Genomic DNA, 144179 nt, shown 5'->3' on the forward strand with positions numbered 1-144179 from the left:
TCTCATAAAAGTATCCCTTCTTACAATGTCATTTTTGTGTCCATATGTAATTAGAAATACATTTAAAAATAAACAAAAACACAATAAGGTTGTTATACAACTGCTATACATTAGCCATTGATCATTACTGTAGTTATAATAACCATATGGTCATATCATGGTATTTTCAGGTAAGACAGCTCAAACATTCATTTTAAACTAACCTTAGCATTGCAAGAGAAACAACAGAAAAACTTATTCAAATATCAACAACAAACTTACCACCAAGAATAAGTATTTCTATGGGCTGTATCTTCATTTGTTCCTGTCTACTTGGCTCTGGTTAGTCATATTTATGTCGCTGTGCTAAAAAAATGAAAGGTTTGAATGATTTCTGAAATGCTTAAGAGAAATCCCAGATAGCAAATTGGTTATGGGCCTTATCAGGTTGAATTCAGGCTGTTGTTGTGGCCCACATACCGCCATGGACCCCTCCCCTCAAATGGCCCTTAAGCTGCTTGCCTAAAGGATACCTGAACAGTGCCTGAAGCAGGCCAAAATTCACCCACAACTTCTTTAATGTCCCTGTAACCAGCCTTAACTGTCCCAGAACTCTGCCTTAATCCCCAAGTGTAACCCATTAAAGAGCCAAACTGCCAACAACTTTACTAAACCTCACCCAACTTCTCCAGAACCCCCCCAAAACTACACCAATATTATCCCCAAATCCTTAAAACTGAGCCTGAATGCAACCATAATATTTAATCATTATTAAATAAATTAAAACCATGTGTTTTGAAAATATAGTGTTTTTATTAACACGGAGGTACAAACCCCAGCCAAATACAAGAAAATTAAAACAATAGGAATTAAGAATGACATAACAGTAAGCAAAAAACAATACAATAAATAAAAAGCAAAGTGTTTAATAAACAAGGCAAAAATAAAGTAATTGTGTAGTGCGCAAATCAAACAAACCAAAAGTGTAAATTTTCTTAATACATTACCCACCAACAAAAAACAAGTCACAATACAATAAAAACAAGTGTTAAATAAGTAAAAAAATGTAAAGTGCACAAATCAAAAAACCAACCAAAAAAAAAGGTAGTGAATCAACCTAAAAAAAAAAAAAAATTTAGTAAATGTGCAGTGTAATAAAAGAACAACAAAACTGGTTAAAAAATACAAACTATTTACATGTGCAATAAAAATATAACTAAAAAACAATAGCAGCAGAAGACAAAATAAAAGCAACAATTACAATAACAGATTAAAAATCAAGCAGTAGGTTAAAATGTTAAACAAAGCAGTAATGGACAAAGTACATGTGAACCCAAAAATAAAGGCTGGTTATAAAAGACAAACTAAAAATGTAATATCAGAAGAGAAAAATCAACCAAGCTTCAAAAATAAAATGAGAATAATAGATTTAACCAACAGCAAATCAAGAAAATAATAAGTGTAAAAGAAATTAAAATCCAAGTTATAAAATGTTAAACAGGAAAGCAAGTGCAAATTGAAGCAAGTAAATGTGCATAAATCAAGTGAAACCAACAAACAGGTAGTAAAAGCCAAAATTGTTCACACGTGCAAAAGTAAAAAATACCTGCAAAAGTAAAAAAGGTGCAAAAGTAAAAGTGCGCAGAATTAAAAATACAATAAAATCAGTTATTAAAATTTAAATTTTGTAATGTTCTTTTTTTTCTGCCACCCTCACGATCACCAGCAAAGTAAAACCACCGTCTAATAACTTGTTCAACCTCCTGCTCAGTAATTTGGGCACAAACTGGATTTCTTCTTACAGCCTCTAGAATACGAGCATAGAGATATAGAAAAATTAGCATTAAATAAAGTGTAATCGAGCATACAGTACAATACAGTATTAAAGATCCAAGACACTACATATTCATTTAATGAATGTCATAAAAACTTCTTCAAACACATCAAAAGCACTTACCAATGACAACACTTTTAAGCTCCAAATTTTGGAATGGCGTTTTTCCATTTAAACCTCTCCAGTTAATGGTTTTAGCAAAGTCATTTTTAATCGCCTGCTTCATTATTCTCCAAACCGTATCCTTCAAGTCCACCCCACCCAGCAATCCAAGTTCGAGTACCTGAAATGTTTTAAAACACACTTTGTCATTGAACACTTTCATTACTTTTGAATATTAATATGCAATTACTACACTACATAAAATTTATCACAAAATTCAGAAATTAACTCGTTTAACTCGATACGTTTGCTATAGACTGAACACGGTTTAATTATAAGAGTAATGAGAAAAATATATGTATGATATTACAGTAGGCATTAGGTAACTGTTCATAAACGTTAGTTACACCTACCACTTTTCGTCTCGTTTCCGGTGCGGATTGAAGATCACTTTCCAGGGAAGTGAATGATCTTAAATCTTCAACTGGAAAATATTTTGGAGTTAAGTGGTTATCCTCCGTGATCTCACCAACATTGTTTTGTTTGAGATCTTGAACCATTCTTACAAGACGTCTTTGCTGCTCCATAACTATTTCAAGTTTTGTCAAAATGTCATGAAGAATTGCTGAAACATTAAACAAATTGTAAGGTTACCACACCAGTCCTTTCTTTGACATCAGGCTTACACTTACAGTGATTATGAAATAATTAAACAAAAACGTACATCTCTGGAATGGATCGTTGCTTGGGAGGCGCTTTGTCTGGACTCTGGGAGTCAAAGAGTCATAATGCCACAGTGATTCCACTGCGTGATCAGGAGACTGTAAAGTGGTTTCATTTTGATGTCCTGTGATATGCTGTGATGATCTGGCAGAAGACGGTGTATTGTGAAAAGGCAGGGTAGGCATCGGTTCAGGCATATCTATTGCTTGGCGTAATGAAGACCCAAGATTTCTCTCTTGCATTTCAATTGAAGGGCTTATGTCCAACAAGGATGGGCCTGGAGTTTCTGGGATCCGTGTCAGACACGAGGACTTCTGAGGACATATGGAGGGTTGAGGTTGTCTTTGAGGACTTGGTTGTACCTCAGTAGATGAACAAATCCTTTTAGGTGGTGGTTGTATTTGCGGGGCATGTGGCAAATTGTCTTTTTGGGGTGCAATAGCCTCGTCATCAGTGTCATAATCTTCCAAAAGGCGCCGGTTTCGTCTGTAGAGAAGGAAAAACATGTAATAATCACTAAAATGGAATAAGCTTGAAGTTTGAAAGATGGCATGTCCATGTGAAGATAATATTCAGGGGCAAATTCAGTGTTAAGATGTGTATGATAATTGACATGCATATTACTTTGCCCAATCATTAGTGTAAAAAGGTCTGCGATATATGCATTACATAATATGTAATATTAAATACACATATCTTACTTTGTTTTGCGTTTTGGTGGCCTCTGGGACTCAAGCTCTGCCTCAGACTGGAGATCAGTCTGTAGCTCAGCAAGCGGCAGCTTCCGGCGTGCTTCACCATAGCTTTCTATCAAAGACAGAATTGAAAAATAAAAACAAATCAGAAGAGCCATTTAATATTTTGAAATTAATGCATTATATAATTTTTTTTCATACATACCTGCAGTATACATAATTTTTATTTTATAAGCAGACCAAGACTCCCTAGGTTGCTCCAAACACTTGGTTGCCCTCTGAATTCCTTCACCCTTATATGGAGGCCATAAACAAATCCCATTTTTTACCCAGACTGCTGGCACAACCTCCACTTCTTGGGTATCAAGAAAGCTCACAATGTGGTACATGTTTTCTGAAAGCAAATCAATTAGATAAACATTTACTAAAAAGGTAATATAAAAGACAAACACAGAAAACATACGTCTTAGGCGAGTCACTTACTTGTGTAGAGTGAAGAACTAACAACAATCTTGTGTCCCCTGTTGGACTTTAAAGCGTCCATTTGCATGTTCATAATTAGAGGAAAGGCACGGTATTAAAATTAAACTATTTATTGATCAGATATGAAAAAGTTTTACAGCGCTGGGCAGTCTCAAGGCCACAATAGGCAGTCGACTAACAGCCCGCATTTGGAGAAAACAGTTATTTATAAAGTATGTGACGTCGATCTTCTTCTTAGAATCTCCACCCACAAAGGCCGTTCCCCTCGTCTATCTGACTCCATCACCACACCCTGTAGGCAAAGATAAACACACCCAAACAAAGAAAAAACTAACTGTTCTCCGCTCATCCCTGAGAGCCATGCAGTCCTTCACTTCACATATGATTGACTTCACATAGAATATAATAATGCTTTCTTAAAAACAAATTAATAAAACATTCATTTATTCATCAGAAAACATAAGCTGTAAGATGAAAGTGATTATTATGTAAAACACATTTCAATATCATGACATCATTTCATTATTCGTAAAATTGGTTATATGAATAAGGCACACATTAATTTCTTTAGATAGATAAACACATATTAAATCTTTTACTGCAATACTACTTCTAAGCAAAACACTTTAATCATTATTCAAAAAAACATCTGTCAGGGAAGAAAAGACACACACAACGAACAAGCGCAGGAGATTCTGTTCTTCCAAGTTGAGTTGCCATCCCCCCCATTAAGTTATTCTGTATGCAACCTTCATTTCATTGGTTAATACACATTTATCAAAGACAACATCATATCTTTATTACATCAATTATTCACTGATTAATACTGATTAAGTAAGAAATATATTGCATATTTTATCCTGTGAATATTAAAGTATTAGTTAATACATGGTTGTCTCTCTCTTATCTTTGACAATTTCCAGACATAAATTCCTCAGCTAATCCTTCTTGCAGTTTTACACACACACCCAAGCTGGTAGCTTTCCACTCTCACAGACAAACACAAACAATCTTTTACTTTAGCATACTATAATGATTATTGAAAACACTTCTAAATACAATATTAATAAAACATATGACATTAAAATCCCACAATTCCCTCTCTTGACCTCTGAAAGAGGTCACACATTTTCTTCTTCATCATTCTCTAGGTTCTGTAGGCCTAATAGGGGCATGCTATATGGGGGAGGATTATTCTCTTTTTTCTGTATTGCTGACACTATCAGCCTGTTACACAGGGATCTGAGACAGGGGATACAACAACATCCACAAGTGACCAGTATGGCCACAAATACTCCAATTGAGACCACTATAGATGTTCATAAATCAAAGGTGTATGATGTCGTTTAATTTTTTTTTTTTTGTGTAATTTAATTCAATTCCCCCATATCTCTTTACACACTAATCTTGTGATGTAGTTTTGGACCTTTTGTCAATTTTCAGATTACCTTCATTGTTTATGCTAAATATTATGGTAATTATAATTGCAGTCATAACCCCTAGGGCCCACAGAACCTTCCAATCTCCATATAGATTCATCCCTGTGGAAAAAATACACTTATGCCTATTGGCAAATACTCAAAAAACAATCATAAATTCAAAAAAATTGAAATGTAAAATTAATACTGTAGAATTGTATAAGAAACTTAAAAATTAGATTCAAAAGGAAACATCGAAATGTAAGATTATATAAGAAACTTAAGAAATTCGAAATTCAAAGGTCAATATGGTATATAGCTACCCAGATTATAATGAATAAACAGTAATTGTGATGTTCAGGTCCCTGAACACTTCTGTCAGGATTTCCACCACCTTATGGAAGTCCAATTTATTTAACCCACACCCCAGCTGTTGGTAAAATTCTCATATGTTGGTAAATCAGTACAGTTTTGTTTTGTTATTAAATGAAAAATCAATCTGCCGTCGTCCTCATGGGTAACTGCACATTCACCTGTGTGTTTGTTCTGTCTTACAACCTTTTGTGGTTCTGTTGCTGGGCTGGAAAAAATGTCACCTTTTTTATGCACAATTTTACAGAGTGTTTGTTGACTTTGTTGTTGGTGTTGTGTGAGTGTTACCACTGATGTTTCACTTCCTGTTTGTTCTCCATTTACTTTCTCCATTTACTTTCACTTTCAACACTCTCCCTCTCTTGGACCTGAGTCCTCAGGTCCACACCTGTTTCTGTGAGAGACCTGCTGGGAAAATCACATGGAACACAAAAAGAGATGGAACCATGTGTCGCCTTTGACCTGTAGCTGGACACAATGTTAGGTTTTTTCTTTTACTTCTCGGTAGCCTGGACCGTCTCGATTCGGCCCAGCACCGTCTGAACACCTTCACTTTTACTCAATCATCATTTGTAACAGCTTAGTCTTTGTCCCGGTGTCGTGTAGCCTGGCAGGAAAAATGTTTAATCATAGCAGTTAGTTTGTAGAAATCAACATCATTAGTTAGTGGCAGGATTGGATCCTACACCAAGGCATTCCGTGGGCCTGGAAACTGTCGACCTGTAAGCAATTCAAAGGAAGTGAGACCAGAAATCCTGTTAACAGAAGAGCGAATAGATATTAATGCAATTGGCAATGCGTCAAGCCATATTATTTCTGTCGGTGCACAGATTTTGTCAAGTCAAGTTTTAATGTCAAAGTAAGGTTCATTATGTCAGCTTTGCTCTGGCATTGGGGTGACAAGCAGCCCCGAAACTATTTGTCAATTCCAGTGCGTGTTTGTCAGTTTGTCAGATCTAACTTTGTCTTGGGAAACCATGGTTGGGCAAATAAGTGGCTTATTAGGCAGTTGACAACAACCACTTCATTAGGTACCTTCACAGCATTTATTATGTGTCAGGCTTCGCTAGCATTTATTTATTATAGGCCGGCCTTTCCTGGTTTCTAACCCACCTATCTGCCATATGGCAGTTCCATATATACTGTACCAATCACATATGCAGAGTCACTATAAATAATCACCCTCTCTTCACCAGTGTAGTGCAAGGCTTTGATAACAGCTATCATTTCAGCTGTCTGTGGTGACTGCTTACCCTCCAATTTACCACTCACTCTAGTCACAAAATCACCCTCAACCTGGTCAACCACAGCAAACCCTGCCTTTAACATACTATCTGATGCTCTAAAACAAAGCCATCCATAAATAACGTGATTACCGGTGGGGGAGTTGTCAGTGGTACCGCGAACAAACCATCTCTCAATTTGTTTGCTTTTTTTTTTTTTTTTTTTTTCAGTCAATGGTATGCAGTCATATGGCTCACCCTCAGTGATTAGATCAGTCATGTTTACACCTTCATGGACATAATTTCAGGTTTGGCTGGCCAGGATTTTTTGGTAAACTTTATCTAAGACACCGTTTTATATATTGGTACATACCTTATTATCTATTGTTTGTTGTTTATAAGGCCCAAAAAAATAAAAAAAAATAAAAAATAACATAAGTCTCTGGTCCTGGGTCAGACATAAGGCTCTATCTCTCCATAGTTTAATTAGCCATTCATTTGTGCCCCGTCCGTCCGGGGGCACATTACAACATTGACAGGTCATTGTAATTTCTAGGTCCCTATCTATTATTAACTATTGTGTTGGAGGAATACAGAAATGTGTGCAAACTAGACTGGTTTGCTACCTTGTAGGGTAGTAATTTGTTGATAGTCACTTTTCAATTTTACCAGAAACCCATTGTCTCCACCGTTGTTGAAACTTTTTTTTTTTTTTTAGGGTGGACTATTTAGGCCCATTATCCACTAGGGCTCTTAATGGTCCATGAGAGGTCCAGCCATTCCTTTCATGGTGGGTTCCTGTGTGCCCCCTTATTCATCCGCATCACTCCCTTTGGCCCCATGTTGGGTTCATAGGCGCCATTAAATCTGGTTGTGATGGGTTGTGTGGCGCTGGTGGTCCCCTGGCAAAACCACCATTTCCACGCCCGCCACCTCCTCTATTGGGACCCCATCCCCTTGCATTTGGTGCGTTAAGTGGATACCTTACACCGGAATATTGGGGCTGTGACCCATTTTGAGGGCATCTTCTGGCCCAATGACCTTCTTGTCCGCACACATAACATGTATTCCTGCCAAAACCTCCAAAACCTCCCTGTTTTGGTGTACTACTCCTTCTTGGCCCTCCCCTTCTCTGTTTGTTATATCCCTCCGACGGCTTTCCTGTATAGGGTGGGCCTTTATATGAATCTATGGGCTGATTGGGATATTGTACGTTGTCCGGGACACTAGTTGTCATAGCTACTGGTGTTGGTTGGGCCTGCTGGGGCATTTGTTTCTTTTTTGTGTTTGCCTGTTTAGTCTGTTCTAGCTGCAGTTTCAAAAGCTTATTCTTATTCTTATCTACCTCTACTAGTTCTGTTTGTGTGATTTGTTTATGGCCCTGTCTGTGTAATACACAAGATCTCTTTCTCATGTTGCTATCATTTGTATTTCTCTGTAATCTTAATAGAGTTGTGATTATCTCTCCCTGTGTCATAATTGTTTGTTGTAATCTTTCCATTTTTCTTTTCAGGGCCTTTATTTCATCAAATTCAACATCTAGTTCACCACTGTTTACTGTTAACACCGGCTGTTGCTTTGAGATCGAAACAGACTTTTCCTCATAAGGAGGAGGTGTGTGCAGTGAGGGGTATAGTGACTTCACTTGAGGAGGAGCCATGGGTGGGGCTGAGGGTACTGGCTCAGTGTTTCCTTGTCCTTTTACTTGCTCACAGCACAACTGTCAACTTCCCCTTTTTCTTTGATTTAATAGCCTGCATGGCAGCAGCAACCAGAGCTAATCTCGTCCAAATTCTCAAATCTGTTTCTAAGTCTTTTACAGTTGGTCCCTTTCCAAACTACTTGCCCTTTTTCCATTGCACATACACTGTTAGGCAACCATACTCATCACATTTTTTTATTTAGCCATTTTCACACAATTTACAAGCATTCAAAATTTCAAAAAAAGCACAAAACGTCACTCTTATCTAACAAAAGGATATATACACCAGTAGTTTTCAGGAGTTTCACCCGCAATACAAACACAATACAACTTTCACAGAAATGTCACAAAAATAACAACAATATATCAACAATACTATTCACATTAAGACGTCACTTCTTCTTTCCAGTATTCGTGGACCTTACATCCACGGGCTGCTGTACACCCCCTACAGGCTATACAACCTGAGTCGGTATTTTATAATACCTAATGTATTAAAGGAATCCTCAACCTTTTTAATTAATTCTGTTAACTTACACCGCCATTAACAGTATTCTTGGACCTTTCATCCAACGGGCCTTTCACCCCTTACAGGCTACAACCTGAGTTGGTATTTTATAACACCTAATGTGTTAAAGGAATCCTCAACCTTTTTAATTAATTCTGTTAACTTACACCGCCATTAACAGTATTCTTGGACCTTTCATCCAACGGGCCTTTCACCCCTTACAGGCTACAACCTGAGTTGGTATTTTATAACGCCTAATGCGTTAAAGGACTCCTCAACCTTTTATTTAATAACAAAATTCAAAAATTTCAAAAAGTTTTTCACTCTGATCAATTTATAAAAAATTTAAATTTGTAATTCAGTTCGGATCTCCTTATCAACACAAGTAATTTGGTATATCCAATTAGCAGAATTTGATAAAACAGGCTTCTGCTTACCTTATTTTAATAGAGCGCTCTTTTTGTGTTGAAAGGGAATCCTCGCTTACTTTGGTTTCTTCAATGTGAAACCCTCCTTCCGCTCACTCTCTCCTTTCCCTCTACAAAACGTCAGGGGTCACCAGTTGTTGGACTTTAAAGCGTCCATTTGCATGTTCATAATTAGAGGAAAGGCACGGTATTAAAATTAAACTATTTATTGATCAGATATGAAAAAGTTTTACAGCGCTGGGCAGTCTCAAGGCCACAATAGGCAGTCGACTAACAGCCCGCATTTGGAGAAAACAGTTATTTATAAAGTATGTGACGTCGATCTTCTTCTTAGAATCTCCACCCACAAAGGCCGTTCCCCTCGTCTATCTGACTCCATCACCACACCCTGTAGGCAAAGATAAACACACCCAAACAAAGAAAAAACTAACTGTTCTCCGCTCATCCCTGAGAGCCATGCAGTCCTTCACTTCACATATGATTGACTTCACATAGAATATAATAATGCTTTCTTAAAAACAAATCATTAATAAAACATTCATTTATTCATCAGAAAACATAAGCTGTAAGATGAAAGTGATTATTATGTAAAACACATTTCAATATCATGACATCATTTCATTATTCGTAAAATTGGTTATATGAATAAGGCACACATTAATTTCTTTAGATAGATAAACACATATTAAATCTTTTACTGCAATACTACTTCTAAGCAAACACTTTAATCATTATTAAAAAACCATCTGTTAGGGAAGAAAAGACACACACAACGAACAAGCGCGGGAGATTCTGTTCTTCCAAGTTGAGTTGCCATCCCCCCCTTAGGTTATTCTGTATGCAACCTTCATTTCATTGGTTAATACACATTTATCAAAGACAACATCATATCTTTATTACATCAATTATTCACTGATTAATACTGATTAAGTAAGAAATATATTGCATATTTTATCCTGTGAATATTAAAGTATTAGTTAATACATGGTTGTCTCTCTCTTATCTTTGACAATTTCCAGACATAAATTCCTCAGCTAATCCTTCTTGCAGTTTTACACACACACCCAAGCTGGTAGCTTTCCACTCTCACAGACAAACACAAACAATCTTTTACTTTAGCATACTATAATGATTATTGAAAACACTTCTAAATACAATATTAATAAAACATATGACATTAAAATCCCACACCCCTTGTAAAACAAATTCTGGAAAAGAGAAACAAAAACAAAAAACAAAAAACTCATTTTAAATGTAGAAGGGGGAAAACCGCAAACCTGCCCTGTCCCTCAAGAGGCAATCTCACATACTTGTGTATATTTTGTGTAAGCCTTGCACATTTCAGCTCCAATGACAGGTCTGAAACAACAAAAATCCCTAATTCCTGTGAATCTATTGGGTAGTCAAATAAACTTTCTTTCTTGGTGTACTCTTTATAAACAACAAACTCACTCCCTTTAAAGCAAATAATGTTTTGTACCAGAACAACAACATTATTAACCTCAATACAATTATCACCTTCTGAAGTTTTAAGAACCACACCATCCCGAATCAACTCTCTGAACTGCACAGAAGCCAGGCAGAAGTTCAGCAGCATGTAGTAAAACAGCAGTTTGAATTTCACATCCACGGCGTGCGTTCTAGCATAAAAAGTATAAGAGCCACAAGTGAACAAACGAGTACGCTGCTGTGAACTACTATAACATGTGTCTAAGTTAAGCTTTCTTTAAAAAATAAAGTTTACTTACCTTTGTGTAATAAAACACCATAAGATAAAGATCAACAAGCGAGGCAGAAGTTCAGCAGCATGTAGTAAAACAGCAGTTTGAATTTCACATCCACGGCGTGCGTAAATATGCGTGGCTGGCTGGCTGCTACGTAACTTCCGGTTCCTCTTGTGGGTGGGTTATTTCGACCTCATGCGGCGCCTGCGCAGACTGATTGGTGCATGACATCACAATACCGCGAGAGTTACTCAAAAGAACACTGAACATTTAGATCGATCGGGCTGAGCAGCTCCCGCATGAAGTCGAACAGGTCTATTCAATCCGCCGCCGCGTTGATTCCAAAACGAGGGATTGTTCAGGGGTGCGTGGTTGCAATGCAATTTAGAATTGAGAACAGACGCGCTCAACTCCCAAATAGTTTATGAGTGCGAGTAATAAAGAAGTATCAAAATAAAAATGAAAAAACGCACTCTCAAAATATAATTTCATAGATTTATTTGTACCATGTCCGGACATGGTACAAATATCTATGAAATTACATTTTGAGAGTTGCCAACCAATTTCCCATTGCCAACCAACTAAGTTGCTAACAGTTGTGAAAACTTGACATTGTCAAGCATTTATTTGGCTTATTTTTCTTGCCATTTTATTTTTGAAATATTCCTGATGTATTTTATATTGCCAACTGTGAAATAATGAAAACCAATTGAAGTACTTCATTTAAGAATATTTTATAGTATTTGTATTATTAATTTATATTATTACTAATTAACTAATTAATTTTATTATTACGTTTCACCATCCCACAAAAATGTTTAACAATACATACCTGTAAAAAGGTAACTATTCAGTTCATGGCTATAGTCACAATAGACATAAAGGGGACAAATTGTCACCCACAATTTAATGTTGAATGCTTTGGCCCCCTCAATGTTCAATGTTTGATACAACTTCAATTCTTTAAGTCTTATTTAGGAATGATGTGGCAGACTGAACCATTCCTATATTTTAAAACATTTATTATTGTTTTGTTTTTATTTTGCACATTGATACCTCCTTGTCTGCCTTAAGTGCCTATCAGGCTAATCTTGTCAAGAAAGACATCAATTCTTTTCTTTACAAAACTCATATTATTATTTCCTTTATTGGAATGCATTTGAATAGCTTTTGTAAAAAGTTTCTATCCCGGAAAAAATATTTAATTATTTTAAATACATCAAGCATATTTTCATTATTGCAATTGTTTTTGACAAAATTCATCTTTTATTGATGTATGACGTACAAAAAATGAAGCTAAGCAAGATATTTACACAGGCTGTGAGCTCTTTAATTGATCTTTGGCTAGCAAAACCCAGTTTGCAGAAGACTTTTTTTCTGGTGGACCAAACTCCAGCCAAGACTCAACCAAAAAAGCTATTTGCTTTTTTTTCTTTTGGTGGACCAAACCCCAGCCTAGAATCAGCCAAAAAAGCCATTTGCTTTTTGTTTCTTTAGGTGGACCAAACTCCAGCCAAGACTCAGCCAAAAAAGCCATTTGCATTTTATTTCTTTTGGTTGGCCAAACTCACGCCACAACTCAGCCCAATGATGTTTCACGAAAAAAACCTGTGCCTGAATTAAGCCTGAAGTGCCTAAAGTAAGCCAGTTTTGGCCCTGAATGTGTTGCTATCTGGGATGCTTAGTCACACAATAACGACGTTCCAATTACCAGACGTGACACCGACATAACGTTACATAAGGAAGCTGGGTTAAAATAAGGACAACTGTAATGTTTTACTTATTCAATATTTAATTAAATAAAGAAATGCGAAAATCTGTCATCACTTACCCTGTTGTCTCGTTCATCTCCAAACAAAAAGCGAAACACTTTTTCCCTCGACGTCAGATCCACAAAAACTGCTCACATTTTAAATCGAGTTGTTTTATCTTAGTCCTCTGGTGAAATATGATCGCCGATTAATTAAATAAATACGTTTAATGCAGAGTCGCCATCTAATTTAACAGTTTATACGTTTAATGCAAGCGACCGCATGCACCTCGTGAACTGAACTGAACAACAACAGCTTTCAAATAGCACCGTGACGTGTACTATGACAACAACCAATCAGGTTTAGTCACGTGTGTCACTTGTGTTGTTTGAAAATAAACACCATAAACACTAGCAAACGTAAGATTTTAAGCAAATCTTTGAAAAAAAATGTTATTATGCAATCGGAATGATATAATGTTGAAATGCTTGAGGACAGTTTAATGTTAGCTTAATACAATTAATGAATCATGTTTTGAAAAAAAGTATGTTTTATCCAAATATACTAAAACTTCACTAGAAGTACATTTGTGTTTAGCATATTTCCTAAAAGTGTAATTATGCATATATTTATTACCAGCATACTTCTATTAAACTTAATATAAATACATTAAAAATATTCTTAAGTTTAACATATTTCTTAAAAATGTAATAAAGCATATATTTATTACCAATGTACTTCTAGTACACTTAATACAAAAACATTAACAATATTCTTAAGTTTAGCATATTTATTTAAAATGTAATAAAGTATATATTTATTACCAATGTACTTCTAGTACACTTAATACAAAAACATTAAAAATATTCTTAAGTTTAGCATATTTATTTAAAATGTAATAAAGCATATATTTATTACCAATGTACTTCTAGTACACTTAATACAAAAACATTAACAATATTCTTAAGTTTAGCATATTTATTTAAAATGTAATAAAGTATATATTTATTACCAATGTACTTCTAGTACACTTAATACAAAAACATTAACAATATTCTTAAGTTTAGCATATTTCTTAAAAATGTAATTAAGTATATATTTATTACCAGTGTACTTCTAGTATACTTTTAAAAAATACGTTTAAATGCAATTTAACCTATTTTAATACACTTCAAATAAGTATGTTGGAAATACAAATGTATTATAAACATACTATTTGTATTTTAAGTATATTTTTAATACATTAAATACTACGTCTTTTTGACCTGGGATTACATACACGCGACCTGTTCGTCGTCAAACACAGTTAAACGTGCGCAGCCTCCAGAAGCATTGTAGCACAGACTGAAGAAAATCCATCGATGATTGACGTCTGATTCGCTGTATACTGTTCTGTATGATGTAAGTGATTCTCACAAGACAAACGCGACATGTCAACATAAGAAAACATGAGTTTTGTCTAAAATCAGTTTGTGTAAGTGTAAACTGTCAATGTCCTCAGACCATCTTAGGAGATTCTAACTTTATACATAATGAATGCAAAACTCTTTGTCAGTTTACTTGTCTGATATTTCAGCTATACGCTACATCAACATTGAGACTAGAGTTAATTTGTAATGCTTGTCTATTCTGTGTTTGTATTCTTTTTTCTGTACCGTTTGTGTATGTTGCAGTTTTACACATACTGTATAAGTGCCCTTCATAAGTATTCTTCTGTTTGCTGTGGAGTCAAGAAATGTCTAAACATTAAAAGATGAACATTATACAAAAGTACAGAATCTGTCACATTATTTTTTTTATGGGCACTGAGCTGTGTCCTGATTTTTTACACATGAAAAGCATTAAATGTGTAGAATCAGTTTGATTCATTTATGTGCATTTGGGTACAACACACATAAATCAGCATTTAATGCTGTTGTTCTTTGTTGTTAAACCATGTATGTGTTGCAACATAAACAAAGATTAATAAAATGTGACATTCTAAACTTCTGACACACTGATATTTATCTTACCAATATCTGGTCTCCACAGCAAAAAGAAAAATGTTGTCTTTACTGTTCTGATACTTATGGAGGGCACTGTATTGTGGGTGTGTGTGCGCGTGCATGTATAGATTTATTTTTTCATGAGTAACTAGTAACTCGCTACTTGAGTATTATTTTCATTGCATACTTTTTACTTCTACTTAAGTAATTATTTCTTTACTCACTTGTACTTTTACTTAAGTTATTGGCTACTCTTTCCACCTCTGTTAAAATCTTCATAAATCCAGGCTGAGTTTGCCATGTTAGCCTAAATAATCAGACAGATAGCAGCTATCAAAGCTTGCAGACAAGCAGCCTAGGCTACTATTTTTTTGGTAGGCATTAGGCAAACATGTTTGCTGATTTTTAATAAAGACCCTGTTATTCTCAGTCCTTCATATAGGCCGTAAGTTTTTTTTCAGGGGGGTGCCCTTTTTTAGGACAGAGCAACTGTCCCTAAAAATTCCTGTGCACGTCCCTGCCTAAAACCTATTTTACATATCTAAATGTTAGCAGGTGCACATTAGCTTAGCAGGTATTAGCTTAGCACACCATCAAAACAGGAGAACTGGTGGGATTAAAACATTTTTTTTTTTGCTACAAACTGACTTTATAACAGAAGTCGAGTGTTTTAAATAACAATATGTGAGCTGCATAGCTGCCAACTCTCACGCATTCGCCGTGAGACTCACGCAATTGACCCCATTCTCACGCTCTCACGCCACACATTCATTTTCTCACGCAGGCTCGTGCCCACCATTTAGATTCCCATTGAGTTTAATAAAAGACATTAAATAATTTTATAAAAATACCTAACTGTAAATACTGTAAAACGCCTATCTCTATCTGGCGTGCCTCCAACAGCATAAAGCGCTCGTCAAAGTCAAAATGATGCGAAGGCGAATCAAATCAAAGAAGGTGGAGTTATTGTCTACAAATGCCGAAGCGCCAGCTACAAACTACAGAGAGCGAGTGCGCGGCTGCGCGATGGTGAAAGAGCAACGCACGATGTAAGTAGCTAAAGCAGTGCTCACAGTATTGACACTTTTATATTTTAGCGTACCTTCACTGTCTTATGTGCCACCACTTCTCATGGTGCTGGTACTTTGCTGCAAAGAGTCAAAGAGCATTTCACTTTATGTGGCGCTGCGCAGGAAGTTCGGCAGCGAGGACATCAGAGTACCGCGAGAGCAAGTCGAAATGTTACAAAAGGGTCCGCCTTTACCTTTGCTCTCGCGTGACTCTGATGTCATACGCTGATCAGTCAGCTCCGCACCAGTCGAACACACAAAGCGTCAAGGTCTGGATGAAAAGCAGAGATTCCACGCACGCAGATACCCTCAGAAAACAGCAATTTTAATCAACCATCACTCGCGTCACGTGTGTATGTTTGCAAGCAGTACAAGCCTGCGTGATGTTTGCGGTGACAGGTTTTAATAAAAGAGAAAAAGGTCAATTTATATTTGACATCTATAAACAATAATATATACGAAATATAATTATATGGTCTTGACGTACACATTATCTCTTGCTTTAGTTTAATATAAACTACTAATTTGGTTTATTTGATTGTGACAGTCTCTCTATCACCAATCACAAATCATCACTTTACGCTTCTCTTTCTCACTGCATAAACTGAATCAAAGCTGCTGTCATCTGCAGTTATACATTTTACAGAGACCAGTATTCATTAGATTTTAAGAACTTTTTTGGCACTTTTATCAGAAGGAAAGCATAATAGAAGTGTATAAAATAATAATAAAGACTCTAATCTCAGGCATTTAAACTCAGTAAAAGCTTTTATTTCAATTTAATTTCTAAAATATGATTCGATTTGTATTGAAACATTTTAACGCAGTCTTTTCCAACTATTTAACACAGAAATAGCTAAAATCCACACTATTATCAATTGGCAAATGGTTAGGACTTATATAAAAAATTATTACCACAACCCCCCCCCCCCAAAAAAAAAATCTCACTCCAAGCTGAACTCAGAAGTTGGCAGCTCTGGAGCTGACGTGGCTTCGGATTACTAAATCAAACACACAGATGCACCATATATAATCCCTACCGCGTTTATTGTCTTCTTGTTTATCCATCAAAACATCTTTATGTGCATGTTTTAGCCATAGGTTTTGAGCTGCAGGGCGGCTATGCCCTTATATGGGGGTCACAGACTCAGAATGTGAAGGTATGTCACGCAGTGTTGCATTATGGGCGTTACCGCCATGCCATTTTATTGTGGATGTGTAAAGCTAAAACTAGCCCTGCATTCCAAACCGCATACTTCCATACAGTAGGTGAACAGCACTACTTCTCGTACTCTTTGCGTACTATATGTCAGAAATTTGAAACGAGGAAGAACCCAAATGCGGACGTGATGAAACACAGGACTTTATTAAACAAACAAGGGTAAAAAATGGAAAACAAAAACCCACGAGGGGGCAAACAGAACAGGGCAAACACAAATCAAACAAAATTACACTGAACACTATTACTTAAACAAAACACGAACTGGAACATAAGATAAATATACTGCAAGACTTACTGTAGACACTTAGACCTGACCAACCGAGTAACACAGACAAACCCACACTGGACCATAGACATTATATACGTAGACACCTCGTAGCCTATTGGAGCGAGATGGTTCTCACTGCGGAACACAACATCCAGGGGGCGGGGTTGGATCTAGATCCAACTCCTCCCACTTTATATACTTTGTTCCGCCAAATGAATTCCAAGAACGCAAAGAACGGACTTGTGTTCTCGTGGAGACTGGTCTTGCAAGGCGACCTCGGAAGAACGAACTCAGAAGGTCGCGAGAACACAAAACGCACTTGTGAGAATTGAGATTTGTGCAATCTTCCTGCTGGTCACGCGACCTCCCCAGATTTCGGCACGCAAGTCTGCACTCGATGCATCCTCGATATCAAGAACACATCCGGGTATTATCATGGTCCTCTGTACTTGTGTTCTTGACAATTGGAATTGAACTTCGACTGTTGATGATGACGTAGAGCGAGGACACAAGGACGCAAGATCGCTGAAGAACGCATATTGAGAAACAGCCAATGTCTATAGCTGTGTCCCAATTCAGAGGCTGCAACCTTCTAAGGACGTATTTTAAGACCGATAGCGTCACAGCAGCGCGACTTCAGGCTGGTAAGGCCGTCCCAATTCGGAGGATGCTTAGAATGAAGCCTCAAAATGCGTCCTCATATCTCCGCGCTGTTAAGGATAGAACGAATGGATCCTTAACAGCCGAGGATATCCCAAGATTCATTGCGCGCCTGCAACGGCGGCTGGATATTCTAAAATAAACAATTAAAACCTTCATTAAATAAAAGTGTGTATTTATCAAAAAAAGTTTGTCACTGTTTTAGTATTATAAGTTATGTCTTGTGTTAATTTTATTATTTTTATGATGCATATATTTCTAAGGTTGATTAATTTAATATACTGTTGAATAGTTTAATCTACATCAACGTGTCATATTTTCTAAACTAAATTAATATTTTTCTGATTTCATATTTATTTTAATAAGTCAGAAACGTTTCCGTATATGTCCTGCTGACAGGCGCAGCAGGTGACGCCATTTATGGTTACCCCGGATTTCCACCGACTGTGGAGCGGCTGCAGATCAGCTCCATTTGCGTTACGGCTCCGCACTCCGCCGTCCGTCAATACCCACCAGATCCGTATTTGTTGCAGATCGGCTGCGTGCTGAAGTGACGAGGACCCATGAGGTCTCGCAAATTCACGTGATGATCGGCGATACCGAGTTCTGTCTCTGCCCATTATGCCGTTGAATTATGCTGTTTTTACAAACCAGCCCAGATCACAACACGAGATCTCGCGTAGACAGAGCAGTACATCAAATCCATCCAAAATTATAAAAATAAGAAGGCTGCTAAAACCTTTATTTATGCTATATCTTTAATTTATTTATTTGAAACTCCCCCTGGCTCTGTTCTTGTCTATTGTTTGTTGTTTCTGTATTAATGACTTTATTTGTGTGTGTTTGTAATGTTTGTATTGCAAAGATTTAAAAAAAAAAACACGAGTTCTCGCGAATTCAGGTATGATCTCGCGATAAAGTCATGGCTCTGCCCTGCGGAGCTGTCCGGCATCCGTCAAAAATAGAAGCTCTGCGTATTTGTGCCGGAGGGCTGCGGATGGCCGGAGCTGTGACGGATTCGGAACGCAGTCAGTGGAAATACACACATTGACTTTAATGGAAACCGATTGACTCCGCCGCCGTTCCGCAGCGGATCCGCAGCCGCTCCGCAGTCGGTGGAAATTGAGGGTTAGACCGTCTCATTTCAGTTCTCTTCGCGGATTTCTGAGGCTGCCACCTTGAAAGACAGAGTGCTCATATTTAAGGTCGCATGCTTAGAAGGTCGCAGCCCCTGAATTGGGACACAGCTTATGCACTGGACAACTTCTTCTTCTTCTCCTTTGATTTTATGGCAGATTGCGAACCAACTTCATAGGTGCATAACGCCACCTACTGTGGTGGAGACGTCTGAGAGCTGTCGCAGAGTTTCCTTGTAAACCCTGTGTTATGACACCATAGACTGTAAAAAAAGATGGACGACGCAACGTCGCCTCCAACCATTGTAATGAATTGAAGCCAAAAATGTCAGTCTTCTTCTTCTTCTTCTGCTGCAATTTTATGGCGGTTGGCAAACCAGCTTATGGTGCACTACCGCCACCTACTAAACTGGAGTGTGGAGCACCGATATACAAGGAAATGCTTAAGCAAAAAAAAAACATAAAATTATCCCATATAACCCTATTTCTTTAATAAATTTAATAATGACTTTATGGGCCCTATCTTGCACCCAGCGCAATTGACTTTGTCAGTGACGCATGTATCATTTCGTATTTTGCACTGGCGCACAGCGGGTTTTTCCCTTCACAGACGCACGTCTGGGCGGTTCAGCGCAAAAAAGGAGGCGTGCTCCGGCGCAAACCATCTCTAATGCTATTTTGCAGTTTCAAAAAACAATTGCGCTACTAACCAAAAAAAACTAGTCTAAAGTCAGTGGCGCGCTGCGCGTTTTTCATTATGCTATTTTAAGGGCGCATGCTTGACCATAATGTATAGCGTGCACAACGCGCATTGCTTATCTAATCTACACAGATGCAACAGTTATTTTTGCAAATCATAAATTGTTACAATAAAAATATTAATACATGAGATAAGGGAAAGCATTGTGGTGAGCACTGTGGTGATAGTTTTTATTTATTTTGTGTGGCAGCGTTAAACAATTATCATGCAAATAACGATTAAAATATTTTCATAAGTTTGTTGTGGCTGTATTACGTTTATTCTATCTAAATAATAATTAAAATGTTTTCATAAGAAACCTTCATGTATGTGAACTTGATTTGTAAGTGTACTTTGGGGTTGGACCTTGCTTGCGTTTCTTGTGTCCGATTTCAAAGCCCCCAAACCCTTTCAGCGGTGAGGGTGGACGCAGCGATGTCCTCCTGTGTGCCCGGCGTGCCCGATCTATGCTGGCAAGCTTGGGATCCCCCCGTCTCCTGACATCATTGTGCTTGGCGCAGCTGATGAGACAATTGCGGCTATTTCCTCTCACGCCTGTTTAACCGACGCTGATTTGGGCGGGTTTCTCCCATCCCCATACAAAACAACTTCTCTGTCTTTGACTGCTCTTACAAGAACATGGGTCTCCTCGGCTGTGAACCGCTCCTGGCGTGCGCCTGTCAAATCCGTCATAATAATAGCAACCCGCCATGGAACTTGCGCCCTTGCGTTTAAAGGGAATGTTGGATAGCGTTCTGATTGGTTTATTTGACGTTACGCCCAAACCACACCTATGAATAATGAACCTACTTCATACCAACCCCTTATTGATTTGCGCCCGGCGCAAGACTTATTTCTCCCGCCGGGAAAATAGCAACAGCGCCCAAGATCCGCCCACAAAGTCACTTGCGCTTTGCGCTTCGGACTTGCGTTTCAGATCGTTAAAATATATCTCTTCCATTGCTCTAAACTACATTCCAAAAAGCTTTGTAAATTACAAGTTATTATGTCCAATTTTTCCATTTCCTGAAACATTAATATTCTTTCATTTTCATACTGTTGACAAATAAATTATATATGCTCTATTGTCTCTGTTTGATCACAATGTCTGCATTTACCAGTTGCGTGCTTTCCTATTTTAAAAATGGAATTATTTAGTCCAGAATGTCCTATTCGAAGACGTGAAATAATAATATCTTCTTTTCTGTTTTTAAAGCAACACCAAAGAGTTTTTTTACCTTAAAATAACGTTTCCAAAAAAGTTTCAGTGGTTCATCCACACAAAACAGGGTGAATGGCACTTTCACATTCGCTTTGCAGCCCTCTATCGGCCAAAACCGCACTAAAGAAGTTTCCAACCGTCGGGTAGCGGTCCTGTAGTTCGAGTGAAAACTACAAAAACTTGCTTTACGGCAGACCAACAATCCAATCAGATCCAGCTATGCTGCAGTATTTACGACAGTGGTAATGAACAATTACGCTTCTAACCTGTAGGGGGAGCAAAGAGCCAGAGTTCTTTAGTGTTGCTTTAAATACACCTCTTCCATTTCCTACAAGTTGTTGAATACTATAAAGATGTCTGCCCTTGATATCAGTATTCCATGCTTCCTGCCATTTATTACGAGTATCTTCTTTCACTTGAGCCTGGACCTCTTTTTTACTAAGAGCCACTTGTATGTCAACTTCCTCATGATTTAGAGCTTGCTTAGCTAGTTTGTCAGCCACTTCATTAGCCTCCACTCTTACGTGAGCAGGGACCCACAGAATCATAATAAGACTTGAACTACTATTTCTCAGTAAGCTTGCAAGAATATCATAAATAATATATTGCCTAGTTGATTTTAGACCACTTGCAAGGCTTGAAAGTGCTGCATATGAATCAGAACAAATGATTGCTAACCTTGGTTTTACATCCTCCACCCAATGAAGTGCTACCAGAATGGCAATTAGTTCTGCTGTATACACAGATACATGATCAGTTATTACATTGAAATGTAGGGATATGCACTGCAGAGGCAGTTCTTCCAGTGGCAGGATCTTTAGAACCATCCGTATATATATGCAACCACGATGTATAGCTTTGATCTAAATACTGCTGTGCAATCCTGTTCTTGGGAGTATCTTTGTCCTTGTTAATTTGCTTATGAATTTGAAAATCAACTCTTGGCATTGGAAATATATCCATGGTGGAATATTGGATAAAGTCACTGTTGGGCTAACTTCATATCCATCAATACCACCTTCCATTGCTTCCCCATTAGCAGTCCATCCAAAGCTTTTAATATTCTTATTCCCATGTTCCCAGCATTCTTTCATTACTCCTTTTACTGGATGATTTTCTTTATGCCCTTTTATATTAATCCAGTAATTCATTCTGAGCTTATACCTTCTCAAGGAAAGAGGAGCTTCTCCAAGTTCTACCTGCAAGGCTGCAATGGGAGATGATTTGAAGGCACCACAACTAATTCTTAGAGCTTGACTCTGTATTGTTTCAATCTTTTTAAGTAGTGTTTCAGATGTAAATCCATAGATAATACTTCCATAATCCAGACTTGACCTAATTAATGTACAGTATATTCGTTTCAATGATATTCTGCAAGCTCCCCATTCAACTCCTGATAAACATTGTAATATATTAACTCCTATTTTACATTTCTCTATTAACTTTTTTGCATGAGTTGCAAAAGTCAGTCTTTGATCCATCCATACTCCAAGGTATTTAATAACTGAAACTTGCTCCAGGTCTTGTTTATATAATTTCAATTTAACAACTGGTATTTGTTTCTATTTTGTAAAGCAAATAACTTGTGTTTTAGGTACTGACAACCTGAAACCCCAATTATTTGCCCATGCTTCAACAGCTTCCACTGACTCTTGTAACTTTTTTGACACACAATTAATGTTACGTCCTCTTTTCCAAATTGCCCCATCATCTCCAAATAATGCCCGTCCTATATCACCTTTAATATGATTAAAAACATCACTTATCATTATATTAAATAACACTGGACTACATACACTTCCTTGAGGTGTCCCATTATCAATCTTATACGTCTTAGAATACTCTACTCCTACCCTGACTTGAATTGTTCTTTCAAAGAGAAAGTCCATAATCCAGTTATCTTCCCTCCAATTCCCATGCATTTAAGTTTTATTAGTAGCCCCTCCTTCCAAAGCATATCATATGCCTTCTCAATGTCAAACAGAACCCCAACCAGAACTTCTTTATTTACTTGAGCTTTCCTTATATCAGCTTCCAGGCTTAACACAGCGTCCATTGTATTCCGCCCTGCCCGAAATCCACTTTGATATGGTGACATAAGCCCATTATTTTCCAAAACATAGTTTAGCCTGTAAATAATCATTTTTTCCATCAGTTTACACATATTGGAAGTCAAAGCAATTGGTCTATATCCAGTCGGGTTTGATTTATCTTTACCCGGTTTGCCTATTGGAATTATTATTCCATGTTTCCATGAGGATGGAAGCTTTCCCTCATTCCAAATCCTATTGAACAGACGTAATATAACTTTCAAGGATCTATCGGTCAGATGCTCGATCATTATATAACACACATAGTCTTTACCAGGAGATGTATGTTTAACTCCCCCTAGAGCCCGTTTTAATTCATATAAAGAAAAATCTACATCTAAAGTATCTCCAGAGGCATTCCTTTTTGTCATCACATCTGGGTGCTGATTCTTATTCTGATCTCTTAGTCTTTTAGCTTCCTCTGAAACATTATCATCTAAAAGTATACACATTTAAAGCCAAGACTCCAAAGTTTCATTTCATGTAGGAATTACTGCTGAAAGACTTTTTGAAGATGAGCAATTCATGCATGAGTAAAAATTGTGACAACCAACCCCGGTCTCCCCTACCTTTGTTTGGAGATTAAATGGTCCAAACATGGACCCTCTGACTGTTGGAAACCTTTTTGTACCTTTTTTATTCCTAAATTGTACATTTTAGTACCCTAAGGTGCAACTATGACCCACTGAGGGTACAACTTCGCCATTTGTACCTTAAGTGGCACAAATGGACCCCAACCGTACCCTTTTTTCTGACAGTGTATACGTGTGTATGTAAACCTTACGGGTAAATTTTATGGGTAAATTTTATTGTGTATGTTTAGAGACATGAACTGTCACTATCATGTTATTTGTTTAAAATTAAAGTAGTTTAGTATGTAAATTGTATTGTGTTTAGAGCCCAACAAGGGACAGGAGTTGAAAATTTTTAATTTTAAGTGTTTTAAGATATTAAATACAGTTATGATCACAAACTGATACTGTACGCATCATGTAGGAACATTGTAGTCGTCTAAAAGTAAAATCCTACCATGATAAGGAGAGAGACGCTCTTGAATTCTGCTGTAGTTTTCCATCAGTTCTCTGTCAGGATCTGATGAAGACACTAAAAATAAGAGGAAATTAAAAGATTTGAATCTTAAAACCCACACACAGAAATGTGCAAAATAACTTGGAGAAAATATCGAATGAAAGTTCATACTCTCTATTTTTAATAAACACATCACTTCTACATCATTTACATGCATATCAGTGTTAATAGTATACTGTAAAATAAAATACACTTCCTCTCGAGGTGCTCAAACCCCTTTTGATGTATGTACACAGACTACACACGTCTGTTTGTTATGATGTAATTCAGGATGTTGTTCAAGAGTAACAGTACTTACAATTCATCATAAGAGCGCTCAGACTTCCAAGAAGAAATGAAACCGAGATGGACAAAACCAGCAGGAAAAGTTTAGCCCTATCAGACAGATTGACTCCATTATGACCTGAAGATAGAAAACAAATGACTTCATGATTTTAGTGATATTTAAATATCTATATGATGATATAACAGCACTTATGTTAATTAGAAATTATGCAAAACCACATGTGTTAAACATTTTAAGGCAGGTAAAATTTGTTGTTGTTAAATTTATTTAAAAACCCGCCGTTTTTAGGAAAAACTAAACAAAAACCCTAATGCTTAAAATGTACAGATGACATTATTTCAGTAAATGAGCATCTGTATCTATTATTGTTTTTTATTTTAGCTGGAGTTTCCCCTCTTATCGAACAATATAGCCTACAGTATACAGTTATCTATTATAGACTATTCATATTATGTATTGCATTGCGTCATATATACCTTAAATATCCCTAAATCACCTGCTACAGGAAGATAAACATACAAGCAGAACATTTTTATTCTTGGATCTTTTTTTTTTATAAAAATAATTGTTCATTTTGACTCATCTTGCCAGCACGGGTTACACATGATTAACAGATAACAGGGTCTTTTATACTTTATACCGTAAATGCAAAACCAAACTTGACCCTGATATAAAACACTGTATTTTATTTAATAAGATTTAAATGTACAATACAGAGAGATGTGCAAAGATCCTCAATACAAGATCGAGACCATCATTATAGTCATCACTCAAATGTAATAAATTATTTTTTAAATATTAACTTTTTCTTGTATTCGCTAGATTCATCTTTTTAAGTAAAATCAGCAACATTTATCATAGAGGTAAAAAAATGACGACTTTCTAATACTTGCAGCTCAATGCAGGCATAGGCGGAGCTTGCAGTGGAGCAGGCCCTTCATTGGCTAAAAGGATTTTTATCAAATAAATGATATTCCACAACAAATATGCATATTAATTTAGGTTCTTTTAAGATGCTTTGTAAAACAATTGCTATTTTGTTAATAATACGTGTTTATTAAAACGTGGCACTCGGTAAAGTCGCTTTTATCCAGCCGTCCAATCACAATGGAGGAGAGGCGGGACAAACAGTACATCGACCAATTGGAACATCTTTCGCTACTACTTAAAAACATAAAAGTTAATATATCTTGTCGATTACAATATATAACAGCCCGTGCTACAACAATATGAGTACGCTTTGATTAAACAAATTATCTGCAAAATCTGATACTTATAAAACAGTACTTCCGGGGATGTTTGAATAAAAGCAACCAACGCACATAAGCGCCCCCAAAGCGCCCTCAAGCGGTCATTTTTCGAACAGCACCTGGCGGTTTGAATTAATTATTTTCAGAGATTAACTTCTTCTTGTATTCGCTAGATGCATATTTTAAGTAAAATCAGCAACATTTATCATAGAGATAGAAAATGACGACTTTCTAATACTTTCAGCTCAATACAGCCATTGCAGTGGAGCAGGCCCCCCATTGGCTAAACATTTTTTTTTTTATAAAATAAATGATATTCCACAACAAATATACGTATTAATTTTATATTATACATTTTAAAACGTTTTTTAAGATGCTTTGTAAAACATATGTTATTCTACTAATAACGTGTATTTATCAAAAGTGGCGCTCTGTAAATCGATTTTGTCCAATCACAATGGAGGAAAGGCGGGACAAACAGTAAATCGACCAATCGGAACATCCTTCCTCTACTACTGAAAAACATAAAAGTTAATATATCTTGTTGATAACAACATATAACAATCGGTGCTACCACAAAATGGGTACGCATTGATTAAACAAATTATCTGCAAAATCTGATACTTATAAAACAGTACTTCCGCGGAGGTTTGAATAAAAGCAACCAACGCACAAAAACGCCTCCAAAGCGCCCTGACGCGGTCATTTTTAGAACAGCGCCTGGCGTCTGAAGCTTCGGTGGAGTTTATTTATCCTCAAAATATTATAGAAATTAATGGGCTAATGTACTGTTCACTGTATATATATATATGAAGTGAAGAAAGTGTCCTAAAATTAACTAACCCTGTGATTAAAAAAAAAAGAATTTCAAAATCTTAATAACAAAAATTTAAATTTGCTTATTCCAACTCATTTTGCCAGCATCACAAATGATTAACAGATTAAAGTGTCTTTTATACTGTATACTGTAAATGCAAAACCACACTGAATGGTATAGAGACAGAGCGCAGCGCGTCACAACCTGAAAACCACGCCCACCGGGGGGGAAAGCAATCCAACAGTCTCCATTGACTTTGTATTGCAAAAGGCCGCCTCCTTGTCATTTCTGGCTTATAACAACCCAGCCAACATTGACATGTGGGCCCCACGTGGGTCCCATCTGGGCAGCATGGGTTACATGTGGGCATGGGCTTCACATGGGCAATATATGTGGGTCCCATGTGGGTTTCCTATGTGGGCCCCATATGGGTTTGCCCATGTGGGATAATAATGTGGGCCCCTCATGGCACCTATGTGGGCAAAATATTTTTATGCTTGAAATACATCTTTATACATTTACAATCTTAAAATAATAACTTTTGGTTGATTGTCACTTTTAAACAAATAGCAAATAATAACACAGATATGATCTGATCAGTATAAAACATTTTAAATAAAAATGCATTATTTTTTACATTTAATTAACATTGATATGTGGGCCCAACATGGGTCCCATATGGGCAACATGGGTTTCATGTGGCCATGGGCTTAACATGGGCAATATATATGGGTCCCATGTGGGTTGACTATGTGGGTCCCATGTGGGTTTCCCTATGTGGGCCCCATATAGGTTTGCCCATGTGGGATAAAAATGTGGGGCCTTCATGGCACCTATGTGGGCAAAACATTTTTATGCTTGAAATATATCTTTATACATTTACAATCTTAAAATAATAACTTTTGGTTGATTGTCACTTTTAAACAAATAGCAAATAATATAACAGATATGATTTGATCAGTATAAAACATTTTGAATAAAAATGCATAATTTTTTTACATTTAATTAACATTGATATGTGGGCCCCACATGGGTCCCATATGGGCAACATGGGTTTCATGTGGCCATGGGCTTAACATGGGCAATATATATGGGTCCCTTGTGGGTTGACTATGTGGGTCCCATGTGGGTTTCCCTATGTGGGCCCCATATAGGTTTGCCCATGTGGGATAATAATGTGGGGCCCTCATGGCACCTATGTGGGCAAAACATTTTATGCTTAAAATACATTTTATATACATTTAAACTCTTCAAATTATTACTTTTGGTTTATAGTCACTTTAAGACAAAGAGCAAATAATATCACAGATAGGATATGATCAGTATAAAACATTTTAAATAAAAATGCATTATTGTTAACATTTATTTGTGATATTTGTAATGTTAACCTGCCAATTATTAATTTTAATTTGCACAGCTGAGCATGAGTGAAAATAAGAAATTTCAGAAAGTTCATCAGTTTGATAAGTGTGTTAATTAAAGAAATGTTTCAAACATTCTGAAAGGAGTCTGATTAGTGGAGTCAGGTGTTTCATATAAGGAGACCTCATTACGATCTGCTCACTGCAACGACACATTACGCTTGACAAAGTAGTCCTGCTTCAAATGTTTTTAATTGTGATTTTTATCACATAATATAATATCATATTTTAAATAATCTTTGCTAAAATAGGCAGACTTTTAAAATTACAACTACAAAGATGATAAACATTTAAACTACAAGAATTTAGTCTCAGGCGCAAGGATACGGTTTCTATCAGAGCAGCAGGAGTCTCTCACAACTGTTACACTTGTAATTTATCCTGAGTTGTGTTTTTACGGACTGCACAGGGATGAATCAAAGCAAACGTGCAAGGACATTTAATGAGTTTGGCTGTGGATGCTTTGGAAGTTCTTCATAAAACGTTTGAGCAAAGATTAATTGATGATCAGAAGACCATCTCCAGAAGAGTGAGCAATGTTTGTGTTGTTTTTGAGTTCGAAGTATTTTAAGAGTTTGACTTCTTTCAATGCTTTTTTTAAGTGTTATGTTAAATTGTTAGTCATTACCTGCCTTAGCAGTTTTAAAATGTTTATGATTATTTTAGCATTGTATTGTTATAAATTGACAATAAAGTATTTTGATATATTGAACCTTTACAGTTTTTTAATTTGATTTCTCATATTGCACCTCCTTCATGTTTTATGATGTTACAGATGAATGAACTGTTGAATATTTATGCTGAAATCTGATATTTACCGAACTGAAATGATTTGCTTTTATCGGTTTTCAATTTAAAACAAATATATTATTTAAGTAAATTACAATTAAGCATTAAAAGTATAATTATTTCATAATAAGGGACCAGTCCAGTACCCATTAAAGATCCATTCTGGGCCCTGATATGTAACGTGGGCTTCATTACATGGGTGCAATATGGGCCCTATGTGTGTTGCCCACGTGGGCCCCACATAGGCCCCACTCAGTTTCTATATCAAATTAATGTGGGCAACCCAGGTGGGGCCACAGTGGAACCCATGGACAAACCCATGTACAGCCCACATTGGAAGCCCATATGGGGCCCATATAGGGCCCACATGGGCCCCATGTGTGTTGCCCAGCTGGGCCCCACATAAGCCCCACTCAGTTTCTATATCAAATTCATGTGGGCTAACTCACGGGGGGCCATAGTGGAACTCATGGACAAACCCATATAGAGTCCACATAGGAAGCCCATATGGGGCCCACATGGGCCCCACCTTGCAATGTTGGCTGGGAAAAAACTGAATAATGCCTAAAAGCTGCTTTGGGACAATATGTACAGCTAACAAGCCAAAGAACACAGAAATAAGTTTTTATAAGCTGTCGAGCCGTAAAACCCAGTCTTTAAGGAGAATAAAGTGGATCGCCGATTACGTTTCCCCCTATTGGACGCAGTTTTACTAATAGGAGTACTATGAAAAGTTGCCTGTTTCCATTTCTGTGTCTAAACGCTCGTTTTTTGAAGTCGACAGCTTATAAAAAATTATTTATTTATTTTTTTGGCGTGTTAGATGTACACCTTGTCACACAGCAGCTTTTAGGTATTATTCTGTTTTTAAGTTTAATCTGTAAATAAGTTTTTATAAGCTGTCGACCCCAAAAAACGAGCCTCTACAGACACAAAAATGGATACAGGCAACCCCTCACAGCACCTCCACTAGCAGAACTGCGTCCACTAGGGGGAAACGTAGTCGGCAATCCACTTTATTCTCCTTAAAGACTGGGTTTTACGGCTCGACAGTTTATAAAAACTTATTTCTGGGTTCTTTGGCTTGTTAGCTGCACACACCGTCACACAGCAGCTTTTAGGCATTATTCAGTTTTTTGTTATAAGCCAGAAATGACAAGGAGGCGGCCTCTCGCAACACAAACTCAATGGAGACGGCTGGACTGATCTCCCCCCCGGTGGGCGTGGCCCTCAAATTTGCATAACGGCGCTCTGTCTCTATAAAATCAGAGTAAAGACCGCCTTTTATTAAATATTCATGATTTAAATGCACAATACAGAGAGACGTGCAAAGATCGAGACTGTGTCATTATAGTCATCACTAAAGTGCAATTAATTAATTTCACAGCTTAACTTTTTCTTGTATTCGCAAGATGCATTTTTTAAAGTAAAACCAGCAACATTTATCATAGAGATAGAAAATGACGACTTTCGAGTTTCGAATACTTAAGTTGCAGCTCAATGCAGGCATAGGCGGAGCTTGTGGTGGAGCAGGCCCCCATTGGCTAAAAATATTTTTTATAAAATAAATGATATTCCACAACAAATATACATATTCATTTTATATTATACATTTTAAAACGTTTTTAAAGATGCTTTGTAAAACAATTGTTATTCTGCTAATAATGTGTATGTTAAGTGGCGCGCTGTAAATCGCTTTTGTCCAATCACAATGGAGGAGAGGCGGGACAAATAGTACATCGACCAATCGGAACATCCTTCCTCTACTACTGAAAAAATATAAAAGTTAATATATCTTGTCGATTACAACATATAACAGTCCGTGCTACCAAAATATAATTACCCATTGATTAAACAAATTATCTGCAAAATCTGATACTTATAAAACAGTTCTTCCGCGGAGGTTTGAATAATAGCAACCAACGCACATAAGCGCCTCTAAAGCGCCCTCACGCGGTCATTTTTAGAACTACGCCTGGTGTCTGAAGCTTCGGTGGAGTATTTTTATCCTCAAAAGATTATAGAAATTAATTGGCTAATGTTCTGTTCACTGTAAATACATTTTACGTTTCGTTTTTACTTGTATTTTAAATTAGGCATTGAATTGTGTTGTGTTTTAGAAGTGAAGAAAATGTCCTAAAATTAACTAACCCTGTAATTTTTTTGGGGTAAGCTATGTTAACTTTAATATAATTCTTGTTTATAAACTGTAATTTATTATGATTTTGCTTCAATATTTGATCACTGTTTTATAATAAAAACAGTTTCTAAATACAGTGGGAGTCATTTCACTGATAGAGTATTGATATTATAAATAAAAACTTACAAATAATGGTCATCATTCTTTACTTTGAACTTTTTATGATTTACACAAAGTAAGTGTGTTATATGTTGTGTAAAAGCGCCACTTAGTGGATCTAAAAGCCAAAACTTTTATGTAAATGATATGTTCTCTAATTGGCTCTGTGCACAATATGGCGACCGCTGACGTTTCCAACTTGACTGTGAGGCCCAGTATTTCCGGTGAAAACTTCCGGTTTGGTGATCTGACAGCGAGAGCGGTAGACAGAGAGCGACCGAGTTCAACAAACAGCGACAAAGAGGTATGTTTAGAGCAGGTGTCACCAAACTTTTTTCTCTGGGGGCCACATTATCGTTCCTGACTGTGATGGGGGCCGGGTCAGCTATATTTTAGCTATATTACTAGCCTGGCACAGCCAAAGTCCCCATTAGTAAACGGCTTTTCATGGGTAGCTAGTAGGTGAGCTATACCTTATAGCTAGCTCAGACAGCAGCCTGGTTTACCTGAGTTTGGAGAAGAAAAACATTATGTTGTGCTGCCAGTCTGACTTTCATCCTCTGAATCCTGTCTTCTCTTGCTTGCCCTCGCTAGCTAGCATACACTTTGTGGCGGGTTTCGTGATGACGACACAGATTATATTCTTTGAAAACTGCCACACTTTCTTTACATATGATACAAACTGCACGGTCCTACAATGAACAAAAAAATAACTGTTGGTCCACCGTTCTTTGAAAACTTGAGCATGTCGGGTGATGAAAATTTGGCAAATATAGAAATATAATTTTTTACTTAAAAAAAATCAACAAAATACGAGATGTGACGTGTTATACCTTTCCAAAAAAACAATACCAAAACTAAACGTGCCTCATAGGGCTGTTCAATTAGGGGGGGCCGAGGGGCTGGGGTGCCGGTCAACGGGGGGTGGCAGGCCTGAGTCGGCCCGCGGGCCTTAGTTTGGTGACCCATGGTTTAGAGAAAGGCGACTAGCCTTCCAACGGGTAAAGAAGTCAGCATTAGATTGTTGTGCTCCCAGTCGTCACGTTATAATAATGCGGAGATATGTTTTCAGTCCTGATACTGCGGTAAGTCAAGATCCGTAGGGACAGCTTCAACCCTACCTGTATGTGTGTGTAGCAGGCATCTTTCGTAGTGACTACTAAGGGGTTGAGGAGATTAATAAAAGAAGCTTAACCAGTTCTCCTACACCGGACTTGACTCTTTTACACTTAAAAAAACCTTCTAATAAATGTATTTCTAAAATGTTTTCATGTAAACACTTTATAATGAATGTTTCTATTATAGTGTCTTGTAAATACCGTATTTTCCGGCATGTAAGTTGCACTGGACTATAAGTCGCATTTATTTAGAAAATTATTATTCTTTTGGGGGACATTTGGTTTGTTAAGTCTTTCTCCGTTGTCTTTAAGTTTTTTTCAGGGTAGGCTACAGGAGCAACATATAGCGCCCTCTCATGGCTGTAGACAGTAATGTTTTCCTTTGGTTCATGTTAGTCAGTATGAATTAATTTCATGTATGTATCGCTGCAGCCCGGAGACTGCAAGTGGGAGGAGCTTACGCAGCAAGTGGGAGGAGCTAACGCCGCAAGTGGGAGGGATTTCAGAAATGTGCAAGTAGGAGGAGTTTACGCCGCAAATGGGACGGCGGGGAATGAGAATGACAGGAAGTAGCGACAGTAATGAAAATAAACGATCAAATATCACGTTCCTCATCATGGTCTGATTTCTTACAGCTTTGTTATTATTGTGTGTGTCCAATACCACTCACTGTCAATGATGAGGTCACGTTTTACACCTTTTTTTACACTTAAAGTGATGGCGTTTTAAATTCATCAGGCTGTAGGCCTTATTCAAACACATTTCTGAAGCTCCATATATCAATATCAAGTAAATGAACATATTAAAATGTGATGCAACTGGACTTAGTGAAGTGAATGTGTAAATACATGAAAATCATGTGGCTAATGTAAAATAAAGTTACCATCCATATTTACTGCATTTTTTTTTTTAAATAGCAGACTAATGTTTTTCTGAACGTGTTACACATATATTACATTTAAATTATTTTTTCAATGAATAAAATCATGTACAAGTCACTCAGAATTGTTTGCAAAAGTGTTTGTTTTATTTTATTATTTTTAGTCTTTGTAAGGAAACTATATCAGCTCATTAGAACTGATCTGCATGCAGTCAAATCTGCAAAATCCAGGATGGAAGGTTTTTGAATAAATGCCCTGGAGTTCATCTCGCTTTCCCTTCCCAGCATAACCTGATGGATACACAAGAAGCACAATAAGAACTAGGGTTTATAGTTGACAGTGAACATTTACAAACATTACGAACAATTTCTCAGCTCTGTAGGTCCATGCCATGCAAGTGAATGGTGTCCAGAACTTTTAAACTCCAAGGGATGATATAAGTAAATTAGATTTTTAGTTTTCCTTTAGACTAACAACTAGTTTATTCATCACCAATTTACACAAAAAGTACCAGGTGTGCAGCAAACACGTGGAGAATGAGTACATCTTCCAGAAGAGCTGTTTGTAGTGAGATGACTTTTTCCAGCATGTAACACCTGAGGTGCAAAAAAATTCACATAACATTTAACATTATCAATGATGTTCTTGTTATGCATTTTATTTTTTAATGTCAATATTTACTTTCTAGCCATAAGAAGTGTGCCTGATTCTTGAACTTGTCATTCCCAACTATGTCCCTGAACCTTGAGCAAGCCAATGACAGGGTCGTGTAGGCAGCATCTTCTTCTTGAAGAACAACTTCAAGCAGTATGTTCTTCAGCAACGCTCCTGATAACTGAAAAGTTAGCACAGGCCGTTACATTTTTTTTAAAAAGCACATGATATAACATTCAACTACCTTGAAGATGAAGCATGATGGACGGTCATCATCTTTTAACAGCTCATCCTTAAAGAAAAATATAAGTGGATTAAAATTGTTCTATGATACACATTTTAAATCATCATTGCAATTGATTATGCAAAACAGAGGGCACAACTGGGGTTTGGTCTGCTGAAATGAATTATAGTTACATAATTTGAAACCCAGCAAAGTATATGTATTTTGTTTTATAGCAAAGTTCTTACTTTCATATGCAAGTTCAGTTTTTTTCTTCCCCTAGGTTTCAGGGAGTGCAGAGCATTCTTCTTCTTCTTCTGAAAGAGAATTAGAATAAAAACGTGATAAAATTATTCATTAATTTTTTATTTGACAAAAATATCAGCAAAATATAAAAAGCTGACAATACCAGCTACAACAGCTCATTTTCTCTTTCTCCCATGTCTTCCACAATTTGATTGTCATGCAACAAAAACAAATAAAGTAAGAAATAGAACAAGTTCAATATCAAAATTAATTAAATGCAAGGATGCATTACATTGATTACAAATTACAGTAAAGACTTTTGTAAATATAGAAACAATCGAATTAATGGTCCAATTTTAAATTATTCACCAATGAATTCACCAATGAATATAACAACATTTCAAAATCTTGCCAACCCCTAATAGTATTAAGAACAGCTATTAAAGGAGTTTGATAGAGCAAGTAGTGTTTACACTTGCTGATTTTCATCATCACTGAAACACTCTTTTCACTCAAAGTGTCTGCAGTATATATTTTTACTGAAATAGTGTTATGAGCGAGTCACTAAATCATTCCGTTCCATGTCTTCCCAAAACAGTTTACAGACTGAACAAGATTTCTTCACTTCTTTAAGAGTTTCTTAAAACACCACGTTAAAAGTACAGCTAATTTTTTCACACTTACTTAATTTTCAAGCAAGATGGCACACCACCATTTTCTATGTTCTTCATGTTTAGCTGTGTACATAAAGTAATGAATTAGTACAATTTTCAATTATATTAAAATGCATATAGCTACAAAAATAAATACTTACTTCAGTGAAGTCAAACTTCTGTCCCAGAATAACATACAGTGCATACTATAATATGGAAAGACACACCAAAAAAGTTAAATGGTAACAGCAATTGATTACACCTCGATGTTCCTCATTTACAGTACGTACTTGCCCTCAAGACAATCACTCCAGTTATTTGACAGCCTTTGTCCTGCATTGTCCTAGCAATGAAATCAAACACACCATAAATTATTAATTGATGTTATAAACACACAACAACTTGTAAATTAAGAACTTTATACATTACAGTAGAAGCTGTGATCATAGTCATGTGGAACATCAAAAAATATCTTTTACTGATAAGTGAACCTAAAACACAATAACATGCGTTTCACATTTATTTCACTGATGGTTATGAGTAATACATTTTATAAAATAATTATGATATGAAAACAAATGTTTCAATTACATTACATTACATTACATAACATTATGGATTACGCAGAAAAAAAGCATAACTACAATGAAAACTTTTAAAAATTAAAAGTTTTAAAAGAATTGCATGCATTGTACAATTAAATTAGGAGTTGCAACGTTATTGTAATATCAAATCCATTTATAAAACGTTTAAGACATTTACAATTTGAAAATCAATGCAGACCTAAAACGTACAAAAATTACACAACCACAATACCTTATTATTATGGTCTTCAGAATCCATAATCTGGAGAGCAAATTGTAGAAATGGAATGCAGAAAAGATTTTGTCATCCACGTTACAGATTTTGTAATTTGTGTGCTAATAAAAAAACTACAGAAATGTATCTGGATACACTTTACCCTTATCTTTTTTAATACATCAAGACTAAAAACAGCGTACAAACGCCATTATAAAATGGTCTTCTTCAGAAATTATAATGCTTTTTTACAAAACTAAAAACTGTAAAGCAAGCTTACACCTTCATTTCAACGACACGCTAACATGTGAAAGCGGGTTTCTTCTTTGTTTTCTGATCGATCGCAACAAAACTTACACATTAGCGCCACCAACTGTGGAGCATAAACCAATAGCTGCTACAGGTGATATAAATAAACCAATCAAAATCCTCTGGAAGTTTGTACAGCCCACTTGCGGGTAAAGCTCCACCCACTTGCTGCTAACCCACCCATTTGCAGCTGGCTCCGACCTCCGTTTATACCCATCTCATTAATTTTGACATATAAGTCGCACCTGACTATACGTTGCAGGACCAACCAAACTATGAAAAAAAGTGTGACTTATAGTCCGGAAAATACGGTACTTTATAAATAATGTTCTGTAATTTTGTTAGATATTTACTTACCAGAATTGATTAATGAAACAATATTTTGTTTACATCATTTACATTATTAAAAAGATTATATGAACCCTTTAAACTTCATTCTCCAAAACTTATGAGATGGACAGTTACACGTTACAACTAAGGAAAGTTTAGCATTGCTTTATACACTTGACCTGATAGCATTAAGAGGAAGCCACACATAGGAGCACATTAAAGTAATCTATTTATTAAAGAGGAAAAATGTAGTGCAGATGTCACAGGGTGACTATTATAGGGCGGAACCAAAAGCGGCGAAGATTGGTTCCGCCCGAAGATGGTTTCCGCCCAGACCTCATTTTTCGAACAACAGTACTTCCTGGTCTCTTTGACAACCCAAATCATGGCTCTACGAGCAACAGGTGTGGAAGATTTATGTGGCTACTCGTGATTGGAAGAGGTGTGAAGATGAGACATATAAATAGAGCTGGAGAAACACAAGAGAGCGGTTGACTTTGGGCAGATGCAGTTCCGCTTAGGGCGGTTGATTTCGGGGCGAGAGCCTTTCCGCCAAGGGCGGACAACAACTCACACTTCCTTTGAAGAGCCTAAAGGCGTCGTTGATCAAGGGATCGCTTAGAGCGAGTGGAGGAGTGCAGTAGCCGAAAGAGGCGAAGAGGAAGGAGTTGTGACTGGAAATTAAAGGAGCGCCATGGAAAAAGTGCTTTTTCTCTGCCGTGTTGTGAGTCTAGCACTCAGAGTTGCGGCCCCACTGTGGAGAGAAGCGTGGTGAGCCGGGGAGTAATACTGGGAGTCTATATACCAGGGGTCTCCAACACGTCGCTCGGGAGCTACTGGTAGCTCGTCTCTTAATTGCAGGTAGCTCGCTCGTGGGTTTATTTATTTATTTTCTGTGGTTCTTATGATTTGGATGTCTGGTTAGTGTTACAAGCGCCTGTGGTAGTAAAGACTGGGAGCGTGTTTGATGTCGCGTTGAGCGGTGTAGACCGGCGTATCATATGACATCAGTAATTTAGCATGTATGATTCAAAAACAAATAGATTAGTCCGTGCACCCGCGCCGCTGCAACCGGTCGATTCGTGCAACGCTTTGAAGCCCGCGCGCGGCAACCAGCCGATCCGCGCAACGCTGTTAAGCCGGACACACCTCGAGTCGAGGCACTATAGTTAAAAAGGATGCCGTGATTTTCGGATTCACTTTTGATCAAATGAAAATACAGTCGTCATCACAAGTTCAATTGGTTATCATCTCATATTTAAACATCAAATGTCAAGAGATACCAAGAGAGCCATATGAGCATTACATCTTGACTGAGAACAGGTGAGAGGACGACATGACACAGCTATCGCTAATCGCTAAAATGATAGCAAAAGACTTAAAGCTGCTTAATATTATGAAGACTGGACGTGTTTAAAAGCATGCTGATGATGCGCATCCACAACAGGAGTTAAACTTTCTGTCCAGTACATAACTTAGTTTAAGTCTTGAATTTTGTGCAGATACACGTTGTATAATACATGTATGTTGTATTAAGGATTAATATCATGTAAAGCGCATCAGTCTGTTTTTTTATAACCCTTTAGTATCACCCATCTTTTCCTGTTAGAGGTTTCTGTAAAAAAAAACATTTATTTCATTAATAATCTAGTAAGGGTTCATTTTTCTGTCATAGTTTCATCAAAATTAAGTTTTTATTTGAGTTTTTTTTATAAAAATATTTTAATTTTCAAAATGACGCCCTTTTCACTGCCTCGCCCTCAGTTAATCCAGTGCTCGTTTTTCAGACCTATGGCTTAATCGAAATGAAAAAATGACATACATGCACATCCCTATTATTATGAATCCAAAAGCAGTAAATACTCTGTGTATGTTTGGATCATCTTTCAAAATCTGATCTTTAATAAATGATTTTTTTATTCAAAATGTGGTATTTTTGGAAGAATCCTATCTAAGAGGTGATAAAAAAAGTATAAATAAAGACAACATGAAAGGTTGTTGTTGTTGTTGTCTAAAAAGGTTCTTTAATTTGATGTATCGTATGTTTATGTTTAAAGAAAAGCATTTTCTGGAAGGTATTAAAATTTTGTGGGGGGAAAAATGCTGGCACTGGCTGGCAACTTTTTAAAAAAATGCTGGCGGGTATAGAGATCAAATCACAGTGAGTTAATAGACAGGTGTCTATTAACTCACTAACAATATAGGTATTACGTGACACAAGTAGCTCTCGACCACTTTTATTTTTTAGAAAGTAGCTCTGCAGTGAAAAAGGGTTGGAGACCCCTGCTATATAGAGAGCCAACGCTGTGAAGCATCGACATCGCACGTGAGAAACGCTGCACATTGTACTGTGCAGAGTGGAAAAGGGTATAATATCTAACGTGTGTTGTGAATTCAATGAACAGTTGCGGCCCGACCGTGGAGAGAAGCGTGGGTGAGAACACCGTCTAACCAGCCACACGACGAACCCGGGCCGAATTTGGCTAAGTCCTTAGTTCACTTAAAGTGTGTGGAGTGTCGTGGGTGAGTCTTTGTCTTCATTGTGTGTGTACACCTAAGGCTTGCACTGTACTTGTGTTGACAGAACAGAAGCCACTCCGAGTTCAGAGGAATCGTGAGGAAATTACCGTAAAGAATCTAAGGAGCGAGAGGGAAAAGTTCCAGTCACCTGCTGAGAAAAAGTTAAAGTCCCAGTCACCTGTGAAACTCTTACCTCTGCTTACAGCCACGACCCCAGATGGGACATTTATTTTCCATCAGTTGGAAGGGTGAGCTCTCAGTCGGGTGCTCTTCCAGCAACACAGGAACAGTCTTTCACTGAAATGTCAACTGGTAAGCAGTCAATCTAAACATTAAGACAATACATGTCATTTTCACATTCAGAATCAGGACACAACTTCAATACTTCACAGAAAATGAGTATACTGGTAAGTAGTGGGCCACTTATGGAAATAGGCTAAATCATGTCAGGTTATCAATTGCATAACACTGTAAACAATACTGTAATCTAAGGACACATAAATAAATCACCTCAGTCTCAATTTCAACTTTCATAAAAACACTGAAAGCAAAATCAGTACTGGAATACCACTGGCCAATAGGGATGCCACAATTCTCAATATAATATTGAACCGTACGGTGCGACATCCATGGTTCAATACACGCTTGTGAATTTCGGTTTTTCGGTTTTTACGTTTAAATGATTTATGTGCATTTTATTTCTCTCCGAATTGACTGTTTGTGTGTGCCTGTAAGTCTACGAGCTGAGATGAGGGAACCCCTCCCTGCGAGTCACTCACACTATGCTCTAGTTAGGGGGCGTGAACATCATTGCACACTTTAACATGGCGAGCGGCGGTGAAGTCAGGCTACTGTTCGAGGAAGCGCCGGCGTCTTTAAAATCCGTGGTGTGGAGACATTTCGGATTTGCAGTTGAGTATAATGCAGAGGAAGAAAAAACAGTAAACAAAAAAATGACTGTCTGCAAGCATTGTTTTATACGTATAGCCTAGTCGCACGGAAACACTTCCAACATGACTTCGCATCTGAGGCGCCATCACCAAACAATATCACTGTCTGAAGGCAGGATAGCAGAGCAGGTAAAGTCCTGCAAAAAACAACAGTCCCTCGCTGAATCGTTCCAGAATAACATTAAATACCCAACTGATTCCGAGAGGCACATAAAACTAACAATGGCAGTGGGGGTGTTCATTGCCAAAGATTTACAGCCGTTTTCGGGGATCGGAGATGCAGGCTTTTGTCATCTAATAAAAACACTCGATCCGTGTTACAAACTACCGTCTCGCACTTATTTCAGCACTGAGATAATTCCCAACCTCTACGAAAAGACATGCAACAGTATTGTGTACGAATTGGCTAAAGCACAGAGCCTTGCTCTGACGACAGATGGTTGAACATCGCACGCAACCATGAGTTACCCATTGACTGTAAAAAAAGATGGACGTCGCCTCCCACCATAGTAATGAATTGAAGCCAAAAATTTTCGACCACGGTCGCCGCCATGTTACGTAAAACGTCAGTTTGGAGCCAAGGCATGCCCAGAAGGAATCGTCCGCGGAGCCAGAGGCGGAGCCGCGGTATCAAACTTCCGCCCAAACGCTCGCGCGGCCAATTCAACCACTCCATTCATAACGACACGCCCCGTTTCTATAGCATCAAATTACAAGCTAAAATGAAATTTATCACAAAAATGAACACTTGAACATATATCAGCGTGATAACAACTACTTGAAAGGACCAAAACCATCTTTCGAAAACTTTTATTGGAAGTGTAAATATTTTTTTATTTAGAGCATAGTCCCATTCATTTGAATGGAGAGGGCGGGTTTATGACTTGTACTGCAGCCAGCCACCAGGGGGCGATCAAAGAGTCAGAGGCTTCACTTTTCAAGGCTTATGAGGCACACCCGGTTTACACCTGAGTGTGGCTTTATTGATTGTACCGTGAAACGGTAAAGTTTACTTTCTAACTGTTTGTCACGTCATTTGTCATGTTTATTGTATTAGTTAATAATAAAAAGAACAAAATAACTGCTTGTCATATTTATTTACTGTTGTTTATTTATTAATTAATAAAAATGTGTATTATAATTAAATATAAGATATCACAATTATTTTGAATTCGTTTATTTAAAACAAAAAGTAGAAAATAACTGACAAAGAATTAAAAAAGTTGTGTATAAACGTAAATGTTTGGTGTTTACTGTCAGTATCCTTTGGCTGATTCCACTCATGCGTTGCATCATGGGAAATATGAGTGAGCGAGTGTACATCGAATACCCGCAAAATCAGAGTGCATTGTGGGTAAAAATTAGTGAACAAATGTTGGGAATGAAGTTGTTCACTCAGGCTGCTTCCAAAACCGCATACTGTACAGTAGGTACTGAATAAGATGAAGTAGCTACTTACTTGCCGTTAAAACAGTACTGTATAGTCCTAGTATGAATAAGATTCGGACGTACTACATCCACCATGTTGCTACCTCACGTGACATACGTCGTCATAACGTCATATCATTCCACCTCGAAAACAGCTGCATGCCTCTTCTTCGTTGGATAACTCCTCTCCGGGGGGATCATGGGATAGTGAAGTGTCCATCGTATGCACACTGCAAAATCTAACCGTAAGTAGTAGGTAATCCGGGTACTTTTCGCATACTGTTTTTGGAATACTCTGTATTCGGAGATACTACTTGCCTCGCCTGCTTTTTTGCGTACTATAGTATGGAAGTAGGCGTTTTCGGATGCAGCATCAGGTTTCGGACACCACTACAAAATGGCCGACACCAGATATAGTGCACTATATAGTGGATAGGGAGCTGTTTCAGACACAGCTTGAGTGTTATTTAACCCAGCAGCATGGCTTGTGTATAGATCTTTTTTTATAGTCTATGGTCTAGATGCTATAGGCTTAACCAATTTCATGCAAATCGAACAAAGGTTGTAGGAGGTTTTTTTTCTTCAGAAATTAAAAATATCTAATTATTTTTATGGTGGAAAAACAGAGATGTATGCTTTGTTTGGTGTAAGCCACGGATTCCATTGATGTAATTTTAAAGTTTAAAAAATGTAATAACTTTACCGGCACCCCATAATGAAGTGCCATAAGTCCTGTATTATTTAACATAATGATCAATTAAAACATCATTGTATGCAGATGATGGAGCGATGTGGAAGAGGGAAAGAAATGTTAAATATATAGTACAAAAAATTCAAGAAGCAATTGAGGTTGTAGAGAAATGGTCAGTGGAGTGGGGATTTAGATTCTCTATATCCAAAACGTGTTGTCAGTTTTTTACAAAAAAAAGAAGATTGCAGAAGAAATTAAACTTTATTTATATAAACAGCCACTAGAAAGGGTATTACATTTTAAATATTTAGGTTTATGGTTTGACTCCAAATTAACATGGAAAATTCATGTCAAATATATTGAAGTGAAATGCAGCAAAGTACTAAATCTAATGAGATGTTTAGTAGGCCAAGAATTGGGGACTGATAAACAGTCTATGATCAGTATATACTATGCTCTCTTCCGATCTGTATTAGATTATGGATGCATTATATATGGATCTGCATCAAATAGCATGCTTAAAAGGTTAGATTTAATTCAAGCACGAGCTTTGAGATCCTGCATCACAGGAGCAATTAAAACGACTCCAATCTCAGACATGCAAGTTGAAACAGGAGATTCCCCATTAGAAATAAGACGTCAAAAACGATCTGTCAGCTTTTTATGTTCCAGAATTTAAAATAGAAAAATATGGGAGATTAACAGATGGGACTTCAGTGTATACAGCAGAATTGGTGACAATTCAAATGGCACTTAGTTGGGTTAAGAAGTGATGCCTAATAAAGTTGTGATTTGTTCAGATTCAATGGCATCACTTGTAGTCTACCAACACATAAATCAGTCAGATATGATATTTATATAGAAATATTGAATATTCTATATAGACTAAGGCAGGCTGGAATAATAATTACTTTTGTTTGGGTATATGTATATACCAGGAAATGAAAGAGCTGACAAATTGGCTAAAGAGGCACTAAAACTGAATGTCCCTACACAGGGGCGCCGTTAGGGGGGGTGCAGAGTATGCAAGGCATATGGGCCCAAGAAAACGCTAGGGGGCCCCAGAATCATCAATTAAAAAATTTCCAATTAGTTTTTTTTTTAATCGTACATACACACATATATTCTTAATAATAACAATGTGGTGAAATAAAATAAATTCCCTGTAAATAAAATTAAATAATTGATAATTAAAGTTCTGCGTGACCATGACGCTCGTCAACCAGCGCCATGACGTTGACGCAAAATTTAACTATGGACCGAAAGAAGCATTTGTCAGGCGCCCAAAAACGAAAACTCAAAAAAAGTAAGGATGAAGAGGTAAAAAAATTGAAAAACTCTCTTACAAATTGGGTCTTTCCGAAAAATAAGCCAAATATTGGTGATGACGGCGGTAAGACGCTAGAAATATATGACAATCGCGATCGTCTCAGTGAGGGTGTTAGCACCGTGGGAGGGCAGCAGATCAGCGACGAACAACCGACAATCTGCGTGGAAGAAACAGCACAGAACAGCATTCAAGACATTCACAGAACCAGCGGAGTCGATCTCAAAAGAACCGGACTACAGGTTAGCGAGAGAGAGGCCACAATAATTGACTTTAATATGCAAAACATTCCGGCTGCCGACAGTGAGAAAGCAGAACAGTCCATTAGTGGCCCGTGCACGCCCACCACCGGTGCCTCCGATGACAGCGAAAAAAGGCAATGTGAGGAAGCCGAGATGTTGAGTGCTAACCCAACAAACATTTGGACGTGTGAAGACCGTTGAAAAGACGTCTGTTCGTCACGTCCCGTCCGCGTTGAAAAATACATCCAAAATGAAAGTTGAGCCGACGTCTTTGACGTCATCTGGCCGTGAATTACACGTCTTTTCTGCAGGTCCCTGGACGTCTAAATGCGCTGTATTTTGGATGTTTAAATGTGTTCCTGCATAGTTTAAATATATGTTTTAAGCCATCATATAGCAAACATGTGTACGTTTTATGACCGTTGAAAAGACGACCTTTCGTCACGTCCCATCGCGGTTGAAAAATACCCTAAATTAAAGTTGAGCGGACGTCTTTGACGTCATTTGGCCGTGAATTACACGTCTTTTCTGCCCGTCCCTGGACGTCTAAATGTGCCGTCTTCTGGATGTTTAAATGTGTTGCTGCATAGTTTATATGTATGCATATAAAATGAATATACACCCATTGTGTAACATCGTGAAAGGCAATCAATTGTATTGAGGTTTAACACATATTCACAAAGGTTCAAAATCAGTTCAAAATTGGTCCAGTCAGACCTGAACGTCCATAAACCGTTTTAACCACGTGTACTTCACAAACACATTAAAGAATACATTATTTGTGGCCATAACAAAAAAAGAAGCATGTTCTGATTTAGCACTTTTTATTTTTTTAACCATTTAACTATAATAACAACTTCAAAACACTTTATATAAAGGGATAGTTCACCCAAAAATTAATATTTAGTCATTTATTCCCTCTCATGTTTCAAACCTGTACCCTTCTATGTTCTGCTGAACACAAAGATATGTGAAAGAATGTTTTTAACAAAGCAGATCCCACAACCCATTACTACAATTGTAAAAAAAATATTGACAGTTAATTGGTTGTGAAGTTACAAACATTCTGCAATCTTTGTGTTCAGCAGAAAATATAAAGGTATACAGGTTTGAAACATGTGGATAAGAAAATTATAACAATTTTCCTTTTTTGGTGAACTCTCTCTTTAACACATCACAGCTGTTTGGCTTTTTTGTATCCACCACCCCCAGCTCTTCCTGGAGCGTGCTTGAGGTGGTCTGCCATAGCTGCATCTATTTCTGAGTCTCTGGCATTTGGGCTCCACCTCTTCACAGCATCTGAAGGAAGAGAAGAATATGTTTCTTTTTAAAATAAATACAATTAAAATTTTGAGGTAAATGACATGCACTTACTTTCAAAATCTTTATGGTCTACAGCTAAAATGATATATTAATATTATATATATTATTGTACAAAATATGCTCTGCTTTAAATAAGTGTTAGATCAGTTGTGGGGGATACAGCATTTGTCCCCTCCCTCTACAAAACCACTGTGGTGCCCTTGAGAAAGACCCTTAACTAGGTGTGTCAAAAAATGAACAGGATATTTCTGATAAAGACAGGTGAGCTGTGATGTCCCCCGAATAGATCAAGCATAACAATAAAATTACAATCAATATACAAGAACAAGTTTTTTTAGATCAACATTCCCCAAATTACCTTGAATAACATAATACAAAGGTGTGCCTTTAAAAGACTTATTTTCCAGATGTCCACCACCCTTCATATTGAACTTTGCCATAAGACAATTTGACATCATTCTGTGAAAGAAATGTAAGATTACTTCACCTTAGACAAATAACCTAAAGGTCAATAAATCACAATTAACAGTAATGAGCAATTGCATACAATGTTTAAACATACACTATGGGTTAACACTTCACAACTTCACTTGTTTCATCTACCATGTAACAAGTGCTATGAACTATAGGGGAGACCGGGGTTGGTTGTCACAATTTTTACTCATGCATGAATTGCTCATTTTCAAAAAATCTTTCAGCAGTAATTCCTACATGAAATGAAACCTTGGGGTCTTGGCTTTAAATGTGTATACTTTTTACTTTTATAATATATTGTAACAGGAAGTAATTAACCATCAAAGACACTCTGACACAATGTGACAACCAACCCCATCACGGGGTTGGTTGTCACAGGGTATGGGGTTGGTTGTCCCTATAGTGATTCAATAGGATTTTTGTGATAAATTGGGATCTGAAAAAATAATGTGTAACTTTTTAGTTTTTTAAGCTAGAAACTGAAAATAAGTTTTAACATGATAGTTGTCATCAATGCCTATTATGTTTAAACAATGGGATTAAAGTTGGTGATCAGTTACTTTAATTGTCTACTGTGTTGAGAAATAAAATGAAATAATTTTTAGTGTTAATAATTTTAGTTAAAACCTCTTTATTTAATGCTTTATTTATTTTATTTTAACAGCAAACAAAAACAAACAAACAGACAAACAGTCTTAAAAGGTCTACATTTCCAATACTTACATGTGACAACCAACCCCGCAAGCTATGTGACAACCATCCCCAACTGACTTCTTGACAAACATGCTAAGCTAGCTGCCACACGGCTTTAACTTGATAGCTAAAATATGACTCAAAATAAAGCTAATACTTTTGGCTTTTTCATGAGTGTTTTGTTTTTGAATGACTAATATCCTACAAGATCTCAACACAAAAACAAAACCAACATAAAAATTTACTCTGACCCATAAAAATAAAAAATTGTCTCCTAACGTCAATGTTTTCTGTCTGCTCAGCAAAATTACAAGTGCAAATGAGTAAGCTATTAAAGGCTAACAGATTGATATCAAAATTGTACCACAGCGCCATGTAGTGTGTCTGTAATAAGCAATGTGACAACCAACCCGTGAGACAACCAGCCCCGGTCTCCCCTATCCTCATCCCTAACTTTGGGTGACAAGTAATGGCTTACACTGAAATTATGTTTTGATTTCTTGTTTTCAGTATGGCTAACTGTTTAAGTCACTACGAACATTAAAACTTCTGAACAAGTGATGTGTGACAGATTAAATCCTGAAATGAAGTAATATAAATAGCTGGGTTAATTATGGTGGTAATCAATATATATTCCTTGAATATTATGCAGGATTACACAAATCAAGAGAAATACATACCTGTTCATAACGTTGTTCACGCAGTCTCTGACAGAATATCCACCAACTCAGACAGTTGCTGGACCTACATGTGAAAACAATTGAAATAATGTTATAGAAAGATAGATGGAAATATATATACATATTCTTTATGTCACAACTTACGCAGATCACCTTGTTATCAACATATTTGATGTATTCATAATGCACAATACACAGTCATATAGCATTTCTTACATGTTGCATTTGAAGCTGAGGCCATAGGTGAAGAATCAGGTAGTCTCCATCCGGTAATTTTTTCGTTGTGTTACTTCACCTGTACAAATATAGTTAATTATATGGTAGTGTAAAATATTAACAGTAAATCACTTCACAGTGTAATACTGCATTAGTTATGAAATCAGCTGGCTGTACTTTTAGGTCTTTGTGGTTGAGCAATTTATATATTATAAGCTCTGTATTTGTAACTATTAACTCAGATTCAGAGAAATGTAAATATGTTTATACTCTTAGCTTTGTTGTCACTAATGTAAAATCTTGCATGACACCTTGCATGTAATTTCATTAAGTACAATAAACATACACATGCACAATGTATTTTAAAAAAAACATAGTAGTGTAAAATATTAAAATAAATCACTTTTTATATTAAAGTTTTTGGATATTATGTTGACATTCAGGCAAAACCCTGACTCATGGAATACATTTTTACCTAAAAATGAGAATGACATTATAAAGGCAAAAGTGTATGCACTTAGGAGCCAAGCAATGTGTTTGTATAGTGTGGGAATGCACCAAAAAAAAAGCATCAGTAGCACGTACGTCTCATAGTGTCACAGCTTATTCTAGGGTATAGATCAATCACACCACTGTGATACCGATGTTTACTGTCATGAAGTGTGCCTGTGTAAACAAAATACACCAAAACAATTTATATACATTTTTGAGTTTCATATCAAAATATATAAAAGTCATTTTTGAAAGAATCATGTTTTTTCATAGTATTAAGCAAAAGCAGTCAAAAACTTACAACTTAATGTAGGGTAGACAAAGTCAGGGGTCGGGCACGCCTCATCTAAGTGTGGTGGACACAAAACTTGATCTTTAGCACAAACAAGGACATATGAAACATTAGAACATTAACAAATGTGTAGACTGTTTAAGTCATATCTACAAAAAATCATATCTACAGTTTTCCATTCCTTTTTTTTTATTGTTTGTAGAATGCACATCTTTATTTGGTTTGTGTTGACCTTCAACTGTAAATAAAACGAAATTGTAATTAATGATATTAACTCCACAATAACAACTCCAATTTGTTAATGTATTTTCAAACTGAGACATTTACCTGACTTGGGTTTTGGGTGGTTATATTTTGGAGGGTCTGTGTAGGACACAGTGCCTTTAACAGCTTGTTTATCTTTATTTGGACGAGGTTCTGCTTTTCCTTTGTACAAAACAAAAGCAAAGGAAGTTAATCAAACAAACACTTCTGCTAAACTTTTAATGCAAAACAGTATTTAATATTTTGCATGTGCAATGAAATCAAATCATTGTAATTCCATTAATGCCAAATAACTTTTATTTTTCAGTTAATTTTCTTTCTGAAAAAGACTTTCAAGAGGCTACATTAATAAGTTACTTTGACTGTATCCTTAAACATACTTTATACCATGTATAAGTTCAAAGTACGTTAGCTTTTAGCCTTCTAGCTAATTATTGCAATACTCAGTGTGGACAATTCTGGCAACGTTTATTTCGGAGCCTTTGTGTCAAACAAGTAAAACTTAAGCACGTTAATCAAATAATACACAATGTACTTACCCAACAGTAGATTTTGAATGATATATAGACAAAACTCCCTCGTAATCGCTCCTCGTGTTTGAATGTGAACTTCCGGAAGAACGCGTGACGTCACCACTATCTCGCGAGATAATCTGTCCTATCGCGGGATTTTGTAATATCCCCAGATTTATCACTATATTTCTTAAATTAATAGCACAGTTTTTGAAATAACATCCAACTCAGACCTAAATGGTGACCGGATATGTATCTGTTTTACATTTATATGCATACATTCAATAATAAAACAGGTTGGAATAATGACTAAAATGCAGTGTGGCTTTGCAATCACACTGGGCACTTTGTGATTATAATTTATTTAAACAAGATAAAGTTAATATATTTACTTTGTATACAAATCGTGTATTTCATAAAGATTATCCTGTTTTTTTCCTACTAGTCTAGTCTAGACGTGTAAAAGACGTCAGTGGACGTCTATTCACAACCTCTTAAAAACCTACTTTTTGCACTTAAATTAATTTTTGCAGTATTAACCAAGGTGTAAGCACAGCATTTGCATATTTCACAATGACTTTATAGAAGGTTTATGATTTTTTATAGAGGGTCATGATGGACTATAAATGCACGTGTAAAAGACGTCACCTAGTGACGTCCTCTTACAACCGATTCACAACAGGGTATAAATATTGAAGCACGCGTAGTAAAAGTCAAAGTAACAATTATACATGCAACCCCATAGAACTATAGACATGTACAAATGTATCTGAATGCATTTTTATGAAATGTTCTGTGTTACATATTTTCACCGATTTGTGCCGTCATACCGCGACTATTTTTGGCCAGGGACACGACGTTGCGGTCGGACCAATGTTTGCTGGGAATGTGTTGCTCAATCATGACGCAGATCCCTCAACCTGGCCTTGCCCGAGTAAAGTAAGTGATCCATTTCGTATAAACCTAACCAAGAATGGTCCTACAAAAGTACCTGACGGGCCGTTCCCAAGATCGCAGCAGAATAACAGATGTTTTTCAAAAGCTTACTGCTTTAGACGATTAGCAAATGGTGAACGAGTAGAACGGGACTGGATGATGTTTTCCCACAAAGCAAACAAAGTTTACTGCTTTGCGTGCAAAGTTTTCGGTGGAGAAAAAACCCAAAGCAACCGCTTCGTAAAAGGTTACGGTAACTGGCAATGTCTGTCAAGTAGATTACAGCAACACGAAACGGGGCATAACCACATTGACGCTTACTTAGCATGGAAAGAACTTGAAAGCAGGTTAAGATTGGGACAATGTATTGACAATCAGCTACAAACTGCGATTGAAGAAGAAAAGTCGAGATGGAAGCAAGTGCTGACCAGGGTGCTGGATTGCATTTTATTTCTTGCAGAGAGGAACTTGCCTTTACGAGGTAAAAACGCAATCATTGGAAATCCGAGAAACGGAAACTTCCTTGGTTTAATTGAGCTTTTAGCCCGCTATGACACTGTAATGGCACAACATTTACAAAAAATAATGACAGAGAAAAAATGTACTTCATATTTAAGTTGGTGTACACAAAATGAATTCCTAAAATCCATTGCAGACTGTGTTTTACAGAAAATCAGTAAGCAAGTAAAAGACGCAAAATACTATGCTGTCGAGTTCGATTGCACGCCCGACATGTCCAAGCAAGAGCAAGCCTCAATCATAATTCGACACGTTGACACTGATGAAAACAAAGTGGCTAAGATAGAAGAATCATTTGTGGGCTTTTTCGCAGTTAATGACACAACAGGACAAGGGCTTACAAAAACTTTAATTGCCACACTGGAAAACTTAGGGCTTGACCTTATGAATTGTCGGGGCCAGAGTTATGATAATGGATCAAATATGCGAGAGATTCATCGAGGGGTACAGGCTTTGATTAAAGAAAAAAAATCCAAATGCATTGTTTATGCCATGTGCGAGTCACAGTCTCAATTTGCTATTGTGCGATGCTGCCTCTTCCAATAGAGCCTGTTTGAATTTTTTCGGAACTGTCCAAAGATTGTACACTATATTTGCATCATCAGTGAAACGCTGGGACATTCTGAAACGGTTCGTTGACATAACATTGAAACCCCTGAGCGATACGAGATGGGAGGCAAAGCTGGACTCGGTTAAAGCTCTGAGGTATCAGCTCGGTGGCGTACTTGACGCTTTGGAAAGCCTTGAGCAAGAGTGTAAAGATGGCAAAATTTCTTCAGAGGCACATGCACTGTCTAATGAAATACAGACTATGGAGTTTATGACGTGTCTTGTTATTTGGAATGACATGCTGACAGAAATCACATGCGCCAGCATCGCCATGCAGTCTGCCGAGATTTCGCTAGATACGGCTGTTTTGCTGATTGACAAACTGAAAAAGTTCATCTCCCAGTACAGAGAGGATGGGTTTGAAAAGGCTGTGTCCGTTGCTCGTCTTTTAGCGACAGAGTTTGATTCATCCACAGAGTTCGTACAGAAACGCAACAGAAAGCGCAAATCATTTCATGATGAATTACGCACTGGTGAACCAAGTGACAAAGACGCGGACGTCCAACTCAGTTTCAAACAAACAGTGTTTTATGTTGTCGTTGACACTATAAGCAGTGAACTTAACAGCAGATTTGATCATCTTGCCCTTATTTCGGAGAAATTTCGTTTTATTCTGCAAATGAATGAAATGCCAAAGGATGAATTAGAGGAATCGGCAAGGTGCTATGCAGCAACATCGCGGGATGTTTCGAAAGACTTAATTCAAGAAGTCTGTAGTGCAAGTGGTCTTCTGTTTGACTGCAAAAGCGCACTTGAAAAACTAAACTTTATACTCAAGAGAAACCTTGAATCTGTATTCCCAAATTTGGTTGTTGCATTGAGAGTGTTTCTTACTTTGCCGGTCACCGTAGCCTCTGCAGAGAGATCATTCAGTAAACTAAAACTCATAAAAAATTATTTGCGATCTGCAATGGACCAAGACCGGTTATCGCATCTTGCGGTCATATCAATTGAGCACAAAGTAGCACGGTCTACACCCTTTGATACAATTTTAGAGAAATGGGCAAGCATGAAATCAAGACGTGCCCGAATTTAAATGGGTGTGTTACAGCCTACAGTAGCCTACCTTTTATTATTTCTGAAAGGTTTTCATTTTTAAATATATAAGGCTATCTTGTATATTGTTCTTTTTGAAGCTTTTCCAAGTGTAAGACTTATAAAAACTGTTACAAGTTATGTGTTATTTATTATTATGTATAAGTTTGAGGTGTTGTTGTCTTTTACGTTTTATATTTCTTTATTGCTACCGCCCAAATTAAATGTACTAATGTTTTACTGAAAATAGGTAGAAAAATATATTTCTCTAACGATGAGTGTTGAAAAATACTGTGAAAAAAAGAAAATGAAAAAGGAAATTTCGTTTGTACAGTTGAACAGTAGCTGTTGTTATGCACGTGTTTATGTGTTCTCTAATGGAATGTTTTACTAAAAATATGAAAAATGTTATTTATTTTTTTAACTTTGTAAGAGTGTTTACTCCTAAAAAGACGGTGATTTTTTTGTCTACAGACTGCAAGTTAAAATGTGTTTTGAAGCGCGTTGTTTGTAGTATTAAGTCGGTTGATGTGTTACATTTCTCTGCTTTTATACTTGCTACCGACCAAATTAAAGGTACAAATGTTTTACTGAAAATAGTTTTACTATATTTCTCTGACGATGAGTGTTGAAAAATACTGTGAAAAAAGAAAATGAATTTATTTCGTTTGTACAGTTGAACAGTAGCTGTGGTTGGTTGTTATGCACGTGTTTATGTGTTCTCTAATGGAACGTTTAACTAAAAATATGAAAAATTGTATTTATTTATTTTTACTTTGTGAGAGTGTTTACTCCTAAATAAAAAGTCGGTGATTTTTTTGTCTATAGACTGCAAGTTAAAATGTGTTTTGAAGCGCGTTGTGGTATTTAGTCTGTTGATCTGTTACATTTCTCTGCTTTTATACTTGCTACCGCCCAAATTAAATGTAACAATGTTTTACTGAAAATAGGTAGGAAAATATATTTCTCTGACGATGAGTTCTGAAAAATACTGTGAAATAAGGAAATTAATTTATTTCGTTTGTACAGTTGTACAGTAGCTTACGCTGTTGTTATGCACGTGTTTATGTGTTCTCTAATGGAATGTTTTACTAAGAATATGATTTATTTTTTTAACTTTGTGAGAGTGTTTACTCCTAAATAAAAAGACGGTGATTTGTCTACAGACTGCAAGTTAAAATGTGTTTTGAAGCGCGTTGTGTTATTTAGTCAGTTGATATGTTACAGTTCTCTGCTTTTATTCAGCTGTCTTTTTAAAAATGTTTTATTAGAAAATAAAAAAGGTGAGTGATATCGTTGTGTGAGACATTATCAAATTTCCTTAACACATAACAACAAAGTAGCAACACACGCACGCACGCACACACACACACACACACACACACACACACACACACACACACACACACACACACACACACACACACACACGCACACACACACACACACACACACACACACACACACACACACACACACACACACATATAAAAAATAGGGGCCCAAAATTCTGTCTTGCATACCCCCCTTAAAACTGTTAATTGCGCCCCTGTCCCTACACAGTGGCGGTTCTACACGGAGGCCAAGGGTGGCCCGTGCCTCTGTGGACAAGTCCCTGGCCACCCCTGTGGCCACCCCGTGCTGACCAAATAAAAAAGTATACATTTATTTTGATTTTACACGCGAGCGCCAAAAGCGGAACTAATCCGACGCATAACGTTCTAAACGGGCAAATTAGAGCGGCGCACGCCGCGCACCCATCCACTGTAGCTGGCTGCGGGTGCTGGATGCTGCTCAGCGAGTGTCTCAATTTGTTCCCAATTTTCCGATGTTGAGAATGTGTATGCAGGTTTGGGCACTGGTAAGGACTCTAGCTGACTTGACATTGGGACACTGTTCACTTGTTCTCCTGTGACGTGGCTGCTTAAGCGCGGTGATCATTCACAGCTGTTACTCATCAACAACCGGCAAAACCAACATCTCGCTAACTTTTTAAAGTTTACACATTGTAAAAAGCGCTGTTATTATGCTCTTACATACACGTGCATAAAATTGGAGGAATATAATTAAATGTGTCATGTAAAAATGTTTACAATTTAAAATAAATATTATTTTAAATACTGATTAGATTGTGGTCCCTAACTGTCTAGCAATGTGTGTTTATATTTAAACTAAAACAAACGTTTGTCTTTATAAAAGTTTGCATTTCATAAAGTTAATTGAGTAGGCTCGCATGATTTTCGGTTGGGGGCTTTAGAAAAGAGCCCAGCTCCCCTATTGCACCTGCACTCACTCTTGTATTAAATAAAGATTTATATGATTGTAAAGTAAGATAAAGTTTATGCGGCAGTTTCCCGGAAAGGGATTAGACTAGTCCTAGACTAAAATAAATGTAAGAGCTGTCCAGACTGAAAACAACTTGCAATGCCATATTTTAAAATACACCAGTGCCCTTTGTTTTGCTTCAAAATGCACACAAGTAATGTATTTAGTAAGGCATGTTTGTTAAAACTAGTTATATTTCCTAATTAAACTAAGACCTAGTCCTGTCTTAAAATAATTCCTGTAACCGCCCATAATCTTTAAATATAATTTCTTGCCGTTTTTTTATGTGCCCCTCTGGTAAAACACTGGCCCCTACTTGGCCCCCCTAGTGAAATTTGTCTAGAACCGCCACTGTCCCTACAATTACACTTGCATTAAGTAGAATGGAAGGAAAATATATAATTAAAGAAGCTTGCAATCAGAAATGGCAAAGTTATTGGAATGAATGTAAAACAGGAAGACATTTTTATAATATAAACAACAATGTAAGACAAAGTAGATTGACACAAAATTGAAGTAGAGAAGATCAGGTTATTTTAACAAGACTAAGGATGGGACATACAAAACTTAATTTAACACTTCATATTATAGGAAAACATGGAGCAGGATTATGTGAAATATGTCAAGTAATGGAAACAGTTGAGCATGTGATGTTATTCCGTCCTAGGTATGAACCGGAAAGAAATGAGTTAATAAGAAAGCTACATGAAATGGGATGCAAAGAATTTTCAATCAACTACATATTAAACACTACACTAGGATCTGGGGAAATTATAAGGTCAGTTTTAAAATGTATTAAATATAGTGGTCTTCGAAAAAGAATATGGACATCTTCGACATACTACTACACTGAAATCACTTCACACTCCAGCACAGGTGGTGGCGGTATGCACCAAAAAGTTGGTATGCGACCCGCCAATAAATCCATAGAAGAAGAAGAAAAAGATTAATCCCAAACCACCTACTTCCATACTATGTATATAGTATGTAATAAGCGCTACTTTGCGTACTATATAGTATGGAAGTAGGCGGTTTGGGATTCAGCCGAGCTCTCTAGAGCGGTTTGTCTGCTCACGGCTTTTGTAGAAACATGATGGCAACGTAACGCTGTGTATGTAATTAAAAACGGCTCAATCTAAGGTAATAGAAAACATATTTGTTTTATATGTAAGGTCAATAAACACCACTGAAAACACAGATATGTATGATATATTCATTTTCTGTCAATAGAGGCTCCTAAATCTTACACATTACACCTTTAAGAGCAGAGCTTCTGTTTTCTGTCCTCTTAGTAAAATGGCATCAATCGAGGAGAAACGTTCAGATTTCATACTGACTTCAGATGATAAATGCTCTTAATGCAAAATAAATATCTGGATTCTAGCAATTTGTAAAAGTGTATAAAAGATTATGAGAACGTCAGATGACATTTAAGATAATGGTTTATTGATCTGTGGTCAACATGTTATAAAACAAGAGTTTTAAAATCAAACATTAAGTTAAACATTTGACAAATAAAACTCAACAAAGTCAACAAAAATCTTTCAAAGTCTCTCGGTGTTATTGGATCATTTAAAACAAATGTTTGTCTCCCTATTTGCTTGAGCAATGCTGGAAAGTTTGTTTATATATGAATATTTATATATTATCATTTACATACATTTATTAAAATCCATGTCTAAGTTAAACATAACAATTGTATGATTGTAAGTTCCTGCATTCATTGGTGAAGCTTGACATTTGAGTCTGGGGTACAGACTGACCTTTCTTTCTTTCTTTCTTTCTTTTTTATGCCATTCCAGCCTCTACGGCTATATTCATGGTGAGAACTAGTTAATTCATACACATTCATACACAAGTTAATTCATACACAAGTTAATCCAGACACAGGTTGGGGGAGGGACAATTTGGCATCTCCAATTTGCCTAACTTGCATGTTTTTGGCTTGTGGGAGTAAACCTACGCTGACACAGGGAGAACATGCATATCATAGTAACATGTGCTACAAACTAGAAACATTTTGATTGATTACATTAAAATAATATAGCCTGAATGTTAGATATAAACATGATAATGGGTTTCTCTTTCTCTGCCAAATAACGAGTTTTTAGAGCAATATATATTACCACTATCATCCACTAAGTGGCGCTCTTACCCAACTTATAAAACACTAACTTTGTGAAAATCATAAAAAATTAAAAGTTAAAAGTAAAGAATGATGATGACATTATTTGTAAGTTTTTATTAATAATATGAATAATCAGTGAAATGACTCCCACTGTATTTAGAAACAGTTTTTATTGTAAAATGGTGATGAAATATTGAAGCAAAATCATTATAAATTACAGTTTATTAACAACAATTATATTAAAGTTAAGATAGCTTACCCGAATATGCATTGCAAAAAAAAAAAAATCACAGGGTTAGTTAATTTTAGGACATTTTCTTCACTTCTAAAACATATATTCAATGCCTAATTTAACATACAATTAAAAACAAAACGGAAAATTTATATACAGTGAACAGAACATTAGCCCATTAATTTCTATAATCTTTTGATGCTAAATAAACTCCACCGAAGCTTCAGACGCCAGTTCTAAAAATGACCGCGTGAGGGCGCTTTGGAGGCGCTTTTGTGCGTTGGTTGCTATTATTCAAACCTCCGCGGAAGTACTGTTTTATAAGTATCAGATTTTGCAGATAATTTGTTTAATCAATGCGTAATTATATTGTGGTAGCACGGACTGTTATATGTTGTAATCGACAAGATATATTAACTTTTATGTTTTTTTCAGTAGTAGAGGAAGAATGTTCCGATTGGTCGATGTACTGTTTGTCCCGCCTCTCCTCCATTGTGATTGGACAAAGGCGATTTACAGCGCGCCACTTTTGATAAATACACATTTAGCAGGATTAGGATAACAATTGTTTTACAACGCATCTTAAAAAAAACGTTTTAAAATGTATAATATAAAAATAAATATGTATATTTGATCTGGAATATTATTTATTTTATAAAAAATCCTTTTAGCCAATGGGGGGCCTGCTCCACCGCAAGTCGTCATTTTCTATCTCTATAATAAATGTTGCTGATTTTACTTTAAAAAATGTAAAAAAATGGATCTTGCGAATACAAGAAAAAGTTAATCTCTGAAAAATAATTCATTGCAGTTCAGTGATGACTATAATGGCAGTCTCGATCTTATATCTTCTCTCTGTATTGTGCATTTAAATCAGGAATCTTTAATAAAATCCGGTCTGATTTTATACCATTCAGTGTGGTTTTGCATTTACAGTAGGGGAGACCGGGGCTGGTTGTCTCACGGGTTGGTTGTCACACTGCTTATTACAGACACACTACATGGTGCTGTGGTACAATTTTGATATCAATTTGTTAGCCTTTAATAGCTTACTCATTTGCACTTGAAATTTTGCTGAGCAGACATAAAACTTTGAGGTTAGGAGACAATTTTTTATTTTTATGGGTCAGAGTAAATTTTCATGTTGGTGTTGTTTTTGTGTTGAGAGCTTGTAGGATATTAATCATTCAAAAACAAAACACTCATTAAAAAGCCAAAAGTAGTAGCTTTATTTTGAATCATCTTTTAGTGATCAAGTTAAAGTCGTGTGGCAGCTAGCTTAGCATGTTTGTCAAGAAGTCAGTTGGGGATGGTTGTCACATAGCTTGCGGGGTTGGTTGTCACATAAGAATATTGGACATGTAGACCTTTTAACACTGTTTGTCTGATTGTTTGTTTGTTTTTGTTTGCTGGTAAAATAAAATAAAGCATTAAATGAAGAGGTTTTAACACTAAAAATTATTTCATTTTATTTCTCAACACAGTAGACAATGGGCTTTATGCCCAGCTGCACTACTTCCTGAACTTCGGCCAGCTTCTTGATTCCTGTCTGCCATTGTTGGACGGGCTGATTAATCCAGGTCTGCCTGACCTCAGTAGTCACAACAACAATAATCAGACACACCTGGATTGGTCAGTTTGTCCAGTGGTGGCGGACAGGAGGCAGGGAGCTGGCTAGAGTTCATAGTGCAGCTGGGCATAAAGCCTATTCAAGTAACTGATCACCCACTTTAATCCCATTGTTTAAACATAAGGGGCATTAATAACAATTATCATAGGGGTGAATTCATATTAAAACTTATTTGAAGTTTCTAGCTTAAAAAACTAAAAAGTTACTCATTATCTTTTCAGATCCCAATGTATCACTTAAATCCTATTGAATCACTATAGGGACAACCAACCCCATACCCTGTGACAACCAACCCCGTGATGGGGTTGGTTGTCACATTGTGTCAGAGTGTCTTTGATGGTTAATTACTTCCTGTTACAATACATTCGAAAAGTAAAAAGTATACACATTTAAAGCCAAGAGTCCAAAGTTTCATTTCATGTAGGAATTACTGCTGAAAGATTTTTTTAAGATGAGCAATTCATGCATGAGTAAAAATTGTGACAACCAACCCCGGTCTCCCCTATACAGCAGGGGTTCTCAAAGTTTACATTCAAAGGTCCAAATCTGAATTGCCGCTACATCCAAAAGCCAGGGGGCGCTCTCGGGCGGAAACTTAACATGCGAAGAACCAGACACACGCAGCTCCAGGAAATTAAGGATATATTTATATTGCTGTTCTTCAAACCTTTTCAGGTATTTTCATGATGATAAAGAATATGTATAAAGATTATGTTTGACGAGTGTTGCTTTTTCAAATGCATGTTTTAAACGACTCAAACCAACAGTGATTTCAGATCGATGAGGACTTACTGATCAAAAGCCGTAGTACATGAAGTAGCTGTGCATATTATCTGGGTGTGATGGCAACAGTGTCACACAGGAAATTTTTAAATAACTTGTTTTATTTTCGGACCAGGAATGCTCTTAAATCTAAAAAAAAAACTAAACGAATTGTTTACAAGTTTAATATGAATTTTTAAAGTAGCAAATGCACACATTTATCAGTCACATATAAATGAATGCACTTGTAATATGAAGTGGACGCGGGTCCGGATCCGACCCGGAGTCCGGACTTTGAGAACCCCTACAGTATAAAATACACTGTAATCTGTTAATTTTAGGACATTTTCTTCACTTCAAAAACACTCACTACAATGTCTAATTTAAAATACAAGCAAAAACGAAACGGAAAATGTATACAGTGAACAGTACATTAGCTCATTAATTTCTATATAACAATCTTGATGATAAATAAACCACCAAAGCTTCACACGCCAGGTGCGGTTCTAAAAAATGACCGCTTGAGGGCGCTTTGGAGGCGCTTATGTGCGTTGGTTGCTTTAATTCAAACCTCCGCGGAAATACTGTTTTATAATTATCAGATTTTGCAGATAATTTGTTTAATCAATGCGTACTCATATTGTGGTAGCACGGGCAGTTATATATTGTAATCGACAAGATATATTAACTTTTATGTTTTTTCAGTAGTAGAGGAAGGATGTTCCGATTGGTCGATGTACTGTTTGTCCCGCCTCTCCTCCATTGTGATTGGACGGCTGGATAAAAGCGACTTTACCGAGGGCCACTGCCACGTTTTGATAAATACACATTATTAACAGAATAACAATTGTTTTACAAAGCATCTTAAAAAGTAACGTTTTGAAATGTATAAGAACCTAAATTAATATGCACATTTGTTGTGGAATATCATTTATTTTATAAAAATCCTTTTAGCCAATGAAGGGCCTGCTCCACTGCAAGCTCCGCCTATGCCTGCATTGAGCTGCAAGTATTAGAAAGTCGTCATTTTCTATCTCTATGATAAATATTGCTGATTTTACTTAAAAAGATGCATCTTGTGAATACAAGAAAAAGTTAATCTGTGAAAAATTATTTATTTCACTTGAGTGATAACTATGACGGTCTTATATTGAGGATCTTTGCACATTTCTCTGTATTGTACATTTAAATCTTATTAAATTAAAGTGTTTTTGCATTTACGGTATAAAGTATAAAAGAAAATGTTATCTGTTAATCATGTGTGACCCGTGCTGGCAAGATGAGTCAATATTAGCAATTATTTTTATTAAAAAATGATCCAAGAATAAAAATTTTCTGCTTGTATGTTTATCTTCCTGTAGCAGGTGATTTGTAGGGATATTTAAGGTATATATGACGCAATGCAATACATAATATGAATAGTCTATAATAGATAACTGTATACTGTATATTGGTTCGATAAGAGGGGAAACCCCAGCTAAAATAAAAAACAATAGATACAGATGCTCATTTACTGAAATAATGTCTAAGAGGTGTTCATCTGTAGTTTTTGTTTTTTTTTTTTTTTTTTTTAAATAAATTATTGCATCAACAACAACGAATTTTACCTGTCTTAAAATGTTTAACACATGTGGCTTTGCATAATTTCTAAACATAGATTTAATCTATTGCAAATATGCAATTATAGCCTTGATAAAAAAGAAAAGTAATGGGGAAAAACATGTTTGATAACTGACGTTAGTGCTTAAATGATGTCTTACAGGGAAGGAAAAACAAATCATGACACTTTCTCACATTATTCTGAAAATTAGAGGGGTGCGAGGGGCCTCCAACACTTCAAATATCTAGAGCCGGCCCTGGTCTCTTGAGATACTTAGAAATCCCACCGGAAGCAGTAGATCATCCAGGTATATCTGTTACACAAACTGAAGACAAATTTCACAAGTTAAACAACTTGTTGAAAATCGTCCTTTGGTGGCACTTCATGAAGGGTCGATAAAAGAGAAAACTTATTTGTTATTCATTAATGCTTTTGCCAAATATGTTGGTGAAATAAATTTTCGATTACATTTTTGTTGCTGTGTGCTTACTTTACGAAACCTTGCCAAGTTTACTGTGAAAACAGCATGTGTTTAAAATACCCCACACCCCCTACACTTCATCCATATTTTATCTGATTAAGTGTCGTCAGATTATATAAACGTTTCGCTGATTCATTATGGCTGATAACAAGTTTCTGTTTTTTCTTTAAGATCAGAGCTTCTGTTTCCTGTCCTCTTAGTAAAATGGCTTCAATCGAGGAGAAATGTCAGATTTCAAACCGACTTCAGATGACAAATGCTGTCCTTGCAAGGGTAAGAAGAAAGAATAAAATATAAAGGCTATGAGGAGAAATCATGAACAAATCAATAAATATCTGGATTTTTTGTAAACGTGTATAAAAGATTATGTGAAAGTCAGATGACAACTAAGATACGGCTTATTGATCTGTGATCAAAATCTAATAAAACAAGAGTTTTAAAACAAACATTAAATGAAACATAAATGTTGTGTTAATGAATCTTGTTGCTGATTTTACTTAAATTTCATATTGAGAGAAGTAAATCACGCATAAGTGCTGTTATATCATCATATAGATATTTAACTATCACTAAAATCATGAAGTCATTTGTTTTCTATCTCCAGGTCAGAATGGGGTCAATCTGTATAATAGGACTAAACTTTTCCTGCTGGTTTTGTCCGTCTCAGTTAATTTCTTCTTGGAAGTCTGAGCGCTCTTAGGATGAATTAAGTGTTCAGGGTTGCTTGATAATTACAGACAGGTGTGTTGGAGCTGAAGTCTGCAGGATGGTAGTCCTCCAGGAGCAGGGTTCAGCACCCCTGCGTTACAACCAATAAAATTTCCATTATAACCATTATATTTATAATTATAATTTAATGGTTTCAATCAGTTTATAAAATCTGAAGAATTGATGTGATGTTTTTTATTGTTTTTCTAGCAGAGTATTAATAAATAATTGACCTTAATGTAGTTTATTTTTTAGTCAGATATCAGTTACTAATATGATCTTTTTAATCTTTTCTTTATTCCCTCTATAAACAGACGACAGACTCTTCTACATCGGCCCCAGTAGGCAGTTCATGCGTCTAGTTGTCCTGTCAGAGGAAGAGAAGTTGTCTGTTCTCGAGGAGTGCCACAATAACCCTGAAACTGGCAATCACTGTGGTGTCAGAGGCACTCAAAACAGGGTAATTGCTGGCTACTACTGGTCTACAATAATCCACGATGTAAAAGAATGAGTAAGATACTAGACTTATCTACTTTATCCAGTTTATTTTTTATCCAAGTATCTGTACTTAAGATCTGTTCCCACCTCCAGCTGTCAGATACCTTCTTCACAAAAGTTATGTTTATTGTCCTCACCAACCTTTTTCAACTGGCTACTTTTCTAGACATTTTGTGTTGCTTTTTAGGTGAGATCTCGTCACCGCTGCGTATTAAATGATCCCATTAAGACTTTTGTGCCAGTCTTGCATTCAATTAAGGTAAAATTTACAGTGTTTTGGAATACTGATGAGACTAACAAGCTAGTTTCAAGCGTGTGTGCAGTTTTACCAGCATTTGACTGATGCTAATTCTCTGCCATGCAGGTGAAAGAAGCTCGGGAGGTGCTTGGTTTGGATTTAATTGGACTGCTGCCAGAAACCGCACGCAGCAACAAGTATGTCCTTACCATGACCGACCTGTACACCAAGTGGGTGATTGCAGAGCCCATGCAATCAAAGACAGCACCTGAGGTGTCTGCAATAGTAACCACAAAGTTGTACTTGTTCGGCATGGTTAGGAAAATCATCACAGTCCAAGGGAAGGAATTTGTTAACAAGGTAGGAACAAATTTTTAACGTTTTTTCCACTATTCTTCTAGGGGTGTCAACAATAATCGATTCGGCAATGCATCGCCATGCGCGCATGCACGATTCAGCATCGATGCAGCAAAGTGCCATAATCGATTATGTCACTGTTTATTTTCTGGCCTCGAGTGGACAATAAAGTTGTGAAGTTTCAATTACATCTGGGGGCATAACAACAACAATCAAGATGGCTGAGGCAGAGAGAGATGACAGTGATAGATGGGTAAACAAAAACGCACCCATAGTTTTCCATGGAAAGTGGACATATGGGCACATTTCGGATTCTACGAAGTTAATGGGAAACTAGACAAGACTTACGCTGTGTGTAAATTCTCATCTCAGGTATATAATTGTCTTAAAGCTGCTAAGCTTCAGTTTTTGTTGAGAATAGTTGCACTTGACTGATTAAAAATTTGCATTGTTGTGTACAGTAGAATTCTGATGCATCGTAGAATCGAATCAAATTGAATCGTTACCTGGTGAATCGTAATTGAATCGAATTGTGAGGGCAGTACCAATGCACACCCCTATATTCTTCTATCAAAATATGTTCTTGTTTACATTTACTCCAGTCTTGCAAATTTAATCAATGATTCCTCTGCAGCTCAATGAAAGCATTTTCAGTTCACTGAACATAAAACATGCTGTCTCCAGTGCTTACCATCCCCAGACCAATGGGCAGGTAACTCTTTGGATGTTTTTCTTATAGGGTTTTGTCGTTGTTTTACAGTTGTTCATTAACTTTATAAATGCACTGATGTTAACAGGATGAAAGGACAAATCAAAACATCATCATGATAAAACGTCTCAATGAAACGGTTTGTATTTGAAAATAAAAGTAGTGACTTACTATCCGAATTAGACCTAGGCTGATCTGTGTATAATTCTACTTCTTCTGTAACTTTAAGACCTTGTTTTGTTTTTGTTACACTGTATACTTGCCATTTTCTGCCTCAATAGATACAAATTCAAAATCAATGAAGTACCTAATTGATCAATGTTGGCCAGACTGAGACTCCATTGATCTGTTGGTTTAAAAAAATTATCACGAGGAGAAACTGGATGTTTTTATGTTTATTTTCAATGAGTTTTCATTTATGCGTACTGTTCTCATTTGTAGGTTCTAGAGCGACCAAAATCGCAAGCGTGCGAGTATGTTCAGTTAAGGCCGGTGATGATGTTCTGCTCTCTGGGGACCCCAAGAAAAGAAAGACAGGAGACACGTTGACAAGTCAGCATCAGGGACCATATTCTGTGTCCAGTATGCCTCTTTTCCTAGTAAACACTATTGATTTTGTTTTATCTACTTAAAATCTGAATCCCATGAATATGACCATTTCTCTACTATTTCAACTGCTTCTTGTATTTTTCTTGTAATATGCTTTATATTCTTTCCTCTTTTCCACAGTGATCCATCGTCAGCAAATAATCATCTACCAATATCTCCTTGCACTTGAGAAAATACATCATTTATCATAATTGTAAAGAGTATTGGACCAATGATGCTGCCCTGAGGGGTACCATTTTTCACCATATATCTTCCAGGTAAGGCTTTCTGCTCTGCGTTAGAATCTTCGGAGCAAAACTACACCTTATGTTTCTGTTTTGTCCAATCAGATAAGGTTTGAGAACTTAAAAATACAGGAAGCGTACATTGGCTAAGCGAGGTGTCATTTTGCACACCTTAGTTTTTGACTGGATGAAGTCAAAATGAAGCCAGCCAATGCCTATTCAGCAACGTTTTGATTGATGGGGTAGTAACCAATCACGAAACGATTACAGGGATTCAATTTGCGTCTGTAAAATGCGACATCTGCGCAGATCTGCGCATACACAGAGGCGTCGTGCTGTGGCTAACGTTAGCTCAGAGTTAAAGATACGATCAGATTTTCTCCAGATGTTAGATATAAACATCTAAATTGTGGATCGTCGACTGTAGATTACTTTTTTTTGTTGAGAGTGTGAGAGACAGAGATGCATCGATCAGTAAAGCTGCTGCTCCGATACAGTAAGTTGTAAAAGTTAAGTTTGTCTTGTTATGTTGATCATGTATTTACATTTTTTTGTTTCATGTTAGCTGTTTTTGATTATAAAAATAACAGTGGAGATGACTAAGGCACGAGTTTTATATGGGTTCATTTTTTATGACATGTTATATAAATGCATATTTATGAATCTGATGCATAAAATATATATAAAACAAGAAAATAAGATATGTGGGGGAAAATATGAGTATTACCAGCAATGTTGAGCATTATATGCATAAGTTATTTGGCAAACATATGCGCGCGCACGTGTGTGTGTGTTTTCTCCTTGTGATGTAAAATAGGCCTTCAACTGATCTGGAGTCCATTCCCGAGCGACCACATTCAAAATAACAAGTATTTTGTTATAATGTTTTTTTGTCTGAAATAGTTGCTTTTGTGTGCAGATAAGTTTTGAATTGATAGTCATGTAGTATGTGGTGCTCTTTCTTTTTTGTTTGAAAAAAAACAACATTTTTTGGAGAATCATTCTTGAATTTGAATCACAACATGGTTTATCTTTATCTTTATACTGACCCCAGGTGTTTGACATGACAATTTCATAAATTTGTGAATGTTATTTATTCAAAGAAATCGGAAGTCATTTCATGTATATTTTACCTTGTTTTTACTCTGTTCCTATTCTACTCGGAGTTGTTATGACTATTGGGCAACAATGTGTCACGTGTCTAGTTTCAAACAAGACTAGAATTATGAATATAGTCTATAGGGTTTAAGAGCTGCAGGGATTTTATTTTGGGTATGATGATTTTCAGAAAATGCTCAAAAATTAAAGTGCTGGCTTACAGGTTTGTATTTGTTTAACTTGCATTAACACATTAATTGTCATGTATCGGCAAACTTTCTTTGAAACAGTATATTGTTTGCTTAATATTTGTGCATGATTACTGAAATGATTACTATCACTGAACTACCATTGCATGATGGATGACATTATGTACTGCTATGAGACACAAGTATTACAATATTGTATTGTAAATCGAAAAAAAAGATAATAAATAAAGAAATGATTACTGGGAAATATACAGAATTTGGCCTATCCATGTTGAAGACAAACATCATTCCTTTATGTGCACACGCTTGTGGACTAATCTTAGCTTTAGGATCAGAGCTTGAGTTGAAGATCAGCTTCATGGTACCAACAAGTGATCACATTTAAATGGATGGGTTATTATTTTTTTTTTAAAGCATGTTGGGTAAATATTGGACAGAACAGACCACTTGATTAAAATTGACTCAATGCTGGGTATTATTATTACAACCCAGTTATTGCATAAAAACAAAACAACATTGGGTCATTTTTAACCCAGCACGTGGTCTGTCCAATATTAAGGTCCCATTATGGGTTAAAAAATAACTAGCCATTTTCAGAGTGTTGGTTTGGTTTTGGCAACTCAATGCTAATCCTGTAAATTTGTGATTGTTTACCTGTTTTATGCCCAAGGTACAGTAAATATACAATAGACATGCATAACCCTTCTGAACAAACCTAAGCTGGCTGGCTGGTTTTAACTGGTCTCCCAGCCGGTTTGAGCTGGTGTAGCAGGCTGGATTTAAAGGGGGTTTGGACACTTTTCTAGCTGGTCAGGGTGGAAGAACAGCTGACCCATTAACTTGACCAGTCAGTAAAACCAGATGTATGCAGCTTTGCCAGGCGTGGGGCACCGGTGTATAGGAGCTAAGACGACTCTTCTAAGCTTTCAGTCTGGTAAAGCTGGTTTTTCGATCTGAACAGCTAAAAGTGGGCTCTTAAAACCTTTCTAAGACCAGCCTGCTACACCAGCTAAAACCAAACTGGGAGGTCAGGTCAACTAGGTTAGGTTGGTTTTAGCTGTTTTTCAGTAGGGAATGTTTATCCCTATACTAAAGTTATCCTCATTGTGATATGTCTTTGAATAATCTCTTATTATTATCACACAGGTCCACGTGCTCATCTCCACTCAAACCTTTGCAGAGAAATGAAACAGTGACTGCATGTTTGATCTACAGTCGCCACCTAGTGGTGATAAAAATGAATAGCATTAACAGAAAGATGATTTCAACATGTTTTTGGTGGTATGGTACAGTGCTTTATATAGATTAATGGTATATGGTACAGTCTTCTTTAGCTTAAAGGTAAATATAACAGTGAATGAAGATAATTTTTAAACTGTGTTTAGATGTAGTTCAATAAAGTTCAGAGTATCAGTGAAGCAAGTTTGAGAGATTTCTACATAAAATCTATAATGTAAAAAATATAATCTTGATATCTTTAATAAGGTAAATTTTTTAAAATAAGGTATTTTCTCTATTTACAGTTGTTTTATGCCACATTTAACCTCCTAAGACCTGGATGTCACATATGTGGACATCAATGTTTTTGTTGTTTGCATCATAATACTTAATTCTTTGTAACAGGAACCTGTTATATTCAAACATGGACAAATACACTGCTTCATGTTCAAAGAAAAATATTTGGTTATATTTAGTGGTTCCCCAAAATAGCTGGTAAAAATCTGGAAAAAAAGTCTAACCAAAGCTCGGGTTCAGGAGGTTAATTTAGGCTTCATGTTATCTGACCAATGATAAGAGATTGTTGCATAAAGTTGGTTTGGGGCAGACAAAATTTGTTTGGTAGTGGAAACATTTTTAAAGATCTTTTCCTCTCATCTCATACAGTATTTTGTCCACCACCATGACCCTTTAGTCTCTGTGGTGGTTCTTCATCAGTCAACATGTCAAATGTTCTTTAATGTGTTTGGGAATTAATATTAAGTAGTGTTTAGTGAATTTAACCCTGCAGTAAACCCAGCAATATGTAACTCTGCTGATGCTTCAACTGCTGTAAGGGATGAGGAATTATTAGCTAACTTAATGTCTGTTTTTGCCAGTGTTTAACTATTTGATACGTGTGAAGGATTTTGAGCAATGAAAAAAATTTTGTATGTATCATGCATTAAAATATATGACCTTTGATGCTTTTTGATGATTTAAAAAAAATCTCCATACAATCTGAGCATGTCTGTGTTTTACTCTCGACTAATACTCTTTTCTTTTAACATTACTGGTAATTAACATAGCGCCATCTAGTGGTTGTTAATGAATAACACAATAGGTCTAAATATATTAATACAAAATAGCATCTATACATACTGTAAAATACATTTTAAAAAGTAGTAATAAGCATTAAGACATATTAAAGAGATTTTATTCATATATATATATATCTACAATTAAAAAGTCCAAATGTTGTAAATAGTTTTAATTAAACAACACAGGGGACATAAATATATATATATATATATATATATATATATATATATATATATATATATATATATATATATATATATATATAAAACTCATCACAGTTGAACCGTAAACAGAACAAAGTCATTAAACTCCATGACAACCATACTGTAGAACTTATCGTTGTCATAGAGACATTATGACATCACAATCGGTGCCTATAAAACGCTCAGCCAGATGAAACTGGTATCATTTGACTGATCTGAACGCTTGCCTTTGGTTGACTCCGAACGCTACTGTACAGATTATCAAGTGAATTTGCAGACTTTCAAATAGTTCGCAACTTTAAACTGCTTGACGCACTGTGTACGGACAGACAGTTTACTTAGATTTCAACCCTCTGTGAACCGAGTCTAAGCACAGTTAAGTCTGCAGTTATCTTTTCACATCATGTTTCGTCCTGTAACACCATTGTCCGACAAGGACATGGAAGGAGCAGATGTTGAAAATATGGATCTGCCGAATGCTGTGCCGAACTTTGACTATGTCCCTGATTTCGGACTTTCGTCACAAGTCGGGCGCGCTGCCGGTTTAAATCCATTTGAAGGAGGAGAGGAGGAGGAGGAGATGGTGGATGTTTATCCAACACATGAGGCGAAACGCCAAAAAGGTAAGATGCGAGTTAAAGCAAAAAGTCTGAATTTCATGCTGATAAGTTTACATAAAGTTATTGTGTTGTTAATGCACGTGTACATGTAGAAACACCAGGTGGTGCTCGTGTACTTGATATTTTACCCGCCGTTTTTCTTGACCGGCAGAATACGCAAACAAATTTTAGCTCCATTAATTTAACAAAAAGCGACCAAAATTAATAAAAAATCCTCACAATTTAAGATAAGAATTACGGCGTATGAGGTCTTGTTTTTTAATATCCCTCACGATAATTAACTATGGTTTTATGTGGTAAAAGTGTAGTAACCATGTTTATTGGTGTATTGAGTACTATTAGCAAAACCAGGGTTATTTTGTGGTAACAATGGTTTTAATAAAGTACCGTTAACCATGTTTTGTTGGATGTAAATGTTTCACTTTCGTAAGGGATGTATAACATAATAAATAGGTAGCAGTGCATACTGTTGTTATCCAGACTGTTTTGTTCATTTACTGAAGCCAATGTTGTGTACTATTTTTATTTTTGCTTGCTTGTTTTCTCATGATCACAACTTGATTTCTCGTTATCTCAAGTTAACAAAAGTTGTATTTTTTGTGATGTGATGAAAGCTCTTGGGTTCTTAATATGTATGTACATGAACGGGTTGTATTGTTTGAAGACAGCAGAGGTATATTTTGGTAAATTAGGGGATGAACAAATTAGGTTTTACTTAGACCAGGGATTCGTTTAAGATGAAATCGATTCGTCAGTATGTAGTTGACAATTTGATAGTGGTGAATTTAGGGACCGTCTCTAAAGTTACTCTTTAATATACACGTTTCTACTTTATACAGCATTTAAATGGAATAACTTTTAGTCAACAAACAGTCACAAACCCAACTGTGTTCATATGGTTGTCGGCTATTATGTACACTTTTACTTATATAGTTATTAATATAATTGTTAATTACTATTAAAGATAGAATCGTGTACATTATTACTTTGAAGATGGTCCCTAAATTCACACACATTATGGGGTGGTTTCCCAGGAAGAGATATCTTAAACCAGGACTAGGCCTTAATTTATTTAGAAAATATAACTAGTTTTAACAAACATGCGTTACTAAAAACATTACTTGTGTGCATTTTGAGGCAAAACAAAGGGCACTGATGTATTTTAAGATATGTCAGTGCAAGTTCCTTTCAGTTTGGACAGCTCTTATTTATATATCTTATACGTTTTAATGTAATTATTAGCTACACGTATGCATCAGCAGTTCACTTTAAAATACACTAAATATTATGGACAGGAAATTACATTATGACATTTGGATTGTCAGGATAACAACTTTTTGTTATCTCGAGATCCCCAGAAAATAAAGTCATGATCACGAGAAAACAAGCAAGCAAAAATAATATTAATGCATGTTCTCTGTCGGCTTCAATACAATTTAGACAAAAAGAAAAATTATAATTTCAAATGAAGGCATTACTTTATTGAATTATTTTGTACAGTTGAATAAATAATAGATTAAAATAAGTGACAAGTTTTAGACACATATTGATCACTTCAGTTAAAGCATTCATTTCATAACATTATTTATTGAATTGCAGTGTTGGGATGGAGATGTGATGATGGTGGAATGGATTTTGTCCTACCAAGTGCGGTCCCTGACATTGTCCCGAACAACGGACATTTGTTAGACAGACGCGCCGGGAGTTCACATCCACGAGGAGGAGTAAAGGAGTTTACTCCTGCATTTGAGGAGGCGAACAGCCCCACAGGTCAGATGGAAATTTTGTGTTCTTGACAATCTTTAAATCTGTACCATGTTTGTTCCTCAATAGTTTTGTTGGCCCTTGCAGATACTGATATCTTACTACATTAATGTCAGTAAAATAAAGCATCTTACAATAAGATATTAAGTTTAGACCATTTTTCTAGTGTGTTTTAAACTCTTATTTTAACAGCATTATTAATGCAATAATCATTGCTGTATTTTTAGGAATTTGTTATAAAGAATTAGATACTCAATTACATATACATATTTAATCAAATAGTATCTGGGTGGACAGTTTGTTAAATGTGTTTATTAAGTATTATTACTGACCACGGTTCTTTGTCATTCTCTTTTGTCATAATGAATTTTCTAATAGTTTATCATTTGTTTTTGTTTTTCTTTTTTGGTGTAGAAAAATGTGAGAATAAATTATTGAAATCATTAAAGAAGGGATGGAATATTGTAAGGCGCCCATTCCTTCATAATGATAAAGTGGAAACACTGATTCCTTCAGAGGTTTGTTACATCATTACATTTACTACAACTATCTGTCCATTTATAGACATGTTTCCATCCAGGTTTTGTTATCGACCAAGTGAATATGCGTAAAAAAGGTTTTCTATTCAAATGGTGCTAAAATGGTGTCCGTGGTGATATCACGAATGATGAAAGCGACATTAGTTTGGGTGTATCACAAAAAATCTGATCTTGAGCAAATTATCTACCTAATTTCTCTAATGCTCTTACAATAAAAGCTTAGCCAGGTCGAGTCTGATGTTTGTGGTCTTGGTAATTTAAAATAAATGTGCTTTCACCAAAGGGACCCGAATATGAGGAGAAAAAATGTAATATTTAGGAGAATAAACATGAATCATTTTATGGATAAGTGATTGACATTTCAGCACTTCATGAAGTAAGTTCAGTGCAGATTGCGTACCCTCTGTGTATATGGAGGATCGACTCTGCAAATCAAAACAGAAAGTCTCAGGCTGCAATAAGAGCGCCTATTGTTTGCTGTTATGCCCTTCAGAGGTTGCGCGTGATGAAGATCTATCATGTGACATCACATTTATTGCGTTAAAGCTATTTTTTTATATATATGTATTTTGAGGTATTGACATTGCGTTTATGCGCTTAAGCATTTTTTTGCTAAAAAGCCTTGGATGGAAACATTTATCTGTCTGTCTGTCCATCTGTCTGTCTGACCCACCTCTGGTCTTCTCCACAGCTTAATGCACATTCAGCTAATCCTAATGTAAAGGATGATGCTGGTCTGGCGAGCTCTGAATTAAACAATAAGATCAAACCGGAAAAACAACGAATGGCATTCTTTGACTGTCTCTGGAGGGGCAAGGTGGAGTCAGTGCCGACTCCCCTGCTTAAAGCGGATCCAGCTATCCCTGATGTTAGGGAAGTTGTTGATCTTGCATCACAGTCAAAGACCTACGTTGGTCCGAAGAAGCAGAAAGAAAAGGCTTCAAAGAGCCGCAAATCTAACCTCCAGGGAGAAAAAGTGACTGTTGTGCCAACTCAACAGCCCAAGGCTATTTCAGATATTCCTGTTGGCATGGATGTTCCTGCTCTGGCCGGCCCCCAATCAAAACCAAAGATTCGTCCGGATAAATGCATGACATTGACGCAACGCTTCTTTGGATGCTTCCGGAGGGGCAAAGTGGAGTCGATGCCGACTTCACAGATTGAGGCCGATCCAGCTATCCCTGATGCCAGGGAAGTTGTTGATCTGGCAGATTCTCAATCGAAGAGTGTTGGCTTAAAGAAACAAAAACAAAAGGCTTCAAAGAGCCGCTCATTTCACAACCCTTGGAGTAAAAAAGGGAAGAGTAAAGTGAAAAAAGATGCCGATCCAGCTATTCCTGATGCCATGGATGGTGCGGATCTGGCCAGTTTTGGTGGCATCGCTGCAGCCAATGCCAGGCTACAGACGTTAGGTGCCATTCCAGAGAATATTGGGTTAAAAGGTGGTGGAAATCCTGACCCAAATAAAGCAAAAAATCCTGGGTCAAAAGATGTTGGAAGTCCTGAGGCAAAAGGTTGTAAAAATCCCAGGCCAAAAGCTCTTAAAGCTCTAGAAAATCCCAGACATCCCTTGCCAGAAGATTTTGAGGATCCTATCCCAGCGAGATTTAAAACTCGCAGACGAAAATTTGTTGGAAAACCCGCAATAGGTTGGATTCGTAACCCAACTAAATTTAAAATTACCCCACCAAAAGTCCTTGAAAATCCCAGAGATCCCTCGCCAGAAGATGATAAAGTTGTCAGGCCAAAAGTTATAGATGTTGTTCAACAAGCTTTTGAACCGCCAAGCGAGAAGAAACGAGTTAATCGCTCATTGCTTAGAGGTGAGTGTACTGACTTCATTACTCCTACTTTGCAACAATGTGTGAAATGGTTTCTTCATCATATTCTTCTGTACCTGGAAATGTATGCTGTACCTTTCATCTGTGAGTATATGAGTGTTAACATGTACTGTCACCTCATCATTTTCTGTGTGTTTTTCAGAGCCCTTTGATTCTGAATATCAACTTTTGTATCAAGTGCTTGGGGAAGGGTGCGGTGGCAGAGTGTACAAAGGGATCCGTATATCGGATGACACTCCGGTAATGCACTCGTATTTATATCAAACACAATGTTTGCTGAAATTTGTATGTCCACTTGATCTAAACCATGTTTTAAAGTTTGTAGATTCTTAAACCTTAAAGTTATGTGTGCAGTGTCAGGTGAGCCGCTTCAGTCAGCTCAAGAGAAATTAACTTTTGTTGTTTTTCTCTTTACAGGTTGCCATCAAGCAAATAAACAAACGAAAGAATGAACGCACTATTCAGATTGTAAGTTGTCATAAAATTTTATGAATTGAACTAAACAGAAAATAGACAGTATAGCGATTACGCACCAATACAAGATGTTTTATCTAATTGTAATTTGTTGACCATTTTTTGTCCAGCCTGGATACCCCAAACCACTTATAACAGAAGTGGCGCTGATGCTTAAGTTAGGAGAAGCGCCCTCATGCCCCAATGTCATACAGATGTATGACTGGTACGAGACTAAACACTTTTACACGCTCATGTTGGAGTACCCACTGCACAGCGTATCCTTGTTGCATTTTGTTCTTCGTGAAGAAAATCTTAGAGAAAGTACAGCAAGACATCTCATGCGTCAGGCAGTACTGGCAGTACAACATTGTCTGGATAATGGAGTTTTCCACACCGACCTCCATCTCGAAAACTTCTTGGTGCAGCAATCAACAATGACCCTGAAGTTAATTGACTTTGGGTTTGGACATTATCTGACGCATGATGATGTCTGTGATACCGATGACTTTACGGGTGAGCTGCATTTTTTTATATAGCGGAGTATTGAAAACTGTTGTTTCTTTTACAAAATGACTCAACACGATGTTTTGTGTACAGGAGCTCCATGTTGCACCCCGCCTGAGATCTACAAGGCTCAGAAATTCCACGCCGTGCCAGCAAACGTCTGGGCCTTAGGTTCTGTGCTGTACTTCATGGTGCTTGGAGATTACCCCTATGATTTAAAGAACTTTCATTTCGGGACAACTGAGAAGGATTTATCAAAGGGTGAGTGAAAATGACTGATCAACATGCACACACAAAGTCTCTGATCAAATCCACAATAAATATTATTATCAGAGGATACGGTCTGTCTGGCAAGATGTTAGATTTTATTGTGTTTAGCTAAACAGTCATTTAGTGGCTCGCTGATGTATTACATCACTGTGCCATCATCTTAACCTGAGGTACTGTCTGTCAGTGACCAGGGTAGGGCTGGGTATCATTTAAAATCTTTCGATCCGGTGCCAATTTCAATACCTCCGTTTCGATACCGGTTCCTAACGATACTTTTTCCCAAAACCATATGTTTTCAAATCCATTTAAACATTAACAAAAATACATTAAACACAAAACTTTTATTTTTCACCTTATTTAAAACAAATTCTGGTAACACTTCTCATTCAGGGAAACATTATTAATAAAACTGGTTGTGCTTTTGGATAGGGGTGTGCCAGCAGACACACTTATCTGTTTTTGTTTTATGAAAATAAGGAAACAAAAATAAAGAAATTAAGAATATAACTAACACTGCTTTATTTTATGAAATGAAAATGGTCTTTAGCTTGAACTAGCAGAATTTAAATAAGTGGGTTCATTTTGCTGCAACTTTGACAAAAAGTAAAAAGTTTTACTGGGAAGATTTTTATGCATGTTTGTTTGTTTTTGTTAACAAAGAACTGTAATACTCAACTTCATAATTATCAAAATATTAAATAGCCTACATTTGGGATTTTTAAAATGAGTAGCAAATGCGTTAAATTGAATTTTAGTTTGTTTTAAATAACAAGCCAGGCTTGTAAGCAGTGTTGGGCTGCTTAACTTTAAACCATAGACTGAAAAAAATAGGTTAAAACGCATCGTCCATTTTGGGAGACGAGGGCATGAAGTCTTGTGATGCGGAGAGACAGGCGCGAGTATTTCATAAGCATTAAGAGACACAGGCTGCGCGCGTGCTTTAAATTGAGACCCCTCGTCACTTTAGGAGAAACGCCGTTTTGGTTGACTTTCACGGAGACAGCACGGCAATACTTGCGCTCACTGAATTGGTTACACTGTCACAAAGCCTTTCTGTACATTTCTCATATTGTATCCTTTTTACACGTGTGTTGGGTGACTGTGAGTATCTTCCGAAATCTTCCCCGTCACGTGGTGGTGGACAGCCAATCGCCGGCGCTTTAGATCCTTACACGTAAGTACAGGCTCACACAGACACAGCCGCTTGGCTTTTGAAACCGAAATTTGGCACTGAAAGATAAATCATTTTCGATACTCATAGTATTGCAGTTTTTTGTTCGATACCATAAAAGTATCGACGTTCGATACCCAGCCCTAAACCAGGGTCCCTTTAGATGATAGACAGACAGACAGACTTTTTTGCAGTATTATTAAATGACAACAAAAGCGTCTCTTTATGCCGTGATCATTATTGCCATTTGTGTGTCATGATGACTAATCAGCTCTCTCCTAAATCTTGTACAGAAATCTATGATCTGTTAAGATGGTGCCTGGCCAAGAATCCAAGTGATCGTCCGACGCTCAAGGAGATCTTAGATCATGACTGGTTTAAAACTGAGTCTGACGAAGAAGAGCTACTCGTATACAAAATGAGGTAACAGACCTTTTCAAGAAGGAAACTGCATTTTGCAGATTACATGCTTTTTATTTTGTGTAGTTAGTTGTATAGTAAGATTGTTTACTTTTAAATGTACATTTTCTACAGGGCACTATCCACACAAAAATGAAAAGGATGAAGCTGAATGACTGAAGGAGAGGGAAATGATTGGAGATGCTGTTTTCATCATCCTGAGACGTATGGAGTTTAAAGGAGGTATGAATGAATGCTTTTTTAACTATAATCGCATAATCTCGTGCGTAATCAAAGTTTACTGTTAAGGGAGGGTCTTGCTTGTATTTTGTGAACGTGAGCGTCTCTTTTATCATAAATGGTTTTGACGTGTGTGCAGCAGGCACTTATTTTGACAAAACACTTGATGCACATGGATCACATGACGCAACAAACAAATATTTTAAAAACGCAAGCAACTCACATGACACTCCAAACACTTATTTTAAATTAGCGTCCCTCGGATGAACAGTTACGAGCCGCCACTGATATTGTGGCTTTAAGGTTCTAGATATACTATAAATATAATGACTAAAAATTAAATGTTGACATTTTCTTTCTTTCTCATCTTCAGGTTGTATTTCAGACTTCATGAACACAGACCGCTGACTGAACATCTGATGCAGATCCCGTCTCATCCTTGAACACATAAAAAAAATGTTTTAATTCTTAATGTTTTTGTATTTTAAAGTTGTAAAATAAAGTATCTAATATATAGTAAGTTCTCTATATAATCAGCTATGTCTGGCTCTCTAGGGTTTTTTTTCTCCTAGGAGTTTAGGGAGTCAGGTTTATTAATGTAAAGCTGCTTTGAAATAATTAAACAATTGTGAAAAGTGCTACAGTATATAAATAAAATTGAATTGAATATGGAAGACTTTTCTTTAGCAGATGATTTAATTTGCTTTTTTAATTTTTTATTTGAACAAAATGATTAACTTGGCTTAATTATGTACATGTTTTTCATATGCAATATCAAACCCTTGATCTTGGTATAAAATACTGGGAGTTAACGTAGTAAATCCAATCAGACACAATGTTAAACCTGATGCTGTTTTAACCCAAATAAGTAAGTACACTTGAACTAAACCTTAAAATATACCCTTCATTACTCTGTGTTTTAGTTTAATTTGCATGATTTCTCTCAATCAAGACATTTTGATTAACTTATTTTATTTAAATCTGTGGTAATCTTATGTAAACTGCTACTCTGCAGCTATTTCTGTTATCGCTGTTGGCTATTATTTTTGTTGTAAATGTAGCAGGATTAGGTGAGCTGTGATTGACAGCTGGTATCGCCTATCAGAGAGTGGCAGTCCCCTTTTAAGCGGTGATTGGCTGCTGCTCTGAATGCGTCATGTCCGACTTCCCCCCTGGGGGTTTGCAACGTTAGCGGCAGGTGAGTTCTTGCTAACACGCTATGGTTAGCAGTTTTAATGTGTTTGTCATTTAAAAGTAATGTTGTGTTGGTTTTAGTGTGTTGTCTGTCGTGCTGGTGCCCTTGTGCTGTCCGTTGTGTACGTGATGGTGTACCCTCAGTTGGCTTAGGGTTTTCCTGCTGTTGGTTAACCTGTGCCTCAAAACAGTAAATAGTCTGGGGTGATGCCACTTTTCGGTAAGTGTCTAGCACGAAGTCTTAATGTTTGAGTTGTGTGTAGTTTTAATATTATATTTGTTTACTGTAGGAGTCTCCCTTTCGTTCTGTGCCGTGTCTCCCGTTGCGCTGTGTCTTTGCTTCTCGCATTACGGTGTTGCACCGTTGCTAACAACGTCATTAGCTGCACTGCTACACGTGGGACTGTACCTTGTCTGGTTCTGCTGAGCGGCTAGAACTAACGCTCCACTTTTAATGTGACCATCACAGAGCCGTGGTGTGCTCTGTGTGAGAACGAGTACCTCTCCATTGGCTGTTTTTAATGCATCATCATCATTGTGTTTCTTTTTGTTTATTTTCCCTTATTGGTGACGAACAACCCCTGTGTCTGTGAAAATTCGCTCAGATGACCCAATGATGCTAGTACATAGGATTGTTCATGTAGTTGGTTCCTGAGAACTGTGTTCTGCCTATAATTGACTCCTTGTTAATGGTACATGTTTATATTGTATACTTGCTTCCTGTTACATACAGGTGGTTTGGACTGGTATAATTAATTTAACTAATTATCAAATTATTTGTTTATTTTCTTTTACTGTCTGTGGTGGTCGTCGGCCTGGTGAAATAAGGCTGATCGTCACCATTTTTGTTTTGAGTGAATAAATTATTTATATCATTTTGGTTTGTTGCAGGAGCTGGGGTCCCACGGGTGATGGAGCTTTTCCGGTGGTGGTGCTTCCTCCTCAGGGCGTGCTGTGTAACACTTGACGTGTGTGGTTGTGTAGTCTGAGTGCACAGTGGGGTGTGTGTGTGTGCCTTTTGTAAAACACGAGTCGTGATAAAGTAATTTCTCCTGTTGGGAACCTCAGCCCTGCTGGTTTGTATGTTTTGTTTTGTTTCTATTAATTTCTCATTTTGAGATTTGATTGTGGTGATTGTGCATTTTGAAGTGGAGTGACTGACGTATGTTGGGAGTGCTCATTTTAAAGGATTTTGTCTAAATAAAATGTATTTTTGTACTATACCCATGTCTCTTGCTCACTCTATTTAAAGAGGAACGAACTTGTGTGCCTTTCCACCCTTTTTGGGTGTAAGGAATATTTCCCTGGGTGTAAGTCCCGGGGTGGCGTAGTCGGAATTTTATGTAAAATCGCTGCTTTCGTCATGAAGCTATCCCCCAAGCCCCTCGTCATGCCACATAAAGTTAAGAGCTGATTAAAAGTACATTACTTTACGAAATACATGTAATATATATTTATGATAATATAATTGCAATTGGCCTTAAATGAATCTAGAATGAACTTAAGCTAAAGCCACAGAAATGATTGAAGTGCTTGAAACACCTGCTGGGGAAAACATAAAAGCAACAAGATCTCACTCCAAACATTTTGCACTTCTTAAAGCCATTAAGTCAAAGTGTATTCTGTTTTTTTAGGGCAAACAGATCATTATTAAGACTTTTACCCTCTTTTAATTATGCACATGTTTGTCATTAAATCTGTCTATAAATAAAAACTAGGCAAAATTGTAGCGTTATCAGTCAGTGTGATAAATGTTTATTGAACTTATAATAGTAAAAACCGACCAAGACACTGCTCATTTGTGATCAACTCCCCCTATAGTGCTAAACAGAGGCGATTCTAGGGTTAGAGCTTTAGGGGTGCTGAGCACCCAATGAGCTCCGCTGCCACCACCCGCTCTTTTTTCCTACAGAAACCAATAATATGTATATTGTAAAATAGCTTTCATTTTAACATTGGTTCAACTAACTCCAAAATAAATATTTTTTGGAGACCTTTCAGGCATGAAAATGGGTCAGGGGTGAAAAAGATGAGAAGAATATTACCCCTCTAGGGTCCGGGAGCATGCTCCCCCTTAGAATTTTTTTAAAATTACATATTTTAAAGCATCAATCTGGTGAGTTTTCAGATGCATTTTTTGCCAACCTTTTTATTTCTAATTAATGGTGAGCTAGCACATTTTTGCCATTAATGCCATATTAAAGTCTCAGGACAAAAGGTGGGCTACACCAGCAGTGTGGGTATGGCTTTATGTGAATATACAGTGTATTGTTTGCCTTTGTCGAAATGACAAATCTCCTAATTTATAACTTTTATGCCTACAACATATGGTAGGTTTATTAATAGTTTGTTAATTTGCAGCTTTTCTTTTAACAGTCCTTTAATTGAACCATTACCTTTACTATATGTCTAAAACAAAACACTTGTGACTCCTGCACTAAGGATTAAAGACGTTATCACCTTCATATTAGTCTACATGTGACAAACTAAAAAATATTTATTGTCTAGTTTGATAGTCAGACAGTTAGTGATTTCACACATAACATACCGGTACTGGTGGCATACAGTGATATGTAGTTTGTTTTCACTCTGTTCCAAATGCCATGTTTTCATGACGACTAACCAGAAAAGACGCCCGTGATGTCATGTTTACATGACTCCCGATTGTTAAAATAAGTCTCAAATTAACGATAAATCATACAATAAACTTTAACAACGGAGACACACGTATGCAACTACCCACTGAGACGCACTGCATGCGTCTTGCGGAAGAACATTGTAACCGGCGCTACTTCTCTCCGTTTAAGTCTATGGACGAGTCACCCAGGTACTGTGCTACTCCGCAGCGCGCGGGTACCCGCCGGACTTAAATAATCCGAAAATAAACACTTATTATACGTGTACCAGGGTGATTCATTATAAGACAAAAACACGACTTGAAAGATTGATACGTGATGTACTCGCTCATTATAAACATAACGTAAACATTTTGTAAGATTTGAACAAAAAAGTTGCATCACAACACTATCTGATTCTCACTCTGCGTGTGTTTCACGCTGAATGACGGACGGGCTAAGCGATACAGGTACAGAGAAGTAGAAGAGGATGACACCATTTGCTAAGCGGGGAGGTTTTCATTTTCTACCTTATTATATATTTTAAACCACAAACTACGGAGTATGTTTTGGACATTATTTAACCTGGTCAGAGACGAACAAACATTTTTGAATAATTAAATTTCTTGCCCCAAGTTTTAGGGGTGCTGAGCTCCTTTTTAGGGGTGCTGAAGCACCCCTAAAAAGGGGCTAGCCTCGCCCATGGTGCTAAACCATCGTATTTTCGAAACAGTTGTCACAAAAATGAAGTCTTCAGACTGGATTTGGCGTCTTATTATCATTCTTTGTTATTATAATAATTACTGACAACTGTCTATTAACAGTGTTTTTATCCCTCTTTGATTAAATGTCTTCACCTCTCTGACTTTGTGCCCAATGCCTTTTCTTACAAAAAGATACATTTCAATGAGCTTTTCAATTTGAAATCATTCCTAAAACCAGGGACGTGCACAGGTGGGTTGCTCAGGTTGCCCGGGCAACTGCCCATATGCCCTTCTCGACTCAAGTTGCGCTTCCGAGGTGGAAACATGTTTACTTTTACTTCGTTTACATTGTGCAGCGTTCCTCTGTTACTGTATTTTTATTAATTACGAAATTTATATTTTATTTTTAAATTGCTGTCTCGTGTTTCTGAGGCATTCGCGAATTGATGACTCGTTTGAGTCGATTCCTTACAAAGTGCTGCAAATAAATGAGTCTTTTGAATCGATTCTTTACAAAGCAAATGGGCAAAAGTTTTGAATTGGTTCACGAATCAGTTTGAATGAATTGTTCAGATCGCTGCTAAAACTGAATCGTCTGATGCTGTTTTACTCGTAGCCTATAGAAACACGCAGAATATAAACAGTTTTGGGTGACTTGGATATGAATTTACCAATCTTTTAACTAAAAGCAAAACTTCACACATGTACCCGCCATCCCAGGTGAAAAAGAAATATATTTAAAGAGTATTTTTGGGACATACTTAATTTAAAAGCTACTATACTAAATGCATATTAAATGTATTATATTGAACCCACTTCAAATATATGAAATGCATTTCAAGATATATTTAAAGTCAATTTTAATCTATTTGCATTATATTTAAATTGTGTTAAATTGGAACAACTTCAAATATATTTAGTGCAATTTAAGTGTACTTCTTTAAAATTCATTTGAAATGCACTTCTCATACACTTAAAAATACAGTTAGAATACATTTAAAGCTTAATTTAACTGTGCTTTAAGAACACTTTAATAGTACTTCAGTATATTAGAAATATACTAGCATTACATTAATAGAAATGTATTAGGATTACACTACTATTCTATTATATAGCTGTTTTTAATATTTAAAATGTTACATTAAAATCATTAAATATTAAGACACATACACGGATTTTGAATACAGAACAATGTAATATACTTCATATTGTGTTGTGTACATTACAAAAATATCTAAAGTAAATTTTAATCCAGCAAGCACAGAGACATTAATAATCTTTTGACCAAAGAGAAACAATATAAAACAAATATCAGAGAAATGCAATTACAGAGCTACTTTACAGAGCTATCAAATTGTACAATGTTAACATTAAATGTATTAATGAAAAGTACACTATGAATATGCAATCACTGAATAGGCATAAGCAATGATTATATTATAATCATAATGTAATTCTCTGCTTAAAAAGTTACTGAAAAAAAATGTTTAAGTGCAATTTAAAGGCGGAGTGCACAATGTTTGAAAAACGCTTTGGAAAAGGAAATTGGGCCGACTACCAAAACACACTTGTGGCCAACCAGTAGTAAGGGGCGTGTCTACTAACCGACATCCTTGCCGGGTTGCGTATGTGTGTGGTGGCTCTATCAAAAGAAGGTCCAGATTCTAGTGGGGTAGAGACATGTTTGTTTAGGTAATTTCAAATGTTAACATTGGCTTTCAATAATGGTGCACTCCGCCTTTAACCAACTTAAGATAAACCTGTTAAAAGCTGAACCAAAACACAAAACAGTTTAGATGTCACATGTTTAAGTGGAGGGTCACTTCTTCTTGCAATTCAGACACCGTAATTGAAGACTGCTTTATCACACGGTCTGTGAAAAGGAAACAGAATATACCAATTAACCAATAATGAATGAACATTTGGCTATCCATGTTTAAAATAAATTGGCATAGATATGCATGTATGGAAGTTTTGTTAACTTCTCAGTTTACCTTTTAAAGTTTTGACTGTGTCCTCATCAACCGTGTCAGTTTTATCTGTCACAAGTGGGAATGAAGATAGGATTAGAACAGGCTCATGATATAAAGCAGGGGTCGGCAAGTAACTTTGGCCGCGGGCCAATATTTTTTTTAGCCAGTAGATGGTGGGCCAACTGCTGTTGGCACACTTGCGTCTTATTTTTAATTAGCCTAGTATAGGCTATCTGATCTTTTGTCAAGAAACATTGTCTTTATTTCCTATTTAAAAGACGGCATTGAAAAATTTTAAAAGCATGGTTATGAGTCTGTGAATCATTTGTTCAATCGTTTTTTTCAAATTAAAAACAAAAATGAAAAAATTAACCACCACGGTTTTCTGATTGTGTGCTCAGATCAAAAAATTAATTACTGGATTAGACAATTTTTTTATTTAACACCTTTATAGGCATAATATATCAATGAAATCATTTTAAATAGTACTATAGTGGTAACATATTACAGGCATTTATGCTCTCATGAAAGACTTACAGTCCGACTTTTGAACTGTATTCCTTTTTTATTAATATTTATCCGGGACACACACATACACACCTAAGGTTTAAGGAGGTCTCCGCTGGACAGTTTTTTTGTCCAGCTCTGACAAGGTTCTATTCAGTAAACCACTTAAAATACACTCTCTGTTCACCCCCTTTATTTCCCGACCTGACGGGTCCGCAAAACTTAACGTTAGATCTCGTTTCCAGAATCTCACATTCAAATGTCTCTAACGAAAAGAGAGAGATAAAGTAGCCTATAACAATTATAAATGTTATACAAAAATTGTGTTCGTGCCAATATAAATTATATTTTAACATTGTATTGTCAACAGAGAAAAAATGTCAGAAAAAATAATGAAATATAAATAATAAATTAAATAGGACAAAGCCTCTTACTCAAATTTCTAACCAACATAAACCGAAACCATAGTTGGTTGCAGAATTGCTGTTCAAACTAATTGCTGAAAATCCTCCTTTTCCAAATTTATAACGTTTTAAACAGAGGCAAAGATTAAAGAACTATGCATTAGGAAAAATTAATAATGGCTTTATTTTAATAGACATGTAAAACCATATTTTGGCGGATTACTTTCATTTTTTTAACGAATTTACCTGCCCATTTAGTCTTTATAATTAACGGTAAACGAACTTGACTTCCTGTTCTCGGAGGCAGGTCGAACCAATTAGGTCGGGCTTGAGCCCCAAGTTCAACAGAACAGGGCCAGGTTTCCCAAAAGCATCGTACGGCTAAGTAGATCGTAAAAACGATCGTGTGAATCATCTTAGAATTACGGGCTGTTTCCCAAAACCTTCCCAAGTTCCCTTCGTAACTTAAGTTGCAGTTGAAAATCATCGTAGATCTACGAGTGCTCTGGAGTAATCGTTCATTCATAAGTACATAGTAAGACAACAGAGTTACAAGGTCACCAACAGGACAACCAGCATATTGCACTCCTGCAATGACGATAATGTAATGTTTTAAATGTTTATTTATTTATTGGGTTCTTCTTTGTTTCTTTTATATTAAATATATAATATAATATATTTAAAATTCAAATGAGAAATCAAATTTAAATGACTCAACATAAATTAATAAAGAAGGAAAACGTATTTTGTACAAGTTGGTATAAGTTTTTTGTATTTTGGTACAAGTTGGTATAGCAAATTGATAAATGGTTCATACCGATTGCTGCTATAATTCATCTAAACATTGTTTTGAAGGGAAATGGCATCTAATTAAAGAAACCAAATAAATATTTACGGTACAATGCAATAATCCATAATAATAAATAAACATAGATAATAAACAACAAATAATAATAATAATAATAATCTAAACTATAATAGAAACGCAGAAGGCATTTCGCAGTGGGACGAGACCTAACTAAATACAAAAAATTATATTTAATAAATTATTAAAACACTTTAAAAGTCATTGAACAATAATGAAAATATATTATTAAAAATATTAGTGCACATCGGCTGAAAATCATTAGCCTAAACAAGCTTCTGCTACAAATTCGATTCATTCTATTGGTGACATTTCAGCACTTGACAAATGGATAGCGACTCGTAAGTAGCACTTAAAACCCAGCTGCGAGCGATCGTTTCACGTGCATCTTTGGGAAACGCACGTAAATGAACAACGAATGTTTGTTAAGTAGCTCGTAGAAAGCGCTCTTAAAGGGGTCATAGCGTGAAAATCAGACTTTTTCCATTTTTATGTGCTATAATTGGGACCCCAGTGCTTCTATCAACGTAGAAAATGTAATCAAGATTAGCCCAGTAACTTTGTTTGGGTAAGCCATTTTCTGCAAGCATGTGAAAAATTAGGTCGTTCAGAATTTGCCTGTTTTGTGAGGTAGGTAGTAAGGCGAATTACAATAATACCGCCCCCTTTATCTGCAATATCCAACCACAGCACTGCCATAGTGCAGAGAGAAAGAGAGAAAGTAAAAAGTACTTGACAGCACAATTGAGTTTCAATTACAACAAACCACCATCATTGTGATCAGTGTTTGCACTTCATCCGCTCATTTGCATTTTAAACGACACACCCAAAAACGGCTCACTTTTGCTCAGACCTACAAATTATCAATTTTTACATGCTATAATAAATTAGCTGTGGAGTATTTTGAGCTAAAACTTCACATACACACTCTGGGGACAGCAAAGATTTATTTTACATCTTAAAAATATGTCATAATATGACCCCTTTAAGTGCTAAGTTCAATCGTTATCGGGAAACCCAGCCCAGAACAGTAGATTCCTTTGACATTTACGTTAAAAGTGTATCAGTTAAAATATTACTGCAGTAAAAGAGTTTATTTCTAAAAGCCTGCAATTACTTTTCAGTAATTTGCGATGTCACGGAGTTTAACGTCTTCACGTCTGACGCATTGACATGATTTACGAGGTAAATTCACAAATGATTCATGAAGTTATACCTCTGCAATTATTTGATCGATTGTGTTTTAGAAGTATGCTCAAACTCTAATGACAGCTATGAGGCTGTTTACACTTGGCATTAACATGTGTTTTCGTCGATCGGATCACAAGTGGACGACGTTAATGCCAGGTGTAAACGGTGTTCAAAACGTTTTGAGCTCGTCCACTTTCGACCACTTTCAACCACATCCAGAGGTGGTCGAAACCACTTTCGATCGGATCGCTTTGGAGTTGCGGAACGCACATGTGGTTGCTTTCGAACAGCCACACGCGACCGCCTTCTCTCCGCCCATTTATCTAATCTGAGGTATAGGGCTTGGGCGTCGTGACGTCATTACTTGTCGTGGCGGCCATGTTGGTTGCCTCCTTTACTGCTGCGCTCCATGCTGCGCTCCATGCTGCGCTCTGTTTATAGACATACTTTCTCTCAATTGTGTGTCTTAATTTAATTAATTTGTCGTTATTTTTTCAACCATGGTAAACCGTTGCTGTATTAATAATAAAGTAACACATTAAAAGTAATTTACATTCAAAATGACAGATTACAGAAAACTTCATTATGTTTTATTCAATATCGGAAACCAAACATTAACCTCAACCCCTCAGTAATGTGTATACATGACATATAAATGACATTTATATATACGACAGTGAAGTATAACATCTGAATATTAATTTATATAGCTTAAGTCAACATTGAACATAAGGGAACTGTCCCGGTTTACTCGCCCAAAATACGGGAAAATTTCAACATTCATCTTTCTGTTGCTATCCCTCTGCTGACAGCAAAAACTGCTGCATTAACTAAGCTAGTTGTGAAGCTAGGTCATACGTGACTTTGCTTACAGATTGGCGTGAAATCGTGCTCTCACAACAACCACGCTGTTATCTTAAAAGGCTCTTTATTAACTCTTTTTTCATATGGATCCTAACCGTTAATAGTTCCGATTTTGTCCACATACCGGTGCCTGCTTCCCTGTTTAACGTATCCCAGTAAATTCCACATCCTTTTCCGGATTTTAACATCTTTTTTCTTTCTTTTAATTTTCCCAACTCCGCCGCTTCTCCTCGTTCAACTTGCTGTATGTTTACATTCGCGAGGCCACCAACATGGCCGCGACGTCCCAGAATGCAACGCGGCGCCCAAGCCCTATTAAACACAAGTTTTACGTCTTTTTTGACTTCTGCCGTGAACATTCGGTGAACAGCGCTATTTTTAGCCTTTCATTGATAAAACTAAGCGGCTGATCTCCGTAGTTTCGTTTTGAAAGCGTGTGAAAGTTGCGTGATCCTATTTCATCAATTGCGCTGAAAATTCAAAGAAAGCTCTAACATATACATGTACAAAACACTGTGCAGCATGTTTACTTGCTAAACAAGCAGCGAACTCCGACAAAATATTAGTTTGCGTCCATATAAACTCATAATTACTCCCGCTCATGTTTAAATGACAGCAGAGAGACTCGCCCACCGTCTCACAGACCACCCCCTCATAGTATTCAGCACAGAAGCGGTCGAAAGTGGACAAAAGAGACGGATTTAAATACCAGGTGTAAACGTAATGTGTCTCTCTCGTCCACTTATGATTCGATCGATGAAAACACATCTTAATACCAAGTGTAAACAGCCCCTATGATCGCGGATGCGCTGGTAGAGAAAGAGAACGAGAAAGAGCGGCCCGTATACGCATTTTTTTCAGGACATTCTTGCAAGCCGGTGGCAACTTGTCCACGACCCGGTGGTTGGGGACCTCTGGGCTAGAGGAAGAGTTTTGTGCAGCATTTAGTGCAAATATTTTTGATCAGGTTATACATATTATTTATTAGTGTGTTATACGCGAATAAATAATAATAAAAAAAGGTTCAAAAGTCGGACTGTAAGCGAATGAGACATACAGGAAAGCATGGTTGCTATTCAAACCCTTATTAAAACCCTTATTAAAATGTAATCTGTTAGTAGGCTACCTGATCTGTTTAAATTTATTTCATTGGTATATGTCTGCTAAGGTGTTCTATAAAAATTTGTCCGAACCCGTTTTCATTATTTTTTTATTTTTGATCTGAGCGCACATTCAGAAAACGAATCGTTTTATTTTAGTTCAGGAAATAAATAATAGAAAACAAGTCGTTTTTTTTCTTGTTGGTTTTGATTTGAAAAAAACGAATGAAGGAATGATACACGGGGCCATTTTTGTAAACTGGTATTGTAAAATAAAAAAGTATGATTAAAAAAAAATAAAAAAACGGACTTCAAATTAATCCGGTGGGCCAGAAAATATTCCTGCCTGTTGCCGACCCCTGAAGCAACCTGTGTGTATTACAGGATGTGTTTTACATTGATAATTGTGTTTTATTTGAACCTAGATCATTTTCCATTGTTTGTCTATTGTGGTCTTGCAAACGTAAGGTTCACCTCTGTTTAAGGAGATTTAAGGAAATCAGAAATGATGCCAAACAGGGCTCCAGACTGCCATCAAATGGTGGCATTTTGCCACCTAAATTTGAGAGTGTGCCACTGAATTTTACATCCAGTCGCACATGTGCGACCAGCAAATTTGACCTTTTTTTGTGATATGACACTGAATTTGAAACAGCACATTGTACTTTCTGAATCTATAATTAAAGTATTTATTAGTAATACAGTGAAAATTAGTAGACATGTGAATATTTGGTTAGCATGTTGATTTACCGTGTGTGCCCCTAAATTTTCTGGTTGCGCCCCTAAAATTTTCAGTTGGGGGCCACTGTGCTCCTAGTAAAAAAAGTTAGTCTGGAGCCCTGCCAAATGGTATATGCAAGGATGACTAGGCCAAGTCCCTTACAGCTTTACAATAAAAAAAAACAGTTTTTTTTACAATAAAAAAAACGGGTTTTTACTTGAATAACTCAAAAGGACAGAAATTAGCCACCTGTAATGGATGTGTTGCAAACGTTTTTCTTCCGAATCACTCCACATTTTTCCCGATTCAAAACTGTCAATAGCAGTTGATCTGAAAAACAACAGGCAGGTAAATGATGATTAATGATTTGTTTTCTTTTTAAGAATTACTTACCTTGAGTACAATATATTTAAAGGTATAGCGGAAGATTTTCCCGAATTATTTAAAAGAACCGCCCCTCGATTTTTTTTTTAAAATGCGCACGCAACACTCTCCCCTCCTCCCGAGAGGGAACACCTGTTAAACGCGTGCACGAGACAGAGACAGAGAGAGAGCATGCAGGAGCTCAGTTCTTCTCTTCGTGACTTGTGCCAGGGCTAGCATCGCTAATCATAGCTACATCAACACTCTAAAAAAATAATCCGTAAAAAAACGGATAATGTCCTGGCAGAAAATTACCGGCACTTTTTCCGTTATGTTTACAGACACTTCCGTTTTTTCAACAACTGAACATTCTGTAGATTTATAGAACACTGTCCGTAGATTTACAGAACATTTTCCGTAACCTTTAGGGGCACTTCAATCTGCCTATGAAACGCAACAATGGTGACAATCAACAACAAAGCTTCATGCCGCAATGCATGCTGGGTACCAGGATTGTAGAAAACTCTCTTAACATTTACTCTCACCATTGTTGAGATTTGTATCCAAAGTGTTGATGTCTCTAAAGCAAAAACCACAGCTGACACATTTGCAGCCATCTTATTCAAGACGATGTGTTTTTAGATCAGCATAGAGCGTCTCTTTTATACATTTCAGTTCTTTATTCTTTTTTTATCATTTCATATTTAAATGTTAGGCAGCATAACATAAAAACAACTAAGCTTATATGACATTATAGACAATTCTCCTTCCTAAAGCAACAAACTGAAACAAGTTGTAATTGCTACAAGCAAAAACACTATTGCAATGCTAAAAGAGCAGAGTCAGATCTGTGAAGGTCAAGGGACAAAAGCCTAACTAAAGGGAACACTAATCACCATAGTGGTGACTTCAAAGGAATCTAAAACAAACACAAACTGGAGATTTAATGTGATAAATGTTGTGGTGAGTGTCCATTTGACTTACACGTCGCGTAGAAAGAAGATTTGTCTACTAAATCACATGTGTCACTGCTGTAATAGTTGAGCATTTGTATCTTGTTCTGACAGCATTTGTTTGGAAGTTAAACATCATCCATGTTAGAAAATAACTCTGCAAGCAAGTTGTAATTTTAGGTTTCAAACAGAGATGGTGATAGAGAGGCAAAAGTGAAAGATTGCAGCAGGAGTTATTGCACCCATAATGCAACATGTTATTAAAAAAAACGGATAAATGCCTGTAAAACATAAATACGGAAAATTCCTTCATATTTACACAGTACTTTGTCCGTTTTTTTACGGATTTTTTTTTAGAGTGAACTTTTACTAGCAGTGATTTTAAATGGATTTCTCCAAATAGCATGACAAAATGTACCTTTCCAGTAGAAACTTTGCGTGCGAAGCCCAACCTGTCCTTTTAGCTCTCCCATAAACATTCTGGTCTTGTTTCTTTCTTTATAGTCCTTTCTCTTCTTGTCATACAATTCGTAGACACTTTTTCTCCTGCGAACCTCAGACATTTTGAAAAAAAACATAGCGAGGAACGCGAGCTTCAATGAATGGTTGAAACCGTAGCACAACACACATACATGTGAAAGTGCGCATGTGCAGCAAGCGAACCTAGAGGCGAGCACGTACGACGGTTATACGTCAACATCTAATCAGAATGATTGACATCTGGGATGACCAATAATCTTGATGATCCACCCGGAAAACGAAAATCTTCCGCTATACCTTTAAGACAATATAATATAATCAATCCCAGCCTCTGCAGTTTTACAATCTCTCATAAAAGTATCCCTTCTTACAATGTCATTTTTGTGTCCATATGTAATTAGAAATACATTTAAAAATAAACAAAAACACAATAAGGTTGTCAAGATTGAACTGCTATACATTAGCCATTGATCATTACTGGAGTTATAATAACCATATGGTCATATCATGGTATTTTCAGGTAAGACAGCTCAAACATTCATTTTAAACTAACCTTAGCATTGCAAGAGAAACAACAGAAAAACTTATTCAAATATCAACAACAAACTTACCACCAAGAATAAGTATTTCTATGGGCTGTATCTTCATTTGTTCCTGTCTACTTGGCTCTGGTTAGTCATACTTATGTCGCTGTGCTAAAAAAATGAAAGGTTTGAATGATTTCTGAAATGCTTAAGAGAAATGCTTAGTCACACAATAACGACGTTCCAATTACCAGACGTGACACCGACATAACGTTACATAAGGAAGCTGGGTTAAAATAAGGACAACTGTAATGTTTTACTTATTCAATATTTAATTAAATAAAGAAATGCGAAAATCTGTCATCACTTACCCTGTTGTCTCGTTCATCTCCAAACAAAAAGCGAAATACTTTTTCCCTCGACGTCAGATCCACTAAAACTGCTCACATTTTAAATCGAATTGTTTAATCTTAGTCCTCTGGTGAAATATGATCACCGATTAATTAAATAAATACGTTTAATGCAGAGTCGCCATCTAATTTAACAGTTTATACGTTTAATGCAAGCGACCGCATGCACCTCGTGAACTGAACTGAACAACAACAGCTTTCAAATAGCACCGTGACGTGTACTATGACAACAACCAATCAGGTTTAGTCACGTGTGTCACGTGTGTCACTTGTGTTGTTTGAAAATAAACACCATAAACACTAGCAAACGTAAGATTTTAAGCAAATCTTTGAAAAATTTTTTTATTATGCAATCGGAATGATATAATGTTGAAATGCTTGAGGAAAGTTCAATGTTAGCTTATTACAATTAATGAATCATGTTTTATCCAAATATACTAAAACTTTACTAGAAGTACATTTGTGTTTAGCATATTTCTTAAAAGTGTAATTATGCATATATTTATTACCAGCATACTTCTATTAAACTTAATATAAATACATTAAAAATATTCTTAAGTTTAACATATTTCTTAAAAATGTAATAAAGCATATATTTATTACCAATGTACTTCTAGTACACTTAATACAAAAACATTAACAATATTCTTAAGTTTAGCATATTTATTTAAAATGTAATAAAGTATATATTTATTACCAATGTACTTCTAGTACACTTAATACAAAAACATTAACAATATTCTTAAGTTTAGCATATTTATTTAAAATGTAATAAAGCATATATTTATTACCAATGTACTTCTAGTACACTTAATACAAAAACATTAACAATATTCTTAAGTTTAGCATATTTATTTAAAATGTAATAAAGTATATATTTATTACCAATGTACTTCTAGTACACTTAATACAAAAACATTAACAATATTCTTAAGTTTAGCATATTTATTTAAAATGTAATAAAGTATATATTTATTACCAATGTACTTCTAGTACACTTAATACAAAAACATTAACAATATTCTTAAGTTTAGCATATTTATTTAAAATGTAATAAAGCATATATTTATTACCAATGTACTTCTAGTACACTTAATACAAAAACATTAACAATATTCTTAAGTTTAGCATATTTATTTAAAATGTAATAAAGTATATATTTATTACCAATGTACTTCTAGTACACTTAATACAAAAACATTAACAATATTCTTAAGTTTAGCATATTTCTTAAAAATGTAATTAAGTATATATTTATTACCAGTGTACTTCTAGTATACTTTTAAAAAATATGTTTAAATGCAATTTAACCTATTTTAATACACTTCAAATAAGTATGTTGGAAATACAAATGTATTATAAACATACTATTTGTATTTTAAGTATATTTTTAATACATTAAATACTACGTCTTTTTGACCTGGGATTACATACACGCGACCTGTTCGTCGTCAAACACAGTTAAACGCACGCAGCCTCCAGAAGCATTGTAGCACAGACTGAAGAAAATCCATCGATGATTGACGTCTGATTCGCTGTATACTGTACTGTATGATGTAAGTGATTCTCACAAGACAAACGCGACATGTCAACATAAGAAAACATGAGTTTTGTCTAAAATCAGTTTGTGTAAGTGTAAACTGTCAATGTCCTCAGACCATCTTAGGAGATTCTAACTTTATACATAATGAATGCAAAACTCTTTGTCAGTTTACTTGTCTGATATTTCAGCTATACGCTACATCAACATTGAGACTAGAGTTAATTTGTAATGCTTGTCTATTCTGTGTTTGTATTCTTTTTTCTGTACCGTTTGTGTATGTTGCAGTTTTACACATACTGTATAAGTGCCCTTCATAAGTATTCTTCTGTTTGCTGTGGAGTCAAGAAATGTCTAAACATTAAAAGATGAACATTATACAAAAGTACAGAATCTGTCACATTATTTTTTTTAATGGGCACTGAGCTGTGTCCTGATTTTTTAAACATGAAAAGCATTAAATGTGTAGAATCAGTTTGATTCATTTATGTGCATTTGGGTACAACACACATAAATCAGCATTTAATGCTGTTGTTCTTTGTTGTTAAACCATGTATGTGTTGCAACATAAACAAAGATTAATAAAATGTGACATTCTAAACTTCTGACACACTGATATTTATCTTACCAATATCTGGTCTCCACAGCAAAAAGAAAAATGTTGTCTTTACTGTTCTGATACTTATGGAGGGCACTGTATTGTGGGTGTGCATGTATAGATTTATTTTTCATGAGTAACTAGTAACTCGCTACTTGAGTATTATTTTCATTGCATACTTTTTACTTCTACTTGAGTAATTATTTCTTTACTCACTTGTACTTTTACTTAAGTAAAGTTATTGGCTACTCATTCCACCTCTGTTAAAATCTTCATAAATCCAGGCTGACTTTGCCATGTTAGCCTAAATAATCAGACAGATAGCAGCTAGCTATCATAGCTTGCAGACAAGCAGCCTAGGCTACTATTTTTTTGGTAGGCATTAGGCAAACATGTTTGCTGATTTTTAATAAAGACCCTGTTATTCTCAGTCCTTCATATAGGCCGTAAGTTTTTTTTCAGGGGGGTGCCCTTTTTTAGGACAGAGCAACTGTCCCTAAAAATTCCTGTGCACGTCCCTGCCTAAAACCTATTTTACATATCTAAATGTTAGCAGGTGAACATTAGCTTAGCAGGTATTAGCTTAGCACACCATCAAAACAAGAGAACTGGTGGGATTAAAATATATATATTTTTTTGCTACAAACTGACTTTATAACAGAAGTCGAGTGTTTTAAATAACAATATGTGAGCTGACGTGGCTTCGGATTGCAAAATCAAACACACAGATGCACCATATATAATCCCTACCGCGTTTATTGTCTTCTTGTTTATCCATCAAAACATCTTTATGTGCATGTTTTAGCCATAGGTTTTGAGCTGGAGGGCGGCTATGCCCTTATATGGGGGTCACAGACTCAGAATGTGAAGGTATGTCACGCAGTGTTGCATTATGGGCGTTACCGCCATGCCATTTTATTGTGGATGTGTTAAGCTAAAACTGGCCCTGCATACCAAACCGCATACTTCCATACAGTAGGTGAACAGCACTACTTCTCGTACTCTTTGCGTACTATATGTCAGAAATTTGAAACGAGGAAGAACCCAAATGCGGACGTGATGAAACACAGGACTTTATTAAACAAACAAGGGTAAAAAATGGAAAACAAAAACCCACGAGGGGGCAAACAGAACAGGGCAAACACAAATCAAACAAAATTACACTGAACACTATTACTTAAACAAAACACGAACTGGAACATAAGATAAATATACTGCAAGACTTACTGTAGACACTTAGACCTGACCAACCGAGTAACACAGACAAACCCACACTGGACCATAGACATTATATACGTAGACACCTCGTAGACTGAGCTGCCTATTGGAGCGAGATGGTTCTCACTGCGGAACACAACATCCAGGGGGCGGGGTTGGATCTAGATCCAACTCCTCCCACTTTATATACTTTGTTCCGCCAAATGAATTCCAAGAACGCAAAGAACGGACTTGTGTTCTCGTGGAGACTGGTCTTGCAAGGCGACCTCGGAAGAACGAACTCAGAAGGTCGCGAGAACACAAAGCCCACTTGTGAGAATTAAGATGTGTGCAATCTTCCTGCTGGTCACGTGACCTCCCCAGATTTCGGCACGCAAGTCTGCACTCGATGCATCCTCGATATCAAGAACACTTCCGGGTATTATCATGCGTCCTCTGTACCTGTGTTCTTGAGAATTGGAATTGAACTTCGACTGTTGATGATGACGTAGAGCGAGGACACAAGGACGCAAGATCGCTGAAGAACGCATATTGAGAAACAGCCAATGTCTATAGCTGTGTCCCAATTCAGAGGCTGCAACCTTCTAAGGACGTATTTTAAGACCGATTGCGTCACAGCAGCGCGACTTCAGGCTGGTAAGGTCATCCCAATTCGAAGGATGCTTAGAATGAAGCCTCAAAATGCGTCCTCATTTCTCCGCGCTGTTAAGGATAGAACGAATGGATCCTTAACAGCCGAGGATATCCCAAGATTCATTGCGCGCCTGCAACGGCGGCTGGATATTCTAAAATAAACAATTAAAACCTTCATTAAATAAAAGTGTGTATTTATCAAAAAAAGTTTGTCACTGTTTTAGTATTATAAGTTATGTTTTGTGTTAATTTTATTATTTTTATGATGCATATATTTCTAAGGTTGATTAATTTAATATACTGTTGAATAGTTTAATCTACATCAACGTGTCATATTTTCTAAACTAAATTAATATTTTTCTGATTTCATATTTATTTTAATAAGTCAGAAACGTTTCCGTATATGTCCTGCTGACAGGCGCAGCAGGTGACGCCAATTATGGTTACCCCGGATTTCCACCGACTGTGGAGCGGCTGCAGATCAGCTCCATTCGCGTTGCGGCTCCGCACTCCGCCGTCCGTCAATACCCACCAGATCCGTATTTGTTGCAGATCGGCTGCGTGCTGAAGTGACGAGGACCCATGAGGTCTCGCAAATTCACGTGATGATCGCACGATACCGAGTTCTGTCTCTGCCCATTATGCCGTTGAATTATGCTGTTTTTACAAACCAGCCCAGATCACAACACGAGATCTCGCGTAGACAGAGCAGTACATCAAATCCATCCAAAATTATAAAAATAAGAAGGCTGCTAAAACCTTTATTTATGCTATATCTTTAATTTATTTATTTGAAACTCCCCCTGGCTCTGTTCTTGTTTATTGTTTGTTGTTTCTGTATTAATGACTTTATTTGTGTGTGTTTGTAATGTTTGTATTGCAAAGATTTAATTAAAAAAAAAAAACACGAGTTCTCGCGAATTCAGGTATGATCTCGCGATAAAGTCATGGCTCCGCCCTGCGGAGCTGTCCGGCATCCGTCAAAAATAGAAGCTCTGCGTATTTGTGCCGGAGGGCTGCGGATGGCCGGAGCTGTGACGGATTCGGAACTCAGTCAGTGGAAATACACACATTGACTTTAATGGAAACCGATTGACTCCGCCGCCGTTCCGCAGCGGATCCGCAGCCGCTCCGCAGTCGGTGGAAATTGAGGGTTAGACCGTCTCATTTCAGTTCTCTTCGCGGATTTCTGAGGCTGCCACCTTGAAAGACAGAGTGCTCATATTTAAGGTCGCATGCTTAGAAGGTCGCAGCCCCTGAATTGGGACACAGCTTATGCACTGAACAACTACTTCTTCTTCTTCTTTGATTTTATGGCAGATTGCGAACCAACTTCATAGGTGCATAACGCCACCTACTGTGGTGGAGACGTCTGAGAGCTGTCGCAGAGTTTCCTTGTAAACCCTGTGTTATGACACCATAGACTGTAAAAAAAGATGGACGACGCGACGTCGCCTCCAACCATTGTAATGAATTGAAGCCAAAAATGTCAGACCACGGTCTTCTTCTTCTTCTTCTGCTGCAATTTTATGGCGGTTGGCAAACCAGCTTATGGTGCACTACCGCCACCTACTAAACTGGAGTGTGGAGCACCGATATACAAGGAAATGCTTAAGCAAAAAAAAAAAAAAACATTAAATTATCCCATATAACCCTATTTCTTTAATAAATTTAATAATGACTCTATATCTCTTCCATTGCTCTGAACTACATTCCAAAAAGCTTTGTAAATTACAAGTTATTATGTCCAATTTTTCCATTTCCTGAAACATTAATATTCTTTCATTTTCATACTTTTGACAAATAAATTATATATGCTCTATTGTCTCTGTTTGATCACAATGTCTGCATTTACCAGTTGCGTGCTTTCCTATTTTAAAAATGGAATTATTTAGTCCAGAATGTCCTATTCGAAGACGTGAAATAATAATATCTTCTTTTCTGTTTTTAAAGCAACACCAAAGAGTTTTTTTACCTTAAAATAACGTTTCCAAAAAAGTTTCAGTGGTTCATCAACACAAAACAGGGTGAATGGCACTTTCACATTCGCTTTGCAGCCCTCTATCGGCCAAAACCGCACTAAAGAAGTTTCCAACCGTCGGGTAGCGGTCCTGTAGTTCGAGTGAAAACTACAAAAACTTGCTTTACGGCAGACCAACAATCCAATCAGATCCAGCTATGCTGCAGTATTTACGACAGTGGTAATGAACAATTACGCTTCTAACCTGTAGGGGGAGCAAAGAGCCAGAGTTCTTTAGTGTTGCTTTAAATACACCTCTTCCATTTCCTACAAGTTGTTGAATACTATAAAGATGTCTGCCCTTGATATCAGTATTCCATGCTTCCTGCCATTTATTACGAGTATCTTCTTTCACTTGAGCCTGGACCTCTTTTTTACTAAGAGCCACTTGTATGTCAACTTCCTCATGATTTAGAGCTTGCTTAGCTAGTTTGTCAGCCACTTCATTAGCCTCCACTCTTACGTGAGCAGGGACCCACAGAATCATAATAAGACTTGAACTACTATTTCTCAGTAAGCTTGCAAGAATATCATAAATAATATATTGCCTAGTTGATTTTAGACCACTTGCAAGGCTTGAAAGTGCTGCATATGAATCAGAACAAATGATTGCTAACCTTGGTTTTACATCCTCCACCCAATGAAGTGCTACCAGAATGGCAATTAGTTCTGCTGTATACACAGATACATGATCAGTTATTACATTGAAATGTAGGGATATGCACTGCAGAGGCAGTTCTTCCAGTGGCAGGATCTTTAGAACCATCCGTGTATATATATGCAACCACGATGTATAGCTTTGATCTAAATACTGCTGTGCAATCCTGTTCTTGGGAGTATCTTTGTCCTTGTTAATTTGCTTATGAATTTGAAAATCAACTCTTGGCATTGGAAATATATCCATGGTGGAATATTGGATAAAGTCACTGTTGGGCTAACTTCATATCCATCAATACCACCTTCCATTGCTTCCCCATTAGCAGTCTATCCAAAGCTTTTAACATTCTTATTCCCATGTTCCCAGCATTCTTTCATTACTACTTTTACTGGATGATTTTCTTTATGCCCTTTTATATTAATCCAGTAATTCATTCTGAGCTTATACCTTCTCAAGGAAAGAGGAGCTTCTCCAAGTTCTACCTGCAAGGCTGCAATGGGAGATGATTTGAAGGCACCACAACAAATTCTTAGAGCTTGACTCTGTATTGTTTCAATCTTTTTAAGTAGTGTTTCAGATGTAAATCCATAGATAATACTTACATAATCCAGACTTGACCTAATTAATGTACAGTATATTCGTTTCAATGATATTCTGCAAGCTCCCCATTCAACTCCTGATAAACATCGTAAACTCCTATTTTACATTTCTCTATTAACTTTTTTGCATGAGTTGCAAAAGTCAGTCTTTGATCCATCCATACTCCAAGGTATTTAATAACTGAAACTTGCTCCAGGTCTTGTTTATATAATTTCAATTTAACAACTGGTATTTGTTTCTATTTTGTAAAGCAAATAACTTGTGTTTTAGGTACTGACAACCTGAAACCCCAATTATTTGCCCATGCTTCAACAGCTTCCACTGACTCTTGTAACTTTTTTGACACACAATTAATGTTACGTCCTCTTTTCCAAATTGCCCCATCATCTCCAAATAATGCCCGTCCTATATCACCTTTAATATGATTAAAAACATCACTTATCATTATATTAAATAACACTGGACTACATACACTTCCTTGAGGTGTCCCATTATCAATCTTATACGTCTTAGAATACTCTACTCCTACCCTGACTTGAATTGTTCTTTCAAAGAGAAAGTCCATAATCCAGTTATACATCTTCCCTCCAATTCCCATGCATTTAAGTTTTATTAGTAGCCCCTCCTTCCAAAGCATATCATATGCCTTCTCAATGTCAAACAGAACCCCAACCAGAACTTCTTTATTTACTTGAGCTTTCCTTATATCAGCTTCCAGGCTTAACACAGCGTCCATTGTATTCCGCCCTGCCCGAAATCCACTTTGATATGGTGACATAAGCCCATTATTTTCCAAAACATAGTTTAGCCTGTAAATAATCATTTTTTCCATCAGTTTACACATATTGGAAGTCAAAGCAATTGGTCTATATCCAGTCGGGTTTGATTTATCTTTACCCGGTTTGCCTATTGGAATTATTATTCCATGTTTCCATGAGGATGGAAGCTTTCCCTCATTCCAAATCCTATTGAACAGACGTAATATAACTTTCAAGGATCTATCGGTCAGATGCTCGATCATTATATAACACACATAGTCTTTACCAGGAGATGTATGTTTAACTCCCCCTAGAGCCTGTTTTAATTCATATAAAGAAAAATCTACATCTAAAGTATCTCCAGAGGCATTCCTTTTTGTCATCACATCTGGGTGCTGATTCTTATTCTGATCTCTTAGTCTTTTAGCTTCCTCTGAAACATTATCATCTAAAAGTATACACATTTAAAGCCAAGACTCCAAAGTTTCATTTCATGTAGGAATTACTGCTGAAAGACTTTTTGAAGATGAGCAATTCATGCATGAGTAAAAATTGTGACAACCAACCCCGGTCTCCCCTACCTTTGTTTGGAGATTAAATGGTCCAAACATGGACCCTCTGACTGTTGGAAACCTTTTTGTACCTTTTTTATTCCTAAATTGTACATTTTAGTACCCTAAGGTGCAACTATGACCCACTGAGGGTACAACTTCGCCATTTGTACCTTAAGTGGCACAAATGGACCCCAACCGTACCCTTTTTTCTGACAGTGTATACGTGTGTATGTAAACCTTACGGGTAAATTTTATGGGTAAATTTTATTGTGTATGTTTAGAGACATGAACTGTCACTATCATGTTATTTGTTTAAAATTGAAGTAGTTTAGTATGTAAATTGTATTGTGTTTAGAGCCCAACCAGGGACAGGAGTTGAAAATTTTTAATTTTAAGTGTTTTAAGATATTAAATACAGTTATGATCACAAACTGATACTGTACGCATCATGTAGGAACATTGTAGTCGTCTAAAAGTAAAATCCTACCATGATAAGGAGAGAGACGCTCTTGAATTCTGCTGTAGTTTTCCATCAGTTCTCTGTCAGGATCTGATGAAGACACTAAAAATAAGAGGAAATTAAAAGATTTGAATCTTAAAACCCACACACAGAAATGTGCAAAATAACTTGGAGAAAATATCAAATGAAAGTTCATTCTCTCTATTTTTATTAAACACATCACTTCTACATCATTTACATGCATATCAGTGTTAATAGTACATGTAAAATAAAATACACTTCCTCTCGAGGTGCTCAAACCCCTTTTGATGTATGTACACAGACTACACACGTCTGTTTGTTATGATGTAATTCAGGATGTTGTTCAAGAGTAACAGTACTTACAATTCATCATAAGAGCGCTCAGACTTCCAAGAAGAAATGAAACCGAGATGGACAAAACCAGCAGGAAAAGTTTAGCCCTATCAGACAGATTGACTCCATTATGACCTGAAGATAGAAAACAAATGACTTCATGATTTTAGTGATATTTAAATATCTATATGATGATATAACAGCACTTATGTTAATTAGAAATTATGCAAAACCACATGTGTTAAACATTTTAAGGCAGGTAAAATTTGTTGTTGTTAAATTTATTTAAAAACCCGCCGTTTTTAGGAAAAACTAAACAAAAACCCTAATGCTTAAAATGTACAGATGACATTATTTCAGTAAATGAGCATCTGTATCTATTATTGTTTTTTATTTTAGCTGGAGTTTCCCCTCTTATCGAACAATATAGCCTACAGTATACAGTTATCTATTACAGACTATTCATATTATGTATTGCATTGCGTCATATATACCTTAAATATCCCTACAAATCACCTGCTACTGGAAGATAAACATACAAGCAGAACATTTTTATTCTTGGATCTTTTTTTTTATATAAAAATAATTGTTCATTTTGACTCATTTTGCCAGCACGGGTTACACATGATTAACAGATAACAGGGTCTTTTATACTGTATACCGTAAATGCAAAACCAAACTTGACCCTGATATAAAACACTGTATTTTATTTAATAAGATTTAAATGTACAATACAGAGAGATGTGCAAAGATCCTCAATACAAGATCGAGACCATCATTATAGTCATCACTCAAATGTAATAAATTATTTTTTAAATATTAACTTTTTCTTGTATTCGCTAGATTCATCTTTTTAAGTAAAAATCAGCAACATTTATCATAGAGGTAAAAAAATGACGACTTTCTAATACTTGCAGCTCAATGCGGGCATAGGCGGAGCTTGCAGTGGAGCAGGCCCTTTATTGGCTAAAAGGATTTTTATCAAATAAATGATATTCCACAACAAATATGCATATTAATTTAGGTTCTTATACATTTCAAAACGTTACTTTTTAAGATGCTTTGTAAAACAATTGCTATTTTGTTAATAATACGTGTTTATTAAAACGTGGCACTCGGTAAAGTCGCTTTTATCCAGCCGTCCAATCACAATGGAGGAGAGGCGGGACAAACAGTACATCGACCAATTGGAACATCCTTTCGCTACTACTTAAAAACATAAAAGTTAATATATCTTGTCGATTACAATATATAACAGCCCGTGCTACAACAATATGAGTACGCTTTGATTAAACAAATTATCTGCAAAATCTGATACTTATAAAACAGTACTTCCGGGGATGTTTGAATAAAAGCAACCAACGCACATAAGCGCCCCCAAAGCGCCCTCAAGCGGTCATTTTTCGAACAGCACCTGGCGGTTTGAATTAATTATTTTCTTGTATTCGCTAGATGCATATTTTAAGTAAAATCAGCAACATTTATCATAGAGATAGAAAATGACGACTTTCTAATACTTTCAGCTCAATACAGCCATTGCAGTGGAGCAGGCCCCCCATTGGCTAAAATTATTTTTTTATAAAATAAATGATATTCCACAACAAATATACGTATTAATTTTATATTATACATTTTAAAACGTTTTTTAAGATGCTTTGTAAAACATATGTTATTCTACTAATAATGTGTATTTATCAAAAGTGGCGCTCCGTAAATCGATTTTGTCCAATCACAATGGAGGAAAGGCGGGACAAACAGTAAATCGACCAATCGGAACATCCTTCCTCTACTACTGAAAAACATAAAGGTTAATATATCTTGTTGATAACAACATATAACAGTCGGTGCTGCTACCACAAAATGGGTACGCATTGATTAAACAAATTATCTGCAAAATCTGATACTTATAAAACAGTACTTCCGCGGAGGTTTGAATAATAGCAACCAACGCACAAAAGCGCCTCCAAAGCGCCCTCACGCGGTCATTTTTAGAACAGCGCCTGGCGTCTGAAGCTTCGGTGGAGTTTATTTATCCTCAAAATATTATAGAAATGAATGGGCTAATGTACTGTTCACTGTATATATATATATATATATATATATATATATATATAAACGAAATATATATATATTTCGTTTCGTTTTAACTTAATTAGGCATTGAATTTTGTTGTGTTTTAGAAGTGAAGAAAGTGTCCTAAAATTAACTAACCCTGTGATTAAAAAAAAAAGAATTTCAAAATCTAAATAACAAAAATTTAAATTTGCTTATTCCAACTCATTTTGCCAGCATCACAAATGATTAACAGATTAAAGTGTCTTTTATACTGTATACTGTAAATGCAAAACCACACTGAATGGTATAAAATCAGAGTAAAGACCGCCTTTTATTAAATATTCATGATTTAAATGCACAATACAGAGAGACGTGCAAAGATCGAGACTGTGTCATTATAGTCATCACTAAAGTGCAATTAATTAATTTCACAGATTAACTTTTTCTTGTATTCGCAAGATGCATTTTTTTAAAAGTAAAACCAGCAACATTTATCATAGAGATAGAAAATGACGACTTTCGAATACTTAAGTTGCAGCTCAATGCAGGCATAGGCGGAGCTTGTGGTGGAGCAGGCCCCCATTGGCTAAAAATATTTTTTATAAAATAAATGATATTCCACAACAAATATACATATTCATTTTATATTATACATTTTTAAACGTTTTTAAAGATGCTTTGTAAAACAATTGTTATTCTGCTAATAATGTGTATGTTAAGTGGCGCGCTGTAAATCGCTTTTGTCCAATCACAATGGAGGAGAGGCGGGACAAATAGTACATCGACCAATCGGAACATCCTACTACTGAAAAAATATAAAAGTTAATATATCTTGTCGATTACAACATATAACAGTCCGTGCTACCAAAATATAATTACGCATTGATTAAACAAATTATCTGCAAAATCTGGTACTTATAAAACAGTACTTCCGCGGAGGTTTGAATAATAGCAACCAACGCACATAAGCGCCTCTAAAGCGCCCTCAAGCGGTCATTTTTAGAACTACGCCTGGTGTCTGAAGCTTCGGTGGAGTATTTTTATCCTCAAAAGATTATAGAAATTAATGAGCTAATGTACTGTTCACTGTAAATACATTTTACGTTTCGTTTTTACTTGTATTTTAAATTAGGCATTGAATTGTGTTGTGTTTTAGAAGTGAAGAAAATGTCCTAAAATTAACTAACCCTGTAATTTTTTGGGGGTAAGCTATGTTAACTTTAATATAATTCTTGTTTATAAACTGTAATTTATTATGATTTTGCTTCAATATTTGATCACTGTTTTATAATAAAAACAGTTTCTAAATACAGTGGGAGTTATTTCACTGATAGAGTATTCATATTATTAATAAAAACTTACAAATAATGGTCATCATTCTTTACTTTGAACTTTTTATGATTTACACAAAGTAAGTGTGTTATATGTTGTGTAAAAGCGCCACTTAGTGGATCTAAAAGCCAAAACTTTTATGTAAATGATATGTTCTCTAATTGGCTCTGTGCACAATATGGCGACCGCTGACGTTTCCAACTTGACTGTGAGGCCCAGTATTTCCGGTGAAAACTTCCGATTTGGTGATCTGACAGCTAGAGCGGTAGACAGAGAGCGACCGAGTTCAACAAACAGCGACAAAGAGATATGTTTAGAGCAGGTATCACCAAACTTTTTTCTCTGGGGGCCACATTATCGTTCCTGACTGTGATGGGGGCCGGGTCAGCTATATTTTAGCTATATTACTAGCCTGGCACAGCCAAAGTCCCCATTAGTAAATGGCTTTTCATGGGTAGCTAGTAGGTGAGCTATACCTTATAGCTATCTCAGACAGCAGCCTGGTTTACCTGAGTTTGGAGAAGAAAAACATTCTGTTGTGCTGCCAGTCTGACTTTCATCCTCTGAATCCTGTCTTCTCTTGCTTGCCCTCGCTAGCTAGCATACACTTTGTGGCGGGTTTCGTGATGACGACACAGATTATATTCTTTGAAAACTGCCACACTTTCTTTACATATGATACAAACTGCACGGTCCTACAATGAACAAAAAAATAACCGTTGGTCCACCGTTCTTTGAAAACTTGAGCATGTCGGGTGATGAAAATTTGGCAAATATAGAAATATTATTTTTTACTTAAAAAAAATCAACAAAATACGAGATGTGACGTGTTAAACCTTTCCAAAAAAACAATAACAAAAATAAAATTGCCTCATAGGGCCGTTCAATTAGTGGGGGGCAGAGGGGCTGGGGGGCCGGTCAAAGGGGGGTGGCAGGCCTGAGTCGGCCCGCGGGCCTTAGTTTGGTGACCCATGGTTAAGAGAAAGGCGACTAGCCTTCCGACGGGTAAAGAAGTCAGCATTAGATTGTTGTGTTCCCAGTCGTCACGTTATAATAACGCGGAGATATGTTTTCAGTCCTGATACTCCGGTAAGTCAAGTATGTGTGTGTAGCAGGCATCTTTCGTAGTGACTACTAAGGGGTTGAGGAGATTAATAAAAGAAGCTTAACCAGTTCTCCTACACCGGACTTGACTCTTTTACACTTAAAAAAACCTTCTAATAAATGTATTTCTAAAATGTTTTCATGTAAACACTTTATAATGAATGTTTCTATTATAGTGTCTTGTAAATACCGTATTTTCCGGGCATGTAAGTTGCACTGGACTATAAGTCGCATTTATTTAGAAAATTATTATTCTTTTGGGGGACATTTGGTTTGTTAAGTCTTTCTCCGTTGTCTTTAAGTTTTTTTCAGGGTAGGCTACAGGAGCAACATATAGCGCCCTCTCATGGCTGTAGACAGTAATGTTTTCCTTTGGTTCATGTTAGTCAGTATGAATTAATATTGACATATAAGTCGCACCTGACTATAAGTTGCAGGACCAACCAAACTATGAAAAAAAGTGTGACTTATAGTCCGGAAAATACGGTACTTTATAAATAATGTTCTGTAATTTTGTTAGATATTTACTTACCAGAATTGATTAATGAAACAATATTTTGTTTACATCATTTACATTATTAAAAAGATTATATGAACCCTTTAAACTTCATTCTCCAAAACTTATGAGATGGACAGTTACACGTTACAACTAAGGAAAGTTTAGCATTGCTTTATACACTTGACCTGATAGCATTAAGAGGAAGCCACACATAGGAGCACATTAAAGTAATCTATTTATTAAAGGGGTCATATGATGAAAATGTTAGCATTGCCACTTTGTGGGTGTGGGCAAAAATAGGTCATTGAAATTTGGCTTTCATTATGATGTCATAAGGATATCTTATTAGAATAATACCGCCTCCTTAATCTGAACTCTCCAACCACTGCACTGCCGTTTAGTGCAGAGAGAAAGAGAGAGAAAAGAAGGACTTGACAGCACAATAGAGTTTGAATTACAACAAACCACCATCATTGTGATCAGTGTTTGCACTTCATCCGCTCATTTGCATTTTAAAAAACACACCCAAAACGACACATTTTTGGACAAACCTACAAAGTGGCAATGCCAACATTTTCATCATATGACCCCTTTAAAGAGGAAAAATGTAGTGCAGATGTCACAGGGTGACTATTATAGGGCGGAACCAAAAGCGGCGAAGATTGGTTCCGCCCGAAGATGGTTTCCGCCCAGACCTCATTTTTCGAACAACAGTACTTTCTGGTCTCTTTGACAACCCAAATCATGGCTCTACGAGCAACAGGTGTGGAAGATTTATGTGACAACTCGTTATTGGAAGAGGTGTGAAGATGAGACATATAAATAGAGCTGGAGAAACACAAGAGAGCGGTTGACTTTGGGCAGATGCAGTTCCGCTTAGGGCGGTTGATTTCGGGGCGAGCGCCTTTCCGCCAAGGGCGGACAACAACTCACACTTCCTTTGAAGAGCCTAAAGGCGTCGTTGATCAAGGGATCGCTTAGAGCGAGTGGAGGAGTGCAGTAGCCGAAAGAGGCGAAGAGGAAGGAGTTGTGGCTGGAAATTAAAGGAGTGCCATGGAAAAAGTGCTTTTTCTCTGCCGTGTTGTGTGTTGTGAGTCTAGCACTCAGAGTTGCGGCCCCACTGTGGAGAGAAGCGTGGTGAGCCGGGGAGTAATACTGGGAGTCTATATAGCAGGGGTCTCCAACACGTCGCTCGCGAGCTACTGGTAGCTCGTCTCTTAATTGCAGGTAGCTCGCTCGTGGGTTTATTTATTTATTTTCTGTGGTTCTTATGACGCATTTGGATGTCTGGTTAGTGTTTCAAGCACCTGTGGTAGTAAAGACTGGGTTCGTGTTTGATGTCGCGTTGAGCGGTGTAGACCGGCGTATCATATGACATCAGTAATTTAACATGTATGATTCAAAAACAAATAGATTAGTTCGTGCACCCGAGCCGCTGCAACCGGTCGATTCGTGCAACGCTTTGAAGCCCGCGCGCGGCAACCAGCCGATCCGCGCAACGCTGTTAAGCCTGACACACCTCGAGTCGAGGCACTGTAGTTAAAAAGGATGCCGTGATTTTCGGATTCACTTTTGATCAAATGAAAATACAGTCGTCATCACAAGTTCAATGGGTTATCATCTCATATTTAAACATCAAATGTCAAGAGATACCAAGAGAGCCATATGAGCATTACATCTTGACTGAGAACAGGTGAGAGGACGACATGACACAGCTATCGCTAATCGCTAAAATGATAGCAAAAGACTTAAAGCTGCTTAATATTATGAAGACTGGACGTGTTTAAAAGCATGCTGATGATGCGCATCCACAACAGGAGTTAAACTTTCTGTCCAGTACATAACTTAGTTTAAGTCTTGAATTTTCTGCAGATGCACATTGTATAATACATGTATGTTGTATTAAGGATTAATATCATGTAAAGCGCATCAGTCTGTTTTTTATAACCCTAGGAAAAGATGGGTGATACTAGGTTTCAGTAAAAAAAACATTTATTTCATTAATAATCTAGTAAGGGTTCATTTTTCTGTCATAGTTTCGTCAAAATTAAGTTTTTATTTGAGTGTTTTTAATAAAAATATTTTAATTTTCAAAATGACGCCCTTTTCACTGCCCCGCCCTCAGTTAATCCAGTGCTCGTTTTTCAGACCTATGGCTTAATCGAAATGAAAAAATGACATACATGCACATCCTTATTATGAATCCAAAAGCAGAAAATACTCAGTGTATGTTTGGATCATCTTTCTTAATCTGATCTTTAATAAATGATTTTTTTTTTTTAATTTAAAGTGGGGTATTTTTGGAAGAATCCTACCCATATCTAAGAGGTGATAAAAAAAGTATAAATAAAGACAACATGAAAGGTTGTTGTTGTTGTTGTCTAAAAAGGTTCTTTCATTTGATGTATCGTCTGTTTATGTTTAAAGAAAAGCATTTTCTGGAAGGTATTACAATTTTGTGGGGGGGAAAATGCTGGCACTGGCTGGCAACTTTTTTAAAAAATGCTGGCGGGTATAGAGATCAAATCACAGTGAGTTAATAGACAGGTGTCTATTAACTCACTAACAATATAGGTATTACGTGACACAAGTAGCTCTCGACCACTTTTATTTTTTAGAAAGTAGCTCTGCAGTGAAAAAGGGTTGGAGACCCCTGCTATATAGAGAGCCAACGCTGTGAAGCATCGACATCGCACGTGAGAAACGCTGCACATTGTACTGTGCAGAGTGGAAAAGGGTATAATATCTAACGTGTGTTGTGAATTCAATGAACAGTTGCGGCCCGACCGTGGAGAGAAGCGTGGGTGAGAACACCGTCTAACCAGCCACACGACGAACCCGGGCCGAATTTGGCTAAGTCCTTAGTTCACTTAAAGTGTGTGGAGTGTCGTGGGTGAGTCTTTGTCTTCATTGTGTGTGTACACCTAAGGCTTGCACTGTACTTGTGTTGACAGAACAGAAGCCACTCCGAGTTCAGAGGAATCGTGAGGAAATTACCGTAAAGAATCTAAGGAGCGAGAGGGAAAAGTTCCAGTCACCTGCTGAGAAAAAGTTAAAGTCCCAGTCACCTGTGAAACTCTTACCTCTGCTTACAGCCACGACCCCAGATGGGACATTTATTTTCCATCAGTTGGAAGGGTGAGCTCTCAGTCGGGTGCTCTTCCAGCAACACAGGAACAGTCTTTCACTGAAATGTCAACTGGTAAGCAGTCAATCTAAACATTAAGACAATACATGTCATTTTCACATTCAGAATCAGGACACAACTTCAATACTTCACAGAAAATGAGTATACTGGTAAGTAGTGGGCCACTTATGGAAATAGGCTAAATCATGTCAGGTTATCAATTGCATAACACTGTAAACAATACTGTAATCTAAGGACACATAAATAAATCACCTCAGTCTCAATTTCAACTTTCATAAAAACACTGAAAGCAAAATCAGTACTGGAATACCACTGGCCAATAGGGATGCCACAATTCTCAATATAATATTGAACCGTACGGTGCGACATCCACGGTTCAATACACGCTTGTGAATTTCGGTTTTTCGGTTTTTACGTTTAAATGATTTATGTGCATTTTATTTCTCTCCGAATTGACTGTTTGTGTGTGCCTGTAAGTCTACGAGCTGAGATGAGGGAACCCCTCCCTGCGAGTCACTCACACTATGCTCTAGTTAGGGGGCGTGAACATCATTGCACACTTTAACATGGCGAGCGGCGGTGAAGTCAGGCTACTGTTCGAGGAAGCGCCGGCGTCTTTAAAATCCGTGGTGTGGAGACATTTCGGATTTGCAGTTGAGTATAATGCAGAGGAAGAAAAAACAGTAAACAAAAAAATGACTGTCTGCAAGCATTGTTTTATACGTATAGCCTAGTCGCACGGAAACACTTCCAACATGACTTCGCATCTGAGGCCCCATCACCAAACAATATCACTGTCTGAAGGCAGGATAGCAGAGCAGGTAAAGTCCTGCAAAAAACAACAGTCCCTCGCTGAATCGTTCCAGAATAACATTAAATACCCAACTGATTCCGAGAGGCACATAAAACTAACAAAGGCAGTGGGGGTGTTCATTGCCAAAGATTTACAGCCGTTTTCGGGGATCGGAGATGCAGGCTTTTGTCATCTAATAAAAACACTCGATCCGTGTTACAAACTACCGTCTCGCACTTATTTCAGCACTGAGATAATTCCCAACCTCTACGAAAAGACATGCAACAGTATTGTGTACGAATTGGCTAAAGCACAGAGCCTTGCTCTGACGACAGATGGTTGAACATCGCACGCAACCATGAGTTACCCATTGACTGTAAAAAAAGATGGACGTCGCCTCCCACCATAGTAATGAATTGAAGCCAAAAATTTTCGACCACGGTCGCCGCCATGTTACGTAAAACGTCAGTTTGGAGCCAAGGCATGCCCAGAAGGAATCGTCCGTGGAGCCAGAGCCGCGGTATCAAACTTCCACCCAAACGCTCGCGCGACCAATTCAATCACGCCAATCATAACGACACGCCTCGTTTCTATATCATCAAATTACTACCTAAAATGAAACTTATCACAAAAATGAACACCTGAACACATATCAGCGTGATAACAACTACTTGAAAGGTCCAAAACCATCTTTCGGAAACTTTTATTGGAAGTGTAAATATTTTTTTATAGAGCAGAGTCCCATTCGTTTGAATGGAGAGGGCGGGTATATGACTTGTACTGCAGCCAGCCACCAGGGGGCGATCAAAGAGCCAGAGGCTTCACTTTTCAAGGCTTATGAGGCACACCCGGTTTACACCTGTGTGTGGCTTTATTGATTGTACCGTGAAACGGTAAAGTTTACTTTCTAAATGTTTGTCACGTCATTTGTCATGTTTATTGTATTAGTTAATAATAAAAAGAACAAAATAACTGCTTGTCATATTTATTTACTGTTGTTTATTTATTAATTAATAAAAATGTGTATTATAATTAAATATAAGATATCACAATTATTTTGAATTCGTTTATTTAAAAAAAAGTAGAAAATAACTGACAAAGAATTTAAAAAGTTGTGTATAAACGTAAATGTTTGGTGTTTACTGTCAGTATCCTTTGGCTGATTCCACTCTTGCGTTGCATCATGGGAAATATGAGTGAGCGAGTGTACATCGAATGTACCCTCAAAATCAGAGTGCATTGTGGGTAAAAATTAGTGAACAAATGAAGTTGTTCACTCAGGCTGCTTCCAAAACCGCATACTGTACAGTAGGTACTGAATAAGATGAAGTAGCTACTTACTTGCCGTTAAAACAGTACTGTATAGTCCTAGTATGAATAAGATTCGGACGTACTACATCCGCCATGTTGCTACCTCACGTTACATACGTCGTCATAACGTCATATCATTCCACCTCGAAAACAGCCGCATGCCTCTTCTTCTTCGTTTGGATAACTCCTCTCCGGGGGGATCATGGTATAGTGAAGTGTCCATCGTATGCACACTGCAAAATCTAACTGGAAGTAGTAGGTAATCCGGGTACTTTTCGCATACTGTTTTTGGAATACTATGTATTCGGAGATACTACTTGCCTCGCCTGCTTTTTTGCGTACTATATAGTATGGAAGTAGGCGTTTTCGGATGCAGCATCAGGTTTCGGACACCACTACAAAATGGCCGACACCAGATATAGTGCACTATATAGTGGATAGGGAGCTGTTTCAGACACAGCTTGAGTGTTATTTAACCCAGCAGCATGGCTTGTGTATAGATCTTTTTTTATAGTCTATGGTCTAGATGCTACATAGGCTTAACCAATTTCATGCAAATCAAACAAAAGTTGTAGGAGGTTTTTTTTCTTCAGAAATTAAAAATATCTAATTATTTTTATGGTGGAAAAACAGAGATGTATGTTTTGTTTGGTGTAAGCCACGGATTCCATTGATGTAATGGACAGTTTAAAAAAATTTAATAACTTTACCGGCACCCCACAGGGAAGTGCCATAAGTCCTGTATTATTTAACATAATGATCAATTAAAACATCATTGTATGCAGATGATGGAGCGATGTGGAAGAGGGGAAGAAATGTTAAATATATAGTACAAAAAATTCAAGAAGCAATTGAGGTTGTAGAGAAATGGTCAGTGGAGTGGGGATTTAGATTCTCTATATCCAAAACGTGTTGTCAGTTTTTTACAAAAAAAAGAAGATTGCAGAAGAAATTAAACTTTATTTATATAAACAGCCACTAGAAAGGGTATTACATTTTAAATATTTAGGTTTACGGTTTGACTCCAAATTAACATGGAAAATTCATGTCAAATATATTGAAGTGAAATGCAGCAAATCTAATGAGATGTTTAGTAGGCCAAGAATTGGGGACTGATAAACAGTCTATGATCAGTATATACTATGCTCTCTTCCGATCTGTATTAGATTATGGATGCATTATATATGGATCTGCATCAAATAGCATGCTTAAAAGGTTAGATTTAATTCAAGCACGAGCTTTGAGATCCTGCATCACAGGAGCAATTAAAACGACTCCAATCTCAGCCATGCAAGTTGAAACAGGAGATTCCCCATTAGAAATAAGACGTCAAAAACGATCTGTCAGCTTTTTATGTTCCAGAATTTAAAAAAGAAAAATATGGGAGATTAACAGATGGGACTTCAGTGTATATAGCAGAATTGGTGGCAATTCAAATGGCACTTAGTTGGGAAGATGAAGTGATTTGTTCAGATTCAATGGCATCACTTGTAAGTCTACAAACACATCAATCAGTCAGATATGATATTTATATAGAAATATTGAATGAAATGAAAGAGCTGACAAAGAGGCACTAAAACTGAACGTCGCTAGTAGCCTACACTTGCATTAAGTAGAATGGAAGGAAAATATATAATTAAAGAAGCTTGCAATCAGAAATGGCAAAGTTATTGGAATGAATGTAAAACAGGAAGACATTTTTATAATATAAACAACAATGTAAGACAAAGTAGATTGACACAAAATTGAAGTAGAGAAGATCAGGTTATTTTAACAAGACTAAGGATGGGACATACAAAACTTAATTTAACACTTCATATTATAGGAAAACATGGAGCAGGATTATGTGAAATATGTCAAGTAATGGAAACAGTTGAGCATGTGATGTTATTCCGTCCTAGGTATGAACCGGAAAGAAATGAGTTAATAAGAAAGCTACATGAAATGGGATGCAAAGAATTTTCAATCAACTACATATTAAACACTACACTAGGATCTGGGGAAATTATAAGGTCAGTTTTAAAATGTATTAAATATAGTGGTCTTCGAAAAAGAATATGGACATCTTCGACATACTACTACACTGAAATCACTTCACACTCCAGCACAGGTGGTGGCGGTATGCACCAAAAAGTTGGTATGCGACCCGCCAATAAATCCATAGAAGAAGAAGAAAAAGATTAATCCCAAACCACCTACTTCCATACTATGTATATAGTATGTAATAAGCGCTACTTTGCGTACTATATAGTATGGAAGTAGGCGGTTTGGGATTCAGCCGAGCTCTCTAGAGCGGTTTGTCTGCTCACGGCTTTTGTAGAAACATGATGGCAACGTAACGCTGTGTATGTAATTAAAAACGGCTCAATCTAAGGTAATAGAAAACATATTTGTTTTATATGTAAGGTCAATAAACACCACTGAAAACACAGATATGTATGATATATTCATTTTCTGTCAATAGAGGCTCCTAAATCTTACACATTACACCTTTAAGAGCAGAGCTTCTGTTTTCTGTCCTCTTAGTAAAATGGCATCAATCGAGGAGAAACGTTCAGATTTCATACTGACTTCAGATGATAAATGCTCTTAATGCAAAATAAATATCTGGATTCTAGCAATTTGTAAAAGTGTATAAAAGATTATGAGAACGTCAGATGACATTTAAGATAATGGTTTATTGATCTGTGGTCAACATGTTATAAAACAAGAGTTTTAAAATCAAACATTAAGTTAAACATTTGACAAATAAAACTCAACAAAGTCAACAAAAATCTTTCAAAGTCTCTCGGTGTTATTGGATCATTTAAAACAAATGTTTGTCTCCCTATTTGCTTGAGCAATGCTGGAAAGTTTGTTTATATATGAATATTTATATATTATCATTTACATACATTTATTAAAATCCATCTCTAAGTTAAACATAACAATTGTATGATTGTAAGTTCCTGCATTCATTGGTGAAGCTTGACATTTGAGTCTGGGGTACAGACTGACCTTTCTTTCTTTCTTTCTTTCTTTTTTATGCCATTCCAGCCTCTACGGCTATATTCATGGTGAGAACTAGTTAATTCATACACATTCATACACAAGTTAATTCATACACAAGTTAATCCAGACACAGGTTGGGGGAGGGACAATTTGGCATCTCCAATTTGCCTAACTTGCATGTTTTTGGCTTGTGGGAGTAAACCTACGCTGACACAGGGAGAACATGCATATCATAGTAACATGTGCTACAAACTAGAAACATTTTGATTGATTACATTAAAATAATATAGCCTGAATGTTAGATATAAAACATGATAATGGGTTTCTCTTTCCCTGCCAAATAACGAGTTTTTAGAGCAATATATATTACCACTATCATCCACTAAGTGGCGCTCTTACCCAACCTATAAAACACTAACTTTGTGAAAATCATAAAAAGTTAAAAGTAAAGAATGATGATGACATTATTTGTAAGTTTTTATTAATAATATGAATACTCTAATCAGTGAAATGACTCCAACTGTATTAAGAAACAGTTTTTATTGTAAAATGGTGATGAAATATTGAAGCAAAATCATTATAAATTACAGTTTATTAACAAAAATTATATTAAAGTTAAGATAGCTTACCCGAATATGCATTGCAAAAAAAAATAAATCACAGGGTTAGTTAATTTTAGGACATTTTCTTCACTTCTAAAACATATATTCAATGCCTAATTTAAAATACAATTAAAAACAAAACGGAAAATTTATATACAGTGAACAGAACATTAGCCCATTAATTTCTATAATCTTTTGATGCTAAATAAACTCCACCGAAGCTTCAGACGCCAGTTCTAAAAATGACCGCGTGAGGGCGCTTTGGAGGCGCTTTTGTGCGTTGGTTGCTATTATTCAAACCTCCGCGGAAGTACTGTTTTATAAGTATCAGATTTTGCAGATAATTTGTTTAATCAATGCGTAATTATATTGTGGTAGCACGGACTGTTATATGTTGTAATCGACAAGATATATTAACTTTTATGTTTTTTTCAGTAGTAGAGGAAGAATGTTCCGATTGGTCGATGTACTGTTTGTCCCGCCTCTCCTCCATTGTGATTGGACAAAGGCGATTTACAGCGCGCCACTTTTGATAAATACACATTATTAGCAGGATTAGGATAACAATTGTTTAACAAAGCATCTTAAAAAAAACGTTTTAAAATGTATAATAAAAAATAAATATGTATATTTGATCTGGAATATTATTTATTTTTTAAAAAATCCTTTTAGCCAATGGGGGGGCCTGCTCCACCGCAAGTCGTCATTTTCTATCTCTATAATAAATGTTGCTGATTTTACTTTTAAAAAAATGGATCTTGCGAATACAAGAAAAAGTTAATCTCTGAAAAATAATTCATTGCAGTTCAGTGATGACTATAATGGCAGTCTCGATCTTATATCTTCTCTATTGTGCATTTAAATCAGGAATCTTTAATAAAATCCGGTCTGATTTTATACCATTCAGTGTGGTTTTGCATTTACAGTGCAGGGGTTCTCAAAGTTTACATTCAAAGGTCCAAATCTGAATTGCCGCTACATCCAAAAGCCAGGGGGCGCTCTCAGGCAGAAACTTAACATGCGAAGAACCAGACACACGCAGCTCCAGGAAATTAAGGATATATTTATATTGCTGTTCTTCAAACCTTTTCAGGTATTTTCATGATGATAAAGAATATGTATAAAGATTATGTTTGACGAGTGTTGCTTTTTCAAATGCATGTTTTAAACGACTCAAACCAACAGTGATTTCAGATCGATGAGGACTTACTGATCAAAAGCCGTAGTACATGAAGTAGCTGTGCATAATATCTGGGTGTGATGGCTACAGTGTCACACAGGAAATTTTTAAATAACTTGTTTTATTTTCGGACCAGAAATGCTCTTAAATCTAAAAAAAACTAAACGTATTGTTTACAAGTTTAATATGCATTTTTAAAGTAGCAAATGCACACATTTATCAGTCACATATAAATGAATGCACTTGTAATATGAAGTGGACGCGGGTCCGGATCAAGTTCCCGTCGGGTCCGGATGCGGACCGGAGTCCGGACTTTGAGAACCCCTACAGTATAAAATACACTGTAATCTGTTAATCATATGCGATGCTGGCAATATTGGAATAAGCAAATTTAAATTTTTGTTATTTATATTTTGAAATTCTCTATTTAAAAAAAATCACAGGGTTAGTTAATTTTAGGACATTTTCTTCACTTCAAAAACACTCACTACAATGTCTAATTTAAAATACAAGCAAAAACGAAACGGAAAATGTATACAGTGAACAGTACATTAGCTCATTAATTTCTATATAACAATCTTGATGATAAATAAACTCCACCAAAGCTTCACACGCCAGGTGCGGTTCTAAAAAATGACCGCTTGAGGGCGCTTTGGAGGCGCTTATGTGCGTTGGTTGCTTTTATTCAAACATCCCCGTAAGTACTGTTTTATAAGTATCAGATTTTGCAGATAATTTGTTTAATCAATGCGTACTCATATTGTGGTAGCACGGGCAGTTATATATTGTAATCGACAAGATATATTAACTTTTAGGTTTTTTCAGTAGTAGAGGAAGGATGTTCCGATTGGTCGATGTACTGTTTGTCCCGCCTCTCCTCCATTGTGATTGGACGGCTGGATAAAAGCGACTTTACCGAGGGCCACTGCCACGTTTTGATAAATACACATTATTAACAGAATAACAATTGTTTTACAAAGCATCTTAAAAAGTAACGTTTTGAAATGTATAAGAACCTAAATTAATATGCACATTTGTTGTGGAATATCATTTATTTTATAAAAATCCTTTTAGCCAATGAAGGGCCTGCTCCACTGCAAGCTCCGCCTATGCCTGCATTGAGCTGCAAGTATTAGAAAGCCGTCATTTTCTATCTCTATGATAAATATAGCTGATTTTACTTAAAAAGATGCATCTTGTGAATACAAGAAAAAGTTAATCTGTGAAAAATTATTTATTTCACTTGAGTGATAACTATGACGGTCTTATATTGAGGATCTTTGCACATTTCTCTGTATTGTACATTTAAATCTTATTAAATTAAAGTGTTTTTGCATTTACGGTAAAAAGTATAAAAGACACTGTTATCTGTTAATCATGTGTAACCCGTGCTGGCAAGATGAGTCAAAATTAGCAATTATTTTTATTAAAAAATGATCCAAGAATAAAAATGTTCTGCTTGTATGTTTATCTTCCTGTAGCAGGTGATTTGTAGGGATATTTAAGGTATATATGGGGTATTGCAATATATAATATGAATAGTCTATAATAGATAACTGTATACTGTATATTGGTTCGATAAGAGGGGAAACCCCAGCTAAAATAAAAAACAATAGATACAGATGCTCATTTACTGAAATAATGTCTAAGAGGTGTTCATCTGTAGTTTTTTTTTTTTAAATAAATTATTGCATCAACAACAACGAGTTTTACCTGTCTTAAAATGTTTAACACATGTGGCTTTGCATAATTTCTAAACATAGATTTAATCTATTGCAAATATGCAATTATAGCCTTGATAAAAAAGAAAAGTAATGGGGAAAAACATGTTTGATAACTGACGTTAGTGCTTAAATGATGTCTTAAAAACAAATCATGACACTTTCCTCCATTATTCTGAAAATTAGAGGGGTGCGAGGGGCCTCCAACACTTCAAATATCTAGAACCGGCCCTGGTCTCTTGAGATACTTAGAAATCCCACCGGAAGCAGTAGATCATCCAGGTATATCTGTTACACAAACTGAAGACAAATTTCACAAGTTAAACAACTTGTTGAAAATCGTCCTTGGGTGGCACTTCATGAAGGGTCAATAAAAGAGAAAACTTATTTGTTATTCATTAATGCTTTTGCCAAATGTTGGTGAAATAAATTTTCGATTACATTTTTGTTGCTGTGTGCTTACTTTACGAAACCGTGCCAAGTTTACTGTGAAAACGGCATGTGTTTAAAATACCCCACACCCCCTACACTTCATCCATATTTTATCTGATTAAGTGTCGTCAGATTATATAAACGTTTCGCTGATTCATTATGGCTGATAACAAGTTTCTGTTTTTTCTTTAAGATCTGAGCTTCTGTTTCCTGTCCTCTTAGTAAAATGGCTTCAATCGAGGAGAAATGTCAGATTTCAAACCGACTTTAGATGACAAATGCTGTCCTTGCAAGGGTAAGAAGAAAGAATAAAACATAAAGGCTATGAGGAGAAATCATGAACAAATCAATAAATATCTGGATTCTTTGTAAACGTGTATAAAAGATTATGTGAAAGTCAGATGACAACTAAGATACGGCTTATTGATCTGTGATCAAAATCTAATAAAACAAGAGTTTTAAAACAAACATTAAATGAAACATAAATGTTGTGTTAATGAATCTTGTTGCTGATTTTACTTACATTTCATATTGAGAGAAGTCAATCACGCATAAGTGCTGTTATATCATCATATAGATATTTAAATATCACTAAAATCATGAAGTCATTTGTTTTCTATCTTCAGGTCAGAATGGGGTCAATCTGTATAATAGGACTAAACTTTTCCTGCTGGTTTTGTCCGTCTCAGTTAATTTCTTCTTGGAAGTCTGAGCGCTCTTAGGATGAATTGTAAGTACTGTTACTCTTGAACAACATCCTGAATTACAACATACTAACAAACAGACGTGTGTAGTCTGTGTACATGCATGGACATCAAAAGGGGTTTGAGCACCTCGAGAGAAAGTATGTTTTATTTTACAGTATACTATTAACACTAATATGCATGTAAATGATGTAGAAGTGATGTGTTTATTAAAAATAGAGAGTATGAACTTTCGTTTGATATTTTCTTCAAGTTATTTTGCACATTTTTTTTGTGTGGGTTTTAAGATTCAAATCTTTTAATTTCCTCTTATTTTTAGTGTCTTCATCAGATCCTGACAGAGAACTGATGGAAAACTACAGCAGAATTCAAGAGCATCTCTCTCCTTATCATGGTAGGATTTTAGTTTTAGACAGCCAATGTTTCTATGTCTCATGATGCATATACAGTATCAGTTTGTGATCATAACTGTATTTAACACCTTATAATACAATTTATTTGAATCATTTCTTTGTTTTCATTTAATTAATAGATACTCAAGGTTAACTGATTTAACTATTTGCTACTTGTGTTTTATTTCCTTGGGCATTTATGAAATCTGCTTAAATGTAAAAATATTATTCATCAATATTCTTTTCACTTTAAACAACTCCACACTTCTGCCTGCACCATACACATCAAATATTAATATTAACCCTTTATATGCCAGTTAGTTTACATTAACCCATTTTTCTTAACATAAAAAACTAAATATTTAAAAATAATAATAATAATAATTTTGAACTACCATTTGATTATTATGATCGGTCAAAGATTGCAACATAGATTTTGATACATTGTTATTTTTTGAACAGTGCGGATTTTACCCCCTTACCACTCAGACACAATTTTTTTACACACAAATGCCATTTTTCACATCAAATGCTTATCTTTTCAGTAGCAATGCGCCTGCAGAATTTTTTTTTTATCTGTTGCATGGATGGAATGGTAAAAAGTAGCGCCACCTGGTGGACAAGTATAAGAATCAGATTAAACTGTACTATTAATATAATGTCTGATGAGGTTGAAGATTTCATGTCAAGTAATCTTAGATTATTCCTCCATACAGAATTTATCCAGACATTTCATATGGTGTTGCTTTCTACTCTTCAGTTCACTTTAATTTAAAGAATGAGGACAATTATACATTTATACAAAATGTATTTTATTAATAATGTTAATACTCTTATCAGTGAAATGACTGTATTTAGAAACTCCTGTTTTTATTATAAAACAGTGTTTTCAAATATTGAATCATCCTTAATCATAATGAATTCCAGTTTATAAACAATAAAGTTAAGTTATCTTACCCAAATATGCATTGCAAAAAATTACAGGGTTAGTTAATTTTAGGACATTTTCTTCACTTCTAAAACACAACAAAATTCAATGCCTAATTTTAAATACAAGTAAAAACTAAACAAAAAACGTATATGCAGTGAACAGTACATTAGCCCATTAATTTCTTGAGGATAAATAAACTCCACCGAAACTTCAGTCGCCAGGCGCAGTTCTAAAAATGACCGCGTGAGGGCGCTTTGGAGGCGCTTTTGTGCGTTGGTTGCTATTATTCAAACCTCCGCGGAAGTACTGTTTTATAAGTATCAGATTTTGCAGATAATTTCTTTAATCAATGCGTACCCATATTGTGGTAGCACGGACTGTTATATGTTGTTATCGACAAGATATATTAACTTTTATGTTTTTCAGGAGTAAAGGAAGGATGTTACGATTGGTCGATGGTCTGTTTGTCCCGCCTCTCCTCCATTGTGATTGGGCGGCTGGGTAAAAGCGATTTACAGATGGCCACTTTTGATAACACATTATTAATTTATTACCAGAATAACGACTGTTGTACAAGCATCTTAAAAATTAACGTTATATAATATATAAGAACCAAAATTAATATGTATATTTTATGTAAGGAATAATTGACGACGGGCCATTGAATTATAAGAAAATAATGCACACCAAGGTGGTAATGCGGCACGACATTTCTCAGCCAATCAGAATGCAGCATTCAACAGACCCGTGGTATAAGTGGAATATAATTTATTTTATAAAAATGACTTACCAGGGTGGAGGCCCCTGGGCTTGAATACATTTTGGGCCCTACACTCTCAGAATAAAAGGTACAAACGCTGTCACTAGGATGGTACCCTTTAATTGGGTCCTAATATTTACTATTTAGGTACAGATATAGGTACATTTGTACCCATTACATGCACTCTTTAGGTACAAAGGTACTATTTGAAAGGGTACCACCCAGTGACAGCTTGTGTAAATTATCTTCTGAGAGTGCACATACAGTAAACAACCTAAAATAAATAATATATCATAGAACTATATTTTAGGGAAGTTTCCCCACAGGGTTTAGATTAATCCAGCACTAGGCCTATTGCTAGGTTATATTAGGGCATTCAAGTAGTTTTTACAAACAAACCTTACAAAAAACATTACTGGTGTGCGTCTTGAGACAATGTTAAGATATATCAGTGCAAGATGTGTTTAAATTAAGACAGATCAAACATGCATTTTAGTCTGGGACTAGGATAAGACCTGACTAGGAAACTGCCCCTATATCTCTAAAGCAGAACATAAGCTCAGTCTAAAATAAAATCATGTATTTTTAGGGCTGTCACACATTCAAATTAATCATGCACATTAAAAATACCCCATAACAACATTTAAAATCATTGTGTTAGACTTAGCTTAAGAAAAGAAAAATAAGGCTTGATAAACATTCACCAAGTTATTACACACCATATAATGTTATAAACATAATCAACAAGTGTATTTTTTGGCAAATAACGTACAAGGGGTGCAGTGTTTAAGAATGAAAAAGTAAAGATTTTAGGATGTTATTTAATAATTATGAACAGACCATCATGTAATATTAGACACCAAAAACCAAAGTGGAGAAGATGATCATTTATTAATTTTTGCGTCTGATATGAACGTAATACATTAAAACCAAGAAAGTAAATATAAAAATGAACACTTTTCAGAAGTTTAAACTGTGATTCTGTTAAGCACAAGCAAACATGCTGAAAAAGAAACTACAGTGGATTATATCAAAAACCATCAGGACATCAACATGGCCATAATTTAGTGAATCCTCACCTCCAGATGAAGTAATAAACTGGACTGATGATTTAAATGTTGACATAGTCATATGTGCGTTGTTAACTCTCCGGATTTTGTTATGTTTCGTAGCTCTGCTTCACTCGTTTATTTCTCCACAGAAACTGTTTGGTTACAGTGTCGCGTGAGCTGCAGACTTCGAGCAGATTGGATTTCATTTGGTGCTACGCAGACCGTTTGGTGATGTCAAAGTACCACATGAATACACCCGTCTGCTTTACAATCACTTTTGCGCCGTGATAATTTGATTTCATATGATGATCGGATCGCGCAGTGCCGCATGAAGTCAAATGCACCAAATAGCCGACTGTATATGAGGTTAAACCCGCCAAAGTAGCAAGTGGAGCATGCGAATGGTGAGTGATTCAGATGTCATTTTATGAATGAAAGTGTCAAAGGTTTGTCACACACTGTTAAGTAGGCTATCCTCATGCTTTTTTAAATGGGTATACGGAAATCCTTAACCATTACTAGTGGATATACTGCATATACCGGTGTATCACGTAAGATGAACGTTACAAACAAACAAGAAAAAAACTATAGCTAGTAATCTTTTTCATACTGAGCGCTTCATTTTCGCGTTGCTCTTTCTCGTTATCTGTAAAGCTCATTCATGACTCCCATTTCGCGTATTCGCTATTGCACTAGCATCTATGGGTTTCAAAAGCAGTAAACTCAGCGCGTCATATTTAGCACCAAGATGACTGACATATATTAACGAATTAAATGCAGTACCAAACAATTCTGCACCAACCAAAAAATGAAAACTACTGAACAACGAACGCAAGCAAGCACGGAGGCCCCTATTGGCCGGGGCCCCTGGGCTCAAGCCCACTCAAGCCCAATGGTAAGTACGGCCATGGTGGTCTCAAACTCCCGGCCCGCCCTCCCTCTCTCTGCTGCGGCCTGCGTCATCTTTCAACAATATAACGTAATCTGGCCCGCAGAAAGATTTTTTATTTCAATTCGTTTTTTTATAAATGTTTAAGGGTTCGGTCAAACAACGCGAGTTAAAACGAGTCAAGGCGTTTCTTAAAGTATGTTTACTTTTCAAAGTGCTTGCTTGGTAGCGGAGGTTGCGCAGCGTGGGGTCGCTACGCAGCCACGAGCGCGCGCTCCGTGAGGCGAGGGTAACGGAATGCGTGATCGGATTTTAATTCCTCTCGCGTCAATCATATCATGATTGTCACAATGCGATCAGTTCATCTGATCGCGACTTTGTAGTGTTTGTCCAGAGAAGATTTGTTACTTCCGGGTGGATTCTCTGTTACTCAGAGAAGAGCTGCTGTGGGGTTAAAGTTCACATCAACTCACAGCTTCTAATGGAGACACCGCAGTGGGAGATGTACTGCAACAGTTTAATATTAAACTACGGATGAGAAAATTACCCATCAAAGTGCCCAGGTTAGGAAAAGAGGAAAGATGAGGAGAAATTACAGAGGATAAAAGTATGTACACTTATATACATAATGAAATATATATGAGGTATAATACATTAAATACATAGAGCAGTATTATTTATTTTTACTGTCCAACTAGCTTATGTAACATTGACTACCCATCCAAATGTTTTAGGATCACTTTCTTATTAATACTTTTCTAAATATAATAGCAAATTCATTAAAACGGTGGAATAACAAAAAAACATAATGAAGTCAATACTATGGCTAAAAACACTCCAAAATAAATAAAAACAGAAACACTTAATGTTGGTAATTTTTTTTATAATAGTTTATTAATGTATAGGAATTAAATTTGTTAGTTTTAATAGGCCTTAGTTATTTAAGATAAGGTTAAGAAAATATTTACTTACTTTTATAAAATTATGTATATTAAAAGATAAAAACCACTTTATATATTTTCAAGGATTATTTTAGAGTAATTTTTTTTTCAGAAATATTGTACTTTTTTGAACGTCAAAATAGCTCTGCAGCCCTCTGATAAAATGTCAGTCTCAGAAATGGCGCCAAGCCAGTTTGAGTTTGAGACCCCTGACGTAGACACCTCGTAGACTGAGCTGCCTATTGGAGCTGACGTATCGCGCGGCCGCCATCCTGGATGGGTCTCCAGTGCGCTCCCTTGCATTCATTTCTAATGAGGAATAATCATAACTCCCCTCATTTTTACCGGATTTTCACACGGTTTGAGTTGTTATAAGCGGCAGAGATTTAGTTATGATACAGGACGCTGTCACACATTTAAAAATACTGCTTTCATCCTAAAATACTATTATGCTCTTTAAAGGTGCAATTTGTAAGATATTTGCAGTAAAATCTCCAAAAACCACTAGGCCAGTGTTATATATTTTGTCCAGCTGATTACTATCAATATCTGTAATGTTTTCAACTACTTGTAAATCGTGAGAAAATTTCCATTCAAAACATTGACACGGGGCAGTGCAGTCTCCTGTCAATGACGTTAATATCCATGTCACCCTTTGTCACCGCCTTTACTGACGTAACCCACATGAGAACACTGGTCGAGCTCGAAAAAATAAAATGGCGGCCAAGGAAGCGGCTGGAGCACAAATTTAGTGAAAATACACGTATATTTTCACTTTTTAAGCATTTTAATTTCATTTCTAGCGAGAAATTAGTATTGTAGTTGTCAAATATGTGATTAGTTATCACAAAGGCGCTCTCTGTTCATATTTCAAACACGCTGCCTTTGAAGTGCGTCAGAGAGCCTTTCTCTGAGCGGCCTTCAGGCCTCCGAGTCCGAAGTCATGTCCTCAAGAGGCAGCGAGGCCACAAGTCCTCACAGTCCTCACAGTCTTGAGGTTTCGGACGCACCCAGTGTCGTGGACAAATGCGGAACTATGCGCTTGCTTATGGACTTATGGATATCTCTGTACCGTCTGCCGCTGGTTGTGTCAGCTCCTGTAAGCGTACGGGCCAACCAAACGACCCAAGAAGAGTTTGGAACAAAACGAGAGAGGATCAGTTTGGTGTTGCATTATCTGGATAGAGAGAGCTTCACGACAACATTTAACTAGACCGAGATTCTGATCCTGCTTGTGTTTTACGCGATGGGTGAGTTGTTTTGATTCGTAACCCTTCAAAAAACGTATGCTATTATATTGATCACAACATTAGTGTACTGTAATCAGCGCGTCTTCCCGCGGAGGATATGCACATCAAAGGTATTGTACATATAAATGGTCATTTTAAGACACTTCACAATAAGATTTGTACTGTCAATACATTATGTGAAAAATCATTGTAGATTGTAAGTTGAAAACTTAATTCTGAGCTGTGTTTACCATCGAATTTGGACTAATACTGTAATATCAATATGACTAACAATTTCGTTTTGAACATCACATATAAACTTACATAATGAAATAAACGATGTCATCAAACGCAACATTTATAAGACTTGATTACCTTATCCATCAACGTGATTTCTCGTTCTCGTCTGATATGGCTAAAGTTAAAGACTACAAATCCCATAATTCCACGCTGCTTCAGAGCGTCAGTAAACAACATCATTGTTTTTGTTTGATCTGGCGCCATCTTTCGGCGCATTTTACAAATTGTATCTTTAAGTATGGCATATTGACCGAGGCAGACACCACTTAAGTATTTTACTTTCTACATAAAAGTACATTTTCAAGTATCTGTATTTTATCAGTGTTTTTCTTTGGAAAACTTATATTCCAAAGCATATTATCATAATTTTTTACTGCACTACATTTCATAATTTCAAGTTTTTGGTTTATATTTAAGTACATTAAACATCTATTTTTTTATTTTACTTAAAAAGTACTTTAAAAAAGTACAAGTACACAATTTTATGTATTTTTTACGTAATTAGGTATTTTATGTAATTAGTAAATTAATGTAAATTAATTTTAATATGAATGAATTGAGAATGAATTGGCTGTGAGAATTTTCATTCCAAAATGGCGGCCGCCCTACTGAAGCGCCATCTAGTGGCTGTTGCCAAAAATGAATCAGAGTTTCCCCTCTTGTTCTTCTATACGCTTTGCTACAGAGCTTTGACGACTCTGTCACAACAAAACCCTCCCGTTTTATAGCAACTTCCCATTGCCTCCCTAATGCCTGTATCACTGGGAAACCTTCAAATGTGAAGAAAAAACAGCGAGAGATCATGAAAGAGAGTACCAGTTCCTTCTGAACATTGATATAATATTATAAATAATAACTTAAAATAACCAAAATGATTGTTCAATCTTACTTGTGAAATGTAATCCCATGTGATCTGGAATAAATACTGCGCCGGTTATTGCAACCGTAAGCTGCACAAAATACGGGCATAGTTGCTTTCTTTCCGTTAACTCCGATTGACTCTGGTGCTAGCGTACAGTGAGGAGACCCATCCAATATGGCGCCGACGCTTGATGCGTTCCAGCACATCATGAGGTGTCTACGTATATAATGTCTATGACCGAATGCGTCAACTAGAGCCGCCATCTTGAAACAGGGGAATCCCGCATCAGCGTCATTGTAGGCAATAGTGTCACAGAAATAAAATCACCATAAATCGTCATGAATGCGATTTTCTTGGTTTTCTTTTGGTTGGTTTCAACAGCCGGACATGTATTTAGCATTGAGCCCAGAAAAAAAATTAAGTTTTGAAATTATGAAAATTAACTTTTTCTAACTAATGCATAGTGCTAGTAGACCTAACATCCATACGCAGAACAAAAGTCTGGCATCGTCCATGAGTTCGAAGTACAGCCGGAGATAGCAGCTTAACCTAGATACTTCCTATGACAAGACCCCTGTTCTAAGATGGCGGCAGTTTTGACGCATGCTCAAAACCGCCGCCAAGGCGACATCTAGTGTACATATCTATGGTTCTAATATAGATTTTATAATGAATAAAGTAAACTAACTCAAGTGTACAGATTGGGTCATGTGTTTAATTTACAAATTATTTTAAAATATGAATCCACGTTTACCAATTGTTCAGTTCCCATATTTGGGTATCCTGCTGAAAAAAAAAACAATAGGAGCCTTCGAGATTGTAATGGTTTCCATTAAAATACTATTGGGAACCATTAGCCTTTACCAATAAAACAAGTATAACATGATTTTTTTGTGGTGTGTTTTGGGCATTATTTCTGTAGGATTCAATTGGGGTTATATTGATTCCCATCTGCCAGAAAACATCTCACCCAACCATTCCATTACATACCAGTAAAGACCCACAGAGACCCTAATAGTTTCCATTACAACATGATGCCCAACCCTGTTCCTGGAGCGCTACCGTCCTGCAGATTTTAGCTCCAACACCAATCAAACACAACTGAAGCAGCTAATCTAAGTGTTCAGGGTTGCTTGATAATTACAGACAGGTGTGTTGGAGCTGAAGTCTGCAGGATGGTAGCCCTCCAGGAACAGGGTTCGGCACCCCTGCGTTACAACCAATAAAATTTCCATTATAACCATTATATTTATAATTATAATTTAATGGTTTCAATCAGTTTATAAAATCTGAAGAATTGATGTGATGTTCTTATTGTTTTTCTAGCAGAGTATTAATAAATAATTGACCTTAATGTAGTTTATTTTTTTAGTCTTTATTCCCTCTATAAAGAGACGACAGACTCTTCTACATCGGCCCCAGTAGGCAGTACATGCGTCTAGTTGTCCTGTCAGAGGAAGAGAAGTTGTCTGTTCTCGAGGAGTGCCACAATAACCCTGAAACTGGCAATCAATGTGGTGTCAGAGGCACTCAAAACAGGGTAATTGCTGGCTACTACTGGTCTACAATAATCCACGATGTAAAAGAATGGGTAAGATACTAGACTTATCTACTTTATCCAGTTTATTTTTTATCCAAGTATCTGTACTTAAGATCTGTTCCCACCTCCAGCTGTCAGATACCTTCTTCACAAAAGTTATGTTTATTGTCCTCACCAACCTTTTTCAACTGGCTACTTTTCTAGACATTTTGTGTTGCTTTTTAGGTGAGATCTCGTCACCGCTGCGTATTAAATGATCCCGTTAAGACTTTTGTGCCAGTCTTGCATTCAATTAAGGTAAAATTTACAGTGTTTTGGAATACTGATGAGACTAACAAGCTAGTTTCAAGCGTGTGTGCAGTTTTACCAGCATTTGACTGATGCTAATTCTCTGGCATGCAGGTGAAAGAAGCTCGGGAGGTGCTTGGTTTGGATTTAATTGGACTGCTGCCAGAAACCGCACGCAGCAACAAGTATGTCCTTACCATGACCGACCTGTACACCAAGTGGGTGATTGCAGAACCCATGCAATCAAAGACAGCGGCTGAGGTGTCTGCAATAGTAACCACAAAGTTGCACTTGTTCGGCATGGTTAGGAAAATCATCACAGTCCAAGGGAAGGAATTTGTTAACAAGGTAAGAACAAATTTTTTACGTTTTTTCCACTATTCTTCTAGGGGTGTCAACAATAATCGATTCGGCAATGCATCGCAATGCAGGATTCAACATCGATGCAGCAAAGTGCCATAATCGATTATGTCACTGTTTATTTTCTGGCCTTGAGTGGACAATAAAGTTGTGAAGTTTCAATTACTTCTGGGGGCATAACAACAACAATCAAGATGGCTGAGGCGGAGAGAGATGACTGTGATAGATGGGTAAACAAAAACGCACCCATAGTTTTCCATGGAAAGTGGACATATGGGCACATTTCGGATTCTACGAAGTTAAAGGCGGAGTCCATGATGTTTGAAAGCCAATGTTGATATTTGAAATCCCCTAAACAAACACGCCCCTACCCCAATAGAATCTGGACCTTCTGTTGATAGACCCGCCCCACACATACGCAACCCGGCATTTGATTTGATTTGATTGGCTATAAGTGTGTTTTGGTAGTTGGCCCGTCTCCTTTTCCAACGCGTTTTTCAAACATCGTGGACTCCGCCTTTAATGGGAAACTAGACAAGACTTACGCTGTGTGTAAATTCTCATCTCAGGTATATAATTGTCTTAAAGCTGCTAAGCTTCAGTTTTTGTTGAGAATAGTTGCACTTGACTGATTCAAAATTTGCATTGTTGTGTACAGTAGAATTCTGATGCATCGTAGAATCGAATCGAATTGAAACGTTACCTGGTGAATCATAAATGAATCGAATTGTGAGGGCAGTACCAATGCACACCCCTATATTCTTCTATCAAAATATGTTCTTGTTTACATTTACTCCAGTCTTGCAAATTTAATCAATGATTCCTCTGCAGCTCAATGAAAGCATTTTCAGTTCACTGAACATAAAACATGCTGTCTCCAGTGCTTACCACCCCCAGACCAATGGGCAGGTAACTCTTTGGATGTTTTTCTTATAGGGTTTTGTCGTTGTTTTACAGTTGTTCATTAACTTTATAAATGCACTGATGTTAACAGATCAAAACATCAAGCGTACCCTCAGGAAGTATGTGAATGACAACCACTATGACTGGGACCTCCACCTTCCTGCTGTGGTGTATGGAATCAACACTGCAAAGCAGGTTGTGTCTTAACATGCTAACTTATTATATCTACAGTTAATTGTTTGGTAAAATAATTGGTGAATTTATTAAATAATTAACGTCAACGGTGTTTTTTTCCTCTTTAATACAAACTTAATGGTTAATGGTATGTTTTTTTTTTTTTTGTATTCAGTACTCTACTAGACACAGTCCTTACTTCCTCCTCTTTCATCGACACCCACGTCTGCCAGAGGTCATGAATGCCTGTCCCACGGGAGATGATTTTCAAGTTGCTGACCCAGATGATGACATTGACACCAGAGTCAATGAGATGAAACGTCTCAATGAAACGGTTTGTATTTGAAAATAAAAGTAGTGACTTACTATCAGAATTAGACCTAGGCTGATCTGTGTATAATTCTACTTCTTCTGTAACTTTAAGACCTTGTTTTGTTTTTGTTACACGGTATACTTGCCATTTTCTGCCTCAATAGATACAAATTCAAAATCAATGAAGTACCTAATTGATCAATGTTGGCCAGACTGAGACTCCATTGATCTGTTGGTTTAAAAAAAATATCACGAGGAGAAACTGGATGTTTTTATGTTTATTTTCAATGAGTTTTCATTTATGCGTACTCTTCTCATTTGTAGGTTCTAGAGCGACCAAAATCGCAAGCGTAAGTTTGTGCGAGTATGTTCAGTTCAGGCCGGTGATGATGTTCTGCTCTCTGGGGACCCCAAGAAAAGAAAGACAGGAGACACGTTGACAAGTCAGCATGAGGGACCATATTCTGTGTCCAGTATGCCTCTTTTCCTAGTAAACACTATTGATTTTGTTTTATCTACTTAAAATCTGAATCCCATGAATATGACCATTTCTCTACTATTTCAACTGCTTCTTGTATTTTTCTTGTAATATGCTTTATATTCTTTCCTCTTTTCCACAGTGATCCATCGTCAGCAAATAATCATCTACCAATAGCCTCTTTCACACAGTCATTCTGGTAAATTACCATGAATTTGCCAGAATGAATTTACCAGTAAATACAAAAATGTGCTGTTCACACACGCAGTGGCTTTCCATTATTTTACCAGTAAGACATCATTCACACATCAGTATCAAAATACCGGTAAATTCGTTGAGAAAGCGGAAGTACCTGTAGCACGCGGCGAGCTCAGTGTTGTATTTGTAAACAATCCACGTCGTTCATAACCACGGTCCGTATTTTGTTGTTTTCACGTCTGTGGTAAACAGTCACGAAGTTGCTCATGACCAAACAACATTGAATGAGACGACGTCAAACCGAAAATGCGTTTTTAACAACACTACTGTTTGCACTTTAGGCTTCACAGAGGGCGTGCTAAGGATGTCGGCAATTCGGCGGTAAGCTGTTTTAAACAACTTTGGTGAAGAAATGTGGACGTAAACTTCAGGTGTGCTCAACTTTCAAGCAGCATGTGTGTGGAAACGTCCGTAAACAGTGCGGGTGGAAACGCGTCATCTGTATTAAAACACTATGATTGGCCCGAAGCTGTCAGCACGGTCTGACGTCGTCCGTTCTAAATGCCGGTAATCCTATAATTTTCGTTCACACACAGCGCTCACCGGTAAATTACTGGTAATCTTACAACCTGTCTTACTGGTAAATTGGGAGCACTGATTTACCGGAAAGGTTCTGTTCACACATGACATGTTAACTGCAATTATGTGTGAAAGGGACTAATATCTCCTTGCACTTGAGAAAATACATCATTTATCATAATTGTAAAGAGTATTGGACCAATGATGCTGCCCTGAGGGGTACCATTTTTCACCATATATCTTCCAGGTAAGGCTTTCTGCTCTGCGTTAGAATCTTCGGAGCAAAACTACACCTTATGTTTCTGTTTTGTCCAATCAGATAAGGTTTGAGAACTTAAAAGTACAGGAAGTGTACATTGGCTAAGCGAGGTGTCATTTTGCACACCTTAGTTTTTGACAGTCAAAATGAAGCCAGCCAATGCCTATTCAGCAACGTTTTGATTGATGGGGTACTAACCAATCACGAAACGATTACAGGGATTCAATTTGCGTCTGTAAAATGCGACATCTGCGCAGATCTGCGCATACACGGAGGCGTGCGTGCTGTGGCTAACGTTAGCTCAGAGTTAAAGATACGATCAGATTTTCTCCAGAGGTTAGATATAAACATCTAAATTGTGGATCGTCGACTGCAGATTACTTTTTTTTTATTGAGAGTGTGAGAGACAGAGATGCATCGATCAGTAAAGCTGCTAGATACAGTAAGTTGTAAAAGTTAAGTTTGTCTTGTTATGTTGATCATGTATTTACATTTTTTTGTTTTTATGTTAGCTGTTTTTGATTATAAAAATAACAGTGGAGATGACTAAGGCACGAGTTTTATATGGGTTCATTTTTTATGACATGTTATATAAATGCATATTTATGAATCTGATGCATAATATATATATATATATAAAAAACAAGAAAATAAGATATGTGGGGGAAAATATGAGTATTACCAGCAATGTTGAGCATTATATGCATAAGTTATTTGGCAAACATATGCGTGCGCACGTGTGTGTGTTTTCTCCTTGTGATGTAAAATAGGCCTTCAACTGATCTGGAGTCCATTCCCGAGCGACCACATTCAAAATAACAAGTATTTTGTTATAATGTTTTTTGTCTGAAATAGTTGCTTTTTTGTGCAGATAAGTTTTGAATTGATAGTCATGTAGTATGTGGTGCTCTTTCTTTTTTTGTTATCATGTGTCTATTTGGATTCTCCAGATGTACTTTTTTTTTTTTGGAAAAAAAGCTCACAGAAACTTAATTTTTTGGAGAATCATTCTTGAATTTGAATCACAACATGGTTTTTCTTTATCTTTATACTGACCCCAGGTGTTTGACATGACAATTTCATAAATTTGTGAATGTTATTTATTCAAAGAAATCGGAAGTCATTTCATGTATATTTTACCTTGTTTTTACTCTGTTCCTATTCTACTCGGAGTTGTTATGACTATTGGGCAACAATGTGTCACGTGTCTAGTTTCAAACAAGACTAGAATTATGAATATAGTCTATAGGGTTTAAGAGCTGCAGGGATTTTATTTTGGGTATGATGATTTTCAGAAAATGCTCAAAAATTAAAGTGCTGGCTTACAGGTTTATATTTGTTTAACTTGCATTAACACATTAATTGTCATGTATCGGCCAACTTTCTTTGAAACAGTATATTGTTTGCTTAATATTTGTGCATGATTACTGAAATGATTACTATCACTGAACTACCATTGCATGATGGATGACATTATGTACTGCTATGAGACACATGTATTACAATTTTGTATTGTAAATCGAAAAAAAAGATAATAAATAAAGAAATGATTACTGGGAAATATACAGAATTTGGCCTATCCATGTTGAAGACAAACATCATTCCTTTATGTGCACACGCTTGTGGACTAATCTTAGCTTTAGGATCAGAGCTTGAGTTGAAGATCAGCTTCATGGTACCAACAAGTGATCACATTTAAATGGATGGGTTATTATTTTTTTTTTAAAGCATGTTGGGTAAATATTGGACAGAACAGACCACTTGATTAAAATTGACTCAATGCTGGGTATTATTATTACAACCCAGTTATTGCATAAAAACAAAACAACATTGGGACATTTTTAACCCAGCACGTGGTCTGTCCAATATTAAGGTCCCATTATGGGTTAAAAAATAACTAGCCATTTTCAGAGTGTTGGTTTGGTTTTGGCAACTCAATGCTAATCCTGTAAATTTGTGATTGTTTACCTGTTTTATGCCCAAGGTACAGTAAATATACAATAGACATGCATAACCCTTCTGAACAAACCTAAGCTGGCTGGCTGGTTTTAACTGGTCTCCCAGCCGGTTTGAGCTGGTGTAGCAGGCTGGATTTAAAGGGGGTTTGGACACTTTTCTAGCTGATCAGGGTGGAAGAACAGCTGACCCATTAACTTGACCAGTCAGTAAAACCAGATGTATGCAGCTTTGCCAGACGTGGGACACCGGCGTATACCAGCTAAGACGACTCTTCTAAGCTTTCAGTCTGGTAAAGCTGGTTTTTCGATCTGAACAGCTAAAAGTGGGCTCTTAAAACCTTTCTAAGACCAGCCTGCTACACCAGCTAAAACCAAACTGGGAGACCAGGTCAACTAGGTTAGGTTGGTTTTAGCTGTTTTTCTGTAGGGAATGTTTATCCCTATACTAAAGTTATCATCATTGTGATATGTCTTTGAATAATCTCTTATTATTATCACACAGGTCCACGTGCTCGTCTCCACTCAAACCTTTGCAGAGAAATGAAACAGTGACTGCATGTTTGATCTACAGTCACCACCTAGTGGTGATAAAAATGAATAGCATTAACAGAAAGTATGACTTCAACATGTTTTTGGTGGTATGGTACAGTGCTTTATATAGATTAATGGTATATGGTACAGTCGTCTTTAGCTTAAAGGTAAATATAACAGTGAATGAAGATAATTTTTAAACTGTGTTTAGATGTAGTTCAATAAAGTTCAGAGTATCAGTGAAGCAAGTTTGAGAGATTTCTACATAAAATCTATAATGTAAAAAATATAATCTTGATATCTTTAATAAGGTAAATTTTTTAAAATAAGGTATTTTCTCTATTTACAGTTGTTTTATGCCACATTTAACCTCCTAAGACCTGGATGTCACATATGTGGACATCAATGTTTTTGTTGTTTGCATCATAATACTTAATTCTTTGTAACAGGAACCTGTTATACACAAACATGGACAAATACACTGCTTCATGTTCAAAGAAAAATATTTGGTTATATTTAGTGGTTCCCCAAAATAGCTGGTAAAAATCTGGAAAAAAAGTCTAACCAAAGCTCGGGTTCAGGAGGTTAATTTAGGCTTCATGTTATCTGACCAATGATAAGAGATTGTTGCATAAAGTTGGTTTGGGGCAGACAAAATTTGTTTGGTAGTGGAAACATTTTTAAAGATCTTTTCCTCTCATCTCATACAGTATTTTGTCCACCACCATGACCCTTTAGTCTCTGTGGTGGTTCTTCATCAGTCAACATGTCAAATGTTCTTTAATGTGTTTGGGAATTAATATTAAGTAGTGTTTAGTGAATTTAACCCTGCAGTAAACCCAGCAATATGTAACTCTGCTGATGCTTCAACTGCTGTAAGGGATGAGGAATTATTAGCTAACTTAATGTCTGTTTTTGCCAGTGTTTAACTATTTGATACGTGTGAAGGATTTTGAGCAATGAAAAAAAATTTGTATGTATCATGCATTAAAATATATGACCTTTGATGCTTTTTGATGATTTAAATAAAATCTCCATACAATCTGAGCATGTCTGTGTTTTACTCTCGACTAATACTCTTTTCTTTTAACATTACTGGTAATTAACATAGCGCCATCTAGTGGTTGTTAATGAATAACACAATAGGTCTAAATATATTAATACAAAATAGCATCTATACATACTGTAAAATACATTTTAAAAAGTAGTAATAACTAAGCATTAAGACATATTAAAGAGTTTTGATATATATATATATCTACAATAAAAAGTCCAAATGTTGTAAATAGTTTTAATTAAACAACACAGGGGACATAAATATATATATATATATATATATATATATATATATATATATATATATATATATATATATATATATATATATATATATATATATATATAAAACTCATCACAGTTGAACCGTAAACAGAACAAAGTCATTAAACTCCATGACAACCATACTGTAGAACTTATCGTTGTCATAGAGACATTATGACATCACAATCGGTGCCTATAAAACGCTCAGCCAGATGAAACTGGTATCATTTGACTGATCTGAACGCTTGCCTTTGGTTGACTCCGAACGCTACTGTACAGATTATCAAGTGAATTTGCAGACTTTCAAATAGTTCGCAACTTTAAACTGCTTGACGCACTGTGTACGGACAGACAGTTTACTTAGATTTCAACCCTCTGTGAACCGAGTCTAAGCACAGTTAAGTCTGCAGTTATCTTTTCACATCATGTTTCGTCCTGTAACACCATTGTCCGACAAGGACATGGAAGGAGCAGATGTTGAAAATATGGATCTGCCGAATGCTGTGCCGAACTTTGACTATGTCCCTGATTTCGGACTTTCGTCACAAGTCGGGCGCGCTGCCGGTTTAAATCCATTTGAAGGAGGAGAGGAGGAGGAGGAGGAGATGGTGGATGTTTATCCAACACATGAGGCGAAACGCCAAAAAGGTAAGATGCGAGTTAAAGCAAAAAGTCTGAATTTCATGCTGATAAGTTTACATAAAGTTATTGTGTTGTTAATGCACGTGTACATGTAGAAACACCAGGTGGTGCTCGTGTACTTGATATTTTACCCGCCGTTTTTCTTGACCGGCAGAATACGCAAACAAATTTTAGCTCCATTAATTTAACAAAAAGCGACCAAAATTAATAAAAAATCCTCACAATTTAAGATAAGAATTACGCCGTATGAGGTCTTGTTTTTTAATATCCCTCACGATAATTAACTATGGTTTTATGTGGTAAAAGTGTAGTAACCATGTTTATTGGTGTATTGAGTACTATTAGCAAAACCAGGGTTATTTTGTGGTAACAATGGTTTTAATAAAGTACCGTTAACCATGTTTTGTTGGATGTAAATGTTTCACTTTCGTAAGGGATGTATAACATAATAAATAGGTAGCAGTGCATACTGTTGTTATCCAGACTGTTTTGTTCATTTACTGAAGCCAATGTTGTGTACTATTTTTATTTTTGCTTGCTTGTTTTCTCATGATCACAACTTAATTTCTCGTTATCTCAAGTTAACAAAAGTTGTATTTTTTGTGATGTGATGAAAGCTCTTGGGTTCTTAATATGTATGTACATGAACGGGTTGTATTGTTTGAAGACAGCAGAGGTATATTTTGGTAAATTAGGGGATGAACAAATTAGGTTTTACTTAGATCAGGGATTCGTTTAAGATGAAATCGATTCGTCAGTATGTAGTTGACAATTTGATAGTGGTGAATTTAGGGACCGTCTCTAAAGTTACTCTTTAATATACACGTTTCTACTTTATACAGCATTTAAATGGAATAACTTTTAGTCAACAAACAGTCACAAACCCAACTGTGTTCATATGGTTGTCGGCTATTATGTACACTTTTACTTATATAGTTATTAATATAATTGTTAATTACTATTAAAGATAGAATCGTGTACATTATTACTTTGAAGATGGTCCCTAAATTCACACACATTATGGGGTGGTTTCCCAGGAAGAGATATCTTAAACCAGGACTAGGCCTTAATTTATTTAGAAAATATAACTAGTTTTAACAAACATGCGTTACTAAAAACATTACTTGTGTGCATTTTGAGGCAAAACAAAGGGCACTGATGTATTTTAAGATATGTCAGTGCAAGTTCCTTTCAGTTTGGACAGCTCTTATTTATATATCTTATACGTTTTAATGTAATTATTAGCTACACGTATGCATCAGCAGTTCACTTTAAAATACACTAAATATTATGGACAGGAAATTACATTATGACATTTGGATTGTCAGGATAACAACTTTTTGTTATCTCGAGATCCCCAGAAAATAAAGTCATGATCACGAGAAAACAAGCAAGCAAAAATAATATTAATGCATGTTCTCTGTCGGCTTCAATACAATTTAGACAAAAAGAAAAATTATAATTTCAAATGAAGGCATTACTTTATTGAATTATTTTGTACAGTTGAATAAATAATAGATTAAAATAAGTGACAAGTTTTAGACACATATTGATCACTTCAGTTAAAGCATTCATTTCATAACATTATTTATTGAATTGCAGTGTTGGGATGGAGATGTGATGATGGTGGAATGGATTTTGTCCTACCAAGTGCGGTCCCTGACATTGTCCCGAACAACGGACATTTGTTAGACAGACGCGCCGGGAGTTCACATCCACGAGGAGGAGTAAAGGAGTTTACTCCTGCATTTGAGGAGGCGAACAGCCCCACAGGTCAGATGGAAATTTTGTGTTCTTGACAATCTTTAAATCTGTACCATGTTTGTTCCTCAATAGTTTTGTTGGCCCTTGCAGATACTGATATCTTACTACATTAATGTCAGTAAAATAAAGCATCTTACAATAAGATATTAAGTTTAGACCATTTTTCTAGTGTGTTTTAAACTCTTATTTTAACAGCATTATTAATGCAATAATCATTGCTGTATTTTTAGGAATTTGTTATAAAGAATTAGATACTCAATTACATATACATATTTAATCAAATAGTATCTGGGTGGACAGTTTGTTAAATGTGTTTATTAAGTATTATTACTGACCACGGTTCTTTGTCATTCTCTTTTGTCATAATGAATTTTCTAATAGTTTATCATTTGTTTTTGTTTTTCTTTTTTGGTGTAGAAAAATGTGAGAATAAATTATTGAAATCATTAAAGAAGGGATGGAATATTGTAAGGCGCCCATTCCTTCATAATGATAAAGTGGAAACACTGATTCCTTCAGAGGTTTGTTACATCATTACATTTACTACAACTATCTGTCCATTTATAGACATGTTTCCATCCAGGTTTTGTTATCGACCAAGTGAATATGCGTAAAAAAGGTTTTCTATTCAAATGGTGCTAAAATGGTGTCCGTGGTGATATCACGAATGATGAAAGCGACATTAGTTTGGGTGTATCACAAAAAATCTGATCTTGAGCAAATTATCTACCTAATTTCTCTAATGCTCTTACAATAAAAGCTTAGCCAGGTCGAGTCTGATGTTTGTGGTCTTGGTAATTTAAAATAAATGTGCTTTCACCAAAGGGACCCGAATATGAGGAGAAAAAATGTAATATTTAGGAGAATAAACATGAATCATTTTATGGATAAGTGATTGACATTTCAGCACTTCATGAAGTAAGTTCAGTGCAGATTGCGTACCCTCTGTGTATATGGAGGATCGACTCTGCAAATCAAAACAGAAAGTCTCAGGCTGCAATAAGAGCGCCTATTGTTTGCTGTTATGCCCTTCAGAGGTTGCGCGTGATGAAGATCTATCATGTGACATCACATTTATTGCGTTAAAGCTATTTTTTTATATATATGTATTTTGAGGTATTGACATTGCGTTTATGCGCTTAAGCATTTTTTTGCTAAAAAGCCTTGGATGGAAACATTTATCTGTCTGTCTGTCCATCTGTCTGTCTGACCCACCTCTGGTCTTCTCCACAGCTTAATGCACATTCAGCTAATCCTAATGTAAAGGATGATGCTGGTCTGGCGAGCTCTGAATTAAACAATAAGATCAAACCGGAAAAACAACGAATGGCATTCTTTGACTGTCTCTGGAGGGGCAAGGTGGAGTCAGTGCCGACTCCCCTGCTTAAAGCGGATCCAGCTATCCCTGATGTTAAGGAAGTTGTTGATCTTGCATCACAGTCAAAGACCTACGTTGGTCCGAAGAAGCAGAAAGAAAAGGCTTCAAAGAGCCGCAAATCTAACCTCCAGGGAGAAAAAGTGACTGTTGTGCCAACTCAACAGCCCAAGGCTATTTCAGATATTCCTGTTGGCATGGATGTTCCTGCTCTGGCCGGCCCCCAATCAAAACCAAAGATTCGTCCGGATAAATGCATGACATTGACGCAACGCTTCTTTGGATGCTTCCGGAGGGGCAAAGTGGAGTCGATGCCGACTTCACAGATTGAGGCCGATCCAGCTATCCCTGATGCCAGGGAAGTTGTTGATCTGGCAGATTCTCAATCGAAGAGTGTTGGCTTAAAGAAACAAAAACAAAAGGCTTCAAAGAGCCGCTCATTTCACAACCCTTGGAGTAAAAAAGGGAAGAGTAAAGTGAAAAAAGATGCCGATCCAGCTATTCCTGATGCCATGGATGGTGCGGATCTGGCCAGTTTTGGTGGCATCGCTGCAGCCAATGCCAGGCTACAGACGTTAGGTGCCATTCCAGAGAATATTGGGTTAAAAGGTGGTGGAAATCCTGACCCAAATAAAGCAAAAAATCCTGGGTCAAAAGATGTTGGAAGTCCTGAGGCAAAAGGTTGTAAAAATCCCAGGCCAAAAGCTCTTAAAGCTCTAGAAAATCCCAGACAACCCTTGCCAGAAGATTTTGAGGATCCTATCCCAGCGAGATTTAAAACTCGCAGACGAAAATTTGTTGGAAAACCCGCAATAGGTTGGATTCGTAACCCAACTAAATTTAAAATTACCCCACCAAAAGTCCTTGAAAATCCCAGAGATCCCTCGCCAGAAGATGATAAAGTTGTCAGGCCAAAAGTTATAGATGTTGTTCAACAAGCTTTTGAACCGCCAAGCGAGAAGAAACGAGTTAATCGCTCATTGCTTAGAGGTGAGTGTACTGACTTCATTACTCCTACTTTGCAACAATGTGTGAAATGGTTTCTTCATCATATTCTTCTGTACCTGGAAATGTATGCTGTACCTTTCATCTGTGAGTATATGAGTGTTAACATGTACTGTCACCTCATCATTTTCTGTGTGTTTTTCAGAGCCCTTTGATTCTGAATATCAACTTTTGTATCAAGTGCTTGGGGAAGGGTGCGGTGGCAGAGTGTACAAAGGGATCCGTATATCGGATGACACTCCGGTAATGCACTCGTATTTATATCAAACACAATGTTTGCTGAAATTTGTATGTCCACTTGATCTAAACCATGTTTTAAAGTTTGTAGATTCTTAAACCTTAAAGTTATGTGTGCAGTGTCAGGTGAGCCGCTTTAGTCAGCTCAAGAGAAATTAACTTTTGTTGTTTTTCTCTTTACAGGTTGCCATCAAGCAAATAAACAAACGAAAGAATGAACGCACTATTCAGATTGTAAGTTGTCATAAAATTTTATGAATTGAACTAAACAGAAAATAGACAGTATAGCGATTACGCACCAATACAAGATGTTTTATCTAATTGTAATTTGTTGACCATTTTTTGTCCAGCCTGGATACCCCAAACCACTTATAACAGAAGTGGCGCTGATGCTTAAGTTAGGAGAAGCGCCCTCATGCCCCAATGTCATACAGATGTATGACTGGTACGAGACTAAACACTTTTACACGCTCATGTTGGAGTACCCACTGCACAGCGTATCCTTGTTGCATTTTGTTCTTCGTGAAGAAAATCTTAGAGAAAGTACAGCAAGACATCTCATGCGTCAGGCAGTACTGGCAGTACAACATTGTCTGGATAATGGAGTTTTCCACACCGACCTCCATCTCGAAAACTTCTTGGTGCAGCAATCAACAATGACCCTGAAGTTAATTGACTTTGGGTTTGGACATTATCTGACGCATGATGATGTCTGTGATACCGATGACTTTACGGGTGAGCTGCATTTTTTTATATAGCGGAGTATTGAAAACTGTTGTTTCTTTTACAAAATGACTCAACACGATGTTTTGTGTACAGGAGCTCCATGTTGCACCCCGCCTGAGATCTACAAGGCTCAGAAATTCCACGCCGTGCCAGCAAACGTCTGGGCCTTAGGTTCTGTGCTGTACTTCATGGTGCTTGGAGATTACCCCTATGATTTAAAGAACTTTCATTTCGGGACAACTGAGAAGGATTTATCAAAGGGTGAGTGAAAATGACTGATCAACATGCACACACAAAGTCTCTGATCAAATCCACAATAAATATTATTATCAGAGGATACGGTCTGTCTGGCAAGATGTTAGATTTTATTGTGTTTAGCTAAACAGTCATTTAGTGGCTCGCTGATGTATTACATCACTGTGCCATCATCTTAACCTGAGGTACTGTCTGTCAGTGACCAGGGTAGGGCTGGGTATCATTTAAAATCTTTCGATCCGGTGCCAATTTCAATACCTCCGTTTCGATACCGGTTCCTAACGATACTTTTTCCCAAAACCATATGTTTTCAAATCCATTTAAACATTAACAAAAATACATTAAACACAAAACTTTTATTTTTCACCTTATTTAAAACAAATTCTGGTAACACTTCTCACTCAGGGAAACATTATTAATAAAACTGGTTGTGCTTTTTGGATAGGGGTGTGCCAGCAGACACACTTATCTGTTTTTGTTTTATGAAAATAAGGAAACAAAAATAAAGAAATTAAGAATATAACTAACACTGCTTTATTTTATGAAATGAAAATGGTCTTTAGCTTGAACTAGCAGAATTTAAATAAGTGGGTTCATTTTGCTGCAACTTTGACAAAAAGTAAAAAGTTTTACTGGGAAGATTTTTATGCATGTTTGTTTGTTTTTGTAAACAAAGAACTGTAATACTCAACTTCATAATTATCAAAATATTAAATAGCCTACATTTGGGATTTTTAAAATGAGTAGCAAATGCGTTAAATTGAATTTTAGTTTGTTTTAAATAACAAGCCAGGCTTGTAAGCAGTGTTGGGCTGCTTAACTTTAAACCATAGACTGAAAAAAATAGGTTAAAACGCATCGTCCATTTTGGGAGACGAGGGCATGAAGTCTTGTGATGCGGAGAGACAGGCGCGAGTATTTCATAAGCATTAAGAGACACAGGCTGCGCGCGTGCTTTAAATTGAGACCCCTCGTCACTTTAGGAGAAACGCCGTTTTGGTTGACTTTCACGGAGACAGCACGGCAATACTTGCGCTCACTGAATTGGTTACACTGTCACAAAGCCTTTCTGTACATTTCTCATATTGTATCCTTTTTACACGTGTGTTGGGTGACTGTGAGTATCTTCCGAAATCTTCCCCGTCACGTGGTGGTGGACAGCCAATCGCCGGCGCTTTAGGTCCTTACATGCAAGTACAGGCTCACACAGACACAGCCGCTTGGCTTTTGGAACCGAAATTTGGCACCGAAAGATAAATCATTTTTCGATACTCAAAGTATCAAAGTTTTTCGTTCGATACCATAAAAGTATCGACGTTCGATACCCAGCCCTAAACCAGGGTCCCTTTAGATGATAGACAGACAGACAGACTTTTTTGCAGTATTATTAAATGACAACAAAAGCGTCTCTTTATGCCGTGATCATTATTGCCATTTGTGTGTCATGATGACTAATCAGCTCTCTCCTAAATCTTGTACAGAAATCTATGATCTGTTAAGATGGTGCCTGGCCAAGAATCCAAGTGATCGTCCGACGCTCAAGGAGATCTTAGATCATGACTGGTTTAAAACTGAGTCTGACGAAGAAGAGCTACTCGTATACAAAATGAGGTAACAGACCTTTTCAAGAAGGAAACTGCATTTTGCAGATTACATGCTTTTTATTTTGTGTAGTTAGTTGTATAGTAAGATTGTTTACTTTTAAATGTACATTTTCTACAGGGCACTATCCACACAAAAATGAAAAGGATGAAGCTGAATGACTGAAGGAGAGGGGAATGATTGGAGATGCTGTTTTCATCATCCTGAGACGTATGGAGTTTAAAGGAGGTATGAATGAATGCTTTTTTAACTATAATCGCATAATCTCGTGCGTAATCAAAGTTTACTGTTAAGGGAGTGTCTTGCTTGTATTTTGTGAACGTGAGCGTCTCTTTTATCATAAATGGTTTTGACGTGTGTGCAGCAGGCACTTATTTTGACAAAACACTTGATGCACATGGATCACATGACGCAACAAACAAATATTTTAAAAACGCAAGCAACTCACATGACACTCCAAACACTTATTTTAAATTAGCGTCCCTCGGATGAACAGTTACGAGCCGCCACTGATATTGTGGCTTTAAGGTTCTAGATATACTATAAATATAATGACTAAAAATTAAATGTTGACATTTTCTTTCTTTCTCATCTTCAGGTTGTATTTCAGACTTCATGAACACAGACCGCTGACTGAACATCTGATGCAGATCCCGTCTCATCCTTGAACACATAAAAAAAATGTTTTAATTCTTAATGTTTTTGTATTTTAAAGTTGTAAAATAAAGTATCTAATATATAGTAAGTTCTCTATATAATCAGCTATGTCTGGCTCTCTAGGGTTTTTTTTCTCCTAGGAGTTTAGGGAGTCAGGTTTATTAATGTAAAGCTGCTTTGAAATAATTAAACAATTGTGAAAAGTGCTACAGTATATAAATAAAATTGAATTGAATATGGAAGACTTTTCTTTAGCAGATGATTTAATTTGCTTTTTTAATTTTTTATTTGAACAAAATGATTAACTTGGCTTAATTATGTACATGTTTTTCATATGCAATATCAAACCCTTGATCTTGGTATAAAATACTGGGAGTTAACGTAGTAAATCCAATCAGACACAATGTTAAACCTGATGCTGTTTTAACCCAAATAAGTAAGTACACTTGAACTAAACCTTAAAATATACCCTTCATTACTCTGTGTTTTAGTTTAATTTGCATGATTTCTCTCAATCAAGACATTTTGATTAACTTATTTTATTTAAATCTGTGGTAATCTTATGTAAACTGCTACTCTGCAGCTATTTCTGTTATCGCTGTTGGCTATTATTTTTGTTGTAAAGTTAAGAGCTGATTAAAAGTACATTACTTTACGAAATACATGTAATATATATTTATGATAATATAATTGCAATTGGCCTTAAATGAATCTAGAATGAACTTAAGCTAAAGCCACAGAAATTATTGAAGTGCTTGAAACACCTGCTGGGGAAAACATAAAAGCAACAAGATCTCACTCCAAACATTTTGCCCTTCTTAAAGCCATTAAGTCAAAGTGTATTCTGTTTTTTTAGGGCAAACAGATCATTATTAAGACTTTTACCCTCTTTTAATTATGCACATGTTTGTCATTAAATCTGTCTATAAATAAAAACTAGGCAAAATTGTAGCGTTATCAGTCAGTATGATAAATGTTTATTGAACTTATAGGGGCAGTTTCCCGGACAGAGATTAGCTTAAGCCAGGACTAGACCTGAGTTTAATTGGGAAATATAACTAGTTTTAAGAAACATACAGTACTAAAAACATTATTATGTGCATTTTGAGGCAAAACAAAGGGCACTGATGTATTTTAAGATATGTAAGTGCCAGTTGTTTTCAGTTTGGACAGCTCTTACATTTATTTTAGTCTAGGACTAGTCTAATCCCTGTCCGGGAAACCGCCCCATAATAGTAAAAACCGACCAAGACACTGCTCATTTGTGATCAACTCCCCCTATAGTGCTAAACCATCGTATTTTCGAAACAGTTGTCACAAAAATGAAGTCTTCAGACTGGATTTGGCGTCTTATTATCATTCTTTGTTATTATAATAATTACTGACAACTGTCTATTAACAGTGTTTTTATCCCTCTTTGATTAAATGTCTTCACCTCTCTGACTTTGTGCCCAATGCCTTTTCTTACAAAAAGATACATTTCAATGAGCTTTTCAATTTGAAATCATTCCTAAAACCAGGGACGTGCACAGGTGGGTTGCTCAGGTTGCCCGGGCAACTGCCCATATGCCCTTCTCGACTCAAGTTGCGCTTCCGAGGTGGAAACATGTTTACTTTTACTTCGTTTACATTGTGCAGCGTTCCTCTGTTACTGTATTTTTATTAATTACGAAATTTATATTTTATTTTTAAATTGCTGTCTCGTGTTTCTGAG

The 144179-nt window shown here is 36.5% G+C and overlaps 3 protein-coding genes and 7 long non-coding RNA genes across 11 annotated transcripts in view; 5 read left to right on the forward strand and 5 right to left on the reverse strand.

Moving 5' to 3' along the window:
* Window positions 1-346, reverse strand: part of LOC141368753 (uncharacterized) — an 8993-nt gene extending 8647 nt beyond the window's left edge. The window contains exon 1 of the long non-coding RNA XR_012371993.1: window positions 262-346. This is a non-coding gene — a long non-coding RNA (uncharacterized lncRNA). The remainder of the gene's footprint in view (window positions 1-261) is intronic.
* Window positions 347-401: 55 nt separating this feature from the next.
* Window positions 402-3883, reverse strand: LOC141368837 (uncharacterized). Its single transcript, XM_073873626.1, has 7 exons — window positions 3817-3883; window positions 3539-3727; window positions 3340-3445; window positions 2640-3124; window positions 2329-2540; window positions 1937-2096; window positions 402-1786 (listed from the first exon to the last, which is right to left on the reverse strand). Exons 1-7 carry the CDS (start codon window positions 3881-3883, stop codon window positions 1644-1646), a joined length of 1362 nt encoding a protein of 453 aa, XP_073729727.1. The 3' UTR covers window positions 402-1643.
* A 19283-nt stretch (window positions 3884-23166) lies between these two features.
* Window positions 23167-39609, reverse strand: LOC141368754 (uncharacterized). Its single transcript, XR_012371994.1, has 3 exons — window positions 39211-39609; window positions 24722-24826; window positions 23167-24438 (listed from the first exon to the last, which is right to left on the reverse strand). It is a non-coding gene; the product is annotated as an uncharacterized lncRNA (long non-coding RNA).
* On the forward strand, window positions 37309-107225 carry LOC141368757 (uncharacterized). Its single transcript, XR_012371997.1, has 2 exons — window positions 37309-38108; window positions 107038-107225. It is a non-coding gene; the product is annotated as an uncharacterized lncRNA (long non-coding RNA).
* On the reverse strand, window positions 44294-49481 carry LOC129447301 (uncharacterized). The gene is made up of 8 exons (XR_012371989.1): window positions 48629-49481; window positions 48153-48251; window positions 47835-48063; window positions 47627-47707; window positions 47042-47120; window positions 46826-46889; window positions 45337-45437; window positions 44294-44954 (listed from the first exon to the last, which is right to left on the reverse strand). It is a non-coding gene; the product is annotated as an uncharacterized lncRNA (long non-coding RNA).
* Window positions 68926-76355, forward strand: LOC141368750 (uncharacterized). Its single transcript, XM_073872848.1, has 9 exons — window positions 68926-70399; window positions 70808-72755; window positions 72916-73013; window positions 73191-73241; window positions 73358-73742; window positions 73827-73994; window positions 75468-75597; window positions 75709-75816; window positions 76187-76355. The coding sequence occupies exons 2-8, from the start codon at window positions 71717-71719 to the stop codon at window positions 75728-75730; spliced, it is 1893 nt and encodes a 630-aa protein (XP_073728949.1). The 5' UTR covers window positions 68926-70399; window positions 70808-71716; the 3' UTR covers window positions 75731-75816; window positions 76187-76355.
* On the forward strand, window positions 76863-78230 carry LOC129454202 (uncharacterized). 2 transcript variants are annotated; one of them, XR_012371991.1, is made up of 3 exons: window positions 76863-77011; window positions 77089-77227; window positions 77298-78230. It is a non-coding gene; the product is annotated as an uncharacterized lncRNA (long non-coding RNA). The 2 variants fall into 2 exon arrangements; XR_012371990.1 differs by having other exon boundaries at window positions 77899-78230.
* Window positions 98998-109462, reverse strand: LOC129415981 (uncharacterized). The gene is made up of 3 exons (XR_008635104.2): window positions 108148-109462; window positions 100105-100209; window positions 98998-99822 (listed from the first exon to the last, which is right to left on the reverse strand). It is a non-coding gene; the product is annotated as an uncharacterized lncRNA (long non-coding RNA).
* Window positions 109463-134799: 25337 nt separating this feature from the next.
* Window positions 134800-137492, forward strand: LOC141368756 (uncharacterized). The gene is made up of 2 exons (XR_012371996.1): window positions 134800-136617; window positions 137026-137492. It is a non-coding gene; the product is annotated as an uncharacterized lncRNA (long non-coding RNA).
* Window positions 137493-137934: 442 nt separating this feature from the next.
* LOC141368838 (uncharacterized) lies at window positions 137935-143221 on the forward strand. The gene is made up of 8 exons (XM_073873627.1): window positions 137935-138973; window positions 139134-139231; window positions 139409-139459; window positions 139576-139960; window positions 140045-140212; window positions 141688-141817; window positions 141929-142036; window positions 142407-143221. Exons 1-7 carry the CDS (start codon window positions 137935-137937, stop codon window positions 141948-141950), a joined length of 1893 nt encoding a protein of 630 aa, XP_073729728.1. The 3' UTR covers window positions 141951-142036; window positions 142407-143221.
* The last annotated feature ends 958 nt before the right edge of the window (window positions 143222-144179 follow it).

The sequence above is a fragment of the Misgurnus anguillicaudatus genome, chromosome 11 (assembly GCF_027580225.2).
Source record: "Misgurnus anguillicaudatus chromosome 11, ASM2758022v2, whole genome shotgun sequence".
NCBI classification, from domain to species: Eukaryota; Metazoa; Chordata; class Actinopteri; order Cypriniformes; family Cobitidae; genus Misgurnus; species Misgurnus anguillicaudatus.

What these genes read in the sequence shown, in the direction of transcription:
- LOC141368837 (XM_073873626.1), bottom strand. Translation starts at nt 3,883, where the DNA reads ATGCAAATGGACGCTTTAAAGTCCAACAGGGGACACAAGATTGTTGTT. An exon ending in TAGTTCTTCACTCTACACAA is followed by an intron (nt 3,728 to 3,816) that starts GTAAGTGACTCG and finishes ATTTGCTTTCAG; the next exon opens with AAAACATGTACCACATTGTG. An exon ending in CAACGATCCATTCCAGAGAT is followed by an intron (nt 2,541 to 2,639) that starts GTACGTTTTTGT and finishes TTAATGTTTCAG; the next exon opens with CAATTCTTCATGACATTTTG.
- LOC141368750 (XM_073872848.1), top strand. Translation starts at nt 71,717, where the DNA reads ATGGCATTCTTTGACTGTCTCTGGAGGGGCAAGGTGGAGTCAGTGCCG. An exon ending in TAATCGCTCATTGCTTAGAG is followed by an intron (nt 72,756 to 72,915) that starts GTGAGTGTACTG and finishes TGTGTTTTTCAG; the next exon opens with AGCCCTTTGATTCTGAATAT. An exon ending in TGATACCGATGACTTTACGG is followed by an intron (nt 73,743 to 73,826) that starts GTGAGCTGCATT and finishes TTTTGTGTACAG; the next exon opens with GAGCTCCATGTTGCACCCCG.
- LOC141368838 (XM_073873627.1), top strand. Translation starts at nt 137,935, where the DNA reads ATGGCATTCTTTGACTGTCTCTGGAGGGGCAAGGTGGAGTCAGTGCCG. An exon ending in ATGAACGCACTATTCAGATT is followed by an intron (nt 139,460 to 139,575) that starts GTAAGTTGTCAT and finishes TTTTTTGTCCAG; the next exon opens with CCTGGATACCCCAAACCACT. An exon ending in TGATACCGATGACTTTACGG is followed by an intron (nt 139,961 to 140,044) that starts GTGAGCTGCATT and finishes TTTTGTGTACAG; the next exon opens with GAGCTCCATGTTGCACCCCG.